The sequence below is a fragment of the Haemaphysalis longicornis genome, unplaced genomic scaffold, assembly GCF_048455015.1.
Source record: "Haemaphysalis longicornis isolate Haplotype H1 unplaced genomic scaffold, Haemaphysalis longicornis Haplotype H1 scaffold_5, whole genome shotgun sequence".
NCBI classification, from domain to species: domain Eukaryota; kingdom Metazoa; phylum Arthropoda; class Arachnida; order Ixodida; family Ixodidae; genus Haemaphysalis; species Haemaphysalis longicornis.
In genome coordinates, this window is record NW_027526385.1 from 52,837,726 (window position 1) to 52,981,904 (window position 144,179).

General features: G+C 48.2%; 2 protein-coding genes across 7 annotated transcripts in view; both read left to right on the forward strand.

Moving 5' to 3' along the window:
• The first annotated feature begins 11,378 nt into the window (after positions 1 to 11,378).
• Positions 11,379 to 66,554, forward strand: LOC144138218 (ubiquitin carboxyl-terminal hydrolase 43-like). Of its 2 annotated transcripts, XR_013315836.1 has the most exons (12): positions 11,379 to 13,016; positions 20,993 to 21,205; positions 27,182 to 27,271; positions 29,211 to 29,401; positions 32,073 to 32,184; positions 33,671 to 33,846; positions 39,843 to 39,960; positions 45,981 to 46,100; positions 50,974 to 51,142; positions 53,623 to 54,788; positions 58,960 to 59,069; positions 61,310 to 66,554. XR_013315836.1 is itself a non-coding variant. In XM_077670404.1 (11 exons), the coding sequence occupies exons 1-11, from the start codon at positions 12,156 to 12,158 to the stop codon at positions 61,409 to 61,411; spliced, it is 3,318 nt and encodes a 1,105-aa protein (XP_077526530.1). In that variant the 5' UTR covers positions 11,379 to 12,155; the 3' UTR covers positions 61,412 to 66,554. The 2 variants fall into 2 exon arrangements, 1 of the variants encoding a protein (XP_077526530.1); XM_077670404.1 differs by lacking the exon at positions 58,960 to 59,069.
• A 66,231-nt stretch (positions 66,555 to 132,785) lies between these two features.
• The window catches only part of LOC144138220 (BAI1-associated protein 3-like), a 500,259-nt gene continuing 488,865 nt past the window's right edge, over positions 132,786 to 144,179 (forward strand). Inside the window, exon 1 of one of the 5 annotated variants that reach the window (XM_077670407.1) lies at positions 132,786 to 133,104. In XM_077670407.1, coding sequence (XP_077526533.1) covers positions 133,034 to 133,104 — 71 coding nt within the window. In that variant the 5' untranslated portion in view covers positions 132,786 to 133,033. The remainder of the gene's footprint in view (positions 133,105 to 144,179) is intronic. The other 4 variants (XM_077670408.1, XM_077670411.1, XM_077670413.1 and 1 more) reach the window with 4 other exon arrangements.

Below are 144,179 nucleotides of genomic sequence, written 5' to 3' on the forward strand. Positions count from 1 at the left end.
GCAGCCCTGTAGAATAAGCGTCGCAAGAAATGGATTTCAGCAGTAAGAAAGCCATGCCATTTTTTGTCACTGGAAGGAGTAAAATTATGAGTACTATGACTGTTTATGCGCAGCGCAGACACGAAGGGCCGCAAAACTAAAACGTTTGCTTTCAGTGTTCCATACACATCGCGTGCTGCAATGAATCGCATGCCGTCGTAGTATTACGGCTTCCGCCACTATTGTTCTATCAGCAGTAACCTTTTTTTTAGCGACATTCACGGCACCGAATGGATGCCGAAAGGCGGCGCAAGAATATGTTCGCAGCACTCCGCGTGTGATGCCAAAAGCAATCACAAGACGGTCAATACGCATCCCGCTTACTGCCCTACTTTGTTCCTTGAAGTGTACAGAGTTCGGCCACGCATTCCAAGCGAGAGCGTGGCAAGCTATCGAAGGCAAGGTTGCATTCACTCGCGCTTACTTCTTTAATGCGTTTTGCGTACTCTGAAAGTTGAGGTTACTATTGTTTAGGGAGAGGATGGGGAGGAGGAGGAAATCATTTTTTGGAGAATTCTGAACCTCCTGAACAAACTGTATCACAATTAGCCGCTAAGACGACTCTAACATTACTCACATGATAGAAGCCGAAACTAAACGGAATCTTCGTAAAGGCACCCAGAGCTCCGCAGCAGATTTCCAACTGTGTGAACTGCGTTTACTTTGTCATCAGCTAATAACGTTTGGAATCCGTTGTTAATTAGTGACAACACCAACCGAGCTGAAGAAGGGCAACCAGAAAAGTAACTGCAGTGTGGTTGCGCGAACAGAGGAAACAACACAAACACGCTTCTGTCGTGGAGCGCCGTTGTATACGCTGCGGTCACTTTATTAGGCTGTAAAACAAAAAAAATTAATACTGACCTGAATTGACGCTGTAAATAAGCTTTCCTTGCTGAGAATGGAACTTCGCAACGATGTCTGTTCCATCAATTTCTTTCACGGCGCACACGCGCGCGCGGGAACATACAATCTCTAACTTCTCGCGCACGCGAGGCCGACAGTAGTAGTTCAGCCCCGTAATTGCCCGGAAATCGCACAGAAGCACTTGACACATGGGGAAACTATTTGGCAGAACAGCTTTCAAGCACGAGACACCTTTCAAAAACAATCGCAGAATCGCAGAAACAAACAACCAAAGGTGCCGAATATATGAACGCGCGCCCGCCGTCTGGCTCTCACCGACCCAAAGTTAGCTCAAGCTTCCGCGGGGCGGCGCTGGGTGTACGTTATTCGTCGCGCCCTCTGAGCAGTGACCGGTGCCTATACCTCCTTGACTGTTCGAGACCCGAGTAGTTAACCGTATCATGCTATCCGTCCTAGCGGTGATTTTGGCGATGGTTTGCCTGTTACAACCGTTCGACTCGATGAGCATACCGAGAACCCGGATAACCTAAACTCTGGGAATGGGGTGTCCCTCGCTCGTGCGGAGCGCAAGGTTCACCTCTGACAGTGGGACCCAGCCCTTGGACTTAACCCCTCCTACTAGGTCTGTACAATAGGAGCTCCGACTTGCTCGAAAAGAGGCGAAGCCCCGTTCCAGCGAGGAAAGTCTCTGTGCGATCTAGCGCTTCCTCGGCAACCTACGCCAGACAGTTTCGAGCCTTTTCCTCCTACCTCCCCCCCCCCTCAAAGCCTCATCGCATCGCATCGCCTCCTGAAGTGCTTTCTCCACCCTGCCCACGCAGCCTCCGACGCACCATACGGTAATGTCGTCAGCGTAGAGTGTGTGGTTGATGCCCTTGACCTCCGAGAGTCTCTGAGACAATTTGCACATGGCAATGTTAAATAGGAGCGGGGATGCCACCGAACCCTGCGGCGTCCCCCTCGTGCCCAGCTCAATGGGCTCTAACCTGAGGTCCCGAATCTTTAGCGTGGCCTTTCTATGTCAAAGAAACGAGCTGATAAACGCGTGAAAGTTCTGACCAAGGACCAGCTCCGAGATGGAATCGAGTATGTGGGCGTGCGAGACGGTATCGAAGGCTTTCTCTAGATCTAAGCCTAGGATAGCTCTAACGTCCCTCGTGTCCCTATATATGATCTGATACTTGATCAGCTTCATGGCGTCCTGAGAGAAAATTTTTAATTCCCTAACCACCTAATTATTTGTCATGCATGTACATCCATAAATATTTGCATGACCTATTTCTATTACCATCTTGCTTGTAATAGAAATTTCAGGGTTGAAAGGGTCAAGGCGAAAGCCATACCTGCCTCATCAAGCACGAAAAGTAAAAAAAGAGTAACTGGCGTCGTCGTCGTTGTCGGCCTCAACACGAATGGTACCAAAATGGTCGCCACTGTAAATAGAAAATAAATGGGTTCGCGTGGGATCTGAATCCGGGTCACCAGAACAGCAGCAAAGAGCGTCAACCACAGCGCTAACATGGAGCCTTGCAGAATGAAACGAGTACTACACTTGGGAACAAGTTAAATAGCTCATATACGGTATCACTCCGCCTAAGCGATGGGCCCGGATGCCAACGGGCGCGCGCGTTTTGAAAGAAGTTTAGTATGAATGAGTGATATCGTCTGCCTTTTCTCACGTAGTTTGTTTGTCATCGCTTAGGTCGTTTTAAAGCATATCAATTCCAAAAAAACCCGGAAGCGGCTTGTGCCACGTTCAAAATCTTCCCAGTAACGCACTACTTGCGCCGTGCGGCGTAACATCCGGCTGCGGTGATGAGGCACAGCGGCAACTTCCAGGGAGCACTTAAGGGTAAGGGAAAACTAAACGCAGCTGTAATGAAGCAGAGAGCAGGCCTCTCAAGCTTGGACGTTCCCTGTCTTCCCTATAGGCGGCGTAAAAATCGACGCCCCACGTGACCAACCTAAAGCGCTGTTTTCGACCATCAAGCCCACCAGACGGCGCAGGCAAAATGTTATTTTTGGTATAGAATACAAAACATTCATTCCGTGACTCAAAGAGCCCACACAGTTCGCTTACAATGTGTTATTTAAAAATACTATTAACAAGTTCCGCATCAAACATCCGTTGAGCAAAAATGTACGCAACTTTTTACGAACAGCCGACTGGTGCACCACCTCGTTTCTGAATTCGCAACCACAAAGCCGCCAATTCAAATTGAAACCGCTGCAACGGCCGACCGTTTCAATGTGCGCGGAGCACCGGTTTCGTGACTGTTATTGCTGTTATGTGCTTTTGCGTCCATCAGTTGTTGAGAGGACTGGCAAAACACGGGAATTGAGTGCTTGTGGAATGACAAATGTGGGAAATTCCGCATCGGAAGGCAGCTGTCGAGGCCAGAATATTCGATTCTTCCAACAGAAGGTGAGTGTTATGCACTCCGCTAGAAAGACGGTGCAAAGGAAACCGTTGTCGCCGTCAATACTTCATTTGTGCCCTTCGTTCGATATCTTAGCGCAAGTGAACGAGTTGTTATGGCAAAAAAAAAAATGTTGTCACGAAAGCGACGTACAATTGCAGCGATCGAAATGAAATGATGTCCTGGCCTCTGTAAACTTGCGGATGTCAATAAACGATTTGTTCTCACTTGCTGCTCACTGTGGTCTGTGCCAGTCGAGGCCATCTGGTCACCTGGCGTAACATCACTTCACTAGCGCGGCGCAAGTAAACACGCGACCAGCGTGCCAGCCAGGAGCCAGCAGGAGCAGCCACGGCCGGACTCGACGCCCCTTTCGCGCGCGGGAGGAGGAGAGTCGAGTCCGGCCGTGGAGCAGCGAGCCGGCGGCCGCCGTGCGAGGGCAGCCATGTTATTAAGGAGCTCAAGCGGCCTGTGCAAAAAGCATCCGCCATGTTTACAAAGCCGTGTTTACAGCGCCATCAAGCGGGCGTACTGGGTAGTTCACGACGCCGCCACTACGCTTTTTCTGGCACTACAGGCAAAGCTAGACCTTTGCTTCTCTAAAATCCTCCCTGTTCTGTGCAGAGAGCTCTGTGGGTGTATAACAAATATGAAGTAGTGTGAGGAATGTGGAAAGGAGTACAGGTTCCGGGTATCACATTTGCGAATGCTGTACTCAGCTTTAAATCAGGCGTTCTAGCAGGCCTTGAAGTGAATCAGAGAACGGTAGGCCGTTTGGCCTTAGGAGCGCGTGGAAAAACAACTAACGAAGCAGTGCAGGGAGATATGGGCTGGGCGTCGCTTGAAGTTCGAGAAGCGCAGAGTGAAATATGTCTTGAGGAGGTTGAAAGCAATGGATCAACGTAGGTGAACAGCTAAGGTTTTTAGGTACCTATACTTGAAAAGCGTGGACGCGCAGTGAGTAAGGAAGACGATGGAAGACGATAAGGCGAACGATGAAATACGGAAAGAACAGTGGAGAACCCAAAACAGCCAAGGTAAAAAAAAAAGAGGCAAGGCAGATTGAAACGAATAAATGGAGAGAAAAAAATGGAAGCTAAAACATCGTTAGAGATGTACAGGACTGAGAAATTGGAGATGAGAAAGGAAAATTTCTACGATAATTTCCGGGGCAGTGCTTTGCTTTTTGAGGCTAGAGCAGGTTGCTTGCGAATTAAGAGCTTTGTGGGGAAGCATTTACAAAATGATGGGGTATGCGTGGTCTGCGGAAAAAAAAAAACAGAACTATGCGGCACATAGTGTTAGAATGCGAGGGTATCCATCCATCCAAATCTACGTGAGGGAAATATTCGGTTTCAAGAATCCCTTGTATTTAAGGCTAGTACAGAGGAAGTTAACTTCAAGGCTGTCGAGGGGACGAAAAGAAGATTAGAATGCTGGTGGACGAAAAGCAGAGCGGGGAATATTGCCTAGGACAGTTACCACCTGTAACAGAAAAAAAAAAAAAAGTATTTCGTGCCTAACAAGCTTTTTGCGCCTGCCCTAAGCAGCGCTAGTTATAAACCAAGAGTATAAAACATAGGTATATCGGTCGTTTTTGGTAAGATGACACGTCATCACCCCGCTACAAAGGGGACACCAATAGCAATCATCATCATCAACAACAACGTTGCTGTTGTAACCGGGTACAGCCTCGTACGTGCCCCGGCACAAGTGCACGTGACGCCACGGGAGTAGAACAGGGGCGCGCAAAGGAGAGCGCTGGCTGTGTGGAGGCTGCCGCGTCTGAATTGCGACCAATATGCACGTCGGAGTAAATCGCGTCAGAAGACGAGGAAACGAAAGCGGAGAAAGGGACGCAAGCACGGTGTAGGAGGGAAGAAGTCGTAGATAATCGCTACGCTTTCGCCTTCGAAGCACGTAAGCAGTCTCAAGTTGCCGAGCAATTTTTATAACGAGCTCCTTAAACATTTTTTTTTTCGTTTCTGTACGAACCTAGTAAGAAATGAAATTATAGTCCGGGTTGGAGTAGAAGGGGATGAAGGGATTGATAGGGCAAAGGGACGTTGGTTCCGATCGTTTCGTCTACGGCAAGCTGCCCAAAGGTGTACTCGAGTGATCGATAAGTGGAGGCCATAGAGTCCGACGAAGGTTCGAATTTGTCGCTCAAGTGCAACTGGTCCACGGATTGAGAGGAGGAATAAAAGGAAAAAGCGGGTGCGAGGGCAGTGCCGGTGGCCATTTTATGTACGCCATCATTATCATCATCATCATCATCATCATCATCATCATACGCAGCCCTGCCCTGAGAGAATTGCATTCGGGGAGAAAAAGAGAGCGTGGAAGCAAAAAGGGAAAATGGGATGGGAGATGAGCGTGCACTCATTGTCCTTTTGGCAGGCACTGTAGTCGTTTCCGTAAGCCAGTATCACTGTGGGAACGGCGGAGGAACAATGGTCGCCTTCTGTGAAGGCGATAGAGGCCAATGTCTGCAGGAGATCGTTTCTACCGTGAACGGCCCGTCGTCTTGTCGGCTCAGCTCGGTGCGTTCTCTCTGGCGGATATTGGGGTGAAGTGCGCAGACAACAGCGGCGTAGGCAGAAATATTTTTCGGGTGGCGTTATACGCCACCAGGAATAATATTAAAAAAAGACAGCCTGCGTCCAAACAAAACCTTTGTCATTTTCATTTTCGTTTTTGACACGAAAGTGTTTTATTCCCGGATACACGAATATTTCGATGACGTCATATCCGTCAAGGAAGTAACGCCAATACAACGAAGCAAGCGGCCTGTAAAGGGTGCACCCCTGCACCAGGGTGTTCTTGCGGGGAAGCAACCTTTAGTACTAAAGAGTATGTTATACCAGAGTCCTTCAAAGCATTGAAGGACTCTGGTTATACTTAGGGTTTTCGGGCTTGCAACCTTTAGTACTAAAGAGTGCGTTATACTTACGGTTGTTCGTTTTCGGGTTTCGTATTTTAACACGAAAGTGTTTTATGCCTCGATACCTCAATATTTCACTGCCATCATATCCGTCATGGAAATGACGCCAGTACACCTTTGTCGAAGCGACCCGCCAGCAGAACGTCGCTCGCCAAGCACACCCACAAGACATCCGCCGACCCGCAAATCATGCTCAGCTGCAGATTGTCCTGCACATTTCACTTTCGTGTTTTACTAATTCCTATGACAGAGGAATCAACCACAGTTCTTTTTTAATTTTAATTGTCAATAAGGTGTGTAAATAGCATGGGCAAAAAGGAAAAAATTAAGTGCCGGATGCAGCGTTTAGAAAATTTCGGGGGAAACAGAAGAAGAAACAGGCCTAAGGAAAAACACATAGACATAAAACCACTGGAAGCTTATGTGAAGTATGCCCACTTCAGCCCGAAGTAATTACTGCTAATTTTTTATTGTTTTTCTTGCTTCTCTTACTTTTCTTCCTCATAAAAATCTGTGCACGCCACTAATTTTAGCTTCACGTGGTAGTAGACCATTTACAGGAGGGGTTAGGCTCTTTGAAGGAGCCACGTAGGCAAAGTAGAATTAAGTTTGTTTCATTAGAAAGATTTGGTGTTTTATAGTGCCCCCAGCGCTTCTCGGCAGCAAACGATGTTTTATTCACCGAAAAATTAATCAATTTAGGTTAAAATTTTTGATTATCCCTCCAAATCTGGCGTATCATGACGTCTGCGATGACTTAACAAGGGCAGGTCTTCAAGAAAGTTAGTGCGGTGTTTAGTCTGCAGCGGGCTGCGGAACGAATTGTTTACCGTCAGTCGTCCTAGATGGCGCCACCATACTGCGCAGGACCATGGCCGCTTCTGCTTTGTTTCTGACGGTATTCCCACCTGGCTTGTCCTTGTTACGGCAGGCAGTAATCATTTCGTGAAACATTTGGTATGCTCGACAAACAGGACCACGTAAGACAATCTCACGGCAATTGGCCAGTGCCGTGTGAGACAACCCCGAAGCACCGGACGACTGCTGTGCAGCTATAACAATTATAGTGCGCGCATACCAACACCAGTACGCACTGATGCGTCAAGGTTTATGTGTACTTTCGTAACTTCCATTGTTTACCCCACCATTCTCAATGCTATAAAATCGATTACATTTAAGCGAAAAGAGCTCGTTCTTCAAGCTTATAAGACCTGCCTAACTTGCTTTCCGCTTTTGCCGGCCTCAGCCAACCGCATGGCTGTGCATATGACGCCATTTATTCTAGTGCTGTAAAAGTATTAAACTAGTGAGTAGCATGACCATTCCCTTTATTCCTAACTATGCAGCTTATTTGAGCGAAGTTTACATTAAAATTGGTGTCAGTATGATTCTAACGAGGCAATGTTTCGGACGAGCCAAACTAGCATGGCCTCGTTAATGTCGGTCCCATTGTCCGCTCCGGAAACGTCCCCTACGGACGCTTCAAGTGTCGTCCTGCAAGACCTATAGATTCTGTGCGCATCAGGCTCTCCGGACTCAGACAGGGTTATACGACCTCCTAGAGAGTCTGTAATTCCCTTGCCCTTCTACCGCCCCCCTTTTTAAGCGAACGTGGCTTCCTTTTACAATAAAACATTTCGCAACAACAACAATGCCAGAAAAGTGGCTCAGAGCGTAATCTTCTGGTGACCTCAAGCGCCTTCAAACCCTGTTTAATTTCAAAAAAAAAGACGCAACATCCTTTGTATATTTTATATATATATATATATCTGAACATTCTTCGCTTTTTTTCGACCACAATATCATCATCGACCAAGAAAGAAATTCAGCGCTACATACTGATACGCGCCCACTGCTTTGTCAGTTGAAGTCGAAGGCAAGAAAGGCAGTCGGGGGCGGCTTTACGAATACAGGTCAAATTCCAGAGCTTGTGCCAACAAAGGCAGTTCGAATATGCATTAACGAATTCGAGCCACGCATGACCTCTCTCTAACCCTTTTTTTCTCGTCGTATTTTTTTTTAACTCTTCACTTGATTACGAACGGAAACAGGAAAACCGGTCGCAGGTATAGACGTGCCCCCGCCGAGTGTTGAACGAACTGAGAATCATTGTCCTTTTGTGCCTCCCCATCCTTTGTCCGAAGCCCTACCTCAATTTGCAAATCAAAACCGGACCGCCTGTGGCGCCACCGCAGCGAAGCGTCGTCGCTTTAACTGTACTCTCTCAAATACGTTTTGTTCAGTGCCGTACGTTGGCCGTGCCCTCGCAAAAACTGAAGAAGTGTTACGGCGACGGTCAAAAATTGAGGCAAAAAAAAAAAAAGCGTTGACGTCCGGAATATTTTCGCGGTCCCTGATTTGATTTGCGCCTTCCGCCGCGCAAATACGATTGAAGTGCACATTCGGATTTTGTTCGGTTAATTTTTTGCCGAGGCGTGCGCGGCGTCCTGGGAAAACATTCGTATTGCAGGAAGTGATGCGAAACTATTGACGTGCCTGTGTTTACACACACAGTCACACACCCACACACATCCGGAAGCGCAGGCTGACAAAGAGAAAAAGAAAACGCACCTCCCAGGTGAAAATATAAGTTTTTTTTTTCTAGCTGAATTATTGAACCAGAAATTTCCTCTAGCTAGAAATATTCTATCAAGAAATAGCAGAATTTCTAGCTAGAAATTCAGTTTCTAGGTCATTTCTAGCTGGATTGAGATTTACTTTCAGGTAACAGAGGTCGCGGGTTCGATTCCCGGCCGCGGCGGCCGCTTTTCTGATGGAGGCGAAAAGCAAAAACGCCCGTGTGTGCGAGATTTCGGCGCACGTTAAAGATCCCCAGGTGGTCAAAATTAATCCGGAGCCCTCCACTACGGCGCGCCTCATCGCCTGCGTTGCGTCGGCGCGTTACACCCCCACAATCAATCAATCAATCAACTTTCAGGTAACATTTGTCAGTTCAGCTATAGAAGGAAAAAAAAAGAAACCCCGCAAGCTGGAAATAATCGTCTCTAGCTAGACGAAGAATTTTTCTAGTTAGAAGCTGTCGATTCCAGCTAGAATCTAGTAATCTAGTCAGAAATAAAGCCGGAAATTGTGATTTCTTGCTAGAAATGCTCTTTCCATTTTCACGGGGGACGATAACAAAAGCTGTGATATAAGAAACCCTGGCCGCGTAAAAAAGAAAAATTCGTGCCAGTACAGTGGGCTTAAAGAAAAAGGCGAGAGTATGTTAATGCAGCCGAAAATTATAATGAGCGCACAACTTGGCTGGATATGAAAGCGGTGTTTACAGAAACCGAATATACAATATGCGACCTTAATTGTTGCATGCCGCTTAATTAACGAGCAAACGAAGTTGAGGGCCTGCTGTTCTGTTTTAGCGTCTCCGTGCGTCCGCAGTTAAGGCAGGTGACAGGGCCGTAGCCAGAGGGGGGGTTTGGGGGTTCGAACCCCTCCCGAAATCTTTTCCAGGCAGCGCATAAGCAATACTTACTGTTGCTTTCTGCAAAACTATCGTCTTCCCAAAACCCATAACCCCCTCCGAAAAAAAATTCTGGCTACGGCCCTGGCAGGTGATCCCACTGTTTCAAGCGGATGCCAGGTGCGGCGAGGGGGCAATGAAGCATGCACAACAAAATGATCGCTGCCACAGTGGCGAGGGCAGATTGGACCGGATGAGGGCCGCCCGGCCAGACAACTGCAGCCGTATCAGTTGCCCTGGCAACTTGACATACGCACGGGAAAAGAAAGATTAAAGAGTGACCGTGTGTTTCGTCAATAACGAGTGGGAGGTGGTATTTCTCGGGTCATTAGCTTCGAGAAAAACAAAATGCTTGGGGAGTATATACTATAACGATGTCGTAACAGCCACATCCGGGTGCCACAGTGGCGGGTGGATTAGCGCCCGGGTTTGGGAATTAAGGTGCGCGGAACAAAAGCAACAGTGTGCATCGTATCGTCTGCCAGGGGATGCGCCGGGAAAAGGTTCACACCACAGGCTGAGATGGTGTTGGTGATGAAATAGTGAGCGTCTGTACATTTAATGCCATTAATTGTATTCAAATTCTTTTATTAACTTAAACTTACGATTTCGTCGATTAATCGTTCCTACGGTATTTCAACGGTGGATGCTCGGAATTCTGTTTGGTTTGTCTAAATAAAGTATCTTTAATTATACATCAATGCTTATTTCTGTTTGTTTTTTTATTTGCCCAGTGTTTTGACCACAATTGAAGCGTCAATATATACACACGCCACAATTTTCGACAAAGAACAACACTAAGCAGAAACAGACAAACGCAGTGAGGAGTTGTTCGGTGTTGCTTCTGTCAACGTTTGCAGTGCAGTTGCCGTGTGACGTCTGCGAGCCTGCGAAACAAATTGGTTATACGAGCTTCCATATCGCTCTTTGAGAAAACCGTAGTCAGCGGCTCCATCATGTGCCCGCCGCGGTGGCTCAGTGGCTTAGGCGTTGCGCTGCTGAGGACGAGGTCGCGGGTTCGATTCCCGGCCGCGGCGGCTGTTTTTACGATGCGCCTCATAGTCTGTGTAGCGTCGGCGCGTAAAACCTGACAATCAATCAATCAGTCATGCGCAAACAATTCCACTGACGCTACTCCCAGAACTACGAAGGCCGACGTATGTTTGACCACCTATACCTGTGTTCAAAACTCGTACGTATCTTTTATTGAGTTAAATATGTCATCTGTCAAGTCATTTTCGGATTCAATTTTACCGCAATCATAACACTCGCCTTCATGCCCCGAAATCTCAAAGGCTGCGCAGTTCGTAAGAAAAAAAAATGGAGCTGAAAAGCAGTGATTGGGCAGGCATAAGCAATAAAGGAGCCATTCGTTTGCGTACAAGGAGTAAAACCACAAAGAAGAAACAAAGAGAACAAACGCAAACAATGCGCAAACGAAACCGAAACCGAAACTGGGAATTGTTTTAGGGTTAATATTGTTGTATATAACTTTATTTTCATCTCTTGAACAAAACTGTTAAAACATAAATGTTTAATACTATTTTATTTTCTTAAAAATAAGCGTTGGAAACTAATGCGCGAGCTTTGTTTTGCCCTTGGCGCCGGTAGGGCGCAGCACTATCGGGCTTCGCGCTCTCCCTAGCGTAATGGTTGCCGAAGGCAGCGGTTGTGTTGTGTGTATATTCTCTTTCTTTTGGCGTGTTTCTCTTGGCCCCGCCGCGTGCAATGTGACATTGAGGGAAGCGAACGGGGCTCCTACGAGACGGCACCAGTGAACGCGACCCAAGATTTCCCCGCTAACCTAGATACGCGCTCGGAGCGGGCCCCGCAAAGCGACGAACGACGTAGCTTCAAAGGAAACCACACACGGGCGTTCAAGACCGCGCGTCACCACTCTTTCTGCGGTTTCGTGCGACGGCGGACGGGGAACGTCACGGGTGCGTGATCTTGCGCACCGCTGCGCAGTTGCCGAGCGTGTGTTTACCTCGGCCGCCCGTGGGTCGACGCAAGGAACAATGAATTCCGTGCATCCGCTGCGCGGTAGCGGTGTTGGTTCCGACTGGCGACTCCTTCCGCCGACCCGTCGAGGCGCTGTCAACACGTTGCAGCAGCGCGGCCGCGCCTTCTCGTTCGCCTAGTGTGTCGCGGATTCTGTGATTGTGCAGTGATCTCCTCCTCCTCGCCGCCCCCGTGGTTTCACAACCAGCTGTTTTTGTGCCCGCGACGACGACGAGGGTCAACGAAGTGGTGGCCACTGCCAACGCCTGAACGCGCGTCCTCTATTTTTCTCCCCCCCCTCCGAAGGTTTCGTTCTCAGGTGCGTTCCTTCTGCGAGCCGATCTCAAGGCAATCGCGCGCCTCCCATGTCGCTGTCATCGGCGCCGACGGCGGCTGCTGCTTCGCGATGCATTCCTCGGATTCGTCACCGCCGACGCGTCGGCGCGGAGCGCAGCACCAGCACGGCAACCACCCGGGCTCGTTCTTCACCATACCGAGATGGATGGGCGGTGGCGGAGGCGGCAGCAAGAAGCAGCTCCAATACCGGAGCCTGCGGTCGCTCGAAGACCCGACGCCGACGTCTTCGGCGACGTCGACGCGCCGCAAGCGGCCCAGCCTCTTCGACCAGATGGTGCGACGCTTCTTCACCCCTCACATCGGCCACCACCACCGCGGCAACTCGTCTTCGGACTCCTGGAACGGCAAGTTCTCGGGTCCCTCCCGGAGTGGATCTCTGAGGGACCTGAGGACGAGGGCCGTGGGCGGCGACCCTGGGGGTGGGGACGACACTTTCTTCGCCGGCGGGGGCGGGGGTGGGAAGCGGTCGGACTCGAGCTCACTCTCGCGCACCCCCGCCGTCGCCGGAATCCGCAACGAAGGCAACACCTGCTTCATGAACGCCGTGTTGCAGTGTCTGAGCAACACGGACGCCTTCGCCGAGTACCTCGTCTCCGGGGCGTACCGCGACGACCTCGCCCAGAGCAAGAACCGCGCGTTCTCGACCTCGTCTTCGGCGCGCGTCACCGAGCAGCTGGCGAGCGTGCTTAGCGCCCTGTGGTCGTGTCGGACCGAGGGCGACTTCGCGGCCCGCTTCAAGTCGTGCGTCGAGAAGCACGGCAGTCAGTACCAGGGTAGTGAGCAGCACGACGCCCAGGAGTTCCTGATGTGGCTCCTGGACAAGGTCCACGAGGAACTGGCTGATGACGCGACGTCCGCGACGTCGTCGTCGTCTTCTCGGACGAAGCGTGGGTCACTGAAGCGTTCTAAGGTATCAAACCTCTCTTTTTCATAGAAAAGAGTCCTGGTAGTTTTTCATTATCAGCAATGATACACCTGCGACCATGTTTGGGACGTTTACTTCGACGCAGAATGTTTTGTATGCCTAGTTTTGACTGATCTAGAGTCATCAATGTATGCCAAGGGTTGTCCGACGGGCAACGTTTAAACTCCCCTCCGCAGAATAGATTCGGAAGGTTTTGTCTGCCTGGTTCAAGGATATGTTGTCCCGGACAAAGAATTGTCTGGCATAATCTGGTGGGGTAGCTTATAACTCTTTGGAGGTACAGCCTTGGGTTATTTCTGGCGGACGCATTTTTTTCTAACCACTAGTAGCAACACCTTGCCAAGCTTGAGCCACTTGCTACCAATTTCATGTTAGGAGGGAACGACACTGTCAAACATAACTGACATGTATTGTAGTATACATTTCAATAAGTATCTACATACGCAAACACTGCTAATTGTGTAATTTTTGCAAATTGCCAACCATTCGCCAAAATTTAAACTGCAAACAGGTTTTCAAAATATCCGTGCACAATGTCAGCACTGAAACATCCTGTATCCTGGAATGTCAGTGTAAATTTGTGAGCACAAACTGATGAGTGCTTGGGCAACCAACTGTAGCTATGAACAATATTATGTTTTAGAGGAAACAAGAAATTGGACATGAATAAAGGTTAAGAGTTATTGGTAATTGTCAGCTCTTTGAATAAATGCAGGTGGAAGTGTGGCCGGTTTGCGTATTAGGCTACAGTGAACACAGACTAGAGTAGTGCATTCAGGACTCGAAAGTCAATCACAAAGTCCACTAACCGCCCTGTTGCATCACGAACCCAGAGCAGAGAGATCAAATGTTTTAACTGCACCCACAGCTTACTTAAAGCTGAAAATAAAGCTTACAAAAAAAAAAAAATGCCCTGAGCACAGGAGTAGGGAGAAATTCCCAAGGTAAAAGAATTTGACGATGTCTGTTGTCTTCCCAACCATTATTTTTCATTTAATCTGCAAAATATTGAGCTCGTGAATCTCAAAAACAAGTCCTTTACAGCATATAGTATGTACACTTTACAATGCACTGATAGTAAAATGTCTGGTTATAGACACCATTGCTTTATGAGAAAACAAAAAAAAATTTTTTTTTTTTTTCATTAGTTATGGCTAGACATCCAGGGGCAAAGATTAAAGCATCCGAAACATGGGAAGCATTCTAAACATTTGTTCAAGCACAATTGGTGAGGTGAAAGCTGTATCTGCGAGTGATTAGTTCATCAATAGCTTCAAAAAAAAAAAAAAGAAGATAGATAGATAGCAGTTGCTACCAGGCATTCTGTTGCTGATGTTTTCGCTCTAGTTCTTCTCAGTCATGTTCAATATGGATAGTGTATCTCATTAGAAGGACCGAGATAAGGCCACGTTTTTTTTCGCGCACACATTTTGCGCGCGTGCACGAGTACTGCTCGGGAGTGCGGCAGGTCGACGTGCGTCAGGAAATGATTCACGCGGCAGCGATGTCAAACAGGTGTTGCTGCTGTTTGCAACTTTCTCTTGGGGAGGATAACGTGCGGGGAGGTTGTGTGTTTTGCCTTGAATTCAGCCTTATTTGGTCGTGATACCTTTGAATGGCGAAAAGAAGGAGCGTTCCGGTTTTCATTGTTCCTCAATGCTCTCCTTGTTTCAAACACTGAGTGCTGTCAGTGTTTTCTGATCTTGAAGAAGTAGAAGAACGTTGAGCGTGGTAACAAAACATTGTGGCAATTCCTGCCAAAAACCTTGCAGCATGACTTGTATTAGAAAGAGAGGAAGCCTTGGAATATCACGCACTGCGAGGTATCATATCAGTTGCTCTGCAGAAATTTGAGGTTGTTGTTTAGCTAATGTTTTATGGGTTTTAAATCCGAACGGATCTTTCAAGCTCCACACATTAGAGACATTAAGAGTGCACGTTTTAAAGATTCCACATTAGAGCTCACGACAAACAAAGGTGTTTGTGCAGCAGTGAAAGGGATTTCTAATCCATGTGTTGAAGAACTTGATTCAAGAAAAGATTCCAAATGAGCTGCTTTGTAGGATATAAATAGGCCAACATTTACATGCAACAATTCCATTCAGCAAAAATGTTTAATGATCGTCCATTTCTGGCGGAAGAAAAAAAAAAGAGACCTAACAGTGATTAAAGGGTGATAAAAGCGGAATTAAATTTTTGTCATATGTAAAAACTGGAGTATCACAGGTATCTTTGGTTCTTGTTCACCAACAAATGGTGCTTTGCTTGTTTGGAAATAATTTTAGCTGGAATTTTTCTTTCCCTTGTTTGGAGGGTGATGGAATCGCTAGTATTAGCCAGGTGAATTTATTTTGCGTGTATGTAGGCGGTCATCGGTTATTTTTTTTTCAGGAAAATAATTGAACGAGCTCGTTAATTCACATAAACTTTTGCGGTTGCGAAGTCGCAAGTTGTTAGTGGGGGAAAAAATGTATTCGTTACCAGCTTCGTGCATGAATGGCATTTTCTGTGTTATCTACCAACCGTTGCCTCTGAGATTGGTATATCTGTGTTGCCGGTTTACCGATACAGGCAAACCCTTTGTTGCTGACCTTGTAATTTACCAGTGCAGGTGAACTTGTTCTCACACTTTAGTGTCTTTGTAACCTCATTGGTAATCAGTTATCTGTTCCGAGAAAACAAGAAAAAGAAAACTAGTATCTTAATTAGGCTGTGTAATTGCTTTCTTGCTTCACGAGTCCTCTGTACTTGGGCAAAAACGAATGATAGGTCATCTATCGTTTGTTTTTGCCCAAGTACAGAGTACTTGCAGATACAAAAAAATTACTAGAGTAGAAGCCACACGTACACGAAAAATGACATCAAGTGCCTAATGCCTTAAGTTTTAATGCAATTAATTCGCTGCTACATGCAAAAATCTAATGCCATTCACTCTAATGTCATTTTTGGTTGAATGAGTTCCGCACAACTCATTCGCCCTTATGAGCGCCTTAAATCTGCCTACTCTCGAACGCGATGAGCACCAAATGAAACCCACGAAACTCTCAGCACCAGAGCGTTGACGCGGAAAAGTAGCTGAACTCCGAAATAAGACGATTTTTTGTGCACTGTTGGTGGCGAAGTTGTGAAGAAGATGAAGTTCACTAAAACAGCGGCAAAAGGCAAAACATTGTGTTAGTCGTCGTTTTGAATTTTCCGGGTTTGGCGACCGCTGGCAAGTGACGGCAGCTGCCAAAGCCACTTTTAGAAACGGCTCAAAACATTTGTTTAGAAAACGCTATTTCTCATAACGTTTTCTTTTGCAAAAACATTTTTAACCCTTGTAAGATGTTTTTCTCTATGTTAAAAAACTTCTAAAATATGAGTGAATTTCTCCTCTTTTTGGCCATCATTACCATCATGCCTAACACATTTAATGCCTTTGCGTTTTCGCGTGTAGCACGGCCTTCCCAAAATATGTCATTTGGTATCTTGAGGCCTTAAACACTTAATGTTAGTTTTCGTGTACGTGTGGCACGGGTATAAGACGGAAAGACTCCTACTGCGGTAATTTTTTGTGCGTTCAAAGCCCTGTACACGAACACTAGGAAAATTAATATGGTGGATTGTGCATGGCATTGTAAAGTTGGTCGACGATTTGCACTTTTCTAAACAGAAAAATTTGAAGCCAAGTCTATAGTTTTGCCCACACCACTTGCAGCAGTTTGTCCAGTTCATTTGAATTCTACCAAGTTAATTTAAGGTAGTTTTGGAGTTGCAATTAACTTCTGTATTACAATCGTAAAAAGTGTTTTTATGGGGCACAAACCAGAGTTTTTAAGAAAGGATCACGCGCGAGAACTGACTTGACATTTGGCGCAACATTTCACTGACTGGGCACCTCTGAATTAGTCAGTGTAGCATCACGTGGAAAATGCTGAGTGTGTGAGTTGTTAGCAGCGCTTAAGTATGAAAAAACACATTCGAGAAGTTTCAAAGACTTCTTTTTTTTTTTTTTAAATCAGATTTCCCGCCAAAAGAGAGTGCTACTTTGCAAGACACTACCTCTAGTAGGAATAGGCAACCAGCCTTTCTTTGCCTTGGAAAGTCAGCACTTTTGAGCGTTTTCAAGATGTTATTCGAAGCGTTACGCAATTTGCTGTAACAACCAACTTGAATGAGCAAACGGCTCTCGGTGGTGCATACATTTTCGAGAAAAAAGAAGACAGCCCATTTTGAAGCATTGCCTTCAGTTTGGGGTTTTGATGAATTGCGAGTGCATTTTCTGCATTGTGTTGCTTAGCTTCCACCGGCTGTTGAATTTCTGTCTTGTGGCGTACCACTGACAAAGCTCCGCACTCCAGTCCTGTTTACAATCTCTGTCCTCATTCACGACTTGGGGTTTCCTTGTTTTTATTCAGTCGAGAGAGGGAGATTACCCGGATGATAGCGTCAGGTACCACGCCGCCGCGGGCCCGAATCAATAACGCCTCACTGATAACGAGGCCTAGAGGTCGTATCAGCGTCGATAGTGCGGTCGTTTGCATGTGCTGTCAATTGGCTGCATTGAAAACATGCCTTTATGGATAACGCCAGTTGGCAAACAGGTGGAGGGTAAAGAGAGAGCTTTCGAAGGATATATGCGAGGCCTTCCATCTCAGTGGTGTTGATCGAGATAAGACAGCGTACTGGAATGAGATGGCCACCCGGGCTCCGCTTATCTTTACTGGCGGACCGCAGGAATTTTTTGGCACTGGGCCAACCTCGGTTTGAATGCTGCGTAGACAATGAAGAACAGATTCAAAGGAGCGGGCATTGTTCGCTGGCTCTGTTTTGACGTCACCTTAGTTAAGCAAGGTTGGTTGACATTTTGGAGCAAAATGTGCGTCGCGTTGTTGTGGCACGAGCTTTTCAAGCCGCTTTAGGGTTGTTTCCACGCAGCCTTGAGTCGGGCTGTTCGATGATTGGACATCGTAGAACGGTGAAGGTTACTACTCATCTGAAAGGCACCTGGAAGTAATCCCGAAAACTCGTTGGCAGATCCAGAGGGGGGGAGTCCGGATGTCCTGACCCCCCTTCTAATTTTGGAATTTATACCGTCAAGATGACCCCTCAGGTCGTAGAAAAAGTCTAGTTGATGATTTTCTTCTATTTGGTGTATTTCTGGTTTTCCAAAATTTCGGTGACTACCCTTCTCGTCCTCCTGATCACCATTATCATCATCAACATGGATAGAAGCTGATCCCCCACTTCCTCAGAAAAAACCTGGATCCGCCCCTGAAAACTGCTGTACTCAAAAAGATCACCTGCACAGGTGTGTCACATCTCACCTCATGCGGGGTGGCAGAAGAAATGCAGCCACAACCGTGAGGTCTTTAGTAAACAGCCCAGTATTTGCATTAGAAAAAATTAAAATTTGGTGTATTTCATCTTTGTTGAGGGTTGGATGTGCTGTGTTCAGATGTGGTTCCTCTTGTGGGACAGATTTTTGGTTGGCAGACTGAGTCGACTCCACCAAACCTCCTCTCCCTTCCACCACACACATCAGGATAATTCTTGGGTCTATTCGATTCAGCCTGCACCTCTTGAACCAGTTCACAGCGGTGCAAAGCGGGCTCCGCCATCGGCGGAACCAGACCTGCACATTTTTCGTCTGCTTCTGCACCTCCTCGGCAGGGAGTGCAGGCAAAGCCATGAACCCGTCCTGCACCCGTCGGCACCACCGGTGAATCGAACGGCGCGGTTCAGGTGCCGCGAGCTGCACCGCTGAAACGAATGGCGAAGTGCGGCACCGCCTGAACTGGTTCACGCGGTGCAGGTGAAACGAATAGACCCCTTGTTTCATTCTGCCAGGGGGCTGGGTTATTCCTTAGTGTACTTAACTGCTGCGCTTGCGACGTGGGCTCAAATCCCACCCAAACCCAATTTATTTCTACAGCGACGGCCATTTTGGTACCATTTGTGTAGAACAGGGGTTCTCAAGCATGTTGGTCCCAGGGAACCCTGCTAAGTTCCGTTAAGTGCCAAGGAACCCCCCCTCCCGCCATTTTTCATTCCGTTCATGCTACATTAACGTGCAATAAATTCAAAAGCAAGCAAGGTTATCGTTTTTTTCCCCCGTCGACTTTACGTGAATGCGTACGTTAGCGGCACCTATCTCCAAACAGGAGAAATGCGCATGGGGGTAATATAAGACCGAGATTCAAGTGCAGTAGTTTAACCACGTGGCCCGTTTTCGGAGTCTGGCTGGCTACAAGCTGCTGGTGAGATTTATTGCGCAGCTCGCGCGTTTCTGTTATGCGCTGAGATGTGCTTACTGACACTCTGGTGTGAGTAGTGGAGGTTCCTTAGATCGATCGCACCTCAAGTGCACCATATAAGACTTTGCGACTGCGGAACCAGGGAAAATTTATCAGTGGCTCGCAAAACCCTGAGGAGGGGCCTGCGGAACCCCTAGGTTCCGCGGAACCCACTTTGAGAAACCATGGTGTAGACATACCTGCCAACTCTTCCGAATTTTCCGTAAGATGTACGAATTTTCACGCGTCTTACGATTTTAAGAATCCTGCTTGAAATTTTACGAATTTTTCAAAAAACTGGGACCATCTATTTAAACGACACTGTGGAACCTGCGCCGCAACGAGAAAGCAATACGTAGTCTTGTTATCACCATCTGCGAAGCTGCGATTTCTGTAGTCTTCTCGGGGTGGGCTACGTAGCGGGGTGAACTCGCTGCTACCTCGGCAAGCCTGCTTATAGCATGTTGTTCACGGGCCGATTACGACTTCCGTGTTCGTGGCGCTCTTTGTAGGACTGCCGCGTCCTGTGCGTGGTACGATTGCGGCACTTGCTTCGCAGTGCAAAGGCGGGCTCGAAGCCGCGAAAGCACTACCAAGTGTTCTCGAAATCGTAGATATCCGAATTTGCTGCTCTTCCCAATGAAGTTGCTGCTCATTACTCTTCAATACTGACGGTTTTCATGTATGGTTCTGAAAACATGTGAACGCGTGAAGAAAATGTGAATCATTTTAGCCTTAAAAATTAAAGTGTGCTGCCCACCACTTCTCCCAGTCCGCAGATATTACGAATTTCTATGTCACCAGGTTGGCAGGTATGGTGTAGAAGACGCTGGCGACGACAACCATCACGTTTTGCATTTGATGAGGCACCCAAGGCTTTTGCCGTTTTAATAAGCAAACAAGTAGGGTGGCAGTCAGCGTGTCCCAGAAAGACGTCTGTTCTAAAATGCTGCCAGCTGCCGAATGTGTTGCGCCTTTTTGTCGCCGGGGAGCGCCATTCCATTTCATAGATGATACAGCAGAGGAAGGCAGCTTGCACCATCTACTGGTTCGCTTTCAACACTATTGGCAAACTGCTATAGAAAGTCTGCCATTTGATCTTCATGGCTTTGAGGTAGTGGCTTTGGTTCCTATTACAACGACCTGGTTTCCGACCCAAGAGGACACCAGAGATTACAAGATAGGGTGATCAGGAAAGTGGAGGAGGAAAGTATGGCAAAAGTGGGAGGGGGAGGGCGGTATGGCGAGGCCACACGAGACATGCTCGGTGGCAGCGATGCGCTGCGAGAAAACGCCATAGTAGCATATGCTGTCCTGTGTTTGCAATGACGCAATCACTTCCTGAGATGCAGCAGCTATGCGCCGTCACTGAGAAGGCTCCAGTTTATACCGTCCTTAGGAAATATCGTAATCGTCAGCCTTTTTTTTTTTTTCTGTGGTGGAATTTCTGAATTAAAAAAGTTTGAAATAGTTATCAGTAACTATTTTTTTTTCAGTAAATCGTAAATACCAGTGCTTGGGTTTGTTTTAGATCGTGTTTCACAGTGTGCAGACTGTCATTGCATTTAATTGATACCTTGCGCCCTGCAGGAGGTCTGCTTCTGTATGGTGTACGAAATGGGAAGTGGTGTCGCGGGAAGAAAGATGCGCTGACAAATGTTTGTTTTTTCTTCTGGCATGCAGAGCCGGTCGTCGTCCAAGGGCGGAGGGGCCACCCCGTGGCAGGGCAGCCCTGTGGCGTCACTGTTTGCGGGACAGCTCAAGCTGCGGCTCACATGCCCGAGTTGCGGTCGGCAGAGCAACAACTTCGACCCTTTCGTGTGCCTCTCGCTGCCCATCCCGGCGGCCAGCCAGTGGCTGTGCCACGTGTACTTTGTCCCACGCAATGCCCCACCCGTGAGAACAACCTTTTTTTCATTTTACGTCGTTTATCGATGCTGCGGCTGTTGTTTTGAGAAGCCTCAAATGTCTTCCTTGTGTGGTTCGTTCCTAAAGGGGCCATAAAGACGAAGTGCATGCTTGGTTTATCACAAAGACTTTGTTTCTCCTTATAACAATAATGCCAGTTTTAACGCAAACATCTCAACAGTCAGCTATATGTTAAAGGGGCCATGCAGACAAAATAGTGCCACCAGCACTTGTCCGGCAGCAAACGATGCCGTATTCACTGAGAAATTAAGAATTGCCAAATCTTCCGCCAAATCGTCTGTTTTTGTGACGTCTGCCATGAAGTCACGAGGGCGGATATTCAGACAAACTTCCAGTGCGTTATTAGGCTCTACAGCCTTGCTTACCGTCAGTCCTCCCAGATGGCGCTACCATAGTCAGCTGAGGACCGGTGTCCGCCGTTGCTTGGTTTTTGACCGCATTTGCTCCTGGCTTGTTTTTGTTACGGTAGAAAGTAATCGTTTCGTGAAACATGGGGTATCCTCGACAAACAAGGTTACATAGGACAACGTCGCTTGCGCCAATCGGCCAGTGTCATGTTAGGCAACTCCAAAGCGGCAGGCTGCTGTGCAGCTAAAACAAGTATGGTGCGCCCAGTAGCACCAGCAGTGTGCATCGGTACTTCTATGCTTACGTGTACTTTCGCAACTTTTATTGTTTACCGCAGCATTTTTACTGCTGTAAAATGAATGCGCATTACATTGAAGCGCAACTAGCTCATTCGGCTAGCTTATAAGCCCTGCCTAATTTGCGTTTGCTTTTGCCGGCGTCAGTCACTCGCACAGCTGGGCATACGACATCATAGGTTCTGTTGCGGGAAATGAGCTAATGGGTCGCATGGCCATTGCCCATTTTTTTCCTAATTGTATTGGCGGTGAGCGCGAACACAGGCGGCGCTGCGAAGCGCGCCTCCGTGACGTCAGCTTAGGGATTCTCGCATTTGTCGTCTGCTTCACTCAGCTGGATCGCTCTCCCTGCTGTTTCTTTGCGCTCGGTCAATGTCTGATGCTTGTCCGAACCAGAATTGGCGTGTGGGTAACTTTTTATCATAATAATAGTCTTAAAATCGCATACAATAGCTCATGGTGTCAATTAAAGTATAGTTTTGGATACCGCTAAAGGAGAAACATTGCCGGCGCCACCCCATTCCTTGCGAAGCCGGTCCTGTGTGGATCGCGAAGAGTCGGAGCTAGGCGTCAGCTCCTCATGTAAGCATTCGAACAAAAGGAACAGTCAGCTGCTAATAACCGACAACAGCGAAAATGGAAGACCAAAACAAATTCTAGGCCTCCAGGGCTGTCGGCTTTGGCAGAAGGCATCACGATTCCCGGTAATCATATGTAAGGTAAAACAGTTTTTGCAACCTTGCCGAACGCTCGAACGCGTTTTGTCACATCACTTTACGTTGTCAAGGCATGAACGTTTGCCGACATGCACTATAGACTGCAAAAACTGTAGGTTGAGTTCTAAATAACCCAGTGTGTATTTACGCACGTGCTAATTCAATACCAGGCATCTAACCAGCATGGAGGTTTATTGAGCAAAACGAGTCACGTCTTCGTTAAATTTATAGCAACACATATATGTTTGTTAAGACCCGGAGGGATATTTCGGAACATTTTGCACAGCCATATCTTCCCGATATTCGGATATGCGTTATAGGAAAACTGCACTCAAGAGGAGGAGGAGGAGTAAGGGGAGGAGGGGAAAACTTTGTTTAACAATTAAATCGATCTGGTTAGTGGGCCGGGTCCTCAGTCCAGGACAAGAGAGTAAAAGTAATTTTCTTCAAATCATAGAACGCCATCCCGAGTATAATAGGATTTGTTCTTCGCACCTGGAAGGGTTGAAAAGCAATGAAGAGCTACTTGGAATTCTTCTTCGGTTTCGAGTCTTGTAATATATGCAGGTATACTATTTATTACGTTAGTTAGCAAGTATATCATGCCTTCAACACCGTAATCATGTCATCATTGTTCGAGTTGAGAGTCAGTTCGTTATGATAACGATATAATTACGATAGAAATTCGGAGCGCAAAAGCCGCCTTCGAGTACTGTGGACCACGTTGTCTAGGGCGCGATCGCGGTGGCATTGCACAAACCTTCTCATCGTATTTGCATGTGAATAAACAAAGCACGCTGCGGATATGCGCCTTCTTGCACGCAGCCGTAATGAAAGCCAATTTGTGAAGAAGGGAATGTATGCCATACAAAATGAAGGAAATATCCACACGACCTTTGTGAGGCTCCTAAACATCCCGAAACCTCCTAATAAGAAGTTGGTGACGGCGCAGAAAAATTAATGCGTTGGGCAGAAAAAAAAAGCAAGAAACATTAATCCGATACAAGACAACAACGAAAGAAACAGAAGAAAGCCGCTTTATTTCCTGCTGTGCGATGAGCGCGTAGAGGCCGCTGCTTGGTACGTAGTATTAGACTGTTGAGTCTTCATAGGAGCATTTAAAATATACTGAAGGGAAGCCTACGCATTTTGAATACTTATCGAGAAGCTCTGATCGCTGATCCTCACGAATAAGCAAGAAAGGACGAGTTACACACTATCTTCTGACCGATACTCTGAAGAAAGTTGTTCTCTATCTCTTCGTGTGTTGCAAACTTGTGGGGGATACAGCTGCAAATTATTCAGATGCGTCAGAAGCTGGCAAAATAACTGAGTCGCTAGATATACGCTTTTTAACGTATCGCCCGCTTTAGCAACGAAGCGGGCGATTTCTAGCCCAGGCACTGTTGCCCCGCACAAGCGGAGTGTAGCAGACGACAGCGGCGCGAATCCCTAAGCCGACGTCAGAGCCAGGGGGCGCCACTCAAAGATCTCACCGCCAATAGCTTATTTGAGCGAAGTGTGCAGTAATAGTGGTGTCGGTATGATTCTAACGAGGCACTCTTTTGAATGAACCAAACTTGTGTTTTGTCTGCATGGCCCCTTTAATGAAAACAGACGAAGCAATGGTGACTCACGAGCCACTTTTGTACCGAGTCCTTATTGTGTGACAGAAACTTGTTTATACCAGTGTTCACTGCCGATCAAGCCGTCGCAAGGAAACAAGGCGGTGTGATTCTTAGTGATGCCTCTAGTTCGTTTTGGTCACGTCACTTTTTAAATGCAAACGTACGGTAAACACACATCCACTGTTGAGAGTTCGCACCAAACCTGGCCCTATACTGCTGCTATAGAAGGAAACAACAAAATCCCACAAGTGGAGCAACAGAGGAACCATTATAGCTCCCATTCATTTTTATCTGAGGACCCATACAGTACAGTAAAACCTTGCTACAAGAGACACTGTTACAAGAGATACTCGGTTATAAGAGACATTTGAATGAAGGCGGTTTGATTAGTTTTCCAGTTTGCCATGTTAGCAACATTGCATATAAAAAATCTTGCTTACTGGAGACACATTTTCCAGCTCCCTTCAGTGTGTCTTGTTACGAGGTTGTACTGTACGTGCAGTGTACAGATTAGGCCTCCCACACCCTGGGAGTTTGTTGGCGACCTGTTGGGTGAATGGCCTGTTGAGGATGTTGCAATGCTACAGTAATGTGCGAATCTATTTTGCAATGGAAGGGGTGCGGTGCAAACACTCTCTGGGAAACGGCGTATCCGTTGTTGCTTGTCGCTTCTTTTGAAGGAAAGTTTTTCAACAAGGAAGTTTGCGTTGCAACGCACCCCGTCTAATCGGCTGCTTATCTATCACGGAAGCACAGTTTCTTTCTTGGCGTGCTCTGCAGGAAGTGTCTGTTGGATAAAAAACACGACAGAAGTTTGCCCGTGTACGATAACAACCTCGTCACGCGACAAGAATGTCCGTCGTAGATTCCCAAATGTTTTCTTTTGATTGGGGTAAGGCTTGCAGCGTAACGTATCAGCTTTTGCTCGTGTACGATAAGAATCTTATTACATCGCAGCAATTTCTGTCGAAGAGTTGGGAATGTTTTGTTTTGATTGAGAAAAAGCTTGCATCGTAGCGTAACAGCTTTGTCTTTTTTTTTTTTTTTCCGATTGCTTTTTAAGTTATGACGCGGTAAACGGCAGTACACTTCGTGGTTTTGCAACCAAGTTGCAGTGGCCGTTGCTTGATGCAGGCTAACGCAAAAAGAATATGCAGGCTTTTTCTCATCCTTGCTAGTTATAAGGCTAACATAACGGTGGCAGCACTACAGGGAGTGTTTAGGAGAAAGTTTAGCGTGTGTTTTTGCTCACACGGAAAAGCAAAGTGACGGAAACACAAACATCAACTTGTCCATATGCCCTAAACTAGGCGAAAATGCAATGCTGGAATTTCCTATCACGGTTGGTTGTGAGTAGCGATGTAGCAACCTTTTATATTTTAGTGCACAACCATAAAGCCAGATAAATCCGCAGCCATAAAGTCGTAAAGCCAGACAAGAAGGCCTTATTTAAAAATTTTTAGAGCCTGCAGCAACGAGCGTGCTCACAGCATGGCATGATTTATACGTCTTGCTTCACGCTGCAAGAAAACGAACAGAAGGAATTAAACACTGAGCTTTGCCTCTCTCGCTGTACTCTTTCAGCGAAACCACGAACTGTTTCTAAAGGAAAGAAAAGCTGGCGAGCGTCACAGCTGTCAAAACTGACAAATTCCCAGCATTGGTGACCAGCTTAGAAAGTAACTATGTGCACCAAGGTTGCTGAGAAACAGATATGGCTGTTAGTTTTTAAAGAAGCCATGGAGGCAGAGTGCAAGTTTAGTTCATAAAAATTTGGCTGCTTTGTCACGATAACAATAATGCCAATTTTATTGCAAACTTCAAAATGTAATGCACATATGAAGGAAAACAGGTGAAGCAGTGATGGCGCCCCATACACTTTCTGGAAGTCTCTGTGACATCGCAGAATCTTGTTTGTTCGATTGCCAGCCGGTGACCTAAACCACTGCCACGAAACCTGACTGGGCGATTGCAGCGGAACCTCTGGTTCCTTTTCATCGTATCACTTGAATGCTAACTTGCACTGATAACTGTTTTAAGTGCAGAGCACTTTAGGGGATCGCCTTGTCGTCGTAGCTCACTAGCTGGACCCAACTAGAGCCACACGGCATTTCGTCGTCGCGGCGTAATACAGAGGCTTCGAAAGCCAGGCAGTTTATATATTCATAAGCATCTGAAACTCATGAACCAGGGCGCTTGTGGTACATCTCCCCATTGTTTAGCGCAAAGGAAACTGCAGGTACATTTGAGGCAAAATATACGTAATTAACCGGCGGCGCCCGCATTCATCTAGTTGGGAACGCTCGTTGGGTTGGTAAGCGAAAAAAGTGACGGCCGCACGTGCGGGAGGAAAAGCAACGCAAAAAGAACAAAACTCCCACTGGCGCAGTTTCAGGCAGGGGGCGTGCGAGCTCTGCGAAGGTGGGAAATTTGAAATGCATTGGACAAACCTCTGTTGAATTCATCAGGAGAGGACCGAGACAGGGCGGCGAAGATCGTCATGGGTGGTAGCAGCGAGCGAATAACGGCGCCACAGTCCATTATGGCGAATCACTGCTCTGCACTTCCGACAGCTTTCATGTTGAGGGGAAGGGCTTTAATTTTTGAGTGCTGGCCTCTACTGTATCACTGCTGCTCATATTGCTCCACTGTAATGCCAAATTTGAAAAAAATGCGTTTTGCAGCTTTAAATAGAGCTGAATGTGTTATCGAAAGTTCTTTCTTTCGAATAGGAAAGTTAGTTCTTTTGAATAGGACCCAGCTCATATTTTATCCTTATGACCCCCTTAAAACGTGAGTAGGTGTACCAAAGTAGCTAAAAAAAACTAGAGCTGTCAGTTTTTTTTTAGAAGTTTTTTTTAAATGTTTTTTTTTTTGTCCCTGAGACTCGTGTTCTCTTTGTATTGCCTGGCTTGGGAGTAATGTCTTCGTTTTTCCGGCCTTTTTCTTCCAAAGACGAAGCTGGCCTTCCATGTGGACTTTGGGGCGGCGATGGAGCAAGTCCGTCACAAGATAGCCACTGAGTGCCACATTCCGCCGGATCAGGTAAGAGTCCTTTGATGGATCATTAAGTTCCGTAGCAGTGGCAGATCTGCAGATCTGCACGCATTCTGCATGTTTGAAAACCAACGGACGGCTGTCCCCAAGAAATGTTGGCTGCCCTCTGGGTGTCACTCTATCTCCTACACTTTTTTATTTTCATAAAGTGCAAGCCAGTAGCTTTAATTCTCTGGATTTGTTTTTTTGGCAGCTTGTGTGTGTCTAAACTGACTGGAACTTTTACATTCTTACGTGTATTGTGTTCTTTCTTTCAACGTGTGGTTTCATGGCCCCTTCCATCTGTTGGCAGGTAGCCACTTGTGTCAGGGCGCTATTGTGTCAAAGACGGGCAGTCTTTGGCTCGTGCTTACGTGGTCTGTGACCTTTGCAGCAATACGTCTCTGTCTCCATTTTCTTTTCTGTTGTGTGTTGCAGGATGCATTGTGTTGCTGCAAATCAGCGCTGAACTTCAGACAAGCACGTGAAGGGGTCGTTGTAACTTATTGTGTCGAAGTGAACTGTCATTTCGGGCTGTGATATTTTCCACTGACAATTGTACCCACAGCAGCATGTGGGAAACAAAGCTAGCAAGTTTGTGTCAGTTTTGACAATTGGCCATAGTGGGCCGGGGGGACAAGTCGTTTTATCGTATTTCATTTTCGTCATTTTGTGCTGGGTGTGTACTTAAAACCGTGTGTTAGAGCTGTATGCAATACGGGGGCCACTATCCTGGCATATACGCACGCACTGAGGCCTCTTTCACATAGTGGAGTTGAATGACATTTTTAGCTGAATGTGGATAGATGAAAGTGTAGTTTCGAAGAAAAGTGCTGTGGGTTTGACGCCATGTTGTGAACAAGAAACGTCCAAAAGAAATTTTGAAAGTGTTTTTGCATAATTCAGGCTAATGTATTTCGGCACTGAGAATCAAAGGGGAGTTTCCTCTTACTTGAATGCCGCGTTACTTGAATATATTGTTTGTTCTTTCTCTATCTCTCTGTATGCATAAAAAGCTTGGATGCAAACAGTGGGAAAACACTAACAGAAAAAACAAAAAAATACTAGCAAGAAAACCCGTTCTTACACACACACACATGCGCCACACCCTCTGTTACGACTCAGATAAGAAATAGGTACAGCCGAAACCATAATGGAGAGTAAATCAGCTTGCGAATATTAAAGCTCGGGTTACTGAGCGGTTTGCAAAGTTAAAAATGCCGTGCAAATTGTACGAAGGCAGCAAAGCACCTTGCCATCGCCTGCCTCGGCTTAAAGTCGTTCACACTGCCTTTTTTTTCCCCTTGCAATTCAATCGGCAGGAAAGACGAACCTGTTTGGGCTGTGCTTCTAAGGATTGATACCGTGCCGATTCTCTTTTTGCGGTGGTGGGTAATGAAGCCACACTTGGGCCGATACACAACTGACTCACCTAACAGTCACACTGAAGTGACCTTAGCAAGGCTACAGATAGGCCCCACACACGAAACACACTCCCACCTGCTCACTGGATCACCAAGACCCGTGTGCAGCAGGTGTGGAGAGGCCCTATCCGTAATCCACATGCTCATCCAATGCAAGGCACTTGACACAACACGACGCAAACACTTCCCACAACTATACAGACAACACATGCCACTACACCCATCATACTTTTTTGAAGACGAGCCCATGCTTTCCATCAAGCGCGTCTTTGTGTTTCTCAGAGATGTCAAATTTTTACATCTCATTTATTATCATGCATCATGACAACCTGGTCCTTCACACCAGTCATCCTCATTGACTTTTGTTTGATCTTACGTCTACTTTTACAGAAATGTTTTTAGTAGTCTTATCATTCAGATGAAGTAACTATCCTTTGGCGCTCTTTGCCCTCAGTCGGCCTTGCGCCATGAAAATCCAAACATCATCATCATAATTTTTGTGGTGGTGGTGTGTGTGTGTGCAGTTGCTGCTGCTGGAAGAGACGAAAGACGGGTTTGGCTCCCTGTTTGAGGGCGACGAGGTGGCGAGCGCTGTGTCAGCCAACTCTCGGCTGGTCGCGCTTGAGCTGCCACCCGCCAGCACGGACCCCGCGGTACCCAAGGACAGCCAGATTCTGGTCCTCTGCCGGTCACGGGTCGGTTCATCAGGTCCCTGGTAAGACATTGCTTACTGGTTCTAATGGCGCTGTTTGTTTTTAAGTGCAGAGCACTTTAGGAGCTTGCCTTGTCGTCGTAGCTCGCTTGCTGGACCCAAGTAGGGCCACACGGCGTTCTGTCGTTGCGGCGTCACCCAGAGGCTTCGAACGCCAAGCGGTTTACATAGTCATAAGCGTTCAAAACTCGTAAACTGCTAGCGCTTGTCATACATTTGCCCGTTGTTTAGCGCAAAAAAAAAACTGCAGGTACATTTGAGGCAAAATATCCGCAATTAACGGGCAGCGCCCGTGTTCATTTAGTTAGGAACGCTCATTGGGTTGGTTTTTACGATAGTAAGTTAAAAAAAGTGGCAGTGCAACGCCGGCACGTGCGGGAGGAAGAGCAAGCACAAAAAGAGCAGAACTCCCACTGGCGCAGTTTCAGGCAGGAGGTGCGCGAGAACTGTGAGGGTGGGAAATTTGATTTGCATTGGGTGGTAGCAGTGAGCGGATAACGGCGCTGCAGCCCATTATGGCGAATCACTGCTCTGCACTTCCAACAGCTTTCACATTGAGTGGAACGGATTTAATTTTTTTCGTTCTTGACATAGAGTTTCTTACATTTACTTGATGGGAAACGTTGCAGTTGTGTATTGGTTTGTGACATAGAATTTCTTACATATGCCAGAGGGGAAACTAGCACCAACCGCAATGCGACTTGCTGTAGGCTATCATGTCACCCTGGGAATTACGGGAAGGGTATAGCTTTCCACTTTGCTTCGTCACGCTTTAGCGTACGCAAAAACAGGTGAAATGCAGGAAAATCAACTGTAAGAAGTGTTTATTTGCATAGATGAAAAGTAAAAACATGCCGGAGCAGTAAAATAAAGCACATTTTCTTCCATATTCTGTTTTTTTTTTGTAGATGGAGCTTTACGAGCTCTATATCGTCTGCCGTTCTGACAAACCAAGCCAGCTGTTGGAGATTACGTTTTAGTTTCACAATATCCACAAAGGCAAATTTATATCCTCATATTATTATTTTAAAGGAATAAATTATCCGAACAGTCCATGATTGTTGTAAATATGTGACTAAACATTTGCACCGCAGGCAACCACACCAACACAATTTGTCGGGGAGCATTGGTTATCTGTGGGTGGAAGAAAACAAAACAAAACGCTGTGAGAGAAAAGAAGAAAAAACATAAAGCAATTTAAACATAGCATGAAAGCTGGGATATTCAGGGAGTTAAATCTGCTAGTGCTTTCGATAGAGTTAAGGAAGTAAATTTTAGGTTTGGTTACATGTTACAGTTTGTTACAATGTAGGTTTGTTCACAAACACAAGTGTTCGCAGGCCATGGCCTGTAGTCAACTGGCCAGTTCTGCTGCAATCTGCTGGCAGATTGGTTACCCGATTGGTCAGTGATTCGACAACTTCTGGAAGTCATTCTTTGGTTGAATGATTGGCCAATCAACGTGCCCATGAATAGTAATCTGCAATGGTTAGAGCGATATGGGCCCATTAACTCAATAGAGCACACACACACACGCGATGAAAAAAAAATGATTATTTTAAGTGGTTCTGCTATGCAAGCCACAAAACTGAACATGTTTGCCATGTCCTCTGGAAGTCACTTGGGAGCGCGGTCAACTTTATTTCCAACAATCAGTAATTGCTGCTGCATTCTTTCGAGTTGTGCCTTCAAAAACGTTCATTTGTTCTCTGGCGGCTGACTGATGTCTGGAGGGGGTATACGTTGTTAGCTGTTCTTTTACGCCTGTTGATGAAGACAGTGGTTTTCAGTTATCGAAAATGTGTCTGTGGTTGTCCTTTTTGGATGTGAACTAGTGAACCACTGTAGTAGAATGTGTATGCCAGCTGCTGTTTGTGAAGTACACTTATTACGTTATTATACTTTCCCTTTCTGCACAAGTATATAAATTCTATTACGAGAGTTCAACTGGCGAGCATTTGTGTTTAAAACAAAATAAAGAAAAGCACACCAGGAATCGGAATTTATTTCTGGAAACAAATTTATTTTGTGAGCTCTCCTGAAACTTCTTTAGTTTGGCTTTTTTTTTTTTTTTTTTTACTCTCTGTGGTCTGGAGACCGATGCTGCTGTTGAATGTTTTGCAGTAGAAGTGTTGTACGTACGAGAAGTGAAGACGGAGTTGTAGCTCAACTGTTTTGACTCGCAGTATGAAGATGCTGTGTGAAGCCTTTAAAGGGGCCATGCAGACAAAATACAAATGTTTTATTTGAAAGATTTCGTGTTTTATAGAGCCCCTACCGCTTGTCCGGCAGCAAAAGATGCCGTATTCACTGAGAAATTAATCAATTTAGGGTAAATCGCACGGCTGGGCACACATGACATCATGGGTTCTGTTTGGGAAATGAGCTAGTGGGTCGCATGGCCATTCTCTTTTTTCGTAATTATACAGCTTATTTAAGTGAAGTGTGCGTTAAAAGTGGTGTCAGTATGCTTCTAACAAGGTAATCTTTCAAATGAACCGAACTTGTGTTTTGTCTGCATGGCCCCTTTAATCCCTTAGTTTGTTGTGCGTGTGCTTGACAGTAACACGCTGCCTTTGAGGAAAGGAGTGATGCTAAGGCAACAGACCATCCTAGCTCGCAAAGTCGAACAAACTACATGCGTCTGACGTTTCCTTCGCTCCCTTCCTTCCAGCCTGGGTTCCACGCGAGCGGCCTGGGTCTCCCGGGAGCTGTCGGTGACCGAGCTGAAAAAGAAGCTCCTGGAGGGCATTCCCACGTCAAGGCAGTCAGCCCTCAAGGACCAGGTGAGCAGCGCCTAACTTGGTGGGAAAAGAAGGGGGCCATCCTTCATGGTACTTCTCTCGCGCGGGGCTAGTCATAGAACTGTGATCTTTATATTTTCCAATACTATGAACCCTGGTGAGTGCAATAAGAGAATCGGTTTTTTGATGCACCGCTTGGAACTAATTTTACAGCGCATTAAACTTCGGTGTTTGAAATGGGTATTCAAAATGGTGCCTTGCCACTGGTGCCAGCAAAGTTTAATAGGCTGTAGTGTTAGTTCCAAGCGGTGCATCAAAAACCCGGTTCTCTTAAAGGGACCCTGCAACACTTTTTGAGCAGTGTGCGTAAACCTGCGCGACGTTTAGATTACACTAAAAGGAATACCTGAGCCAAACATTACACGTGCACGTGAAGCAGTAAGCGCGCAAATCGCTGTGAAAGACGCGGAAAAGCCAATTGCACTCTCTTCAGTTCTCCTCATTATGCACCCCTGGCGTGGCCTAAACAATGCCATTTGGGCCATGGCTGTCCTATTGGCTGTCGCTGGTCAACTTTGCGGTATTATTTCTCGCATTTCCTGTGACGATCCGCTGTCGTTGGGGCTGTGTACCAACCTCTTCTATGCGTGAACCAGTGCGCATAGTTTTGGTGTTTCTTTTGTGTTTGAGTGCGCGCGGAGTTGAGTGATGGACTCAATACTTCCCTTTCAACGAGACCACGCGACAACAAACGTTTATTGCTTCAAAAACGGCCTACCAGGCTGCGCGCACACTTGCGAGCAGGCAGCCATGCCTGCTTTTTTGTGGCACCAGATCAGAAATAGACCCCTCCATGTTGCGGAGAACAGGAGAAAACTCCCCGGCATGTGACATATTGAAGGCCGCCAAAGAGAACGCCACGAGCCACCCCCCTCTCCGGAGAGAGCATGCAGCTTTCGTCGCATCGTCTGCAGTCGATTTGAGAGGGAACAATTATTCACGATTTCTCTTAGCGCATCGTTTTGGTGACAGTGAATGGATTGTCACAATTCTTGAGGGAGGAGATTGCTGGGACAATAGACTTTACACCAAAATACATTCCTAGTAGTCGGTGGTAAGGGTTGCGGGGTTTCTTTAATGCACTCACCAGGGTTCATAGTATTGGAAAATGTAAAGATTATAGTTCTATGACTAGCATTATCTTGTCTATTGCTCCTCCAAAAATGGCTGGTTATCTCTAATTATCTTGGGAACTAATTGACCGACTGAAAAAATAGCGGCATATTTGAAATTAGTGGGCAAATAGCAGCAAGACTGGTAAGTTTCACACTGTTTACGTAAAAACTTAAAAGAGCTGTTTTAAGAGCAGAGTACCGCCTTCATGGTCCAAACTTGTATTTTGTCTTCGTGGCCCTTTTAAAATTTAACTTTATCCTTACTGTATTGCACTTGTCTCAGTTTGTTGTCGTGAAATGACGGCGGCTGACGGATTTCATGAGGTCCTCCCCTTGCTGACCACACTCTGTAGGACCTGGTGAACCGGCTGGATGTCCTGGTGTGGGACGCGCGCCAGGTTCTTCCGGCGGATGTGGACCACCCGCTCTTCCTGGAGTTTGTGGACTGCCTTTTGGAGGCCTCCAGGGACCTGGCGCCGGCACCCCTCCTCCGACTCATGCTCCAATGGGAGCCACAGGTTGCCGATAGGTGGGTCCGCGGTTTTAACTAGCTTGAACAAAGTCCTGGGAGGAGGTGCTAAAGGCCGAACCACATGCACGTGTAAAACCGACGTACTCGTGCAACGACGTAAACCGGCGTAAGCGCGTAAGGAACCGGCGTAGTACACCGAATGCATTACTACGCGCTTGTTACGCCCAAGTCGATCAGAGCCCGCCGGTCATCAACGCAAAGTTTCGGGCCCACAGTGTTGACATAGACCTCTGGCGGTGATGTTATCTGGCGGTCAAGTCGCATAACAAGTCAGCAAATTGATAAATAAGCTAACTTCTCTATTCATTATTCAATAAATGAAGTGATTTGTGAAATATCGAGAGCAGGCAACCGGACAAAACACGTTAAGCAACGAGCAACTATGGGAGCGAGGCAGTTTACGCCAAATGTAGTGGAGGGTTTTGTGCCTGCCAAGTATGCATACTAATCCTTAACGCTTTTAATGTCCCAAGAACTTTTTTAGTTGTTCCTGTAATAAATATACGTACTTTTGTGAGAATAGGCATTATTTGTTTTATTTGAGTCAAAATGTGGTTGAACTGGCCGCCACAAAGCTGGATCCGGGGTAGTCGGGCCACACTGCATGGCGCATTGGTTTGGGTGCGTCAAAATTTACTCGCGTGAGGCTGAGGTATCGCTTTGGATCGGATTGAGTTGGATTTTGTGAGGACTTAGTTCCTATGGCAATGCTGGTAGCCGCTTGGAAGCCACTTTTGCTTTTGAGCCCGATTGAGCTCACAAATTTGAAGGCTACGTTTAGCAAGAAAGGGAATGGGGAAATGCGGTAGCTACTTTTACAATTGCTGCTTATCCTCTTCCGTTATTCCCCCCTGATTTTTTTTGTTATTCCCTTTCCTTCACTTTCTCTTGAAGTTTTTATTTTCTCACCTCCTCCTCCTCCTCCTTCCTTCCTTCCTTCCTTCCTTTTTGTAGTTCTCTGGAGTTGGGTCAGCAGTGTCATTAACCCGTTGAGGGTCAAATTTTTTCGTCAAATGCGACCCCTCAGGGTCGATTTTTCTTATTGCTGATTTAAATTCTTCGGGTGAATCTATTTCGAGAAAAAATTATTGTAATTTTTTTAGGGTGACCATAAAGTGACAAAAAAAATCGTTTGTGTTGTTACATACATGTAATTTATTCGTGAGTAACACAAGAAAAATTCCAAATAAAAACGAGACAGTAATAAGCCGACACCTTTCGAGGGAATTGAAATCAGACATCAGTAGAAATAGACATCAGACATTGAAATAGACATCAGTTTCGTGAGTGCAAAAAAAAGGAAGCGCCCGGAGGACGATACCAAAACCAGCCGCTGTGCCCGCACGCGCGCAGCAAGATGTGCGAGTGTTAGACGGCGCACCGCTCCTAGAAAATACAAAAAAAAGGGAGAAAGAGTCTTGTCAGTTTCGCAGGCGCCCTTGGTCTGTGGCAGACGTAAGAAGCGAGAGGCACCCGGTGGGCGTAAGGGGCCTTAGGTGGGCGGTACCCAGCGCGCCCCTTCATTACCGGATGCGCAAGCAATAGCCGGCGCGCCGCTGAAGTAAGTCATAAAAAAAATAAAACGAAGAGCCATCGACGCAAGAAAATAATTTGACGTATTTCCGCAGCATGACAGCACATGCCAAGCAAGGGAAGTTGGCGAAAAAGGCGCGTTTTTTAAACATACAAGCGATGACGTACATGTACGCTTTTGACCATTTTGAAGGTGTTTGCAGAGGACGTACATGTACGTCCGTGACCCTGAATGGGCTAATTGAAATTTCCGAGGCAAAGAATGATGTAGATCATCGCAAGGCTGGAGCAGCTGAAAAATTGCGTTCTACAGTGAACACAGACATGCTGATGATGGCGATCATGATGTTGATTATTTGTCATCCAGAGGGAAGCCGAGAATACTAAGTACACAAACAGACGGGCAGAGTTCTCGGCCTCACGTGTGCGACTTAGGAATGTGAGCAAAAACAGAAATCATGTTCATTGTACATGGGGAACATGGCATCAGTGGCATTTGAAGTGCAGTGCAAAGAGCAATGAGGAAAAATACATTTACAAGGTAACAGCATGTGCATGTGTTTCAGACCCAGTTAGGAATGTACCTGCATCGCAAATAAGTGATGAAGATCCCCAGTTGGTCAAAATTAATCCGGAGCCCTCCGCTACGGTGCACCTCATAGCCCAAGTGTGCCTACGGCGTGTTAAACCCCGCAATCAATCAATGAATCAACAGCTTAAATGTAGTGGGCTTCAGTTCTTCCTAGGTATTCAGTTATCGCAGTTGTAAAAAGAAGCACGATGATACAGCAAAGGGAAGTTGCCTCCCTTGTCTCACATTGTATTTGGGATGAGAATGATTTCATCCGGTTGTGGGATAACTGGAAGAAGCATTTGTTTCATCTTAGGAGAAAAATATCTCCGCAGTCATGAGGTTACGTGTGAAAAAGATGATGTGTCTAAATGGGCAAAGGGTTGCTAAATGCAGAATAACACCGCTGATTTGATCTCAGCGCTAGTCATATTGTCATGCTTCCGTTCAATTTTTAGTAAATTTATGAGAGCCATGTTTTTAGATATGACCTTGAGGATGCCTTGTAGAATTCATGCTCAAGAAAAATAGGGAAAGAAGCAGAGCATTGCAGTTCTTTTCACGCTTTTATCTTCTGAGCTCATTGGTTTGTAAGCATGCTTACAGCTTGGCTTGTAGTGAGGTTAACATCCCAAAATCTTGGATTTCTGAAAGTTTTGTACTGGCGAAGCGAAATAAGAACAATGTTACTTTATTTGTTTTTTAAACGTTTGCCTCATTGCGCTGTGTTTCATATATACTGAAGTATGGTGATGTAAGACATTTGTGAAGTCATCGTTTTTCTGCTTTGGATGTTGTCTCTCTGTTTCCTATTAGGAGATTTTTTTTCCCTCGACACAAGCAAGTATTTTGGACCCTCTTATGCTTCTTCATTTTCACTTTTGCTTATTAATGAAGCTCGGAGGAAAACTGGCACCTGAAATTGTGTGGTTGCATCCAAGGCAGCCTTGCATTTACGCAGCGTAACCTACCGCATTTTCCGGTCTATAAGTCGCACTTTTGTATAAGTTGCACCCCCCTCAAAATGGCAGTTCTTCAGAGAAAAAAAGTATGGAAGTCGCACCGGTGTATAAGATGCACCAGTGTACAAAACGTACTTGTTAATTAGGTAAACTTATAGAGGATCAGTTTGTTGAAAAGTGCGGCGAAAGTACATGGTTGCAGCGGCTGCCGCCTTTGAACGCATCCACTGGTAAGCATTGCTAGACACGTGTATGTACCCTTCAAAGTCTAGACAGAACTAACTTCTCAAAAATGGTTTATTAATACACACAAATGGCATGTACTCACAGACGGCGTTTAGGCAAAGCCATCGAAGCCTTCTTCCTCCGACTCGCTAACAAATAATTGATTCATTTAGACCACAGAACTGTGTCTCTTTACATCCACTGACATCACGCAGCACACAGGCACTTTTTCGAACATGGACCACACACCACCGCCACGTACTAAATGTATTCCATACATAAGTCGCACCGGTGGATTAGATGCACCAAGGAAAATTTCATTAAAAAAAACGCGACTTATACACCGGAAAATACGGTAATTAGGCCAACTTTGCGGGATCTGACAAGAGGTGTGTCTTGATAAAACTGAAACCTTCAACTGAAAACAGGCACAACACAACTGAAGTCACCTTGACATTGAAACAAAATTACTGAACACTTTTTTGTCATCACTTGCATTATCTCGCATGCTGTTAGTTTTAAAGGGGCACATAGGTATTTGACGAAAAACATTATTTTTACAGTTATGGTGATAAAAATTTGGGTACCTCTGTAGTTTCTTATTCTGATTGTAGTTATAAAATTTGTTTGTGTGTAAAACGACCATATTCAACTTTATTTGGATTTCTATATTTGATTTTTTGACAGCCTTTGTAAAAAAAGCTGCTGTAGGGATGCAGCTGAACATGGTGCCAGTGAACTGCGCACAAATCAAGGAGTGCAATAAGACTAACGGCATCACTCTGTTTAGTCTGTAGCAAAAGTTACGATCGTTTGAAGTTTGGGCTTGGAAGGCAAAACCGGTTTTCCTGGCTCCCACCTTCCAAGCCCAAACTTGAAGTGGTCGTAACTTCTGCTACAGGCTATCTGAATCATACTGTTAGTCTTCTTGCACTCCTTGATTTGTGTGCAGTTCACTGGTACCTCGTTCAGCTACATCCCTCCAGCAGTTTTTTTTACAAAGGCTGTCAAAAAAACATCTATAAAAATCCAAATAAAGTTGAATATGGCCGTTTTACACAAAAACAAATCCTATATCTACAATCAGAATAAGAAACTACATAGGTACCCCAATTTTTATCATCATAACTGTAAAAATAAACTTCTTTGGTTTAAGAGTACACATTGTTGGTTGCGGCTGGAGCTATGGCTACGCGACCACAGTATGATAGCTACGAGAAGTAGATGCGACTTTGGCTTCTGCTAAGCCGACAACAGCTAGTTGGCTGAAATCAATCCCCAGCTGCAATAATACCACATTGGAATTTAGAAGGATTGTTTGGAGAAGTGTGTCTAGAGCTGAGAGAAGGAATGGAGGAAGGCACACAGAATTTTAACCTAAGAAAAAAAAAATACAATGAAAGGGAGATCAAAAGAAGAAGAAAATTTGGTTCAGCATAATGGTATTCACTTTGTGGGCAGTGCTGTGTTGGCAGGAGAATACAGAAAGTTCATTTGTCTGAATTGTTTGTTCGAAGGGGAAAGTCTAACTCTACTGTCGCCCTTGCTGCAAAGGTCTTTGTTGAAAACACTGCAAGAAAAAAAAAAACATGTTTTTAGCAATACCTGGCACACGTATCAAGGCTGTTATTGATTTACTTCTACTATGAAATAGTAAAAGTCAGTTTCTTTTTTTTTTGGGGGGGGGGGTCAGTTTTAGCAACTGTAGAAATGCCAGCGCATTACTCTCTTTACTTCCTTTTTAATCACTGTCTACGCTACTATACTCGGTGACAACTTAAGAACGGCACCGGAAGTTGCCGCTGTGCCTTATCACCGTAGCCGGATGTTTCTCCGCGCGGTGCAAGTAGGGCGTTACTGGGAATATTTTGAACATGGCGTGAGCCGTTCCCGTGATTTTTTGGACCTAATATGCTTATAAACGACTCCAGTGACGACAAACAAGCTGCGTGAGACAAGGCAGACGATATCACGCATTCATAGCAAACCCCTTTCAAAACGCGCGCGCACTGACGTCACGGGTCCGGCGCTTTGGCGGAATGATACACTACATGAGGTGGTGCCGTTCTTGAGTTGTAACCGAGTATAAGGCTGCCCCCTAATTAAGAAAAGAAAAAGCATATTTGTCGCTCTTAAGGAATAGCTCTGTATTGGCACAGACATACAAGAGGTTCATTTTTGTAGGATTGTTAGCAACATGCCTTTGTCCTGAACATGTCCTATGAGTAACTTTTGGTTGCGTCTGTATTTATGCTGACTGGGATGGCAGTTATATGCTCTCCAGAAGAGCAAATAGTGTGCAACGAATGAACCTTCTGAACGAAACTGTATTCGCTTGTAATGCTTGTATTTACGCACATGAAATATCGCAGACAGTACGTTGACCATCAAGGAAGCCTAATCATTTTTAAAGTTGCACCTTTCATCATTTTCGTAGCGCCGGTCCTCTCAACATTGGCACCATTTTTGAAAAGCATTACAGTCGCCCTGCCCATCCATTACTGTGCATTACAGGTTACTGTGATTATAAGTGTACGGTAAAAGCTATTGGTTCTAGGCTGGTTATGGGTCAAACACCCTACATTTGCATGAATTGATTAGGACAGGCTAATCCAGGGAAGAGTTTGTTTTGCGGGATTTGCACTGTTGGAGCCCTCCGCCGACTGTGGCTGCTACTTTTCCCGCGTGTGTGTGCCTGACAGGTTGTTCTTGGCCGAGGAATCCATCATGGACGACACCACCACGACGACGCACCAGCCAGAGCCGGAGCCGTCAGTCTCGCTTTCGGACTGCCTCGCTTTTTACTTCACCGAGGAAAAGGTGCGTAAACTTGAATTCTTTCCAATAGGGAACATCTTTTTTTGGTGTCTTGATGGGAGGAAAATAATGGCGCAGCTTGCACCAGTGGTGCAAGGCTGGAGAAACAGCAGAGCTGGCGGCCCCTCTCCCTCCGTCGGAGCGGTTGCACGTCACATGGATTTCCGGACTTGCCGCTGAAAGTTCTCCATGACTGGGAGGCCCGGATCGTTCTGTCCGCAGGCTTTCACATCTCTCCCAAAGTGGACCGCGTTAGTACGGGTTAGAACTCGCGGCAACAGGCTTCGTGAACTCGGTGTCTGTATTGTGAATTCAACGTCTGTGCTCCCCACTTAACCCCACTGGTCTTGAAGACCAAAAATTTGCCAAAAAATCAATTTTCTGTATTAATTTTATTTGCAGTCTACAGGTCCCAAAGAATGTACCTGCAAAATATCATAGCTGTATCATAAGTATTCACAAAGCTGTCGCCCTTTGAAGTCACCTAAATGACCATTTTTGCCCATGTTTGCAAACTTCGTGCCCTGTTTTCTCAGAAACAATTTTTTTCCTACATGGCCAGCTGTCGGGTACAATATCTTGGGATGTACTGGTTCGATTTACATCATTTTTGCTGCATTCGAAAGCTTATGAACTGAACATTGCAATAAAACCACAAAAGTACAGAATTTATTTTTGCTGGCACAAGATTTTATGCAGTTAGTTTTACAAAAATATTGTAAATTGATGACCTGACATTTACGAATTTTACAGCGTTTGCAGAAACCATGCTAAAATTACTGCAGGGGTATAGTTGCACTCCCTGGTCCTTCTAGAGCACAAAGAGATAAAAGCTATTTGAGTATTTCATGGGCATATAATGAAAAAATGGCCCAAAACGGAGTGACATAACATGTTGCACAACTCTAAACTTACACCCCATAGACGAAAACTGACTGCATATTTGTGCTCAGGATGTTGAAATACACTCAATGGGTAAATCTCAAGCACATAGGTTAAAAAATAACAAAAATGTCCTCAAGACCAGTGTCCCCATTTAAGACGTGAACGCACGTGAACTTGCGAAAAGAACAACACGTGAGGGATCACGCCCTGAGTGCTGAGCAGAGTGTTCGCGAAGCTGGAGGTGGCCGACGCCGGGCGCTCCTCATAAGGCACGCACTCACGTGCAATCGGCTGGGCTCAGTTCTATGGTAACACTCAAGGCGGAACTAAAAGTTTAAAAACAGCTCTTCTGTTAAAATGGAAAAACATTTCCTCAAATTCAAGCCAGCCAGAACAGACGAGGATGACAATCCGCGAGGCTAAAGAGGATGTTTGTTCTTAATGCGTGCCCGAAATCTCAAAAACGCCCTTGTCTGTTGACATTTTGGCGCTCGCTAAAGACCCCAGGTGGTCAAAAATTTATCCAAAGCCCTCCACTGTAGCGCATCTCATAGGCCAGGTGTAGCTTCGGCCCATTTAACCCCACAAGTAAGCAGTCAATCAAATGTTTATTAGCACCAAACCTGCTGTGGTTCGCTCAACGTCATCATCGTCGCTGGCTCTGCCCTTGTTGTAACTCTCACACTAGTAGAGTGTGCGCGCAATGTTCGGTGCTGTCAAGTGCATTTGCAGTGCTGCATTTTAATTGCAGAGCACTTCAGGGACTCACCAAGTCGTCGTACCTCACTCGCTGGACCCAAGTAGAGCCACACGGCATTCCGCCGTCATAGCGGCTGTCATCGCGGTGTCTCACAGAGGCTTTGAAAGCCAAGCGGTTCATATGGTCATAAGCGTTCGAAACTCGTAAACCTCTAATGCTTTTCATACATCTCCCCGTTGTTTAGTGAAAAGAAAACTGCAGGTACATTTTAGGCAAAATATACGCAATGATGTGATAGCTGCGCCAATTGCGCCTAACTGCGCCAAGAGGCAAATCCTGCTACATCCTGCTACATGGACTCTGATTTCAAGCAATCTGCGCCAATCTTGCGCCGAAGCTTCGTTTCGCCGGGCTTCCTCGATGTGGCGTGCTCTTTATGCCACGAGCGTTGAAGAGAAGGGAATCTTCGAGTGTTTTCTGCTCGCGAAAACGCGCCGCACACGCCATAGGCGGGCTGACGCTGCCGCAGAACACCCGCACGCTGCGTGCAGCGCGGCCAGCGGCGGCAACAGGGCGGCGGCTTCGCCCGTGAAGTGGTGTAGGGATCTCGAGCGACTGCTAACCGCTCTCCAAAATGCTGCTCAAAGTACACACGAAGTTGCTTGTGAGGTAGAGGAGCTGCAATGTTGGCAAAAACAGTACTATAAAACATAATCCGCGCCGCTAGTGAAAGCGCTTATGCAATAACTGCTGGGGTGGTAAGCCTAAACATCTCTGCCTGAGCCAGCTGGCTGTCTCGAGCGCTTCGAAACTTCCGCCATGAGGCGCACGCCTCCCCTCTGCATTAGGGCAAGTCGGCAAGCTCCTCCCACTGTCGCGCGCGTTAGTTTCTGATCGAGGTAGAAGGGGCCGCGGGCACGATATCGTCGATGCAGGCGTGAAAATATTGCGCTCGCAACGCCGACGTGTACGAATCGCTTGTAAAAACGCGCCATGCGGTTCACGCTTTACTATCTGCTTTGCAATAAAGCGTGGCGAGTTAGCGCAGGACTGGGATAATTGGAGATTAATGGGAGAGGCCTTTGCCCTGCAGTGGGCATAGATAGGCTGGTGGTGAATGATGATGATGATGAAAGCTTGGCAGGAGTTGATGTGCTAACTCCGAGGGGGCGAGATGGAGAGGGCATTGCAAGGGTAGCTAGCGGGAAAGGGGAAAGGGACGAAAGTTCAAGATGGCTTAATTTGGGACCGGGTGTAAGCCGGTTCATTGAACACTTTTGTGCTTCGAAGAAAGGGATCTTGCCTGACTCAACATGTCGTTCAGGAGGAATGCTGCAGTAGAGCTTCAGAAAAGCATTTTATGATAAAACTTTCTTTGCAAAGCTGCTCTTTGTGAACGTGGTCGACGTTTTCTCTGATTTTTTTGTCTTCGCTTCAAATAAGTTAGTCGTTGGTCCACCAACTCAATGATCATCATAGGTGACCCTCTTTCACAAGCTGGGTGGGCGCTTCATGACGACGGAGTCTTACCGCTCAAAAAGCCAGAGAGTAGCCGTTGTTGCAAACCTAGTCCCCTGCAAATTGGAAAGCGAGTGTAGAAGTCGGAGAGGACGTGTAGCATGCGATTTCGTCTTGGGAACCCGGAGAGAAACAGACATTTAGGCTGGGCGCTAGAAGCTTTTACATAAAATGCACTCAGTACATTCTGTCGCGTGTCACTGTGTTCCATTCATTATGGTTTTACGAAACATTCTGTAGCCTACCGATTGGAATGCTACACTGATAGTCATTTTTTATTAAATAAAACTTTTGGCTCATGCAGTGAATGCATGTACACACTCGCACAAACTCTTTCGGTGCTTGTCTTGAGACATTTCATAGTCACTGCTAAAAGACATCTGTGCGGCAGAAACTTGTCTTCACCGAAGGCATTTTACTTGTTTATTAAACATTCTGTGTGCCCAGAATGCTGCTTTTGGGGCTCTTCTCGGTTATTTTGCTCCCCTTCTAGCAATATTTCTCAAATCTTATTGCTCGTTTTGGCTGCTCCAAAAGCCGATTTTGCTGCACCAAAAGCTGCACCGAAATGACTCGACCCAATCGCATCACTGTATACGTAATTAACAGGCAGCGCCCACATTCATTTAGTTAGGAATGCTCGTTGGGTGGCTTTTATTAGCGAAAAAAAAGCGACTGTGCAACGCCGGCACGTGCGGGGGGAAAAGGAAGCGCAAAAAGAACACAACTCCCGCTGGCACAGTTTCAGGCAGGGGGCATGCAAGCACTGAAAAGGCGGGAAATTTGAAATGCGTTGGACAAACCTCCGTTGAATTCATCAGGAGAGGAATGAGACAGGGCGGCGGGTGGTAGCTGTGAGCGGATAACCGTGCCACAGCCCATTATGGCGAATCACTGCTCTGCACTTCCAACAGCTGTCACGTTTAGTGGAACGGCTTTAATTTTTTTGTGAACAATTCTCCGGTCGAACGGCACGGGACATTATCCCGAATCTTGTCTCGAGACCTTCACCATCACGGACTCTTCTTTCATTAGTGCCAAGTTGCTGCCTTGCCTGGAGATTTAATGAGTTCTTGACCCCAGCACAACTTTCTGCTAAAACAATGCTACCCACGTGATGGGGCCAAGCAGGCAAACTTGTACCGCTAAGATGATACAGAACACTGAGTGATCATGATAGAAATGGCAGCCTGCCGCTTGCACCCTATTTGACTGCAGCCCTGGTACAAGTGGCTGCAATACTAGTCATTAGCATAGCCTCCAGGCAGTGCCAACTGCAAGTTGCTTTTCTTGTTTTGACGAGTTTCAACATAAAACCTCGAATCCAAGCCGGACTCTGGCTTTTTTATCCCGAAAGTGTCAAGCTTAGGATCGAGTAAATGCAGTAAGATCGGAAGGTGAAGGGGATGGCTGCTGTGACAGGTGGCACAAGAAGCTGTGGAGGCAACTCGGAACTTTTTCTCCCATCCTGGTGGTTTTCTTTTGCTAGTTGCTGTCAGTGCAGTTCGGAACGAGACGACAATGTGAATCTGTGCTGTACACCTGTAGCTTTGCATGCATGGAAGGCCGTTCGATAGTGACAACTGCAGACATTGGCCATGGCCGGGGGCTCGCTGTACCAATGCTGCTCTCTCGCACACATTTTGTTTTGCTTGAAACGTAGTGCTGTTGTCTTAGTGCATACCGTGAAAGTTATGCCACGCTCGGTCGTCTATCCTGACCACACATTGATTATGACTGCAGCCGTTATAAGTAAGCTGGACTGCGTGTGCACGTACTCATGCAACTTATTGTACATCGTATTCTATTGGAAACAACTTATCGTGCTTTTTAAAGAAACGTACAGTAGGCATGTTAAATGTTAAGTTAAGAACTAAATTCAGCTGTGCCGTTTGGTTTATAGAGAAGGAATTAGTAGCATGAGTCTGTCTGTAGGGCAGGAATATCGGCACAAAAAATGGTGTGTGTCCTTTTAAGTGCAGGGCATTTTAGGTGCTTGCCTTGTCGTCGTAGCTTGCTGTAACTCTTGATGTCAAGCGACTGCCGGTATCAGAGGTCGCGGGTTCGATTCCCGGCCGCGGCAGCCACTTTTCTGATGGAGGCGAAAGCAAAAACGCCCGTGTGTACGAGATTTCGGTGCATGTTAAAGATCCCCCGGTGGTCAAAATTAATCCAGAGCCCTCTACTACAGCGTGCCTCATCGCTTAGTTGCGTCGGCGCGTTCAACCCCACAATCAATCGACTGCCGGTATCAGGCGGCGCAGTGAGGTAACGAAATCAAGTAGAGCTCAGCGTACCATTGTAGGGCGTCCCGCAGCGGCTTCAATAGTCATAACCGTTTGAAACTTGCGAACCACTGGCACTTGTCATGCATCTCCCCATTGTTTAGCACAAAGAAAACTGAAGGTACATTTGAGGCAAAATATATGTAATTAACGGCAGCGCCCACGTTCATTTAGTTGGCAATGCTCGTTGGGTTGGTTTTACAATAGTAAGTGAAAAAAAAGTGACAGTGCAACTCCGGCACGTGCAGAAGGAAAAGCAAGCACACAAAGAACAGAACTCCCGCTGGCGCAGTTTCAGGCAGGGGGCGTGCAAGCACTACGGAGGCGGCAAATTTGAAATGCTTTGGGTGGTAGCAGTGAGCGGCGGGACAGCCCATTATGGCGGACCACTGCTCTGCACTTCCGATAGCTTTCGCACTGAGTGGAACGGCTTTAATTTTTTATCTCGCCATCCACTTCCGTACGCATTGTGGCCAGCAGTAGATGCATTTGGCTGTTGGCCAATGCCTGTGCCAGGGACAACCCCTAACTGAGGTGCCCTGTCCTTCCACGGTTATGGTTTTTCATCTGGTTTCCCGGCGCCAGTGCGATGTTTCACCGGACGTCTCAAATGTTTCCCTCCTTCCCCTTCCCAGCTGGAGCCTGAGGAGGCCTGGCTGTGCCCGCAGTGCGACAGCCGGCAGCAGGGCTTTGCCCAGCTGGGCCTGTGGTCCTGCCCCGAGGTCCTGGTCATCCACCTCAAGCGCTTTCACCAGGTGAGGGAAAGAAAGGGATAATGTGTCTGGCTGCAGGCGGCAACCGATCCGTCTTGTTGGTGCAAAACAGGGTTAGGCTGTTCGCTGGGCAATTTGTGGCTGCGCTCAGGTACGAGGTACTAAAGAATGGCAATAGATGCCGAAGCAATGAACTCGTAACGTCAACATGTGTGCTTGTTTTAAAGAGAATTGCGCTTAATGAGTGGCATCGTCTGCTTTTTCTCACCTAGTTAGTTTGTCATTCCGGGAGCACGGTGTGTGCTTGTTAGAACGGACCCTCTTAAGGGGGGACGCGGCTTTCAACTTCGGAAAAATGACCAAAACATCGTTTTTTTGAAACCCGCATATTCGGCTTCTATGTTTCCTATTCTATGCGTCCGCAAAGTTTTTACGCTGAAAAGCGTCGCAAAGTGGCATAAAAAATACTTTTGTCAGGCGCGATGACAAACTATCAGCGCAAAAGGGCGAAAAAACGGCAATTTTCGGAGCGCTCTATCTCCGCAACGGTGCCACCGGGCGCGGCCATTTTGATATGGTTAGATCGGCCGAGCGATCGTTTTTCCGGTTCCGCTCGTCTCTTTTATCTTCGTTCATTCACAAACGCATAAACGGCAGAAAAGAAACGACGCACAAACGAAGCTAGAAATAGATGCTGAAGCGCTATAGGTCCTCCGGTCGGGGCGCAGAACATCGACCCTCCTGATTGGATGTCACGGGCGCAACGCAAGATGGCGGCCGCCTGAGCTGCGTAGCGAGCGGATTGAGTTCATTTTTGCCGCTTCGCTCGGCCGAGTTTCTGTTAAATCTGTGGTATTCAACACGCACGTTATCGCGATGGGAATGCCTGAGATCGCGAGCCAGATTACGGGAAGTTGTGTGGCTCGAAAGGAGGAGGTCATCGAACGCTTCGTGGTGCGCGTGACTCTACCGTCGCCAGACCCCGGAGGGTGACGCGGTGTGCGCGCTTGCGATAGCGGTTCCTGAAGTGAACTTTTAGTCGGGTTTGCGATGTTTACACGCTTAGTTATTGCTGTGTTTTGACTGTGGACTCGCTAGCCTTGAGAAAGAAACGGTCGACGCGTCAAACGCGCTGGCGCGCACGGCATAGCCGACGCGCATTGGAGCAGCACATTACTGGGCAACCGGTTACGATTGAACGCCAGTAGTTGTAATTAATGCCTGCGACGTTAGATTTAATCGTAAAAGCGACCTGACCAGCCATATCAGGTATAATTAAAGTTCGATATGTCGCGGTAAGCGTGCGCTGCGATGCGCGCGAGCCATATCGCCCGTATTGCGCAACGTTTCCCGTGCACTTGCAATTTTCATGCAAACAGGTTTGAGTTAGTAATATAGGAATAAAAATATGTTTTGTGCATTGTTACTGTCACAGCATTTAACAGTTATTTTTTAGGGAAATTATTGATACCATTGCTTAGGGCATACTGGCTTTGCTGCTAGAAATATTGGATGCCTTGAATGTCAAAAGTATTAAAAAAATATGCTCTTGCATTGAAGTTGGGAGTTATGCAGAATACTCTACCAAGCTTCAAAGTAGCTCATTTTCATCCTTGTGGTATGCAAACTTTTGGCAATGAACACCTGCACGTATGAGTACTAAGTTGCTGTGCCAGGCAAGATGATAAAACATAAAAAAAAAAGCCAAAAATGTTCAAATTAAGCAAAAAAAATGCTCAACTTGTTGCCATGGTGACAACACTGCAAAAGGAGGCTGTTCAGTGCGATACAGCCAACCAGCTAACCTACTTTGCATTGAAAGCCCATTGAAACCCATCTCCCCCTTCGTTTGGTCTGCAAAGTGGGGTATGTACTCTTCACGGAGGAGCTGAAAATGATGTTTTCTGGAAAGAAAAAGGCTGTAAAAGGCACTCCAATTTCAAGGCAAGGCATTCCAGAAGCCCCATGTTCAAAAGGACATGAAAGGCTACAACCGTGACGACTTTTGATAAGTGAAACCTATGTTGCAACTTCGGAAGCCGTTTTCTCAAAACAGTTTTTTTTGCCACCTCCGTCGCTTGTACCAGGGATTTTTTTGTGACCGCTGGGTCTATTTTGATTTCGTTTCTTGCATTACATTCCTTGATAAACAGTTCAGGTCGTGACACTCTTGGTTTTCCTGATTTGTTTTTTGTGATTTTTTAATTCAAATAATCGTTCACAGTCAACATGCCTATTGCACATTAACCTCTAAAAAAATGAAAACTAAAAAACATTGTGTTGTAAAAAAAAAATTCTAAAACTGTCACGACCTCGTCCATTCATTTGGGAATGCAAAGCACTTCGAACAAGTTTTCTATCGTGTTTTATAAGCCGCTCAAGCTCGGTACAAGCGGAACAGAAAGAAAATTTAATACATAAAAAAGTTTTCAAAATATTAGTTTGACATTTTCATGGTGTTATCACGGAAGCATTTCCAGTTGCTGTGCCAATTTTCATCAAAATCCACAAAGAAATAAAAAAGTTGATTTTGAAAGCCACGTCCCCCCTTAATGCAGAAAAAAATGTCCGCTGTATCTCCATAGCTTGCAGTGTCCGGAAGGGGGGGGTTGCGGGGGGAGGTGTATGAGCATAAAGTTGACCAGTACTATTCATATGCGTGCTAAAGACAATTTGTTCTTTCTACACGCCTGCAGCATCTCTGCGCATGGCATTCTTGGGGGGGAAAAGAATCGCCTAACGCTTTTTTTGAAGCTTAGCACCGGCACTTGGAAAATGGCCTAGCACATGCGGTCGAGCACGTAGAGACACACGCTAAGCTGAAGAAATAAAGCAAGAATATACTAAGAGCAATTACTAACCAGCTATAAATATCAGCCACGGGCAACAGAATTAGCCTGGCTCTTTTCAAACCCTTCGTGACGAGGCATGTACACCCGAAATCGTTCGTCAAACAATTCGGATCGCTGCCTGGCATTCCCCCAAGGCAGCTTCTGCTTTTTTAATGATCTTAGTATGGTCTGTAAAATGGCTGACACGAAATCTGATGGAGGACAGCTGTGAAATCGAATGTTAGACTAGATGGATTGCACACGACCAGCGGCAGAGTGCACACAATGGACTGGAACCACCTGCCTACTTGAACCATTGCTTACCTTTTTCATCGAACAGAACAGGAACGATGCATACGTGGAAAAAATAAAGACCGAGCTTTACTGAACCTGAGTTCTTTATTACATAAAAAAACTGGGACGAGGGCAGACTGGGCTCCGGGTGCACCACTTCGCATATTCAAAAGTGCTGCTGTTCAATCTCACCGGAGTTGCGTTTTTCGGCAGCGGCCTTGTTCTTGATGGTCGAGCAGACCGTCTGCTTAGGCCGGCCCGTACTTCTGGCAATGTTGGTCTGTTTTTCGCCATGTTCGACAGCGTTAATTATGCTTAGTTTATCCGACAGTGAAATCACTTACCCTGCCGCTCACGCCGCTGGTCGCACAAAAAGGGGGGGGGGGGCTTGGCATTGGCGCTAGCTTGGCTTGACTGCACCAACGACCCGCTCTACGCCGGCAATGTTGCCAGACAATGTTGCCATACTATGAACCCTGGTGCATGCAATAATCGAAGCAGTTTTTGATCCATCGCTTGGAACTAATTTTACAGCTCGTTAAACTTTGGTGGCACCAAAGGAGCCGTTTTGAGTGCCCATTTCAAACACCGAAGTTTAACGAGCTGTAAAATTATTTCCAAGCAATGCATCAAAAAACTGCTTCGATTATTGCATTCATCAGCGTTTATAGAATTTGAAAATATAAATGTTCCGGATTTATGACCAACACTGTTTTGTCTGTTGTTTGACGAGAAATGGCTAATTATATAATTATCTTGGGAACTAATTGACTATCGGAAAAAATTATGGCATAGTTGAAATCAGCGGGGAAAAAACAGAAAGACAAACAAGTTTCACAACATTTACTTGAAAATTAAAAGAAGTTCTAAGGCCGCTGTCCCCCTTTAAAGGTGCCATGAAGACAAAATACAAGTTTGTATTATTCGAAAGATTTCCTGTTCTATAATGCCCCCAGCGCTTGTCCGGAAGCAGAAGGTGCTTTATTCACTGCGAAATTAATCAATTTAATCTAAAATTTTGATTCTCATACCAAAACGTGTGCTTGAACGACGTTTGCAATGGCATCATAAGAACAGGTCTTTCAGCTGATCTCGGTGTGGAGCGGAGACTTGCTTACTGTTACAGTCAACCTAGATGGTGCCAACACACCGTGGCAAGCCGTTTTCTGCCTTTGGTTTGTTTGTGACTGTATTTAAACCTGGCTTGTTTTTGTTCACGGAGAAAATAATCGCTTCGTGAAGCATGGTGCTCGCTCGACAAATATGGTCACGTAAGACACCGTCGCTTGCGTCAATCGGGCAGTGTCGTCTGAGACCACCCCAAAGCCCCGCAGTCCTGTGCAGCTAAACCAAGCATAGTGCGCGCAGTACCAACAGCAGTACGCATCGGTACTTGTAGGCTTACATGCACTTTCGTAACTTCCACTGTTTGTCCCACCATTCTTACTGCTTTAAAGAGAATGTGTCCTAAATTTAAGTGCAACTAGCTCGTTCGGCAAGCTTGTAAGCTCTGCCTAATTTGTGTTTGCTTTTTTTAGCCTCCGCCAATCGCAGAGCTGACTGGTGTGACATCATAGGTTCTGCTGCGGGAAATGAGTTAGTGAGTCGCATGGTCTATCCCTTTATTCGTAATTATACAGCTTATTTGAGCGAAGTTTGCATTAAAAGTGGTGTCAGCATGGTTCTAACGAGGCAATCTTTCGAATGAACCCAACTTGTGTTTTGTCTGCATGGCCTCCTGAAACCTGGTGTCCTGATCTGCGAGCCCACTCTTCTCTTAAATATTCCAGAATGGCGGCCGGCACAGCAAGCTTGCGACGCGCGTGGAGGTTCCGCTGCAGGACTTGGACCTGAGCGGCCACCTTTGCCAGGGGGCGTCAGTGTCTGGCAGCGCCCTGTACGACCTCTACGCCTTCTGCAGTCATCACGGCACGGGCCTCCAGGGTGGCCACTATACGGGTGAGGGCACTGGCGACGCTTGACCTTTCACCCGTTGACCTTTCACTGTGCCTGCTGCTGTGACCCCGAACTGCAGTTTTGTTACTTGGAATGTAAAGGATTCACAGGCGCCAAGCAGTATATGTAGTGCCTGTGTTCACGGCAAAAGCTGTAGGTCTCTGGTGTGAGGCTCTTTAACCCTTTGCTGTCCGTTCCAGTCCACAACTATTTTTACCAGTTTCTGGTATCGCGAAGAAAAACATGAACTGTGCAGGAAAAACTCACGGGATATTTATTTTCTCTTCCATTCTGCTTGCAACTCCTTTACCGATATTCGTGAAACTGCTCGAAGCATTATCTTGGGTGCAGGCCAGTTACTGCAGGTTTTGCAGAAAAACACAGCTTCCCTCCTGCCACCTTTTGTTTTTCACTCGCTGCAAACAGCACAGTCCTTGCTGCTTAGTCCTGGGAGCTTGTAGATGAAATGGGTCGTCCCAGAAAGCCTTTCCTCGCTATCCGTACGTGCAGACGGGCCTCACTTTTTGTCTCAAGCCCTCAGATCACCCACCAGCTGTTGGATGAGGTTGCGGCGGTACTGCAGCTTTCGCTGCTCTTTCTCGCCATGATTCTGCAGCTCTTTCTGCGCCATGGTTCTGAACCTTATTAATTATAATTAACTGACAATAGGGTAAAGGCCTGTTCAGAGTGGCAGTGTGCAATGGCAGCAGCTTCCCCATTGTGTTCTTGAAAGTTGAAGGTGCCATTGGTGGCGCTGAAATAATAGAGTGGAATGCCTGCTTTAGTTGTCACAGTGTCTCTGGAGGGATTTTTGGGAATGCAGAAAAACTACAGTCAAACCCTGTGATAATGAAATCCCATTAGTTTGAAATTCCCGCGACAAGGAAAATTTTCGGGTCCCCCGGTGAGCATCCATAGAAGCCCTTGTATTTCATACCTCACGGCAACGAAATTTTCTTGGAAAGTGATCCCGCATTAGTGAAATTCGCTGCAAGTCCGGTCGGCATTTTATCCACCCATTTGAGGCTAACACTGTCAAAAAAGTGCTCAAATGCATCTTTTGCGGATCCGAATTGCGTAAGTTTTTGCCACAGCGCGCTTGCATCGCCGCCGCCATGTTTGTTTACAAGAAGACCATGAAGTAGGCGGCCGCGGAGGCAGCCTTGCAGCGACACCACCAGGGGGCGACACATGGTGACTTGTGTCAAGCGGTTTTGGTTTGCGCTATGCTAGCCGGCTACCACTGAACAGCACACGTGCGTTCATTGTGTGTGTGGCGATCGGCACAATTGCTCAATAAAATGTCTTTGTTAAACCTTTTGTTAAAATGCAGCTCAATGTGTAAACTAAATTGCTCATATGGGGAAGGCGCTGACAGTGTGGGAGAAAACTTCACTATAAAATGTCATCCGTGCCAAATATCTGCCGCGGAGTTGGCCCAGTCAGCTGCTGCGAGCGCTTCGAAATTGCCGCCATGAGGCACACGTCTCCCCATTGGCGCAAGTCGTGAGGCTCCTCCCACTGCCGTTCGCGACAACCGAGGCAGAGGTTGGCGCCGGGGGGGCGGACTGAATCGTCAATGCGGGCGTCAAAAGAATGCGCGCTCATCGTTGACGCGATGCGCGCACACGAACTCGAGCGTTTTTGCAGCGATTGGTGCGCGTTGACATAGCATTTTTACGCCCGCGTCGACGATTTCGCCCCCGTGTCAGATTCTACCTTGCTCAGAGAATTACGCGCGTGGGAGGAGCCTGCCGAGGCACGCTCTTCATGGCGGCAGTTTGAAACCGCTCCGGACAGCCCGCTGGCCTCGCCGGAGGTGTTTAGGCATATGACGGTGGCAGATATTTGATTGGCGCTTTCCCTAGCCACGCGGGCGATGCTCGTTTTCGCCCACATTATCAGCTTCTTCACTGTACAGGCAACTTCATTTGTTCCTTAAGTAGCATCTTAAAGAGCGGTCAGAAACGGTCGCTCGAGCTCTCGACACCACTTCGCAGCCGAAGCCGCCGCCATGTTGCCGCCGCCTGCCGCGCAGCATGCGGGTGGCTCCGCGGCAGCGTCAGCGCGCCTGTGGTGTGCGCGGCACGTTTTCGCGAGCAGAAAACTTTCCATGCGATTCACGCTTAATGCTTTTGTGCCCGTGCACAACCAAGGCCGCACGGCCACACTACGCCGCAGTCGTCTCCTTGTGGCGTGCGTGTTCGTATCACCCACACCAGAGTGATAAATGCGTAAGGATCATTCGAATTTTTTTACATTGCATACAATGCATTTTGGCCGGGGAAGTTTAAAAATTCTTATCACTGAGATTCCACTGTATAAAGAAAGCTTCAAACTCTTCTGGCTTGAGTAACACTATGTGCAACAAATTTTTTCTTCATCATCATTCATATCCCCTTTGAGATAAAAGATTCATGGGTTCTATTCTTTCACGTGATTGCGAATTGACATGTTTTGTCCGTCATTTGTTTATTTCGCAGCCTGCTGCAAGAACCCCGTCGACGAGCAGTGGTACCTTTTCGACGATGCAAGAGTCCGCCGGGCCCTTGATGAAGATCTGATTGCTCGCGACGCCTACCTGTTGTTCTACCGAAGGCAGGCACCAACAACTCGCGTCACCCGTCGGTCGAGTTCGCCGGGCCACTGGTTCACCCGAACTCCACTTCCGACCAGTCGGAGCCACCAGCAACTTCTGCGCGGTTCCCCCCTGAGAAGCACCAGCATACCGGTTCGCGGCGGGTCCATTCCATCCAGCTCACCGAGCGGAAGTACCGACAACAGCTTGGGGACGCAGTCGCCGGCATCGCCTCTCCGTGAACTGGTCCCCGATCTTCAGATTCCGAAAAAGAGTTCGCCAGAAACCGGCTCTGAGAAACCGGGCTTCGTCGAAAGCGTGCCAGCGAATCGCGCGGACGGTCCGATGGAGAAGCTCAACCGTCTCAGCCCTCCTCCACCAACAAAGACATCTCCGACCAAGGCGTCACCGACGAGGATGATGAATCGTGGCAGCAGCTTTCGGCCACGTCCGACTTACCTCTCGACGGCTCCGGCACGGTCATCGACGGCTACGACAACTCCGACAAAGTCCACAACAGTGGCGACAACAGCTCTGACGAGGTCGACAGCAACGATGACAACGCCCCCGGCGAGGTCGACGGCGGCGGTGACGAAATCAGGTACGGTTGGAGACGGACTTCCGCGGCCGAGTTTCCTGACTTGCTCCCCGGCTGTGAAGCCGGCTTCCTTCGACATCACATCGGCTAAGTTGGCCGCGGCCGTGGACACGTCAGCGACGAGAACGGGTAGGGTCGCACTCTTGGCAGCGAAGTTTTCGCAGCCAGAGCGACCCGACAACAACGTCACCACGCTGTCAGTGAAGTGGCAGCCCGACTTTTTGGAAGGTGACAGCTTGGACCGCATGTCGTTAAGCCGTCGACCCAAGGGCGGAGGTCACTCGCCAATGAACGGTGGCGAGAACTTTTTCGCACCACCAGCCTGCAGTGAACTGGTCTATCAGAGCGAACCTTTGAACCGTGTGGTGTCTGCACCGTTGTCGCCGGACACGCTGAGCCGCCGTGTTCTGTCTCCTCGCGTTTCCCGGTCGAGGCAAGTCCGGAGTCAAGCCACCGACTTTGACTTTGAACGGGTGAGTTGCAGCTTTCAGTTCATTTTAGAGACGATAGTCTTTCTTGGGATACTTTAACGCAGAAATTTTGGTCTGTCTGTCTGTCTGTGTCTCGATTCAGCCACCCGGCCAAAGTGAAGCAAAAGCTGCGCAGTAAGTAGTCTTATATACCCACAGCCAAACCTAAACGTCGTAAGTCCGGTGGAAGTGTTCACACTTGTCACCATTGTTGAACAAGAACAAGACATTGCGTAAATATGAGGCAGAAAATCAATACATAAGTGATATTTGCAGTGCTCCTTTATTAATAAATTTATGAATACTTGGTTTTTGCGATAGCAAATGAAATACTACATCAACCGCAGAAAATCGTCGCCTGCTGTTGCCCGCGTTTTAAAAAAACAAATGGCAACACTAACGAAAGGTTCCACTCAATAGGTTCCACTTTCCATTTGGAACGCTCGTGGAGTAGGGCGACATGGTTCTATAGACGTAGTAGGGCGCCTCAATTCACGTGTGTCTCTGCCGTACGGCAGCGCTGGAATTGAGGCACTCTACTTGGACCAGTGGAACGCGATAAATTTAAATTTACTTGAGCAAACCTTTAGCGTGTTATCTTGGAAGGAACGAGACGGGAGAGGAGCCGCATGAGAGGTGAGTGGGAAAGAGAAGGGAGGCATTTACTTGGCAAAAGTCGATAAAGACTATCGTCTTTTGTCGACATTTGCAACGAAAGGAGTAGATACGCGGCCATATTTTTAACAACTACGTATTCTCTTACCAAAAAGGTCGTGCTATGCGTGTTCACAGAGGCAGCACTCTCACTCTCTCTGCATCGAACTGACTAAACACTGCCCTAAGCATTCTTATGACTATCACTGAAAACAGACGTTAGTTGCAGCCATAATGTTTTGAGAAACCTAGTGTTGCAGTAAATGCAATCGCTGCTTTTTATCTTCACGTCTGTCGTTAAGGATCACGGGTAATTACGATGGTGCGTTGCTCTGAATGCAGTTTGTGTTACTGCAGCTCACTGCAGAACTGTAAACATTCATGTAAATTTTTCAAGCAACCATTGTACTGTTGCAAGCAGCGTGCCATTTGTTCAAAGCGTGCCCATTCCAAGTGACAGTAAATAATTCATTTCGCCTTTGAGTAGCTGACAGACAGTAGTTTTACCCAACTTGTGTGCCAACATTCGAACAACTGTCCTCCTCAACTTTGGACCTACTCAATATGTTTAACACTGCCACGTCAGTATTTCATGCAAACTGCACTTGTAAATTTTCGGTCGGTGGAAGCAAGCTCAAAATGTTGCGCAAGCCAGGTTTAGCACAGAATCACCTAAGCCTACACATGCTTCGCCCTAAAACGTTTTCCCTGATGTTGCGTTTGCTTTGTTGAAACACTAACACATAATGTATGTTAAGGTTCCATTGTTTCCATTGTTCTTTTGAGGGCACCAAAACAAACTGCCAATTCCCAAACTACATTTTATTTCAATTTTAAACGTTGCTGTCGAATAGAAGAACAGGCACTTGTATGCTTTACTGGTGCTCTTTTAAGAGATTTGAGAGTGCTCTTCTGAGGCTGCCTTCCCAAAAAAAGCACAACTTTTTCTTTTCTTTTGAGTAGCCTTGTCAGTTTCAGTTTCAGTCCGCCCCACGGGGCATCGCATTTCTCAAGTTCATGGTCTAGGGTCAAGGAACGCAAAAAGACTTAAGTCGTCTGGTTGTCTGCTAGGATAGTGCTCCCCTTTTACATATACTGTATTGCTGTCAGAGTGCTTTTCGTCCTGTCTGCAGTTATAAAACGAACTTTGCGTTTTGTCTTTTGCTTCCCTTTGTGCCTGGACTCGTGATGCTATGGTGTTCCACAGCATTTGGAACTGGGCTGTAATGGAGCTGTTCCGCTGTCCTGTTTGTCTTCTTTTTTTTTGTTCATTCTTTTCTTAAAGTACCTTCAACGCATAAATATGATGGCATGGCGGCGTAGTCAGTCTAGCCTCTCTTTTCTTTTTTTGTATGTTTTACGTTATCCTTGCTTCCACGCATATGTTGTAGTAGAACACCGATCGCGTGCCTCCCAAAAGCGTGACGACTGGCCTTTTACGCATCTTCCGCTTCGTACAACGCGCGGACCATGGAAAAATGGGAGCTTCTGTCCTTGTTGCGTTGTCCGTGTCTTTCCATCCTTGCGCGCTGCTGCCTTTTACGCTGACGCTACTTTTTTCACGTCTTGAACTCATTGTTCGTTTCCTTATGGCCTCTCCTGCCGCTTTCTTTGCCTCCTCGTCCTCTCATCTTAATTTCGTTTTGGATTTGTGTGCTCTCGTCTTCGCCTGCATGCTTCGTAGTTTGCTTCGTTCCCCGATTGAGTGCTTAATGCCTTAAGCTTTAATGCCGTTAATTTGCTGCTACTTGCAAAAGTTTAATGCCATTCGCTCTAATGTCATTTTTGATTTAGGGAGTTCCGCACAACTCATTCGCCATCACGAATGCCCTAAATCTGCTTACTCTCGAACGCAATGGCCAGCAAATGAAACCAACGAAACTCTCAACGCCAGAGTGTTGATGTGGAAACGTAGCTGAACTTCGAAATAAGAACTTCGAAATAAGAAGAGGTGGCGAAAGAAGACGAAGTTCATTAAAGCAGCGACAAAAGGCAAAAGATCGTTTTACTCGTCGGCATGAATTTTTCGCATTTGGCTGCCACTGGCAGACGACGGCAGCTGGTGAAGTTGCTTTTAGAAACGGCTCACACCATTTTTTAGAAAACACTATTTCTCGTGTTTTCTTTCATAAAAAAAATATTTTTAACCCTTGTAAGACGTTTTTCTCTACGTTGAAAACATCCAAACTATGAGTGCATTTCTCTTTTTGGTCATTATCATCATCATGCCGAACACATTTTAATGCCTTTGCGTTTTTGCGTGTAGTATGGCCGGCCCAAATAATGTAATTCGTAGCCTCGTGAAAATATTCAAGTGCCTCGATTATTCAAATGAATATTACAGTATTAGAAATCGCTTCGACACGAATTCAAAATTTTTGATATTTCGAAGTATTCAAGGTGAACGAATATCAAAACTGTGTTCAAGTACTGTGAGAGTTTGTTTCACTAGATGAGCCGCAGTGCCATTGACATCAGGCCTACATCTTGACTACGTGTAGAGCCAAGACAAGCCAAGACACATTCAGAGCGTTGTCGTAGTCATCTTACGCGCGAACATTCGTCAACGTAGTCAAGGTTCCCATTTCGTTGTTTCAAACAGTGAAACGGTAATGAAACAATTTGTTGTGGCACACGTGCTGTGCACAGGTGCTGATCGCACTCCGCACTTGAACTTCAGTGTGCATCAGTTTCTTCAATCAATCAAGTGACATGGCCCATGCATCCACGGGTGCCAACCCGATGTGGAAGGTTTTTGTGAAGGTCCAGCCAGACATGGACCCTGAGTGTCTCATTTACAGGAAGCTCAGTGACAGCTTACAACTATTCAAATTCGCTTTGAAAGTATTCGGCTCCAAGGTCTATTTGGGTCAAATTCGCTTCGAACTAAAATATTTCTATTCGCACAAGCCTAGTCATTCGGTATCTTAAGGCCTTAAACACTTATTTTCGCGCGTATAACCCGCCCCTGCATATATTCCGCACCCCCACTTTCGTATTACAAATTTCATACAGCTTGCCTTCACCGAAGCTCCTGCTTAAGCAACACATCACATACTATGTAAACAGAAAAAGCGTTTATTTAGAAAGAAGAATACACTGACTGCGAGGAGAAAGTCACAATTCCCTCAGTGTCACTGCTCTCGCTAGAGCTATGACTTGAGCCGCAGTCCACACTGTTGTACACAAGGTCATCTTCACGGCACAATGCGCAGTGCAGCATCCCGGCAAAACGCACATTGCCCTGAGGCTGCATAAAGGAAGAACCCGCACATTATCTGCAACCCTACTTGGCCACTGAAATTTTCCCATTCTTGGTGCGGGTTATACGTGCGAAAATATGGTAGTGTCATTTTTCGTGTACCTGTGGCAAGGGTATCACTTCCTCTTCCGGTTACTTCCTCTGGCGACTTCCTCTGGGGACTTCCTCCTCCTCCTCTTGTCTTTTCTTTCTCTGGCTTATCCGGTGCGGACCTCCCCACCAGCTTCTTTTCCTGCACGTCTCTGTTTTCTCTCTCAGTCGCGATCGGAGCGGGCACTGCACGATGGGCAAGTCCTTCCGTCCTGGGCAACTTGCTGAGAAGTGTGCTCCGTGGTTTTACGGAAATTGAACGCTGCTTACGCCCGGAGGTAAGATTGAAAAGTGTTGTATAAGCAGGTCGACATTGGCCGACTGCTTATGACGCTCGTTCATTGAGGGGCGCAGTAAAGCAGACCGTTAACGCGAGATTAAAGCATGATTTGGGCCTTTCCTTGGTATGTTTGCTTTTCTTACTTGCTTTTTCTTTGTCCTGTAGCCGTTTGAAGGACGTATCGGATTTATTTGCAGCACTGTTGTGGGAAGCCGTGTATCGAAGCGCAGTGTTTTGTTTTTCGAATTGCAATGTATTTTTGTACGATTGTGAGAAATCTGTGTAACCAGCGTTCAACTTTCTTGCAAGCTCCCATTCTTGAGCAGACGAAACACTACAGTGCCTTAGATCCACTGCGGTGGCTCAGTGGCTAAGGCATTGTGCTGCTGGGCTCACAGCCGTGGGTTCAACCCTGGCCGTGCTGGCTGTTTTTCGGGTGGAGGGGGGAAATAAAAAGGTCGGTGTGTAGAGAACGTCGATGTGCGGCGAAGATCGCCGGGTGGTCTATATTAATATGAAGCCCTTCTCTACGATGTTTTCCCTAGCGCAGGCGCACCTTGGGCACTTAAAAACCCCTGTAATTTCTTTTTAATACAATCTCTTAGGACAGCTTCAAGAAGTACTGTTCGTGACTGTAGATGCGTGCCAGTGTTTGTTCTGGTCAAATGCACTTTTCTCCTTTTTTTTAATGAAACAGATGCTGTAAGCAAGAGAAGCGAATGCCAAGGCCAGCACGCGTTCAAAATATGCCTCAGAGATTCGGAGTAACTTGCTCCTCACATGTTATGGCTGAAACATGACCTGATGGGAACCTGTCTGACTGACCCCTGCCAGCTATTTTTACTTTAATTAATGTGTGCACGCCTTTGGTAGCAATACCAACATTTTCCTTAGCCCGTGCTCTGGCATAGCTCTGCTCTTAGCCCGTGCTCCGGCAACGTCATCCCAATACATGCCTATGAAGTCACATTTTCTCGTTAGTCTACAATGTTCTTGTTCTATTGCGTGAGCTGCAGATGGGGCACATTGGGGAAATTTGCTCCGTCGATCCTCGGAAAAACATTGGCAGAAGAACACAGAGCATAGCACGTGCGAAGACACAATCCGCGCCCCAGGCCAGCAGCTGCATAGGCTGCACTAGCACCGCTGCATCTGCCCGGCGCATTCATTGTCAAGCTTCTTGACACATCCCGTCACCACTTGCACACATAAAATGTAGTGTGATGTAAGTGCAGAGCCAAGTAGGTGGAAAAAGAAGAAGGATTGGGGGTGATGGTGACGAAATTCCAATACCGGTAGGCAACAATTGCAATTGCAACAACGGTCAGCCTTTGCCACTGACCGCTGAGACATTTTGAATGCAAAGCACGATAGGCACCGTGTGCAAGATGCATGCACGAAATGTCCCTTGCATACTTTTAAACCAGACGCATGCACAAGATGCACGCATTCTTAACGAATCCACCAATTGATCTTCCATTAATTTTTAGGGGCGAAGCCCTTCAGGGGCTCGGGCTGTTGGCATCTCGTGTCGTCGTCGTAACAGTCGTCTCATGTAGGTAGTCATGGTACTAAAATAACTACCAGTAACAGTGCGAAGAGCCATCACCTCGTCAGACTACAACACCCAGAAATTAGTCGTCCAGTGCGTCCGGGAGGCCCTGGAGAGGCAGCGGGTAGGCGGCGCGAGCCCCTTGGGGCTGAGCGCCGGACGCCTGACCTGAAGCTCCTAGGGCTGGCCCGGATGACGCCATCGGCGCCACCAGACAGTTACTAGTCAATAAGTCTTTCCTCTCTCTCTCTCTCTGTTTACGCCTCACACTAGAACATACGCATACTAAAAAAAACACCGGGACGGTCAGTTACGCCTTGCACTTGAACACTTCGTAAGACACTCGTTTACGCCTTGCGCTAGAGAGCTTCATGCTTCAGAGGCACGATACTTTTACAGCAAAGTTGTATAGCTCTACCCCCAAGCGGTTTCATCTACGTTGGCAAAAACGCCAAGGCTCCAAGAATACACTTACACACTTGGAACTTTGCGTTTCACGTTAGTAAAGGTGGCCCGGGATTTTTTTTTTTTTTTTTTGCTTTGTTTTTAGCTTTTTTTGCTGGAGTTCGAGTTGGAAAGAAGGCAAAAGTAGGTGCTCGGTCAGGTTTGAAAGTCGACGCTCTAAAAGCGCCTTCTTCAGTTTGTTTGCCTATTCCTGCTGCTAAAGCTGCACCTCTTGATTGCAGGATGTCGGCGTCGTGGAATCCAAGGCTTCTGCCACCGTGGCCGAAGATGTGACGACACCGCCGACCCTGAAGGAGGCATTTTGGACGATCACCTCCGTGTGACTGCCAACTGTTGCGCAGTGACGGCGAGCATGTTCTCACCCCCAACGAAAGTGCCCGGCTTCGCGAGTCTGCAATCTCAGCATCAACCGGAAAGTTCTGGCAGGTGTGTTGCGGGTGACTACCGCTGGCAGTGCAGACAAACCTCACTCCCGGCGAGACAAACCAACCGGACAGTGGTGAAACAGGCCGTCAAATTTGTGAAGCGGGCAGCCGGCGATGTCTTTTGGCAACGAATCGTGCTGTGTGGCGATGCCGGAAGTAATGTAAGCAGCTTGCGAAGCTATATTTGTCTAGTCTCGTTTACCCCCCCACCCCCTCCCACACCCTCGTTTACCCCCACTTGAAACCCGACTTCACCGGTACTGCTACAAGGACCTGTCTGTTCACCCCTCAAGCGCGTGTTGCGAAGACGTGTTGCATTTTTTTGTCGCCGAAAACTCGATAGTCTGTGTTGTCAGATTTGCGCGGTGTGGTGGGGGAGCGCAGAAGATAGTAAGAGGTTGTGAATGCTTTGTGAAACGCGTCTGTCAATGCGAAGTTGCTCCCCCCCCCGCTCCCCTTTTTCTGTGTACCGAGGAAGTTCTGCTGTTTGCAGTTGTCAAGTATACTGGTCTAGATTTTCGTAGCAATAACGGCTGGAAGAGGATGTTTTGGCATTGTTTACCGAGAGTGGAAACCTGGTTTTGATGCAAAGTAATCGGAGTTTGTGAACCTTAGTCATTCTGCACTTAGGAATAAAAGCACTGTTGTGAAGAGCTGAGCTCTTCTGCCGTGGTGTTGCACAAATCATCTTAGAGGAATTCCAGTGTTGCAGGTAGCTTTTTTATATAAGTCTTTCATATCGTCGTAAGATCATGACGGGCACGGAGAATATGCTTTTTTCCCCCATGTTACGGTTGAAACCCCCTCCCTTGCGAGAATAGCTAGGATTTGGCGTATTTTGTGAGCTACTCAGTATACCTGTGTTTTGTTTAGACGTTAAAAAGTTTACGGCGTTTCCGAGCTTGTCAGGTTAACAATATTGTCTAGCCTATTTTTTAGTGCTCTTGTTGCAGCAGATACTCCTTCTGAGTTAGGATGAGTATCGGGGCATCCCTGGCTTTTTGGCCAACAGCGCTCTTGGCCACGGCTACTCCAACTTGTAGCCTTTTCTTTTGTGCTCACGTACCGCTTGCGACGTACGGTGTTTAATGTAAGAACACTGCTATCTTAGTGTCTGTGTTCCGCAACTGTCAGCAGACTCTAACGCCGAACTCTATGCTTCCAAGTCACTGTCAGGAGCAGGCTTGGATGCAACGTCAACAGTCCTTCGCCAACTCCGAAATCCTCCGATGTACATAGTCCGATGCCCACGATGTTGCATTTAAGTCTGTCGGTCGCCGCAGTCCATCCAGTCTGTATTTCAAGAGCGGCGGTGCATAGTCCACTGCCAGAAAAGTGTTGTCTAGGCATTTTTAACAAAATAACAGTTAAGCATCCCCTGTGGCGTAAGAGTGGACGTAGCGGACTCGCAAGCTCTGCCTGCCTGCCGGGCAGCTCGAGGAAAGTGTGGCGTAGTCATCTTTACGGGCAAATAAGCTTGTTCCCTTTTTTTTCTTTGTCAATAATGTAGGAATGTGACAGATTGTTGCTTAGACATTAATTGTTTCTTAATGCGCAACGAAGCTAGGAATAATTTATTCTGTGCACACAATAGGCAGCTTCGACACCCATGCACTTGTTTACATTGAAATCCAATGGCCTATTACTGGTAGCTTTGAAATGCAAGGTTCGGCGTTTCCAACTTTTTCTTTTGTGTTCCTTATTTCATCCTTTAGATCCTAAACTTATTTGTTGCATACGTTGAGCCTCGTATTCAGAGATATTTTTTAGTGTATTGTTAACTGTTGTGAGCCACTGTGTTAGCTTAGTTTATTTAAAGGGTTACATGACGTATTGCTCTTGGCTATTTCTTATGCCCGTGGGACTGAAGGACTGCAAGTGTGATACAAGAGCTTTCTGGAATTATGTTTTTGCGTTCCTGTGGTTTGTCGCACTTTACTAATGTATGCTTCAGCTAACTTTGCCGCGCTTTAACATAGGGATGCAACCTACACTAATTGGAGACACTGAACATCTGCAGTTGGTGTTACGCCTGCTCTTAGAGTTCTGTTGCTTGTCTAAAAGAAGTTAGGTGCTAAAGAGAACCATTGAAATAGCCAAGCGAGACAGTTATATTGTGCCTGCAAGAAGTAGCATTTTGGCAGCAAAAGAGTATCCTGATTTTACTCTTTTGTAGAGCTTTTGAAGAGTGTTAACCCAGAGTGTAGAGAAAAAATGCAGTTATTTAAAAAGAACCACCAGTCACACATTTCATAAGTCCTTTTTGTATCACCCCAGGAAGAGCTCTAGTTTTTTGTTTGTAGTGGTTAAAAGCAGGGTTTGAGCAAGATGAACATGATTTGATTAATTTTTTTTCCTCTCTTTCTCATGGGCTGGTGGTGAACTAACATCCACATTGGGTGTTCAGCGCCTTGATGTCTGTCTCAACAGATTTGTGGAACACTGTTCCACAAGCAGAACACTGTCCAATCCAGAGTGGTCTTACATGGAATTTTGTTTTTAGCAACAGAGAGAGCTGCTTTTTTATGTGGCCTCTGCCACGTTCATGTCATCGTGACAAACACTCAAGCTAGCCTTCTCCAGTACAAGTGGACCAAAACCACCATGTGGTTGTGTGGCAGAAATCAACACTTGAAAGAAGATTAAGCATTTCTTTTTCATTCTTAACAAAGAAAAGGAAAACTATGCCTTTGCTAGCAATAAGTTTTGGCTCACTACTTTTTATACACTGTGGGAATCGAGGAAAGGAGGGAACTGCTTTTAAACAGAGCTTTCCTGTTCCAAGTGCTTTCCCTGTGCTTGAATGCAGCTTATATGGCAGAGCTTACACCTTTTGGGGAGTCAACTGCTTACACCCTTTGGGGAGTCGACTGGTTACACCCTTTGGAGAGTCAACTGGAATTTGAAGTTGACTCCCCAAAGTGTGATCTCCTGATGTGTTTGGGTGCATGTTTTTGCACCCTCTGGGACATTACTATTGTCTTCCTAAAAAGGGCCACTTGCTATGTTACAACTTTTTCAAGAGTCGGTTGAATACATCTTTTGAGGAACTAACCGGGATGCTAAGTTGACTCCCTGAAAGGTGTTTTTACTCCCCAAGGGCCTACTAATTTGTTTCGGTGACGTTTTTTACACCCTCTGGGACTAAATATCATTGTCTTCCCAAACGGGCCCACGTGTTGTGCGACGAGTTTCGGAGTTAAAATGATAACCCAGCCCCCCTTGTTTTTTTTTCTGGGCAGGGTTTCCGACTAAAGAATAATTAAAAAAGAACACCAAGGAGTGTATTAAGCCTCCCCATATGGCAGTGTGAGTGTCAATACAGTTCTTTTTTGTTGTTTTCTTTCTTCTCCTCTGTTGTCTCAAACAGTTGAACCTCCCTTTATGTCCTTACCAACTTTTTGGCCCTACATGAGTTAAGACTACTGAAAGCACTTTTTTTGGCAGGCTTGCACCTTTAAGGAAGCACGCACAAAAACCTCATTTCTACGTGATCGTTTCACCCAATTGTTTTTCCTTCATTCAGACTGTTGAGTGTTTCCTCCATTTCTGCTTTAAAGTTGTTAAGCAGGTAACTTTAAGCTGTCTTGGCTTGTCTTTTCAGTTATGACGTAGGTCAGATTGTGTGCATTTTCTTTGTTGTTGCAACTTCGTGCGTTAGGCTTAGTGGTAAAGGCAGGAGCAGTAGTCAGGGCTGATTTCAGGCAGCTGTCTGTGATAACAAACTATCGGTACAATATTTGTTTAATGACCTAATTCTTTCCTGCCTTTTTTTTTACCGATTTCATATTATTCTGCGGAGCGGGGAACTTTGGACGGGGAGGGCAAACGAAGGAGTCGAAAATTGTTTTTTGCTGCACAGGACATGCAGCAAGAAGAAATTTGTTGACTGATCTGTACTGGGTTTTTCTTTTTGCAAGTTCACGAGGCACTGAACTGTAGATCTGGGGTGGACCGGGTTTGTTGTGTTTGCGTTGCTTCTTAGCACGGCTTGTACTCGTGCTGTTCTAGAACAAAGTGCTTCAAATCTTTTTAACCACACGTTGTTTCGTTCACATGTAGAGTGTACATAAGAGAGGCCTGTTTTATTTGTTATATAGTCTATGCGCATAGGTATGCACGTGTTTTTAGTTGTTGTGTGTTGACTTCTCTGGAGTTTGAGGTTTGTTTTTATCTTTTTTTTTCCTCCCTTTCTCCAGTTTTTGTGCATTAGTGCACAGGACGGCAGGCCACGAAAGTGTGATCACTCGATGTCTTTTTCTTTTTCGATTGAGGTACGATCGTTGTTGAGCTGTGTTTGCAAGATCAGTGGTTTGGTTGGCAAATAAAAGGCTTGGTGAGCAGCTAGTGAAGGATTCTGTCTGCCGTTTTGGGGACAAGGGGGGTAATTACACAATGGAGTGGCAGTCAAATTTTTTTGTGATGTGCTTCTAGCTAAGCCATTACCTTGGCCCCGTATCATCGAGCACACACCGCGCTCTTGCTGATGTTTTGCATTAAATTCGTCCGCGCATTTTGAGCCTTTGGAGACGAATGTTATTGTCGCGTTACGGATAAGATTCCGCACCGCAGACAGTTTTGGCAGCGTGTGGGTGTGAATGAACATTGTGCAGCTTGTTCCAAAACTGATCTACGCATCCGAAATTCAGGTTTGGTTTGACGAAAAATTAATTCCTGTTAAAGCGATGTTGAAATTTACCTCGAGAAGCTATTGTGCAGTCATTCGTTCTAAACCTTTGATGTTTGGAATGTTTGTATCGTAAACGTGCGCTGGAATTACAAGGTATTGGTTTTCGTGGTGCGTGGGGCACTGTTGTTTCTGCAAGCACGTGAATGGCAGTTGAAGTGTGATGCATTGTTCGTCCCCTTATGATTCTGTCGGCAAGAGAGGAGAGTTTTGTATGTTGTTTTGTCTGTGGCCTTTGGCATTGTGATTCGGTGGGTGATTAATTATTTGATTTTTAGAGCCTCGAGGTCGAGGCATATATTTAGAGTGGAACCAGACGTAGAGCAGTAATAAAGGCACGTCTCTAAAGTTTTTCTCAATGTGTTTTTTGTCTGCTTTGCATGCTGCCAAGTGTTCTGCCGGATGAAATCACTGCTGTTAGCAGCCAGCTTGCTACAGGTTCTAAACATTATGTGTGAAGACAGTGCATAAATAATGCTAACGTTAATGAATGTGCAAGAACTAGCATACATGTAGTGTCCTTTGTTTTCATGTGTATCTCCTAATATTTTTACCCTCCTGTACCGTTCTCCTTCCACCAAACAGGAATGATACAAATCACGTTAACCCTGATTTCTCTTCAGATATTTGCCATTAACAATGTGTTTATGTTCATGAAATGAAGCATAGGAAATCAAAATTACCCGCCACGCTGGCTGGGTGACTAAGGCGTTGTGCTGCTGAGCCCAAAGATGCGGGTGCAATCCCGGCCGCGGCAGCTTTGTTTTTGGTGAAGGCAAAAAACAACGTCCAAGGGTTGAGATGCAGGTGCACGCTAAAGATCCCCAGGTGATCAAAATTACCTGGAACCCTTCACTACGGTACGCCTCGTAGCCCAGTTGAAGCTATGGATCGTAAAATCCCCAAAATTCTAGCAAAATTAAAATGTGGTGAGAGCGTAACGTTAAGCAGTAATTCTTAATCATGGCTTGAATGTGTTACCATGCTCAAATATTTGATCAGTACAAAGGTACATTGCAAAAACTGCCGAAGCGAGAAAAGAGTGAGTTTGGAGGCCTGACAAAAGAACAAGTACAGACACCAGGGCTGAGGTGAAAAGACAATGCCGCGTAGACATCACTGAACCACATAATGAAGGCAAAAGAAGCAACACTGCTTGATACTCTTCAACTGCAGATGGAGATGGATGGCTTACACCGAGCTACCGAACTGAAAAACGAAAGAAATGATATTTTTGGGCAGAATGAATATAAAAACGTAACATTATTTAATTTTGTTCAGGAGCGAAACTGAAAATATTTTGTTTCGGTTTCCAGTTTGAGTGGCAAGTTAAGGTATTTGAGGATTCATTTTAATTTGCATGCGGTGAGGTGGGAGATTGTCATCGATTCGCTGGCATAAAATTGTCTTTCATCTCGCTAGCACTCTCTTTCTCTTTAGGCAGGCTTGATGCCTGCTTCTATACTCCGTCTGTGTCGATATGCCCAGTGCTAAGCTCTCTGCGTGGTCACCTCGCTCATCTGGCTGCAATGCAGACATTGCGGCCTCATTTATTAAGTGCAGAGCACTTTAGGTGCTCACCTTGTTATCGTGGCCTGCTCGCTGGACCTAAGTAGAGCCACATGGCGTTCCGTCGTAGCAGCTGTCGTTGCAGCATAACCCAGAGGCTTTGAAAGTCGAGCGGTTTATATAGTCATATGCGTCCGAAACTCATGAACTACTGGGGCTTGTCATACATCTGCCCGTTGTTTAGCGCAAAGAAAACTGTGGGTACATTTGACGGGAAGTATACATAATTAACCGGCAGCACCTGCGATCATTTAGTTAGGAACGCTCGTTGGGTTGGTTTTTGCGATGGTAAGCGAAAAAAAGTGGCAGTGCAACGCCGGCACATGCGGGAGGAAAAGCAAGCACAAAAAGAACAGAACTCCTTCTGGCGTTGTTTCAGTCGGGGGGCGCGTGAGCACTGCGGAGGCGGGAAATTTGAATTGCATTGGGTGGCAGTAGTGAGCGAACGGCGCTACAGCCTATTATGGAAAGTCACTTTCAGTTTTAACGTTGACTGGAACGCCTTTAATTTTTATTTATTTATTTATTTTATTACTAAAATACCCCCATTACCTCTACGGCATTGTTGTCAGGATAGGGGGGGTGTTATACATGAATAAACACGAATATTCTGAAACATGACATAACAATAAAAAATTGTTTGGGGTTAAAAATAGTTTGCCGTGAAGAGAAGCTTACGTAATTACTAAGCATTGAAAGCAGCAGATTGCAGTGGCACACTCAATGGAAACAGCTACAGGTCATGTTGCAGCTGTACGCAAGCATGCTAATTTTACCGCCAACTTCAAACAAATAATAGATCTGTGGAAAACGGATAAGCATTGAAGACTCTCTAGCCACTTTGTGGCAACGTCTATGGCGTCACAGAATCTTCTGTGTGCGATTGGTGGCCGCGTACCTAAGCCATCGCCAGGAAACATGGCGGGGCAACTGCTATATCACTTAATCGGGTGATTGTGTGCAGCTAAAATAACTAATAATACAGCGAAACTGTATATGGCTACCCCCTCCCCCGCCACTGTTTGCATTCCAATGAAGCCGCTTTACTCGGCACCGCTTCTACCACGCCACCGCGCCGACCCGTCTTCCTCTCGCCACCACCGATGCCTCTTTCACATGTTGCACAATCGGTTTATAACGGCGTCTATATAAATCCCTCTATAAATCTCAACTGCTTCGACCATACCGGAATTGCGCGATTCTCCTTCCGGCTACTGCGCATAATGCGGACGCAGAATGGCGCGCTCCTTCCAAGGAGTGGTTTTGGCGGGCCCATCGGCTTGCGTAACAGGTCTGATAACGCCGAGAAATATCAAGTCATACTGCCGCAATAGTAGTGCAAGGTCGAGGAATTTCGTGACACTTTGATTCGTCTGGAGTTGTTTCCAGAGCTTTTCTTTGGGGCGTAAACCATTTGCGGGTGGTTAACGCCCCCAAGGAGTGAAGAAGCCTGATGCGCCGCCGGCTAACTTCAGGTCAAGGACCGTCAGTGCCTCGTAATCGATCCCCGCCACTTGGACATCCCATTTAAACCCCACTGGTGACCATGGGTGCTCCACAACGACCCCGACGAATAAGTGAGAAGCGCACTGTGGGGTTACAGCAGGGTCACGGAAGTTACCTGAGACCGATGGCGTGTGCCGGGCAGCTCTGCACAGCCCTCGACCACGCGCCTGGTCACCCCGCGGCTCAAGTCTGGCGTCACCGTAGATGACATCCCCCACCAGGTGTGCGTCGCCACGGCTAGCAAGCCCTGGTCGTGGTGCCAGGGCTTGCGCCCCTTTTCCTCGACTGTCGCCGTAGCGGACACATTCGACACGAGTGTCGCTGTGCTCTCTGTCGTTGTTTCGGCCCCGACGAAAGCCAGTGCGTGCAGACCTACGTGGACGTCGCCTGTTCGGTCGGAGACGAGAAGACGGTGGAGTTCGTCATGGACACCGAAGAGGCTGCAGAAGCCGCAAAGGACAATTAAAGGTGAGGTTCCAACAGGTAATTGTGTGACAGGCCCGACGTCAGCCGCCTTCAGAGAGCACCGAACCGCCAGGTTCCCTCGCCGCTTCGCAGTCATAGGATCGTTTTGTTTTTCTTTTAAAGCCAAGCTTTACTACTCTCGTCCAGCAGTTTGGCCGCGGATGCGCAAATTCACCTTTTGACCTCAGACACACCCCTCGAAGCGCATCGCGTGATTCGCCGGGCCCGCTTTCGGCGCTGCGCACAAGGCCCCATTTTTAGTCGTTCTGCTCAAAGGATCAGCTGAGCGGCGCGTGGTTGCGGGTGCTCAGCTGATCGGCAGCCGACCAACCCCGCCGCCTCCCACGCATGCGCCACTGGGTCGTTTCGGGCTACGTGGCTCATCTTGCGCCCAACGAAAAGGAACACTGCGTTCGCCGCGAATGTAAGCGAGGCGGGCCCCTCCTACTGTGAGCATTGCACGGGACCGAACGTTCGTTGAGCTGTGGTCGGCACTGGAGCTACCTACATCAAAGGTTTTTCCAACGAAACCAGACTCAGACTAAGCCAAGCTTTTGCTTTGCATATCCAAGGTTAGCTCAGCTAAGCCGCAGCCATTTTTTTGTTGTTGTTGTAGTTTACTGTTTTTTTTTGTGTTGTCTTTGGCTTATTGTTTGCGGTGCAATCTTAACTATGGTATATGGCAGTTTTAGAAAAACCGCTTGGTCTCGCCACCCTAAACGTACCGGGCCTTGGAGAAAGGTGATAACAGTGCCGATTGAAGAGGATCATGCTTGAAAAAGAAATCGACATCTTCGCTGTCCAGGAAACGAAGACAGAAAGTGAGGACTGCACCACCAATGTGATAAGGCCCTTACAAAACTTAGCACCGGAGCTAATTAAATTTTTATTCCCTTCGTGGAGCGTTGCCAGAAAATTATCATCATCAGCTAACACGTAAGACTTGAAGGTAGCGAAGCTGGACGCAACAGTAGCGTGTTTCCTATTTTTCGCCTCACGGCGTTGTTTAAGCGTCGCCGCTGTACGAGCTACCATGGCTGGATGTTCGTCCTACACCATCGCACACAGCTCGGCAGCCCCTTCTTTGGCGCGCGCACTTATCGCTGTGGCGGCGGCGTCCTTGCCTTCCTCCGCCAGGTGGCGGCACGGGTCCCACGCTCTTCTCCGTTCCCTCCTCGCCTATCTCTCCTCGCCATCGGGCACTGCTCCAATCCGGGCGCTTGCGGAAGGGGGTGTGGTTTGACCTCTAGCTCGCAAGGTCAAAACTGGTCACCCCGCGAAGACTGCCCGAGGTAGCGTACTGTAGCTTTCGCTACAGAAGGTTGTGTGGCACGCAGGGACGCAGTGCGCAACACCTACAAGGAAAAAAGGCCACAAAGAAATTTTACAACTATTTTATCTAAATGGGTTATTTTTGAAGCGGAAAAGCCAAACAACGAATTTAGGCGCTCATAGCGTGCAAAGTCCATTCTATCTCGCTTTATACGCCTCGTTACGAGACGGGAAGGCAAATGCACTAATGGGTTGAGAGGTTGGAAATAAATAATAAAGAAACGAAAAAAACAATAATCTAACCCAGGTGTTCTCAAATGGGTGTCTGCGGACCCCAGGGGGTCTGCGAGACCATTTCTGGGGTCCGCGAAGCCTCCCTCAGAACTTTTCCCCCCGCCATTCTTTTCTCGATTTTTGCCAGCACTTGATTGCAATGCGAACAGGTGGCTTCGCCGCATTACATGTGCGTGTAGTTTCTCCGCGTAGCATGCATTTTAACATCTGCTTTTTGCACAACACGCCAGCTATGAGAAGAAAAAAGACACAGAAAATTACGCCCACCTCCCCTCGCGGGAACCCTCGTGTGATGCGACGCTGAAGGGGGTTCCATTGTGCGTTTCCGTTGGGTCGATTACTCGAATTGCGTGAGCAATCGTCGGGTCGTCGGGTAATGCGAGAGAGAGAGAGAGAGAGAGAGAGAGAGAGAGAGAGCGAGAGAGAGAGCAAGCGTAGCGCGGACGACCGTCGACTTTGAGACCGGCCGGAGCGCGCAGCGCGCCCGAAGAAGAGGAGACCGCGGAGAGAGAGGGCGCTGCACATGCGCACAGCCCGCTTGCGCCGCGCGAAGCGCCGCCCACCGGCAGAGTGAGAGTGCGCTGCGCCACACGCCCGCAGATGTTGGGCGAGAGGGTTCGCTATCGGAGAGAGGAGAGCGGAGGAGAGACGCAGCTGTGTGGACGCGGACGACGACGACGACGCAGGAAGGACAGGGCCGCCAGCAAGAGATGCTCCTCTCAGCGTTACATCTAAAAGGCAGCATGTAGGTGTTTAGAAGAATTTTAGATTCAAGAGCAAAGTGTCGTGCATCGTTGTGCATTATGATGTGCGTCGTCGTTAACGTCAAGCAGAAAAGGCGGGCATTAGATAAGTGTGTGGGCGACGTAAGCTGAAAGTGCAAATAATTTGACATTATGTCACCGACCAACATATGCTCCATCACGGGGTCCCCCATCACTTTCGCGAGCACAAAAGGTCAGTAATGGCTGAGAACCACTGATCTAACCTTATAAATTAAGCACAACAGAAAACAATTAAAAGACAACCGCCGCATATGAAAAAAAAAAAAAAATAGACGAACAAGGGGAAAACATTCAGGGAGGCTTTTGCACTGATGCGCAAGACTTGAATGGCGAAGCTGTTGTAGGTGATCATCGACGGATACAAGGTTGAGTTTAATACCCCTGTCGCACGGGCACTTTCAATCGCGATTGAAGTGAATCGCGATCTAGTTTTCGGGCGCGCTCGACGCACTGCCGCTGCTACACGGCCCGTTTCAATCGCGATCGAAAAGTTGCACCGGTTGCACTCGTGTACGCTAGATGGCGCTAACGTTGTACTTGCGGCCGACGTCTAGTAACTTCTCGCGGTCGTAGGTATGCGTAACTATGTAAATATTACCTCACGCTTATTTGGGTCAAGTTATTTGACACAGTTTGTGGCGTTTGTTGAAGTTTTCACCTTCTGTGTCACTACTGAGCGGGGACGAGAGTATCGCCGCTTTCGTTCGATCGCGCTTGGAAGCCTCGATCCCGCTTGAGAAACCAGGATTGAGTTCGAGCGGGATCGAGCTCGATCGCGATTGAAACTGCCGTGTAGCATGCGCCCGATCCGGATTGAGCTCGATCCGGATCGACTCAATCGCGATTGAAAGTGCCCGTGTGACAGGGGTATCGTGGGGTGTCGTGGTTGACGTCGGCGGCATGGCATTTCAGTGACCTTATGTTGAGCAAGGCCAGAGTGAACTAGTCGTTTTGGTCGGCGTTTTCGTACACAAGCGCGACTTATCGGCTCTGCACGCTGATCCTCTCGAAGCGCGGCCTCTTCCTCGGCCGGGCGAACTGTCCGCAGCCGGGCTATGATCGTAAACCTACAGCAGCTTCTACATTCAAGTCACGTCCCTTCTACGGTAGAGAGCGCATGCGCACGACGACACGACGACGAACGAACTAGGGGTGCCGTATGATATATGACGCGTCCTTCGTTCCAAGCAAGTGTTGTCTTTTTTTTATTACGCAAGTACGCCCTTTGGCATAATCTAAATGTAGTCCAGCAGTCCCGTCTCCACAATGAAGTCCAGGAGGGGCCGGTATTGGGGACCGTGCGTCCAGCGGCGGAGGTCAGTGGTCGTCCTGGGTGGTACCCAAGGGCCCTCATGTGACGAACTCGTGCTGCCTGGAGGCCCGAGCATGTCCCCAGGAGGTGGTCCAGGGTCTCTTCACTGGCAGGGGCTTTACAGAAGGGGCATGTTTCTAGGGTAACTTGCGTCCTCCATGAGGCCTTTATGGCCGGGGTCAGAGCTGCGCCCACGCGGATTCTCCGAAGCGCCACCTCCTCGCGGCGGGTTAAACCGCCAGGAAGGTCCGGCCCACGCGGGGTAAGAAGGGCACGCGTGGAGCGCCGGAGAGACTCCTTGATAATGATGAGGGTGTCACTGTGCGACAATTGGAGCAGGGGTAGAGGCCTAGTCACCCTCTGGGGATGGCAGGCCGCGTCAGCGTCAGTGTGGGCAGGTGTCGAACGTCTATTCCGTCTGTTCCACAGAACTCGCACGGGGCACGGAAAAGAGTTCACAATGCGATGCACATCGCAGGTCAAGTCGAGCGACTTGGCGACGTACGCGTTGGAGTTCCCGTACTGCCTGTGTGGAGTCTGTGCAGGTGAAGGCACGACGGCGGGTTTATGCGTAATCGAGGCTCTAATGAGGATAACCCATCTCGGATCGCCAGAAGTTCTGCCATGATTGAAGGAAGAGGTGCCTCGGTGAGGTATGAGCAGGTCTGCTGCACTTCTGGATGAGTGGCGCACACAAGGCTGGTGTGCAGGAGATTTTGAGCCATTCCTGCGTCGACGTACACTTGCATTGCATCGGCTGTGCCATCCGACTCCGAGGGAAAAGGGTTGGGCTGCAGTGACTGACTATGAAAACATCGTATCCGGGTCAGTGGCCGGTTGTCTGTGGATTGGCTTCGGCTCCAAGGGGAAAGGTCAGGCGATTTTTGTAATATAACAGGTGACTTGCAATCAAAGTAGTGAGCCAATGCCGCAGCAACGGGAACTGTTTGAATTTTTAGGCGAAGTGCCCTCCTCCGCTGTTCAACAAGCTCTTCAAGGGTGTTCAGCTGGGCCGCCGCTTGTAGCGTCGGAATAGGGGTCAGGCGAGGCAGGCCTGTGATAACTCGCATAGCCTCTCAGTTTACACTTTCCAGTATATAGGCCCCAGTCTCCTCGTGTGAGATGCTGAAGCTGAGCTTGGTATATCAGCCGGCGTTGCAAGATAGATCGAACTAGGTTGCGTGCCATGCGACTACAGGCACCGCCGCTCTTTTGGGAGATCCGTCGGAAGAGATGAAGTGTCTTGGACGCTTTACCACGCACGCAGCGGATCCATGGAGCCGCGGACCCAGAGGTGTATATTTCAACACTAAGCACTCGCATTGACGACGCGGGATTGAGGGCATTGCGGTTTAATCCCAAGGTGAGGGGCGTCTGGGAAAGACGACGCCGGCCCCACCTATTTGTGATCGACATGAAAGTCGTCTTTGCAGCCGAAAGTGTCAAGCCGATCTTGGTACACCAATGCTCCGTTTTGTCTAGGGCCGCCTGGAGGACTGCCTGCTGTCTGTTCAAATCTGCATGTACTGACCAGACTGTAATGTCATCGGCGTAATCTTAGATTAGAAAGAAAATGTCCGTAATGCTAGCTAACTGTTACGCGAGAGGAATAGGGACCCTGCAACACTTATCGTCGACTACTACGAATGTATTTTAAGGTAAAGTCTATCGTCCCAGCAATCTCCTCCCGCAAGAATTGTGAAAATTCGTTCACTATCACCGAAACTACGCGCGATGAAAAATCGCGCATAATTGTTCCCTCTCAACTCGACCGCGGACAACGCGACGAAAGCTGCGCGCTCTCTCCTGGAGAGGGGGGCGGCTCGCGGTTAAGGTGGCTAGAACCTTATCGCGGAGAAACCCTCTCACGGAGGTGGATGGATATGTGACGTCAACAGCACGTGACCGGATTATCCGGCCTGGCGGCGCATCCACACGTGCGGAGCTACGCGGAGTGACTAGCAGACGACAGCGCCGAGGAACAGGTTCCATTCCCCGCCGAGAACCACCGCCGTCGAGCGAAAACATGCGGAGCCATTTTTTTTGGATAAGTCTCGTGCCCCGCGCGGGGCACGAGATCTAGCCCCCTCGCGGTGGTTCCTGCCCCGCAGAAGTGACGCCAAACTAAAGTCGTCACATGACTTCCTGTGACGTCACTTTTTTTTGCACAATCGAGGACGTTGTTTGACAACGTGTGTGCGCCATGTGGGATTCCGGCCGTGGCTCCAACCGCAAGCCTTTGCAACGTTACGTCCTTATCGCCTTGCACAGCGGCTGCCTCGCTGCACTTTTTAAATGCAGAGCATTTCAGTAACTCACGATGTCACCCGCGTTGACGTCCGTAGTCGTAGTCCGCACCCCTCCCCCTACACTATATAAAAAAAATACTATCCGGAGCCTGGTTTCGATCCCTCGACCCTGCGGGCGGAACGCAATGTACATGGTGCTCTACCCACTGCGCCACAAAGCCGACACAGAATGGGAGGCTACGAACGCGCCTTATATCCTTGACTCATTCAAACTACGTCAAGAAGCTGCTGATACAACGCATTCATTACCACCAACTCCCCAAACACTAAACGTTAACGCAATACACCCACCCCCTATGCGACGCATTTACTCGAGTCCCCCTCGCGGGGAGATGGGCCCAATTTTTTAGATGCAGAGCATCTCATTCACTCCCCTTGTCCCTCCGGCGTCGTCGTCGTTGCCGCCGTCGTCGTCGTCGTCGGCGGCGTTGTCCATCCCTCCCCCATTCTCCTCGCCGCGCCAGCTGCGCTCTCCACCGCTCACCCCCTCTCCTCTCCGATAGCGAACACTCTCTCGCGAGGGGCATTGGATTGGATTCGATTGGATTGAAATGGCTTGGCTTTGCTTGGATTGGATTGAATTAAAGTGGATTGTGTTGGATTGTGTTGCGTCATAGCCGCGGCACGTTGCGTCATAGCCGCGGCAGACGCGCTGGGGCCGGCGCATGTGCAGTACTCTCTCTTCCGCGGTTTCCTCTCCTTCGGGCGCGCTGCGCATATAATCGGTGTGCCGCTCTCCGGCGAAGCAACATGCACGCTTGGCTCAAACACCTAGAGTCCACGCCGCTTTACAAGTACGCCAACGTCGTCATCGACTGGGACCGGCTTACGCAGTCCCCTCAACGTAATGCGCGCTATAAAACGCGGTCCCTTCGCCGCTCCGCCTATGCGTCGCATCTACACAGGGGTTCCCGCGAGGGGAGGTGGGAGTTTTTTCTTGTTTGGATGATTGTTTGCAATTATTTATTGACTATTTTTCGTGAACTTGCTGCTGCTAGTCTTGGTAAGCCTAACGCATCCTGCTTCGCCCCGCTTTTCGTGCAAATTGTTGCAGTTAAATATGTTGCGTGCCATCGGCTTTTATGCTCCTGCATTCGTTGTCTACTTGTTCCGATCGCTACTTGCATTGATTCTGGCGTACAACGTGCGGATCAGTTTTCCAGCGCTTCGCGCCGTGGCTAACGAGGTAGCTGACTTTGATGAGCTGAGGTAGCTTAGCTGACGAGAAGCAGTCCAACATTCGATTTTCCCATGTATCCCCATGGCCTCTGGGAATCCTCGGGCTACCCGCGGACTATCCGCGCTGAGTCCGAGAGTGTGAATCGAAGAGCCCCACTGCAGGAATCAAGTATCGTCAGGTAGCGCAGGGCATCGTCGAACGCAATCCGTCCTCGCATGTAGCCTGTTCTGCAATTTTTCTCGCGGGGCACTGCAAGAAACCTTACTACCCCGCGGAAACGATCCATGCACGCTGCATGCAGGGAGCGCAGCTCCACTTTCGTGGGTGGCCTGGTGAATGGGAGAGCCCAGCAGCTGCCCATCCATGGGCAGCATAGGTACTCAAGCTATCGCTGAAACCAGCCGCTCACTGGCTGGCTTCCTGTGCAAGGAGGCTCAAGCTCCACATGTGCAAGTTCGGGAGAAGTCAAGCCGAGAAGATCGCCGTTTGTGCCAAGCTTGACACTTGTGTTAAATAGTGCTTTCAAGTTTGGTGAGCTCAAGGTAAACAAGTGACACTTGTTGTTCATCTATGTTTTTCGAATTTGTTGCTTCTAATAATACTATTGTGCTTTCATGATAGGCAAGACCAGAAATGAGCTGCGAATTCTAAGCAATCTGTAGGCAGCCATTATTGAATGCACAGAAAACAACGTTTTGTCTACCTTGAAATTTTCTACATAGGGCACGTGGAAATGCCAGCTAGCAAGTTTAATGAAAGTTTGTTATCTGCTCAGTTATAGTAAAGAGGTTGCAAGGGATAGATAGGATAGCCCTCCCTCCTCACCAGCTGATCGTCTGGCCTTTGCCCCACTGCCTTCTTCAATCCGGTTAGTCAACAAAAACTTCATCCTGCATCTGTTCTGATTATGTATTTTGGTAGGCTAGTTTTTTGTTTACTCTTGTGTTTGGCTTCGAAGTCAACATAGCCAACCACAATACTTTCATGCCCACTCAGTTGGATGGCCAGTAATGGTGAGAGCGTCTGTCGAAGGCTTACAGTGGATTCACGAATTCTGATTGACTGTGACATCAATGTGCTCATCTGGAGCACCCTGTGGAATTCAACTCGACGTTAATTTTTGTGTTCACAGCTGGTAATTGTCTGCTCTGTGTTTGGAAGAGGGGGGCGGGGTGAACAGTAAAAGTTCGTAATTGCAAGAAGATATTTCATGTTCTATTGCTTTTTAACTCTGTGCTGTGTAAAAAAACTTTTGGCTAATTGCTTAAGTGAATATGCAGTGTCCCATATTTTGTTTGCAACGATGCAGACCCAGCAGAGCCCAACTGCTAGAAAGCACATTCTCGGGTGGTGGTCATTAGCTTGAAAAAAAGGGGGGTACTGAAACTATTTTTTAAGCTAACAAGCCTAAAAAACAGTTTATGGAGCACATCTACGAGGGAATGGTTCTTGTACAGCTTGACATTACCCTCTCCCGAGAGTACTTAATACCTTGTGCAGGAACTGGAGCCAAGGACACCTATGTGGATGTGACTATTGCAGAACAGCTGAAAGCTGTATGTATCTTGGAAGGCTTCAACAATAAAATGACTCCAATGAACGTACTTCTGCTTTGGTGTCAATGGGAAGATGTGAGCATTGATTAGAGCTTCGCTGTTGACATTTATGTTACACAAAAACAGGCTTGATCAGAGAGAGAGAGAGAGCGATCTTTAATGAAGTCTGGCGATGTTAGCTGGGCTAAAATGCCTAACTTGCTACGCCAGTTGATGACGGGATGAAGATGATGGCGATGATGTTCAAGTTGATGCGTACAGATACGGCGAGTTATTTACAGCGACTGGTCTAGACCTGTGTGTTGCAGGTACTCTATCAGAGCTTTGGTAGCCCTTAAAGCACGTTTGGGACAAGCCCATGGTCCTAAAACGTCCTTTAGCTGCATGTCCACGGAAAGCGGCAGTCCCAAAGTCACTGCGAGGGATACTCTTTGAGCACTGAATCGAGCACATTCACAGAGCAGGTGCTGCAGGGTTTCTCGCACATCACAGTGTGGGCAGAGTGGCGACGTAACCTGTTTTATCTTGAAGAGGAAGTTGCGCGTGTATGCGACATTCAACCGCATGCGATGTAGAATTGCTTGTACCCGCTTGGGGAGTCCTGGTGGCATTTTAAATTTGCAGTTGGGATCTATGAAATATAACGGCGCGTAATGACGTGATACGTCATCCCAGGCTGCACGCTGCATATTCCATGCCACGCTGGATGCAAGTATAGATGCATCTTTCCTGGAGAATGGTATAGCTATTGCCGATTCATTATGCTTATGCGCAACGGATGCAGCAATGTCCGCCTTCACATTGCCAGTTATCCCACAATGGGCTGGAATCCACTGAAGTGCAATGTGATGGTGCGCTTGGAGAGCTTGGAGATTTAAAGCGTGTATGTCACACACAAGCTGGTCTTTTGGAAAAGATGCTAGACATTGAAGGGCAGCCCTTGAGTCTGTGAAAATGGCCCACTCTCGAGCGGGTTGCTTGACGATATGAGCGAAAGCCACCCTCAGAGCTGCAAGTTCGGTAGCCGTAGTTGACGTTCTGTGGCTGAGCATGACACTGATGGTAGTACGGGATGACGGTATCCACACCCCGATAGTGGATGATGTTGACGACACCGACCCATCAGTGTACACATGAGTGTGGTTTCTGTATATCCGCGACGTGTAGTCCAGGGCGAGGAACTTTAGTGCGGGAGCCGGAATATACTCCTTCCTCGTGATACCGGGCACAGTAGTCGTGACTGGTATGGGCGACAACATCCAGGGTGGGTGCTCAGGAAGAGAAGGCTCTTGATACACCCTCGGCAGAAATTCACGCACTTCTTTGGCCCAGCTTGTCGCTAGAGGATGGCCCCGCTGTCTTGCCACAATCCGCAGACGCGTACGAAGCAACTCCTGCGTGCTTAGAGCGAGTGGTGAGAGCTGCCTGCATTCTGTCAGCGTTCCGATGGTAGAGGTTGTCTTTGGAACGCCAATGCAGACCCGCAGGACTTGTGCTTGCATGCTCTCTAGCGCTTTGACAGTTCCTTTTGATAGAGGGACCAAAGCAGGGATGCTGTAACTCATCAGGCCAACGCAAAGCGCTTTGTATACCCGCAGAAGAGAATTGACTGAACAACCGCCAGTGTTGGTGGAGAGCATGCGGAATATGCGGGCGAACGAAGTAATCTTGTCCTTGAGGTGGCGAACATGAGGCGACCAGGTGAGATTACTATCAAATGTCACTCCCAAGAACTTGTGGGTCCGGACGTATGGAATTGCGATCCCTCCAACAGTGAGGCCGTAGCGCGTAAGGTCACGCTTTGTGAAGGCCATCGCAGCACACTTATTCCCTGAAATCACTAATCCTCTAGTTGCCAGAAATGCCGCAATAGAGTCAATTGCCCGCTGCAGTCTTGACCGTAACACTCGCCTATTGCGGCCAGAACTCCATATGCAGATGTCGTCGGCGTACAGGGAGATTTCTACCGACTTTGGCACGCATTTCTCCAGGCCAACTATGGCAATGTTGAAGAGTGTAGGGCTCAGCACCCCACCCTGGGGAACACCTCGGGTCACCTGATGTAGCGATGAGTCGCCCATGTCGGTAGACATGTACACATACCTATCGGAGAGGTAGTCCGATAGCCATGCGTACATGCGGCCCCTAATGCCTAAAGACTTCAGCGCAGAGCGGATGGCTTCATGCTCGACGCAGTCATACGCTGACTTGATTTCGAGGAACACGGCAACAGCAATGTTCCGCCGACACTTTGCTTCTCTTATGCTATTTACAAGGGCGATGACGTTGTCGAGGCTGCTACGACCCTTGCGGAAACCAGATATCTGTGCCGGGTATATATTTCGGATGGTCAAATCCCAGTCCAAGCGGAGCAGCACCATCTTTTCCGTCAGTTTCCCGACACAACTCAGGAGCGCTATGGGTCGGTAAGACTCGATGGCGGTTGGAACTTTACCTGGCTTTAGGACTGGGACAAGGCGAGCGTGTTTCCACCTTGGCTCTAGACGACCAGTTTCCCACGAAAGATTGAAGGCATGCAGGAGGCAACTTCTTCCCTTTTCACCTAGATGCGAGATGGTTGTGTAGGTGATGTCATCCGGGCCTGGGCAGCTGGATTTCTTGACAGAAGCCAGTGCAGCGAGCAACTCTGCCATAGAGAATGGTTCGTCCATTGGGGACACCGGGCCTGAGCATCCCTCGTTGGTGGGAGAGTGTGGCGGAAGAAGAGCTGTTGGCGCTGCAGTAATTCTCCTGCAGAAGGCGTCAGCGACTTGGAGGTCACTGGTGTTCGTGCTCAGTGAGATGGATTTGAACGGGTGCAGTTGAATTTGCGGGGTCCGCAAACTTCGGAGCAAGAGCCATATTCTGGAGAGCGGCTTCCGGGGGTCCAGCTTGGAGCAGAAGGATTCCCACTCACGCTTGGCGAGCTTAATCATATGCCTTCGAATTGCCTTCTGGGCTCGTCTTGACGCACGGATATCTTCAGGTGCTTGTGTCCGGCGCGCTCGTCTTTCTGCTCTTCGACTCACTGCGCGAAGCCTCTCATACTCTGAGTCGGCGGCGGTGTATCTATGCGGAAGGCGCAGGACTTTGCTGCTTGACTTTCGAGCTCTTGACATCGTGTCCACGAAGGCTTCATATGAGCTCACCGAGTCCACGGCTTCCTCCACCACAGTCCTAAATGCCTCCCAGTCAGAGGAGCGAATCACACGCTGTGGACGAGAGCCCGAGAGACCATCTACTGCAATATAAGTCGGCGCATGATCGCTGCCATGCAGTTCAATGTCCACTGCCCAGCTCGTCCTAGGGAGGAGTTGTGACGAAACAAACGTGACGTCGAGGGCGCTGGACATCTTTCCCCGGTAGAAGGTGGGCTCTCCAGAATTGACAACGCACATACCCTGCCGGTGAGCAATGTCCAGAAGGTGCCTCCCTTTAGCCGTCGTTTTCCTACTTCCCCAGATGGGATGATGGGCGTTAAAGTCACCGGTCAAGATGGTCGGGGCTGGTGTAGTATTGATGATGCCTTCTAAGCGATTTAAGTCCAGTGCTACACGAGGTGGAATATAGGCGGCGATTATGGTGAAGGACAACCCAGCGCCGCAAACTGTGGCTGCCACGTATTCGTTTCGTGCATCCGGTTATAGACCATGCTCTATTATGGTGAGGTCATTTCTAACGGCCATTAAAACTCTTGACATATCTACGCCAGTCAGCGACCGCAGAACTGTGTATCCCGAAAGGCGTATGTCTTCCATCAGCCGTGATTCAGAAATAGCGATCACGGGAAAACGATGTTTGCGTGTGAATTGGCGTAGGTCCGAAAGACGCTGCTTGAGTCCGCAGGCGTTCCACTGTAAGATTGTAGCTTTATCTCGAATTTCTTGTACTCTGGGAACGGTGATTGCACCAGCAGTTGCAGTTAACGCCATTGCATAAGTAGAGGTGAAACATAGTCCAGGAGTGTCAAGATAGCCACGGCTACCGGTGATGAAAGGGGGGTGAGGAAGAGGCGCACCGCCTCCACTACAGCTGATATCACAGAACGCAAGCCCCCGGAGCTCTGGTGATCCTTTGGCTCACGCTGCTCTCTCAGAGATGTTCGACGAGCAGGCTTCGAAGTTCGTACAGCTGGAGTTGGAGTCTCGTCTGATGGCCGAGCAGGCGCAGCTGTCGATGCAGGCGGGGCGGCATCTTTTGAGGGGGAGTCAACCATTGCTGCGGTAGCTCGTACTGGCAGAGCTGCAGTAGGGGGATGCTTCTGCTGCGATGCGCGATGGAGGACTGGCAGAGCTGGGAAATCATCCTCATTGTTGTTGAACCCGAGAGCCGCAGATGTGTACTCTTGCTTTCTCCCGTGTTCCTTATGTCCAGCCTTACGGCGTTCCAGTAGAGCGTATTTCGCTGACTTGTAGTCAGTGTTGTTTCTAGCCTTGATTTTGAAAATAGCCTTTTCATCACGGCGGACAGAACAATGAACAAACGTCGACTCATGCTTTTTGCTGCAGTTTGGGCATTTAGGATTTTGAACTGAGCAGGATTCTCGGTCGTGAGTGCCACCGCACCGTGAACACCGGAGCGGGAGTTTGCACATGTTCGCCACGTGCCCGAATCGCTGGCAGTTTTTGCATTGTATCGGTGTCTCTATGTAATCATACACGCGATAGCGCGTGTAACCGATGACTACATTCTCTGGTACAGTTTCTGTGGCGAACACAATCTGCACACTCTCTGATGATTTTCCCAGTCTCCGGGCGGATTTGACAGGCGCTCTGGCTCGTAACGCACTAAGGATTTCAGGGTCGGAGAGCTCCTTAGCTACTCCCCTGATCACGCCCACTCCGCAATTGCTCGGTCGTGGTTCATAGGCCTGGACTTTCACTCCAGCAATGGAGGAGATTTTCAGGAGACGCTCGGTGGCATCAGCGTTGCGAGTGTCAATGGCGAGCAGGTTGAGGCGATAATTTGGGCGTACTTGTAGCACGCCATCTGGAGCCAGAGTCTCTAATCCTTCCTTGACAGCAATGGGGTTGTAGCGAGTGATATCCTTCGAGGAGTCGACAGGTTTGATCACCACAACGACGCCATGTCTCAGGGGACTTGCGATTGTGCTGACATCAAGTGGCCTGTAGACACGCTTAGAGCCACGGCAGCGCTTTGCAGGAGTCACAGGCTCAAATGGCTTAGACTTCTCAGGTGAAAGAATGGTTTCATTTCCGTAGATGACCGTTGCAGATGATGAGTCGGAAAGATCAGACATGTCGTCTGCGTCATCTGGCAGAGGTTGCTCGGATGGTATCACCATCGGACTCACTTGGCCCGGCGGAAGCGACGACCCGGAGGACCCAAGATCAGAACAGGAGTGACCGGTAGCTTGCGATGGGCCTGAAGAGGCTACGAACAGCGGGGCGGCCGGAGGTTCCGGCTCCATGACAGGGCCTGGCGGTTGATGAGGCGGTTGACCGATGCAAGGCGTGGGGGGCGGCAAGCCGGGGGCCGCGGCCGTCGCGGGGAGCATCTCTGGCGCTCAAAGCACTAGATAACCAGAGATCTGATTCGACTGAAACACAGCAAGAAGAAAATTAACACAATAAGAGACGATCGAGGTGAGCCAGCCGTTGGCTCTTCGTCTTCGTCTTCTTCTCCGGCTTGATCAGGCACTGTAGCAAGTCTTTATGAAAAAACACGAGAAGGAAACTGGACAAAAAAGCTGCGAACACGTGGACCCTGTTAATCACAGCACCTTTCCTTGTACTTCAGTACTATTATTGTCGCTGTATCTTCCCCTAAAGTATAAACCAACTCTCCCAGCATCACACCTTAAGACAGAAAGCAAACATGGTGTTTGTCAATGACAAGTGATTATACCAAACTTCCTTGGCTGTGAAAATGTCAGTGCGTAGCTCTACTTTCTCTGCACAGTCTGTGGTGTGAAGTTCCTTTTCCAAACAAACCACAATGGTTTCTTGGCACAATACACAGAAAAAATGCCAAATAAGCAAGTGATGCCTTCTAGCACTACACTACAGTCCTGCAGGAAAGCCTAACCACCAAGTGATCTTTTTGTTTGAGTGCAAAGCTCTGCAGAGAAGCCAAGAAAGATTCCTTTTTTGTTGATACAAAAGCTCTGCTGGAAAGCCAAAACTTGTGGCTTCTGTCACTGCTGATTAGCTGTAAGACAGGCGTGTGAATGTATTGCAGTAAGGCATTTGTTGTGTAGATGTCCATACCTAGATAAATATGAACCAGGCTGGCTGTGTAACAAAACCTCCAAGTGAGGTTAAAACAAAATGTTTTATGTAAAATGTAAGAATACTGTTTGTTATAAATAGCAATTAATGTTTTAATATGGTTTTGACTAGTTAAGTAGCCTGTTGGAAATCACTGCCTAAAATTAAACAAAAGCAATGTTTCATATAGCTGCAATCGTGTGAAATAGCAAAAGAATGGTTTGGGCCCTAAATTCAGCAGGCGTGTTCCAGCTGGGAATGTGTTTGTAGAGCACAACAATAATAAAGGCACGTGAAAAAAGGGCGAGCCTAGTTGAGTTACCCCCAAAGTATTGGTAGACAGTTAGAATGCTTACAAAAATTTATATTCACTTGCCCTGGTCTTAAGTTTATTAATACTGAGCTTAATGTACCCCACACAACACCACTGAAGACTGTTACGCCTGCATGGACACAGCAGCATTTAAGGTATAACCAGTTTTATTTGAACAGAGGTAAATAAGAGAATATTGCATAATCAATCCATTTATACGTAAATTAGAAAAGGCAGGGTTTTTAAAGTGAAGCTCAGGAGCATTGTAAATGAAAGGGACGAATGGCGAGTTGATGTTGGTACTAATCACAAATTTCAACTCGACCGCCTTGCCAAAAACAAACCCCTTCCATGGAGGGAGTGTGTGTAATCGCAAGATTTTTTAGAGAAAAGTTTGTGAATGCACCGTACACGTAGGCCAGAAGGTATTTTGACACCCAAGCCGTGGACTCTGAGTCGTCAGCGCTCTTTTCTGCTGTTTTGATGATCAAGGGCTGTTTGTTCAGGAACCACCCTCTCTTCTCCCTTTGGCCACCATCTTTCTCAGTCACTGCATTCATGTGCTTGCTGAGGGAGCTAGCAAACATGAGGACCACCTATAGGCAGGGTTACCTCAGGCTCGCACAATTGCTGGAGAAGCTAAACAATGTTTTCAAGATCCACAACTGTGAGCTTGCACTTTTTTTTTGCGAAAAAAAACAGACATCTAGATAGGCCTTTGAGAGCTGTCTGAAATCACAAAAGTGAGTATTTTGTGCCCAAACTGGCCAACTAGACCTCACTAGTCAATCCAGACCTTGAATGCCTCGCATAAAAATCAATGAAAGCCTACGCTCTTAATACTACAGACTCACTGCATTGGCTTATTGCGTGGCATTGCGTGGGTGGGCTTCTGGTTTCCACCTATGAAGCCTGTTAGTTGTGTTACAATGTCCAGTCCTGCTGTCAAACTTCTTGTGAGACTTGCACTGCCCTGGAGTGTACAACCGTGGATTCCTTGGAATTTATGTTGGCCATGAGAAATCCTAGTAAATCGTTACAAGCCCCTGAAGCTGGCTGGCAAGTGGACATTTGTTTAGCGACCACTGTTTAGGCGCACATTAGGCAGGCTGTTAGAGGGGCTACGACGAAAAAATACAAGGTTTGTTCATTAAAAAGACTTCTTTGCCCGAAAAACAAATGACATCAAATTTATTGTAAACTTCAAACAAATAAGATAGTACAGAAAATGTGTACAGCAGTGGAAGTTCCATACACACTTTCGAGACATCACAGGATCTTGTTTGTGCAATTGACAGCCACCGACCTAATCCACCGCAAAAAAAAAGCATAACTGGGCAATTGCAGTGGGGTCTCCATTCTGTTTGATCGTATCACTTGAGTGCTAATGTACAGTTAACACACAAATGACTGCATTTACAGTGCACGTCCATATAACGTCACTCGTGCCCATATTACATCAATGCAGTTTGAAATTGGGATGTTTTTCACCATTTCTTTTGGTTAAACTAGCACCATTACAGCCTTGACCTTTGCCTATCAATTACATTTGCAGTGTGTTCGCTGCTTATACCCATGGACACAAACAATCCACTGAGGCGTTCACGTTCCAGGCACATCTTAAGTCTCTTTGACGTTGACAATTGAGCCTGCGTAGAACCCATGGGTTTTCATATGCTGGAGTGCATGTATGTGTATTAGACACGATGGTCGGCCAAGTGTACACCCTTCCTGTTACCGTCTGTACAGCTTCTTCTCTGACCCTATCGGCTGGGTGTCCTGAATTGAGTCCCTTTGCATGAGGGGATCTGGCCAACATAGCATATACCGCCGGATACTAGCGGCTTCCGGAAGAACGAACAAAAAATTCTTGTATAACACTTCTAGCAAATGAGTGGCTTTCTAATTTTTATTAAAATGTAAAAAATGTGTTTTTTGTATTCTACTACGCGCTATAACAACAATTGCTGTTAATATGACGTCACTATGACGTATTTATGACGTCACGAGGGGCAGGAGCCGTTGCGAGGGGGCTCAATCTCGTGCCCCACGCGGGGTTCCAGACGCTGCCTTTTCTTTCGCGGAGCCACCGCGGGCTATCCCCACCGAGGGGCGGAGCCTAAAACCGGTCACGTGAGCGGGTCCCGCGGGCCAAAAAGAGAGGGTTTCTCCGTCGTATGAATCCCGCTTTATGACACGCCGGGGAGTTTTCCCTTTTTCTCCGAAACGTGGAGGGGTCTATTTCCGGTTAGGTGCCACAAAAAAGCAAGCATGGCTGCCTGCTCGCAAGCAAGCGCTCAGGCTGGTAGGGTGTCTTTGAAGCAATAAACGTTTGTTGTCGAGTGGTCTGGTTGAAAGAGAAGTATTGAGCTCATCACTTACACTCCACGCGCACTCAAAACGCAAAAGAAAGAGGAAAACTGTGCTTACAGGTTCAGACATAGAAGAGGGTCGCACACAGCGCCGACGGCAGCGGATCGTCACAGGAAATGGGCGAAATTAGCCGCGAAGTTGACCAGCGACAGCCGATCAGACAGCCATGGCCCGAATGACGTCGTATAGGCCATGGCAGGTGTGCATAATGAGGAGAACTGAAGAGAGTGCGGTCGGTTTTTCCGCGTCTTTCACAGCGATTTTCGTGCTCACCGCTTCACGTGCATGTGCAATATTTGGTTCAGGTATTCCTGACAGTGTAATCTAAACGTCACGCAGGTTTACTTGCACTGCTCAAAGAATGTTGCAGGGTACAACACTGGTGCCAACACAGATCCCTAAGGTACTCCCCGCTCTGAGGTGCAATGCCCTACCCTTTCCTTGTCGATTCGTATAGAAAAGGTACGACTTTCGAGGAAAGACCGCACCAAGTTGCAGACCATGACTGGGACTTTCAGCTGACGTAAGATGGTAAGGATCGCTGAGTGACTGACATGGTCATACGCCTTTAGTACATCCATGGTTAGGAGCGTTCGTATGCTGCGAGCTCTGCCACCCAAAAGAACCATGTTCGAAAGATGTTCCAGGCCATCTTCTGTACCGAGGTGTTGGCGGAAGCCTGTCTGAGCTGGATGATACCACAGGTAACGCTCAAGCCAGGCCAGCAGCGAGAATACGCTCCAGCAGCTTGCAGATAGTGCACATCAATGCGGTCGGCCTAATTAGGTTACTCATGCGGTCCGATACGGCGAACGGTGGAGTTTTTTGGGGGGGGCCAACGTTGGGCAATCTTCCTATGTGGGTAGGCTTGGATTGGCGAACGTGCGCTCGAGGCACCCGGCGAACGCTGAAGTTCTTTTTCCTCTTTTTTTGCCAATATTGGCCAATCTCCCTAAGTGGGGTCGAAACATAACTTGGGTCCCTCGCGTCATGAAACCGGTTTCTATGCGATTGCGTTTGTCGCCTGATCTCTCACTGGCTGTTCTCCTCGCCAGTTCACGTGCGTTCGCGCCTGAAGTGGGGAGCACAGACGCCGAGAGAGAGAGAGAGAAAGGACTTTATTGAGGTACCGGCAGTCGGGGACGGATCAGGCCACGCAGGGCTTCACCGTCCCGTAGTCTTCACCGCTCACCGCGGCGTCGGGCCGACCCCGAGGTCTACGTCTGGTCGGCGCGGGCTACTTGGAGTGCCGCCGCTGTCGCCCCTAGCCCTCGCTCCCGCAGGAGGAGGCCGAGGGGAGTGCGGGTTCCCCTTTCGCCTTTGCCTGTCCAGTGCAGCCTCGAGCCGCTGGATGGCCCTTAGCTGATCTTCTCGCCCCGAAGAGCGCACTGAGTCCGCAATGTCCGGTGGGAGGATCGGCCTCCCCGCACTTGAGTCGTGGTCCGCACATCCCCACATCAAGTGGGCCAAGTCTGCGTTCACACGCGCACACACACTGCACACCTCGTCCTCGTACATGTCCGGGCACACGTGGCGCGCGAGCGCCGGCGTAAGCACTGTCCCGGTTTGCAGTTGTCGTAGAAGCACGGCCTCTCTCCTCGCAAGCCCCGGGTGGGGCGGAGGATAGGCCTGCCTCTCTGTCCTATACCAACACAGCGTAGCACCGTATGTGGTCAGGGGCTCTGCGCCGTTGTCGTCCTCGTCGTTGCTTGGCTCCTCGTCGACGTCGGCGTCCGTCGCTGGCGCGGCCCGGCACGCGGCGAGATCACGGGCCGCAGCGTCGGCTGCCTCGTTGACGTTCCTGTAGCCGCCTCGCAGCTCCCGACCCATGTGGGCCGTAAACCAGCGCACGGTCGTCGTTGCGTTCTTGCGCGCGCCTTCCCCGATGCCGGAAAGGACTCGCATCGTTGTCTTGCAGACCATACCCCTGGCGAGATTGGCGATGGCCGACTTCGAGTCGCTGAACACCGTTCGCGTGTCGGGGTGAAGCAGGGCCAGCGCTATGGCCGCCTCCTCCGCCTGTCTGGCGGTCTTGGCTTGCACGCTGCCCGCACTTAGTACTTCTCCCGTGGCGGCTCGTATCGCCACCACGGCGTAGGTGTCGTCCCTGTCGCGGCGTTTGGAAGCGTCCACGTACACCGCGTCGCTCCTCCCATTGTACCCCTTGGCGAGCGCGCACGCCCGCGCCATCCTCCGCTCCGAGTTTCGCCCCGGCGCCACGTTCTTGGGTAGCGGCGGGATCACCAGGCTGCTTGCGATGTCGTCGCGCAGCGGTACTAGCTCGTCCTCCTCGTCGAAGCAGCAGCTTAGTCCCACGCGCTGTAGTAACCTTCTGCCCGTGCGGGTCGACCCTAGGCGCTCCAGTTGCGACGTTCGCTGCGCCTCGCTGATCTCCGAGAGCGTGTTGTGTACTCCTAGAGACGCGAGGGCCGCGTTGCTCGTGCTGTTGAGGAGTCCCAGGGCCGCCCGGTACGACTTGCGTATCGCCGCGTCGATCTTTGCGCGTTCTTGGGTCCGCCAGTCGTGGAAGGCTCCCACGTAGGCCACCTGGCTGATCACGAACGCCTGCAGCAGGCGCAGCAGGCTCGCTTCTCGCATGCCGCGCGCCCGCGTGGCGAGGCGCTTGACGAGGCGCGTGGCGATGCCCATCTTTGTTACCAACCGTTCGACAGTGGTGGTGTTGTAGCGTCGGCTCGCGTCGATGTGCATACCCAGGACGCGGATGCTCGTCGCTTCGGGGATCGCCGTGCCGTCGCTCCCGCGTACCACGATGCTGCGCTCCGCTTCGGTCTTCTTGCGGTGACGTCCCGTCGGGGGCAGGACCAGGAGTTGCGATTTTTGCGGGGCGCATCGGAGACCCGTGCCGCGCAGGCTCTCCTCTATGCCGTCCACCGCCTCTTGTAACGCCGACTCGATGTGGCCGTCGCTGCCGCCCGGCACCCACAGCGTAATGTCGTCGGCGTAGATGGTGTAGCGGACGTCGGGTAGCTCGTCCAGGCGGCGGGCCACGCCGATCATTACGAGGTTGAATAGCAGCGGCGAGATGACAGAGCCCTGCGGCGTGCCGACGCTGCCCAGTTCTCGCTCCTCGAGTTGTGTCCCGCCCACCTCCAGTCGGGCCGTGCGGCCGGTCAGGAAGGTTCGAACGTAGTTATAAGACCGTTGTCCCAGGCCGAGCCGGGACACTTGGGCCAGGATCGCCGAGTGCTTCACCTTGTCGAAGGCGCTCTGCAGGTCCAGGCCCAGGATGGCGCGGTTGTCAGAGGTCGGTCCCGACGGCGGAGCCAGCACCTCGCGTTGCAGCAGCAGCATTGCGTCCTGTGTCCCCAGCCGCGAGCGGAAGCCCAGCATGGGGTCGGGGTACAGGCCGTTGGACTCGAGATACCGTTGCCACCGGTCGTTGAGAACGTGCTCCAACACCTTCCCCACGCACGACGTGAGAGAGATGGGGCGCAGGCTCTCTATGCCCGGCGGCTTGTTGGGCTTCGGTATGAGAATTGTCTTGGCCGTCTTCCACTGTCGCGGGAGGCTGCCGGCTCGCCAGTGCTCGTTGAAGTACTTTGTGAGCGATGTTATGGCCGCGTCGCTCAAGTTACGCAGCGCCTTGTTCGTGACGCGGTCCGGGCCCGCCGCCGATCGGCAGTTCAGGGCCTGGGTGGCGCGCCGGACCTCCCACTCCTCGATGTCGCGGTCGAGCGAAGGGTTGGGCGGGCCGGCGTACTCTCCTTGTTGTTCCGTCGCGGTCTCGGGAAGGTAGCGCTCGTTGAGCCGCTTGTGTACCTCCCGTTCTCCGAGCTCCTTCGTCGCCGCGTACATGATTTGCGCGAGCCGGTGGCGTTGATACTCCTTGCTTTGGGTTTCGTCCATCAGGTGACGGAGGAGTTTCCACGTTCCCCCGCGATGGAGCTGGCCGTCGGCTTCGTTGCACAGCTCGAACCATTGCTGCGCGCACAGCTGGCGGCTGTACTTCTCGATTTCTCGGCCGAGCGTGGCGATCCGCTTGCGGAGGGCGCGGTTGTGCCGCTGCCGCTTCCACCTTCGCTGTAGCGAGCTTCGAGCCTCCAGCATGTGCGCGAGCCGGGGGTCTAGTCGCGTGGTCTCCTCGGACAGACGCCGAGTTCGCGAAGCCGGTTGGCGCGGGTTTTAGCGCGTGCTAACGCGGTCCACTTTCGGAGAGATGTAACAGCCTGTGGACAAAGCGATCTGGGCCGGCCAGTCACGGCGAACTTTCAGCGGAAAGTTCGGAAATGCATGCGAAGTGCAACAGCCGGGTCTCCGACGAAGGGAGAGGGCCGGGCCGGCAGCTCTGCTGTTTCTCCAGCCTTGCACCACTGGTGCAAGCTGCGTCAATGTTTTTAGTGTCTTTGTCAGTCATGCACTAGGCACTTCGGGAGGTTGCGGTTTTTTCATTGAAAATAATATTGGCATTGAAATACAAACGAATTTTTTCGTGCGAAACGGGCAGGCTGGTATTGTGAGATTTCAGCTATTGTGGTCTTGAATTTCGTGCACTCTTAGTCTACGCCCCAAACACGGTTCAAGAAAGAGCGGAATTATTTGAAAGAGTGACGCAATATTTAAGAACAATGAACACATCGCCTTACTGGACGATTTTGTTGCGTTTGTGAGGGCACGGACGGACTCGACTCTCCTCCTCCCGCGTGCGGGAAAAGAAGTCGAGTCCGGCTCTGGTGAGGGAGGGAATCGAAACGGGTCACAGCGGATAGGGGACAAAAGTGCAGAGATTCTTCGCAAAATTCTTGAAGGGCGTGAACTTGCAGGTGTAGCTCACTGCGCTAGAAATGAAAATGCGTTAGAGGGGCCATGCAGACAAAATACAAGTTTGTTTTATTCGAAAGATTTTGTGTTTTATAGTGCCTCCAGCGCTTGCCCGGCTGCAAACGATGCTGTATCACTGAGAAATCAATCAATTTAGGTTAAAATTTTAAGTCTCCCACCAAATCATGTGTTTTTGTGGCGTCAGCCGTGAAGCCACGAGGGCAGGTATCCAAACCAATTTCCAGTGCGTCATTAGGCTCTGCAGCCTTGCTTACCGTCAGTCCTCCCAGATGGCGTGACCGTAGTCAAACGCGGACCATTGTCCGCGTTGCTTTGTTTTTGACCGCATTTGCTCCTGGCTTGTTTTTGCTGCGGTAAAAGTAATCGTTTCGTTGAAACATGGTGTACGCTCGACAAACAGGGTCACTTACGACAACGTCGCTTACGCCAATCGGTTAGTGTCGTGTAAGACAACTGGCGGACTGCTGTGCAGCTAAAAAGAGCGTAGTGAGTGAGTGAGTGAGTGAAACTTTATTGAACACTCATGTTAAAGCACATGAGGAGGCAACCTGTTAAGGCGCCAATACAGGCCGATGGTTAGTCTTCGGTAGAGGGGTCCATGGACATCCCCGGAGCGACTCGATCCAGGTCCCGGACACTCCCGGTGGTCCCCTGGGCGCTGCTCCTGGTGGGCTCCTCCTGGCGTTGACTTGACGGCCGTTGTAGCGCCAGTGCTGCGATGATAGTGTTGACCGCCTGGAGCTGTGTGTCTAGGTTAGCGCTGCACTTGGCGTCTTCCATTTCCTGAGGAAGCGTTGTTCCCGTTGCTGCGTTGTTGCATTGCCATAAGATGTGAGCCAGTGTAGCTCTCTGGTCTTACAGCAGGACAATGGCTGCGGAACAGCCCTAAACCATTTAATGAAACAAATAGAACAAACACTACGAATGATCAACCGAGTAACCAACAGAAGACACGGGATGAAAGAAGGGGACATTCTAAAAGTTGTCAACGCTCTCATAATCTCACGAGTCGCATACTCAGCTCCATTCTTATGTTTAACAGCCACTAACATCAAAACACTCAACACAGCACTTAGAAAGGCAATCAAAATGGCGCTAGGATTACCCCAATGGACGTCGACACAGAAATTAAATGAACTCGGAATTAGCAATACAGTTGAAGAAATACTCGAGGCACATAGAATAGGCCAGTTTGAGAGGTTAAAAACCAGCCACACTGGCAGGTAAACCCTAAAGCGACTGGGCTATCGTGTAGGTGACACCATGCACGCAACCACCCACGAGATTCCTGATTGCATATCCAGGGCCCTGAAAGTAGCACCCATACCTAAAAACATGAACCCTACACTCCACTACGGCAGAAGGTTGGACAGATGCCGTAATATCGAAAGAATATACGGCAATTCATCGTACACGTGGTACACAGATGCTGCCATTACGAGTACCGGTGGCATAGCCGCCATCTGTGCGCACAACCCAATTGAGCAACGCACCATAGCTGCTAGCGTGCGGACATCATCACCTATTGAAGCAGAAGAAGCGGCAATCGCTCTAGCTATCATATCAGGTCAGCAGGATTCACGAATGAACATTGTTTCTGACTCCCAAAACGCCTGCAGGCAGTGGGCGAGAGGGCGCATCGGCAAAACAGCCCACAGATTAGCAATCGGCTACAAATCAAATAATCCAATGAAAATCATATGGGCCCCTGGCCATGAAACTCTAGAGGGCAATCAACAGGCTCACGCCTGGGCTCGCGCCTCCCTTCCCCGAGCTGACAGCCCCCAAGCAGAGTTTCCTGTTCCTGTTATGCCCACATATTCCGAAATTCTAAGCTACTACAAAGCAACCCGAATTAAATTCCCACATCCCCATCCCAAGTTGCAAAGACAGGATCAAACAGCACTCCGCTCAATCCAAACGAACACCTTCCCTCACCTCTCTCGTCTACACAAACTGTACCCAACCCAATACCCGAAGCTGTGCCCCAAGTGCAACCAAGTAGCCACCCTCTACCATACGGCAGCAGGGTGCCACAAAATTCACAAACACCCTCTAACAGAGGAGCAGTGGAGTGAGGCACTGTCTAGCGCCGACTACGACGAGCAGTGCCGAACGATCGCCAGAGCAGCCACCGGCACCCTGGAGACTGGAGCCCTGGACTAGGGGCACCCACCACGTCCAACTACCCAACAAACATAATAAAGTTATTTCTCTCTCTCTCTCTCTGGTCTTTACATAGGCGGCAGATGTCCGTTTCGTACACCTCGGGACATACGTATCGGGCAAGGGCTGGTGTAAGGACAGAGTGTGTTTGTAGTTGTCGGTAGAGGACTGCTTCCGCTCAAGTTAGGCCTGGGTGTGGAGGAGGCATGGTCCGTCTGCTGAGTCGGTACCAGGTGACAATCTCGCTGTAGGTATTCATGGGTTCCTTGCTCGCGTTGTACGACTCAGAAGTATCAGTGTCGACTTCTGCTACAGTGCGGTTGGTAAGATCTCGCGCTGCAGCATGGGCAGTCTCGTTATGGTTGGTGTTCCCTTTCCCAGAGATGTGGGGTCCCATGTGGGCGGGAAACCACTTGAGGTAGATGGCGAGGTTGCGTTCCCGTATTTGAGAGAGAATATGGGCAGCAGCCGCGCACACATTTCCTTTGGCATAGTTCGTTATCGCTGACTTGGAGTCGCTGAGGATTGTCGTGGTCGTGGGAATTGATGGCCAGGGCGATAGCCATCTCTTCTGCTTGCGTTGCACTTGGAGCCTGGATGGATGCTGCGATCTTGACGTTGTCCGTCGTTGCCGCGATCACCGTGGCTGCGTAGGTGTTTCTCTGCTGATACTGGGCCGCATCTACATATACAGCCCCGTTGTCGTTGGCGTGAAGGTCGATCAGAGCTTTTGCCCTGGCCAACCTCCTTTCTCGGTTGTGCTCTGGGTGCATATTTCGCGGGAGCGGGGGCACCACCAAGTGTTGGCGTATCTCCTCCGGTATCTTGTTCTTAGTTGTCTCTCTTTCTCTCGTGGGTGCGAGGTTCAGTCGATTGAGAATTTATCGACCAGTTCGTGTTGCTGATAGCCTCTCTAGCTGTGCAGTTCGTTGTGCCTCCGCAATTTCCTCCAGAGTGTTGTGTACACCCAGGGCGAGAAGCCGTTCAGTGCTGGCACTCTGGAGGAGACCTAATGCGAGCTTGTATATTTTGCGGATTGCTGCATTGAGTCGGTCCTGTTCTTGTCGTCTCCAATTGTGGAACGCGGCTATGTAGGCTATGTGACTGATGGCAAAGGATTATATAAGTCGCATCAAACTTTTATCCTTCATGCCTGTTTTCCTGTTTGAAAGGCGTCGGATTAGGTGGGATGCAGATATTGCCTTTGATGTGATCTTGGGGACCGTGGCGCCATTACCGCAGCCGCGCTCCAGTAGAAGCCCCAGAACTCTGATTTTTGAGACCTCTGGGATTGTTTGCCCCTCCTTTGTGTGCACCTGGATGTTATGGGCGTAATCTTTCTTTCTCCGACCCTTTGGCGGTATGATCAGAGTTCTGATTTAGCCGGGGAGCAGACAAGGCCCGACCCCTCAAGTTGTTCCTCTATTGTATCGACGGCTTTCTGTAGGGTGTCTTCAATATCACCGTCGCTGCCTCCCGAGACCCAGAGGGTGACATCGTCGGCATAGATGGTGTGCCGAACACCCTCCACTTGTTCGAGGCAGTTGGCGACGCCAATCATGACCAGATTAAAGAGCAGCGGGGAGATGACAGACCCCTGCGGGGTCCCCACGCTGCCCAGTTGCTTTTCGGGTAGTTCTAGATGACCCGCGCAGATCTGAGTGCAGCGCTCAGTGAGGAAGTCTCTGATATAATTGTATGTGCGTTTGCCCATGTTCAGGTGGGACACCTGGTGAAGGATTGCAGAGTGTCGAACCTTGTCAAATGCACATTGTAGGTCAAGTCCTAGTATTGCTCTATTGTCTCTGGTGGAGGTGTTATCCACTATTTCGTGCTTGAGGAGCAGCATTGCGTCCTGGGTACTCAGCTTTTCTCGAAAGCCCACAAGAGTGTTGGGATAGAGTGCGTTGTCTTCCAAGTAGCGTTGCCAACGATTCAGCAATACATGTTCCAAGACTTTACCTACGCACGAGGTCAGAGAGATAGGCCGGAGATGTTCGATGCTGGGCGGTTTTCCGAGTTTCGGTATTAGGATAGTGCGAGCGGTCTTCCATTGTCGTGGGAGACAGCCTTCGCGCCAGCACTTGCTGTAATACCTCGTGAGTGCCTCGATCGCAGGGTCGTTGAGATTCTTGAGTGCCTTATTAGTGACCCGGTCAGGTCCCGCTGCCGATTTACAGTTGAGTTTCTGTAAGGCCGCTCGAACTTCCCAGACCACTATACGCCTCGAGCTTCGCGATCGCTGCGCCGCTTGCCGCCGCTTCTCCGCGGCGTTGACGGGATTTGCGCTGCGTAGCTGATAGGGGTTCGTGCCGTGTTTTGATTCTGTTTTGCTTCTTTTCGCCTTCCCGCACCCTAAAAAAACTTGTTATGGTGACGTCTATAAGCAAAGAGTACGTTTAGGTCACTTAAAAACAGCTGCGTCTTCGTAGAGTACGCGATCGCCTGCAAGAGCTACCCGGGGACACGGTTACAAGAGCTACCCGGGGACACTTCGTCGCCGCTCTTCCGAGCGTCGGCGACGGTAGCAGCATATCACCACTGTCACCTCAAAATACGTCAAGCACAAATGAATTCTACTGTCGCCTCGTTTAGACCTGATACTGGCGCAGTGACGACGATTTCGAGGACGTAGTGGTCACTCCCAAAGTCTTCGTGAGTGTTTCTCCATTGGATGGGCAGTGCGTTGTTCTTGACGAAAGTGAGGTCCGTGGTCGTGTCCCTTGTTACAGATGTGCCACAACGCGTTGGGTCAGTGGGGTCTGTGATCAGGTGCATACCGGCTTCCGTTCCTTCCTCCATCAAGAAGCGGAGCGTAGTGCGCACAGATACCAACAGAAATCCGCATCGGTGCTCCCATGTTTACGTGTATTTTCGAAACTTTCATTGTTTACCCCACCATTCTTACTGCTGTAAGATGAATATGCATTACATTCAAGCGCAAATAGCTCGTTCGGCAAGCTTATAAGCCCTGCCTAGTTTGCGTTTGCATTCGCCGGCCTCAGCCAATCGGACAGCTGGGCATATGCCCTCATATGTTCTGTTGCGGGAAATGAGCTAACGGGACGCACGGCCATTACCTCTTTTACTAATTATGTAGCTTCTTTAAGCGAAGGGTGCTTTAAAAGCGGTGTCAATGTGATTCTAACGAGGAAATCTTTGGAATGAACCAAACTTGTCTTCGGCCTGCATGGCAAATAGGTTTTGCCTGCATGGCAATTTTAAGGTTAATGCATTTCAAGGTGGAAGCCATGCGCGATTGGAAGGCAATGGTCTCATTAGTGTTGCATCATGGCCACCATGGGTGCAGTCTTAGTTGATTTCACCCAACCGGCCAAAGAGCATCCGCTCATTGAATGGCCAGAGTCACTGTTAATCAATGATAGTGACTCTGGCTAGTCAGTCGGAGGAAGCGGTTTTCGCTGGTTGGGTAAAAATCAAGACAGACTGCTCCCATCCAGTCCGGAAATCCTTGCAGGTGTCGTTCCGCATCTGAAAGTGATCACTGTCTTGATTTTACCCAATCCACCAAGCTGCTTCCGTTCACTGATTAGCTAGAGTGACTACCAATAATTAACATTGACTCCGGTTAGCCAGTGACCGGAAGTGGTTGGCCAGTTGGGTGCAATCAACTATGACTGCATTTATGGCGGCCCATGATGCAACACTAATGAGACCGTTGCGCGATTGGATAGGGCTGGGCTGCTGGAAGATGAGGTTTTTTCAAAGTCCGCACAACTATCGTTTCGCAAACATACAAACATGGAAGGTGTGAACTAGAGGGGGGGGGGGCAGTTGGAATTATATAAGCATGAGCGTAATCTTAACGCCATCGATACGGGGGAGAGCACGCTGGTCATACACTCAAAACATTTCCAAAACCCTCATCAACACTTCCACCGCGGCGACCTAGGTGCAGTGTAGCAGTTTAACGACTGAACTCATTTACCTAAAACGGCGTCCAGCTACGCTCGGGCGACAAAGCAAGCCGCTTTGTCGCTAACTCACGACCAACCTCGCAGAGGCCTTGAAAAGAACCGTACTCGTAGCCGCGCTCCCCTCGTTTATTAAAGAAACATCGTTGCACGGCTGAAAGTGCTTACAGGCGCCGCCCTCGGACGAACTCGGCTACGACCTCTGCAGCTTTGATGACGCACCGACGCGGATATAACTGCGCTAAGGAATTCATGAGCATGGGCAAGCCCTTGTGAACTTCCCGCCGGGCCGGAAACGAGGCAGCAATTCCGAGCGGGTGCTTTGTGCGTGTGCGTGTGTGCTTGTACAGCATCCGCGAAGGCGCTTTCCCGGCCATTTTTGTGTCTGCGAAGCGCAAACACGACGCTGTAAACAGTCACTTCCCCGCGCGCGGATGTCTATATGCGTGCCGCATCGCTTATATGCCTAGTGTTCAAACCAGGCTGTACTAGAACGCTCGTGGACGTTATGTGAGTGCTTGGAACGACCTACTGCCACGGTACTTGCAGCCGTTTCTTCATAACCACATGGACCGTTGCACTGAAGCGATGCTGTAAACACCCGCCGCGGTGGCTCAGTGGCTAAGGCGTTGGGATGCTGAGCCCAAGGACGCGGGTTCGATTCCCGGCCGTGCGGCGGCCGCTTTTCTGGTGGAGGCGAAAAGCGAAAACGCCCGTGTGCTCGAGATTTGGGCACACGTTAAAGATCCCCTGGTGGTCCAAATTAATCCGGAGCCATCCACTACGGCGCTCCTCATCGCATGTGTAGCGGCGGCCCGTTAAAACCTCATGATCAATGCTGCATGGATTTGTCGTGTCCGGCGTCCGCCGACAGAAAACGCACGGCAGGAAAACCAACTTTCTCGCAAACGTACTGCAGAAGGATGGCAAGTTGGGCTAGTTGGTTTCTCGCAAATGTTCTGTGGCTCTAAATCAAACCTAGATATATTAAAAAAAACGCAGGGCAATCAGCCATTACGGCGAGTCTATAATTATGCAAGATTCAATGAGTTGTCATAGTTAGTTCAGCGTAAAGTTGTAAAGAACTCGAAGTTACCGTCTCCTGTCGATGCATGCATGGGAACATACGGGACAACTATGCATGTTACAGAGAACGGCTGTAAATCTTGTTTTGTCAAAACTTTCACAACAATAAATTGTATGACAATTAGCCGATAAGGCGACTCTGTCATTACGCCGAGTGTCATTTACTTGTAATTATTGTATGTTCATCTACTTGTAAATATTGTATATTGAACTTTGTAGGAGGAGGAGATAGCCTTTATTACATCAGGGAGACGCTAGGTCAAGTGGGGGAAGTGGGAGTAGAGGGTGGGATATTCGAGGCTTGGGACACCTTGAAAATAAACCGTTCAAGTTGAAGCTGGTTGGCTCCTTACGAAGGCGGAAGAGGCCACGTGGGGTGAGGAGAGCAGGCTCACGGCTCTAAACTGCTCGCGCCTGTCTCAACGATTGTAAGGACATTACTATAGTGCAGTGCCCTTATAGTTCGCCCATTTTATTAGTGGACCGTATTAGTTTTGTGCATTTTCTGGTTGTGTGCGTTGTTTGTACCGCCTTTATAGCTGCCTGGTCACGCCTTGTGTTTTTTCTACTTTTCTTTCTCTCATTTTCTCCTTTAATATGTACCGCTGTCCTTTCTTTCCCTTTCACTTCCAATATCCCCTCCCCCCTGAGTAGGGTAGCCAACCGGACAGTATTCTGGTTAACCTCCCTGCCTTTCCTATACTATTCCTTCCTTCCTTCGCGCTAGACCGCTTTCTAGAGAGTAGTGCGCAATTAAAGTCAGCGTGGAGGGTTCCACTGTTCGAGGGTCGATGTATGAGGAGGAGGCATTTGGAGGAGGCTTGAAGTTTCTGTAACGCGTAAATTTTGGACAGTGCCAAATTAGGTGCTGGAGATTGGCGGGTGTGAGGGAGGCGCAGAAGGGACATCGAGGCGGCAGGGATGGGGTGTACCATTTACGGAATGTCTCTGGGGTTAAGCTAGCATTTGCAAAATATTTGTTCATAAAAATTTCGGCTGATCTTGGGAACGGGGGTAGAGCAGATAAAAACCCGGTTGGAGTGAGGGTCTTGAGGCGGTCTTTTTTGTCTTTTTTGTACCGTAGAATCTGTATGGCTGGCGGTAATGACCCAGGAGGCGGAGGAGCCAATTCGGGTAGCAGCGGAGGACTGGAGGTTATACACTCCTGTGCAGCTGAGTGGGCTGCCTGGTTCCCCGGTGAGGACTCCTCGTGTCCAGGCGACCAGTCGATGCGAAGATGGATGCCGCTAGATTTTAGGATGGAGATCTGATGCAGGATTTTGTTGGCAATGGGATTGGTCGATATGGGACTTTGTAGTGTCTTTAGGGCTTCGAATGAGTCCGTCAGGATGCGTATTTGTAAAGGGACGGAGGAGTGAAAGTCGAACATGAGGAAGTCGATGGCTTGAATGATGGCATGGAGTTCCGCTTCCAGAATGGTAGCACATGGAATATTAAGGGTTCGTTTGCCTTGGATGGAGGGGAGATCAGGTGATGTCCATGCGGTGGCAACTAGTGGATTAGCTATGCTTGCGTCGGTGTAAATATCAATTTCTTGTGTGCGTTTACTGTTCCGGAGGGCGTTGATGCGGGCTGCGCGGACGGGGTGGGCGTTACGCGGGACGGGATGGGTGGCTGTAGAGTCCGTGACAGAATGGCGGTTCCAGGGAGCCAAAGGCGGTGGGATGTCGTTGGGTTGTAACGGCTTCAGATTATCCCCGGCGATGATGGAGAAACCTTGATGAGTTAATGAGTGTTTATGAAGGGATTGATGTACTTGCTCTTGAATGATATTTTCCCAAGGGGGAAGAGCAACTGCAGCTTGCAGGTTCTCAAGACGAGTATGTTTGGGTGGTCCACTGATGGTGCGAAGGGTGTCTCTGTGCAGACTTTGAAGTATTCTCATGTGCGTTTTGTTAAGGTCGTAGGATTGGGCTGCGTAAGTTATAGTACCAATGGCGACAGCTTGTGCTAATGTTTGGGTCGCCTTCTGGCTTGCTCCACCAAATTTGTTCGACAGGCGACGTATGGCATGTTGAATTGTTTTCCATTTAGGTTTGAGTTGTTGTAGCCATATTGACGGGCTATTTTTGTGTCCGATTGGGATTCCGAGTAATCGCATGGGTTGGAAACTAGCGGTTATAGGGGTACCGGCGAGAAGAAGAGTTAGAGGATTACAGTGCGGAGGGGGTTTGTGACCAAATACGGGTAAGAATTCGGTTTTTTCAGGGGCCAATTCGAGACCAAGAGTGGCCAAGGAGCATTCAAGGCTATTTACTGCGGCTTGGAGTTCGGTTTGCATGTCTTCCGGGCATAAAAAGTCGGCTGATTCAGTCCATATGGTTACGTCATCAGCATATATTGTGAAGCGGGCAGCAGAGTCACGCTCGAGATTTCGAGCTACCCTCGCCATGGCGAGGTTAAATAGGATCGGAGAAAGTATGGATCCCTGAGGACACCCCGCGGTCAAGGTAGTATGTGCGAGGACTCCAGCCTGGGTGCGATCCTTGAATTCGTATTGGACGAGCGTTCAGGAAGTTGCGGCTCCTGGAACTTTGTATGTTCATTCACGACTATCCAAATAGCCCACCAAACTTTGTACTCGTACGTGGCGTATTTCTTTCTTTCTTTACCAAGACGGAGCCCCCAAGGGTCAATCTTGGGTCCACGTTTGTTCGTTTCTATTAACGACCCCTTTTTTTCTGATAGTAATAGTCAAATGCTTTTGTATGCGGATAACATCAAGCTGGTCCGAAAAGTTGTGTGCCGTGATGACTGTGCCCTCGTTCAGTGCGACATTTGCCGTGTAATTGGTGCCTTGCAAACAAGTTATTAATAAATGCAATCAAAACACGTGTAATGAGTTTAACTGGGAAATGCGCAAGTGTGTAATACGATTACACGTGAGATCATTGCGTCCTGAGAAGAGTTGACGGGTGGCGTGACCTGGGATTTTTTTGTCGATTTTGCGCTACGCTTTCATGCGCCCGTTGAATCAGTTGTTAAAAAGGCATGAAGCCAGTTAGGAGTACTGTCCAGCATCACGCGTCCTTTCCATAATGTATCGTGCTTTAAACTTTTGTTTGTATCCTTAGTTGTTTCGAAACTTCGTTTTGGGGGTGCCGTATGCAACATCTTGAATGCAACCCAGGCTACGAAGATTCAAGATAGTCAGCAACGTTTTGTAAGAACTGTTTATGATAGGTATTTTGGTCGAAAAGCGCACATGTATTACCAGTATGAAAGCATGTTGGGGAAACTGCAATTAGTTACACTGTCCTAGAGAAGGTAGGATGTAGATTTTGTGTGTCTGTTTAAATGTTTAGATCATGTGACTGACTGCGACAGTTTAACGTCGGCAATACAATTCCGGGTGCTTTAAAACCCATTTCGAGAATTCAATGTGTTTGGTACAAGCAAAGCTTGTTGTCCTGTGAAACGAGTCTGTAATTTGTATAATGGTGTGAGGTCAAATTATATTGATGTTTTTAACAATGATCTGTCGGATTTTAAACTGCCTCTTGCGAAGCTGTAGTGTCGAATGTATTGGAATTCACGTTTCCTCTCTTTTGAATGGTATTTTTCTCTTAACTTTTGTTCCTTTTTTCGTTTTGTGCACAACCGTCTAAGTCCACACGCTGTTGGTGGGCACGTACAAATAAAGATGAATGAATGAATGAATGAATGAATGAATGAATGAATGAATGAATGAATGAATGAATGAATGAATGAATGAATGAATGAATGAATGAATAACTATCAGTCGAATGTTCAATACATATAACCCGACACTGCCGCTCAAAGCCGTTTCAGAAGCAAAACCAAGACACCGCGAATGGGCAGCGGCATGTTTCTTTTTTTTTTGATAGGATAAAACTGCAGACCTTTCCAGTTTTCTTCAGTCAGCGAACTGAGAGGAGTGCTGAATTGATAGTTAGAAACAATCGTGTTTTCTTTCACGCGCTCCTTTGTACTGCGCCCCGGGTCAATTGTGTTTTGTGTCGTGCGCTCGTTTGGCTTCGCCGTCTAACCACGGTCACAAGGCGGGTTAGGGGCAATTTCTTCCGGCACGCGATTTGGGTGCGTTTACGCAGCAGGAACGCTTCATTTGTATACGACCACGGCACGACTTCGTCCGCGGTAGCGTGATCAGCCGAGTTTGATCGGACGCCGGCGGAAGTTGAAAGGCGGTACCGTGCTTCCAATGAAAGCTGAGCAAATTGTCGAGTAATTCCGGTTTTTTTTTCTCCGTCCGTTTTGTAGCCGGCATTGACGGGAAACAGAGTTTTTATTCGCCTGCCGTAGCTGTAGGCATATAGTAGTTAACTATAATATGCCGTATTTTCGCGCGTACAACCCGCCCTGCGTATAACCCGAACCCCCATTTTCCGTAGACGGATAAAAAAATATATCCCCGCATATTTCCCGCATATTTTAGACATAAGAGGATGGACCAAAGCTACTACTCAAGCAACATTACACATTTGTTTATGCAAAATAACTTACCTAGCCGTCTACGTAACTAGATGACTTGCTGCATACATTTTTAGATGCAGAGCATCTGATTCACTCGCCTTGTCCCTCCGGCGTCGTCGTCGTCGTCGTCGTCGTCGGCGTTGTCCACCCCTCCCCCATTCTCCTCGCCGCGCCAGCTGCGCTCTCCGCCGCACCCCCCCTCTCCTCTCCGATAGCGAACACTCTCTCTCGAGGGGCATTGGATTGGATTGGATTGGATTAGATTGGATTAGATTAGATTGGATTGGCTTGGCTTGGCTTGGCTTGGATTTGTATTGGATTGGATTAAAGTGGATTGTGTTGGATTGTGTTGCGTCATAGCCGCGGCAGACGCGCTGGGGCAGGCGCATGTGCAGTACTCTCTCTTCCGCGGTTTCCTCTCCTTCGGGCGCGCTGCGCATATAACCGGTGTGCCGTTTTCCGGCGAAGCAACATCCACGCTTGGCTCAAACACCTAGAGTCCACGCCGCTGTACAAGTACGCCAACGTCGTCATCGACTGGGACCGGCTTACGCAGTCCCCTCAACGTTATGCGCGCTATAAAACGCGGTCCCTTCGCCGCTCCGCCTATGCGTCGCATCTACACAGGGGTTCCCGCGAGGGGAGGTGGGAGTTTTTTCAGGTTGGTATATTGTTGAGCTGTGTGTGCAAAATAAGCACTGTCGATGGGATAACAGTGGCTTAGTCGCTACTACTGCTGTAGGGGCATCACGGCCCAACGCGCATTGCGATGAAGCTGCAACAAAGAAAATACTTCTCATATAATCCGCACCTCTACTTCACCCCTGAAATTTTCGCATTTTTGGTGCGGGTTATACGCGGGAAAATACAGTCTAATATACTATTCCACTTCGCCATTTTGTCACGTAACCAAGAACGACGATGCAGGGTTCTTGCGGTAAACAATGTTTATTGGACCGATTTTCATTGTTTTTATTTCAAGTCTGATTTTATTTCCCGCTTTTTTTTTGGTACAGAAGGAGGCGGGAGAAAAAGCCACCTAACGGTAGCTTGACGAGGCCCCTGCCTCCTGTAACATGGACAACATTGAGCACAGTACATACAAGAGCATTTCGTTGTCAAGCATAGACAAAAGAATATGTTGTCAATTTTTCAACATTGTGTAAATACATAGTTGCGCACAGATACGTCAGATACATACATATGCAAAGGTAAAATCAACTTGACATGCATGCTAAAATTCCCATGTATCCCGATGAATGCAAGTCAGAAGTGTAACAAGTACAGACACCTACATACAAATGCAAGACAGACCAATACAATTCTTCATACTTTTACATCGGCATCAATCTTCCAGTATACACAGTAACTTGTGCTCCGCATCAAACTTAAAGAATACACAGGCGTCGAAGAATCAGTCAACAGAGTGGCGTGCACAGTCGATCGCCAGCTAATGGAGTGCATGACGAGGCATTTGACCTGCGAGCATTTACATTTCCGCGTGATTGTTTCTGGAACCATCGAACCACATCGAGAACATTGGCAATCAAAGAAGAGCCTTCCTGTCTTGCTAAGAAAGGGCGATACACCCTCTTTGGTGTTAAATAAGGCGGCCTGCGCGGCATACAAAAGGAAGGGAAGGAAACAGCCGGCGTTAAAGGAGCCATGAAGAGAAAACAAAAGTTTGTTTTATTCGAAAGATTAGGTGTTTCATAGTACCACAAGCGCTTTCCCGGAAGCAAATGATGCTTTATTCACTGAGAAATAAGGCAATTTAAGCCAAAATTTTAAATCTCCCGCTAAAATTGAACATTCCGTGACGTGTACAATGGCGTCATAGCGCCGGTCCATGAAACAGATACTTAGTATGTCGACTCCATATAGCACCCACACGCGGGAGTCGATCGAGACGGCGGCCATTTTAAAAATACTAGTAAAACCTAGTGCACCCGCAGCCCCTAGTCATGGAATCGCCTGATCCGGAGAACAAAACTCTCGCCGAGGAGCTCGGGCTTGCATTTAACAACCTCACACCACTTGACCGCTCAATGCTTCCAAGTGCACGAGCGGCAAGAGTTGTGGGATACGCGGTGGACGGGAAAGCGACCATTCCGCGAACCAAACTTGTGTTTTCTCTTCATGGCTCCTTTAAGGGGATCGGTGTAAGCATGGGTTCTGTAAGCTGGCTTATCACCAAAGCCTACCGCCTGGCTCGCACGACCTTCCCACCTCCGGACCCGGGGTTGAGCCGGGCGGAGGCAGCGCTACTAAGGCAGCTTCAAACCGGGTCCCTACCCACCCCGGCTCTGATGCACCGAATGTAACCGGAGGCATATCCGACTGACAAGTGCCAGCTCTGCTGCAGGGAGACTGCAGACCAGAAGCACATCTTATGGAACTGTGTCACGAGCCCAATGGAAGCGAGGTCAAGAACCATCCCGCCACGGCTTGCAGAAGCCGCAAGGAGCTACACCTACGAAAATCAACACTGGGCCGTCCAGCAGGTCCTGCGGGCGCTCGCAAGGCATGAGACTCGCGAGTCGGCAACGGCGAGCTCACGTCTCGGATGAGTAGCCACCAGGACGACGCCGAGGCCCGCGTCGCGGCGCGTAAAAACGTCGTTCTGCCGGCTTAAATAAAGTTTATTCAATCCAATCCCACATTGTGTTTTGCACAGTGAAGTACGGCCATCTGCGGAGGGAGCGTGATTGCATAACAAGGGTTCCAATTCTTGTGTTACCGAAAGCATCCCTAAGCAAATTGTATGAAAATTAGCCGTTACGAAGACTGTACCATTACTCCGGGTTTCATTTACTTGTCATAGTTCACAGTGAAGTTGTAAACTTTACAGAATACTGCCTGCTGTCAATACCTATCGATCTACGGAGGGAGTTCGGTTACAGAAAACAGCTGTGACTGTTGTTTTACCGAAGCTATCCGAGAACAAAGTATATGAAAATTAGCTGCGAAGACGGCTCTACCATTATGCACCGCAGCTTCACTGGTCATATTTCTTCACAGAGTAGGGAACGTACTGAATTATTTTGTTTCACGTGTCAAACTCACAGTATCAAAATTTTGCGTCCAAAACAAGGAAGTTCAAGAAACTTTCCACAATCTCGGCCATAGTGACCGAAAATTCCAACACGGTACCTAAGTCGATTCAGCGGGCTTTCCTGATTTCATATGGTGTGACGCGCAACGAAGGAACACGCGAACAAAACAACGAACACACACGCACACGCACACGCACACGAACACGCAGACACAAAAGCGGAGATTCGAATCACGGGTTCACATCACCAACTAAACCAAAAGCCATTTTTCCGCCTTACTTTCCTGATTCCTCGCGGCCTCCGATGAAAGCAAAAAACAAAACCGGCGTGCATAATTTTACGCTTAATCGGTTCTCTTCGCAAATCACGCGCACAGACTGATATCGATCTTTTTCTTCATATGCAACGTGTCTCTTCGCGAACATTTAACATTTTTGTAGTGTTGGTGTTTTAAAGTGGTTTAAGCTCACGTGGGCCTTAATGCGAAAAAACGCTACTGCTGTCACACTACTAATACGAAACGGAGTACTACCTGTATACAAACATAGCGCAACAAGTACATCTCATTTTGAAAAAAAAAAAACGGCGTAGAAAATAGGAGAGATTTCCGAAAAAAAAATTACGCCCACCTCCCCTCGCGGGAGCCCTGGTGTGATGCGACGCCGAGGGGGGTTCAAGCGCAAGCGGAGAGCAACCGTCGACCGAAACGCCGCCGGAGAGCGGCACACCGGTTATATGCGCAGCGCGCCCGAAGGAGAGGAGACCGCGGAGAGAGTGCCGCGGCTATGACGCAACACAATCCACTTTAATCCAATCCAAATCCAAATCCAAATCCAAATCCAAATCCAAATCCAAATCCAATCCAATCCAATCCAATCCAATCCAATCCAATCCAATCCAAGCCAAGCCAAGCCAAGCCAAGCCAATCGAATCCAATCCAATGCCCCTCGCGAGAGAGTGTTCGCTATCGGAGAGGAGAGGGGGAGAGTGGCTGCGGACAACAACGGACTCACGCGGACAACAACGGACGCACACAGGAAGGACAGGGCCGCCGACAAGAGATGCTCTGAGCGTCGCATCTAAAAAAAAAAAGCCAGAAGGAGGCTGTATCGCGCTGTAAGCATGCAGATAGCTGCCAATGGCTGTCGGAGACAACCAGTGCGTGAGCGGTACGGGTGGTGTACGGAGCGGCGTCTGTGTATCGGATTTCTAGTGCTATTCTGCTCGAAGACGGGTGACGCGGGCCTGTCTTCTGCCTTGATTTTAGGAAGGTTGCATGTGCTTGGGGATGGGATACACAAGATGTGAGTGCGGAGTGAGGCGAAGGTTCGGCGTGGCCCTGTTAGTGCAGTACCATGGGGCCCACATGGGGGAGGGCAAGGCAAGTGAGTAGGTGGACCCGTTGGGCTTTGAGAAACTCGGGAAGACAATTGTGAACAACTAATTGCAGAAGGCGGGAGGGAAGACTGAAAGCGGGGAGGCTGAGAGTGATTCCGCACTATTTCCTTCCTGACAAGGGCATCTGTTCCTTTGGTTTGATGCTGACGTACGATGCGGCTGAGGAGTATAGACAAGACGGCAGGTGTCTCGGTCTTCTAAGTTATTGAGCTGGCTGCAGATTCCTCTGATGAAACGTTTGAGCTGAGTGACCATGACATGAAGTTGAGGGGGAATTTCCGGCGCAGATCCGTCTGCGCGGAACGTCACGCCAAGAGTACGGAGTGATGGCACAGGCGTGTCCGGAGAGGGGTTAGGGGGTCGGCCCCGGGTGCTGGCTCGAAGAACGCGGAGTGGGGATTTATGGGGAGCAAATGTCAGGCCACGCTGTTTGAGGTACCTCAGGGCGCAATATATGGCCTTTGCAGAGAGAGAGAGAGAGAGAGAGAGAGAGAGAGAGAGAGAGAGAGAGAGAGAGAGAGAGAAGGCTCTTTATTAAAAAAAAACAGTTTTGGCGGCGTTTTCAACCGCCTACATGCTTCTCTGATAGGGGTCGGGGATGTAGGGAAAACAGGCCCCAGAAAAAAGCGCGCGCGAAAAGAAAAAAAATTGGCCGCGTATCTGCTCCTTTCGTTGCAAATGACGTCAAAAGACGATAGTCTTTATCGGCTTTTGCGAAGTAAATGCCTCGCTTCGCTTTACCGCTCACCTCTCATGTTGTTCATCTTACGTCGCGCTCCTCCCAAGGTAAAGACGCCAAATGTTTGCTTAAATCATTTTAAATTTTGCGTGTTCCACTGCCCCAAACCGGGTGTCTCGATGCGAACGCTGCCGTACGGCGAAGACGCGCGTTAATCGAGGCACCCTACTTCAACGTTTATAGAACCGCGTTTCCCTACTCCACGTGCGTTGCAAGCAGAACGTGGAAACTATCTAGTGGAACCTTGCGTAACTGTTAGCGGTTGATTTCTTAAAATGGCGCCAGAAGCTATAGCGGCGCGGGCGACAGCAGGCGACGGCGGAGTGAATTCTTTTTCTGCAGTTGATGAAGTATTTAATTTCGCAAAAATCAAGCATGTTTGAATTTTTATAAAGGAACACTGCAAATATCACTTCTGTATTGATTTGTTGTCTCATAATTGCGTAATGTCTTGTTCTTCTTCAACAATGTTGACAAGTATGAACATTACACCGGACCAAGACGGGTAGATTTAGCTGTGACTATATAAGACTATTGCGCAGGCATTGCTTTGCTTTGGCCGGGTGGCTGAATCGAGTCACAGACAGACAGACGGACAGACAGACATACGGACAGACCAAAATTTCTGGGTTTAAGTAGCCCAAGAAAGTCTATCGTCTTTAAAAAACACACACACACACACTGGCGTGGCTTGACGTGCTAGAATGTCTTTTCGCCCTCCGGGGATCTAGAACATAAGATCATCGTCATAGAAAGCGTGCTGAAGGTTGGGACTGGAAGAAAGCTGGGCTGGCAGTTGTAGAAGGGCCATGTTAAAAAGGAGAGAGATCACGGAACCTTGTGGTGTCCCTTTTGGGGGAGTGGGGAAAGGGTCCGGGTGGACGAAGCCAATACGTAGAATTGCGATGCGGTTTAGAGAAAGGCCCCGACAAAGTTGTGTGTGGCCGCCCGCAATTAGTTGTCTGGAGGCCTTTAAAGATCGCCGCATATGCGACATTGTCAAAATCCCCCTGTACATCAAGCGCAAGAATACGGAACTGAGGTACATTTTACTTAAATTGTCAATGGTTTTCTCTCACATATTAGCTTCATCTAATAAACGTCGAAAAAACGCACAACTACCTTCCGGTGGTTTAGACACCGAACTTGACACGCCTACACCAGCCCGGGTAACCCAGCCGAACTACTTTTAGAGCCGATGCACGGGTATATTTACGCGCGTCGAACGGGCCTCTCATACAAGCTCTTGCGGCGAGGAGACGGCCTTGCCAGGAAGGTCCGGTTGCGCACTTGCGCCCCGGGCGACCCGATTCCCGCGGGAGCCGCTATTATCCCATTCGCCAACAAACTCGATCCCTCCTCCGACCCATTCCGATGAGGCGTGTCAATAACGGGGTTGTATGCCTCAATCGATACACTGCACACCCGAGGCGTGCGGTATGCCCTCGTCTCGGTCCCGCCGCATCGAACGACGGCGAGGTGGCGTGCCGCGGAGTGTAGGCGAAACGTTGTTCCAGGCTAAACAGTACCTGCATTAATGTCTCCCGGGGAGGCATTAAGAGAGATCGAGTGGAGCGGCCAGCATGCTTCGCCCTGTCGTTGATTGAGAGCCGCCCTCGGAGCGAGGTGTGGTGGGGATGAGATGTGTGTGCAGAGGACGGCCCGCTACGGTTCCAAGGAGTAAGCATTATTCTTTGCCGAGGGAGAGAAGGAGGGAGGATTCTTTAATGGGCCGGAAAAGGGCAGCCCTGCTGATTGCTGGGCTTGTATACTCCACGTGGTTGCTGAATATATAGGGAGGAATAATGTGAACGCGCGAATACACAAACCTAAAAACACCCACACACCCACAAACAAGAGAGAGAGAAAAAAGAAAGGTTGGAAGGTGAACGGTTGCAAACTGGCTTCTATTCTGGGAGCTGTGAGGCAGTTCACGCGAGCTTTGAAGCGCCGCACCGCTCTGTCATTAATGTTCCAGGTGCCTAAGAATCTTCTATTGCCGAGCACCCCAGAGTGCCAACTGAGTAACGCCCTGTATCTGCGCAAGAAAGGCATAATTGGTGAAGTTAGCACATTCGTTGTAATAGTGTAAGTTGGGATAATAATTGGTTGAAGGGAATTTCAAATACCGAGGAGGAAATAAAAACGAAAAACAATACGAAAATAAAAGCGAACTAAGGAAGGAAGGAAGGAAGGAAGGAAGGAAGGAAGGAAGGAAGGAAGGAAGGAAGGAAGGAAGGAAGGAAGGAAGGTTGTAGAAGAAAGGGAGGAAGGATGTAGAAGGAAGACAGGAAAGTTAACTTGGTTAGAGCCTAGTTTGCTATCCTGAACGCGGGAAAGGAAAAATAGGCAAGAAAAAGAGAAAGGAGAAAAGGAAGAAAAGTTTAGCGCTGAAGCACTAAACGTTAAAGTTCAGTGATTGACACTGGAGGCTTTCAGTCTACAGTCTGGAGTTTAAGGTTGTCGACCGTAGAAAGCGGAAGAGTTCCTTAATCGCCTACTGAGCGGACGACAGACAGCGAAGGTCAGTGACACAGAATCTTCTCCTCCAGAAATAGCCTCCGAGAGTCCAGGTTCTTCAGTGTTGACGACAGTTTCTTTCTTTCAGGCGAGTAGCGTGGGCACTCGCATAAAACGTGGCTTATCGTCTCCGGCGTGCCGCACGAGCCGCACGTTTCGCACTCCTCACTTACTGCCATTCCTATTAAGTATGAGTAAAAGGTTTTACGTAATCCACCGCTCCCACACGACTAAGACAAAAATTATGAAAATGAAAAGCGAAAAAGTGTAAGCGGAACATGACAAAAAAAAAAAAACCGGAAAAGGACCAACCGTGGAGCACCTTGTATCTGCACAGAAGTGTTAATTGGCTAACTTAACACATTTAATCTTTATAACAGTGAAAGTGTAGGTCGTTCGTAAACAAAAAGAAAGAAAAAAGAAAAGCCAAAAACACTGATGATACATAAAAATCCCGGGCCATCTCTACTAACGTTACGCCTGGGGAGGGGTGAAGTATGCACTGTATAAGTGTCTTCTTGGCGCCTTGGCGTTTTTGCCAACGGAGATGACACCGTTGGGTGGTAGAGGTATACAGCTTTGCTGTAAAAGTCTCTTGTCTTTGAAGCGCGAAGCTCTCTAGCGCGAGCTGTAGACGAGTGTGTCGATGTTTTTTTCAGTACGCGTTACGTTCTAGCGCGAGGCGCAAACGAGTTTCCCCATGTTTTATTACCGTGACCACCTGAGACGACGATTACGACGGCGCCTAAAACAAGGAAGACAACCAAACAAAACAACAATTAAGTTACTCTATTTGGCCCAATGAAGCCCGAAGGTAGACAATCAGGCAACTTTTAGACAAATCGGGCTATAAAAGCTCAAAATAAATGAGAAGCTGCGCAAGAAGGTTGACGCATTAGCAGACAGCTCTCATGATTTGTGTACATTTCACATTGTGACACAAGCGAAGGAACTGAAAGCCGAATACAGTCTCGAAATGACCGGGAGGTTAGCTGTCTAAACTTTGGTGCACGCCAGCCTCTGCGACATCTGTAGATATCGAATAACTCGAGTCTGACCTTCCCGAAGCTCTAGCTTTTCCCCAAGGTTTCCGTCCCCCCTCCAGTTTCTTTTCGCGGATGAAGAAAGGACAGGTTGTTCCAAGTGTGCCCCCACCGATTACAGAAACCTGCTTGAGAGTGCGCTTCTTCCTGATTGATTGATTGTGTACTCGGGAACAAGTTAAGAACGGCTCCAGCTCATGTACGGTATCACTCCGCCTAAGCGACGGACCCGGATGTCAACGGGCGCGCGCGTCTTGAAAGGAGACTGCCACGAATGCGTGATAGCGTCTGCCTTTTCTCACGTAGTTTGTTTGCCGTCGCTGCAGTAGTTTATAAGCATATTAGGTCCAAAAAGATACAAAAACGGCTCGTGCCGTGTTCAAAATATTCCCAGTAACGCGCTACTTGTGCTGCGCGGAGTGACATCCGGCTGCGGTGATGAGGCACAGCGGCAACTTCGGTGCCGTTCTTAAGTTGTAACCGAGTATAGGGTTTAACGCGCCGACGCAACGCAGGCGATGAGGCGCGCCGTAGTGGAGGGCTCCAGATTAATTTTGACCACCTGGGGATCTTTAACGTGCGCCGAAATCTCGCACACATGGGAGTATTTGCTTTTCGCCTCCATCAGAAAAGTGGCCACCGCGGCCGGGAATCGAACGCGCGACCTTGTGCTCAGCAGCGCAACGCCTTAGCAACAGAGCCAACGCGGCGGGTAGTGCGCTTCTGCCTGACGGGCACCTTGCAACTATGCCAGCACTGCACAGCTTGACCTAACTTGGGCGTCACCAGAGCAACAGAGTGTAATGCGCGCGCATTTATATGTGGATTCAACAAAGAAACTTACCTGTCCGTTTGGAACTTTTCGTGTGTCACACATGTCCCCGCAAAGGAAAATGCGACAGATAGGAGGCCCGAGGGTATTCGTAATGTGACATAAAACCGCCTATATTGCGCCGAAAAAAAAAATTTGCCTTCCTAGCCATGCATTTGTGCAAAAAAGTGGAGCCAGCTTTAAAAGGGTTCGCGGTGTACGGCGCTTCGTAATGTTACATGGGTCTTATGGAGGTATTTAATAAAACTCACTAGGGCCGTCATGTTTTGATATCACACCTTATATTACCCCGGAAAAAAGTCTTCCTGAGTAGTGCATTTCGCAAAGAAAATGCGACTTTAAAAGGGCTCAGTGTACAACGCTATGTAGGGTTACATGGGTCTTATGGAGGTATTTAATAAAACACTCTAGGGCCTTCATGTTTTGATATCACGCTCGTTATATTGCCCTAGAAATAATGTCTCCTCAGTAATGCATTTCGCAATGTAGTAAAGCCAACTTTAAAGGGGCTTTAAACGGGCTCAATGTACAACGCTATGTACGGTTACGTGGGTTTTATGGAGGAGTTCAATAAAACACGCTAGGGCCTTCCTATTTTGCCATCAGACTGCATATATGGGCCTGGAAGAATGTTTTCACAGCAATGCATATGTGTGCAGTAGTGAAGCCGCCTTTAAAGGGGTTCGGTGTATAGCATAGCGTCTTACGCGTTTACCGATAATTCGCACCTTGGAGGTTCTGGAATTTGTTTTTCTCTTTTAATCTGGCAGTACTCTTACGTTACTGCCCCCTGGATCTCTTCACTAGGATTTTGTTTGCTCTCGCCATGACCAAAAACCTTTTGTAGAAAAAGCGTCTGAAGGTTTTTTTCCCGGTAAATATCCGCGCATCGTGCAACACTCACTGTTAGTTTCTTATCCGTGCTTTAGGCCCACTCAAAGCATTTAATAAGGCTTTTGATAATAACGCTCTGTTTGTTTTTGCCGCTGTGTAAGAGGCAATAATACAGATTCAGTTTTTAGGGGCACACAACAAAAGCTTCAACTTAGCAATCTTCACTGAGTTTCGCAAACAAACAAAAAAATGGCTAAGCGAAACCTACTCGAGCAGCAATTCGCTAAAAGCAGCTACTTGTAAAACTTTATAAGGCGTGCTTTTGGTGGCAAACGTGGAAATTCTGCGTGAAACTGTTTAGTTCGCATCAGCTGGCGTAACGAGACGAATATTTGACTATTCCCTTAATTACTTCAATCACGACGTTTGCGACGAACCCTCGGGGACTCAAGCTATCGGCACAGTTTTAAAGCAGCAATAAAGGCTCATGTATACCTGCGGCAAACTGTATGCCGCCATTTGTAGGTAATACCCCGAAGTGTTTTGCTCCGGCACGAAGAAAACACTTTTTAAAGACGATATATTCTTTCTTGGGCTACTTAAACGCAGAAATTTTGGTCTGTCTGTCTGTCCGTCTGTCTGTCTGCCTCTGACTCGATTGAGGCACCCGGCCAAAGCGAAACAGAAACTGCGCAATAGTCTTATATACCCACAGTCAAATATAAACGTCTAAGTCTGGCGTTAACGTCCATACTTGTCAACATTGTTGAACAAGAATAAGACATTACGCAAATATAAGGTAGAAAAGCAATACATTAGTGATATTTGCAGTGTTCCTTTACTAAAAATCCACGGATGCTTGTTTTTTGCGATAGCAAATGAAATACTACATCAACTGCAGAAAACCGTCGCCTGCTGTTGCCCGCGCTACCTGACGGCATTTAAAAAATCAAACGGCAACAGCAATGAAAGGTTCCACTTGATAAGTTCCACTTTCCGCTTGGAACGCTCGTGGAATGGGGCACGGGGTTCTATAAACGTTGCAGCAGGGCGCCTCGATTCGCGCGCGTCTCCGCCGTACGGCAGCGCTGGAGCGCGGTAAATTTGAGTCGATTTGAACTAACCTCTAGTGTGCTATCTTGGGAGGAACGAGACGCGAGAGGAACAGCATGGGAGGTGAGGGAGAAAGAGAAGGGAGGCATTTACTTGCCAGGGGAACCAGTCGACTGACGCCTTTCGTCGACAGTTGCAACGAAAGGATCAGATACGCGGCCATTTTTATCCTACGAAACTACTTAGTGCATGAAGGTGTACCGTAACGGAGGGCAACGAATTAACTTAAACCACCGCGGTATTTTGATGAGGGCCGAAATATCGACATGTATAAGTCATTGTTTTGCTCGCCCCAACAGAACGAAAAGGCCACTCCTTCCGGGAAGGATCCCAGAACATTGAGCAAGAGTAGCCTAAATGGACCACCGCTGTGCGTATAAGGACACGCAGTGTGTATAAAGACGCAGTTAACCATGGCCATTGAAAGCTTGGCCTTAAACTCGCACCCCGAAGCTTTCAGTTCAGTTGTAACCAGCGATAGCGGTCTTATACGTATATGGACGGCTTTTTTTGATGGCCAATCGCAGGCAGGGTTATCAAAGTGTCTCGTTTTAATATTTTCACGTAAGAAATACTAAGCTTGAAAAAAAAAAGGGGGAGTCACTAGGTTACTGAAAAAAATGCGTTCGTTGTTCGAAATTGCATCCCACGGATGCCAGTGCGTATAGAGGTGAAGAAAAGCTCAAAAAATACTTTGGTGCAAAAACCTGTGCATTTATTTCACGGTTGCCTTTCCAGGTACGAAGGGCAAATGACCCGAATATTTGGACAATGTACTGTTAGCTGTCCAAATATTGCACGACCAACGCTTTATTTCTCCCAATCGCTCCAAGTAGCCCTAATGCAAGATAGCTTTAAATTTGGCTATTGCGTTCATGCAAATTCCGCGATTAACTCGTTTGCTTTAATGTCACCGCTCTTCGACATCGTTTTCAAAGAGTTGCTTATTTTTCGTCATTTAATCGTAACAACCGATCCGACGTGGGCTCCTAATTGAAAATAAAAATCAGAGCCCTTTAATTAAGATAAAGGTGGTTAAATGGCCAGGTTTTCTCCTATTCAACCCGAGTCAAAGTCAAAGTAAAAAATCCGAACTGCTTCGACCGCGTATGAATGGCGCAATTGGACAGACGTAGGCTTCATAACGCGAGGGACACAGGTTCGTTTCCTACCACGGGAAGCGTTTTTAACAGCGAAGCTGTTTAGCAAATCGTAATTTTTCGTGTCCGCAGTTAAAAATACCAAGAAATTGGCGAGTGCGCGCACGCGAGCGCGGGCATCGCTGCGACCTCCCGGCAGTCAACATAACCAAGAAAATGCCTAGCGCTCGTGTGTGCGTGGCTCGCGACGACCGCCCAGCGTTCCCTGCGCACGTGTCAAGCCAAGCATACCTACTTAGGGAGATTGGTCAAGATTGCGGCGACCGCCCGGAAGTTTAAAAAACAAAAAAAAAAAGAAAATGCCGAGCGCTCGTGTTCGCGAGCATCTCGCTGACCGCCCAGCGTCCCCTGCGCACGTGTCAAGCCAAGCATACCTACTTAGGGAGATTGGTCAAGATTGCGGCGACCGCCCGGAAGTTTAAAAAACAAAAAAAAAGAAAATGCCGAGCGCTCGTGTTTGCGAGCATCTCGCTGACCGCCCAGCGTCCCCTGCGCACGTGTCAAGCCAAGCATACCTACTTAGGGAGATTGGTCAAGATTGCGGCGACCGCCCGGAAGTTTAAAAAACAAAAAAAAAAAGAAAATGCCGAGCGCTCGTGTTCGCGAGCATCTCGCTGACCGCCCAGCGTCCCCTGCGCACGTGTCAAGCCAAGCATACCTACTTAGGGAGATTGGTCAAGATTGCGGCGACCGCCCGGAAGTTTAAAAAACAAAAAAAAAGAAAATGCCGAGCGCTCGTGTTTGCGAGCATCTCGCTGACCGCCCAGCGTCCCCTGCGCACGTGTCAAGCCAAGCATACCTACTTAGGGAGATTGGTCAAGATTGCGGCGACCGCCCGGAAGTTTAAAAAACAAAAAAAAAAAGAAAATGCCGAGCGCTCGTGTTCGCGAGCATCTCGCTGACCGCCCAGCGTCCCCTGCGCACGTGTCAAGCCAAGCATACCTACTTAGGGAGATTGGTCAAGATTGCGGCGACCGCCCGGAAGTTTAAAAAACAAAAAAAAAGAAAATGCCGAGCGCTCGTGTTTGCGAGCATCTCGCTGACCGCCCAGCGTCCCCTGCGCACGTGTCAAGCCAAGCATACCTACTTAGGGAGATTGGTCAAGATTGCGGCGACCGCCCGGAAGTTTAAAAAACAAAAAAAAGAAAATGCCGAGCGCTCGTGTTTGCGAGCATCTCGCTGACCGCCCAGCGTCCCCTGCGCACGTGTCAAGCCAAGCATACCTACTTAGGGAGATTGGTCAAGATTGCGGCGACCGCCCGGAAGTTTAAAAAACAAAAAAAAAAGAAAATGCCGAGCGCTCGTGTTTGCGAGCATCTCGCTGACCGCCCAGCGTCCCCTGCGCACGTGTCAAGCCAAGCATACCTACTTAGGGAGATTGGTCAAGATTGCGGCGACCGCCCGGAAGTTTAAAAAACAAAAAAAAAGAAAATGCCGAGCGCTCGTGTTCGCGAGCATCTCGCTGACCGCCCAGCGTCCCCTGCGCACGTGTCAAGCCAAGCATACCTACTTAGGGAGATTGGTCAAGATTGCGGCGACCGCCCGGAAGTTTAAAAAACAAAAAAAAAGAAAATGCCGAGCGCTCGTGTTTGCGAGCATCTCGCTGACCGCCCAGCGTCCCCTGCGCACGTGTCAAGCCAAGCATACCTACTTAGGGAGATTGGTCAAGATTGCGGCGACCGCCCGGAAGTTTAAAAAACAAAAAAAAAAAGAAAATGCCGAGCGCTCGTGTTCGCGAGCATCTCGCTGACCGCCCAGCGTCCCCTGCGCACGTGTCAAGCCAAGCATACCTACTTAGGGAGATTGGTCAAGATTGCGGCGACCGCCCGGAAGTTTAAAAAACAAAAAAAAAGAAAATGCCGAGCGCTCGTGTTTGCGAGCATCTCGCTGACCGCCCAGCGTCCCCTGCGCACGTGTCAAGCCAAGCATACCTACTTAGGGAGATTGGTCAAGATTGCGGCGACCGCCCGGAAGTTTAAAAAACAAAAAAAAGAAAATGCCGAGCGCTCGTGTTTGCGAGCATCTCGCTGACCGCCCAGCGTCCCCTGCGCACGTGTCAAGCCAAGCATACCTACTTAGGGAGATTGGTCAAGATTGCGGCGACCGCCCGGAAGTTTAAAAAACAAAAAAAAAAGAAAATGCCGAGCGCTCGTGTTTGCGAGCATCTCGCTGACCGCCCAGCGTCCCCTGCGCACGTGTCAAGCCAAGCATACCTACTTAGGGAGATTGGTCAAGATTGCGGCGACCGCCCGGAAGTTTAAAAAACAAAAAAAAAGAAAATGCCGAGCGCTCGTGTTCGCGAGCATCTCGCTGACCGCCCAGCGTCCCCTGCGCACGTGTCAAGCCAAGCATACCTACTTAGGGAGATTGGTCAAGATTGCGGCGACCGCCCGGAAGTTTAAAAAACAAAAAAAAAGAAAATGCCGAGCGCTCGTGTTTGCGAGCATCTCGCTGACCGCCCAGCGTCCCCTGCGCACGTGTCAAGCCAAGCATACCTACTTAGGGAGATTGGTCAAGATTGCGGCGACCGCCCGGAAGTTTAAAAAACAAAAAAAAGAAAATGCCGAGCGCTCGTGTTTGCGAGCATCTCGCTGACCGCCCAGCGTCCCCTGCGCACGTGTCAAGCCAAGCATACCTACTTAGGGAGATTGGTCAAGATTGCGGCGACCGCCCGGAAGTTTAAAAAACAAAAAAAAGAAAATGCCGAGCGCTCGTGTTCGCGAGCATCTCGCTGACCGCCCAGCGTCCCCTGCGCACGTGTCAAGCCAAGCATACCTACTTAGGGAGATTGGTCAAGATTGCGGCGACCGCCCGGAAGTTTAAAAAACAAAAAAAAAGAAAATGCCGAGCGCTCGTGTTTGCGAGCATCTCGCTGACCGCCCAGCGTCCCCTGCGCACGTGTCAAGCCAAGCATACCTACTTAGGGAGATTGGTCAAGATTGCGGCGACCGCCCGGAAGTTTAAAAAACAAAAAAAAAAGAAAATGCCGAGCGCTCGTGTTTGCGAGCATCTCGCTGACCGCCCAGCGTCCCCTGCGCACGTGTCAAGCCAAGCATACCTACTTAGGGAGATTGGTCAAGATTGCGGCGACCGCCCGGAAGTTTAAAAAACAAAAAAAAAGAAAATGCCGAGCGCTCGTGTTCGCGAGCATCTCGCTGACCGCCCAGCGTCCCCTGCGCACGTGTCAAGCCAAGCATACCTACTTAGGGAGATTGGTCAAGATTGCGGCGACCGCCCGGAAGTTTAAAAAACAAAAAAAAAGAAAATGCCGAGCGCTCGTGTTTGCGAGCATCTCGCTGACCGCCCAGCGTCCCCTGCGCACGTGTCAAGCCAAGCATACCTACTTAGGGAGATTGGTCAAGATTGCGGCGACCGCCCGGAAGTTTAAAAAACAAAAAAAAAGAAAATGCCGAGCGCTCGTGTTTGCGAGCATCTCGCTGACCGCCCAGCGTCCCCTGCGCACGTGTCAAGCCAAGCATACCTACTTAGGGAGATTGGTCAAGATTGCGGCGACCGCCCGGAAGTTTAAAAAACAAAAAAAAAGAAAATGCCGAGCGCTCGTGTTTGCGAGCATCTCGCTGACCGCCCAGCGTCCCCTGCGCACGTGTCAAGCCAAGCATACCTACTTAGGGAGATTGGTCAAGATTGCGGCGACCGCCCGGAAGTTTAAAAAACAAAAAAAAAAAGAAAATGCCGAGCGCTCGTGTTTGCGAGCATCTCGCTGACCGCCCAGCGTCCCCTGCGCACGTGTCAAGCCAAGCATACCTACTTAGGGAGATTGGTCAAGATTGCGGCGACCGCCCGGAAGTTTAAAAAACAAAAAAAAAAGAAAATGCCGAGCGCTCGTGTTTGCGAGCATCTCGCTGACCGCCCAGCGTCCCCTGCGCACGTGTCAAGCCAAGCATACCTACTTAGGGAGATTGGTCAAGATTGCGGCGACCGCCCGGAAGTTTAAAAAACAAAAAAAAAGAAAATGCCGAGCGCTCGTGTTTGCGAGCATCTCGCTGACCGCCCAGCGTCCCCTGCGCACGTGTCAAGCCAAGCATACCTACTTAGGGAGATTGGTCAAGATTGCGGCGACCGCCCGGAAGTTTAAAAAACAAAAAAAAGAAAATGCCGAGCGCTCGTGTTTGCGAGCATCTCGCTGACCGCCCAGCGTCCCCTGCGCACGTGTCAAGCCAAGCATACCTACTTAGGGAGATTGGTCAAGATTGCGGCGACCGCCCGGAAGTTTAAAAAACAAAAAAAAAAGAAAATGCCGAGCGCTCGTGTTTGCGAGCATCTCGCTGACCGCCCAGCGTCCCCTGCGCACGTGTCAAGCCAAGCATACCTACTTAGGGAGATTGGTCAAGATTGCGGCGACCGCCCGGAAGTTTAAAAAACAAAAAAAAAAGAAAATGCCGAGCGCTCGTGTTTGCGAGCATCTCGCTGACCGCCCAGCGTCCCCTGCGCACGTGTCAAGCCAAGCATACCTACTTAGGGAGATTGGTCAAGATTGCGGCGACCGCCCGGAAGTTTAAAAAACAAAAAAAAAGAAAATGCCGAGCGCTCGTGTTTGCGAGCATCTCGCTGACCGCCCAGCGTCCCCTGCGCACGTGTCAAGCCAAGCATACCTACTTAGGGAGATTGGTCAAGATTGCGGCGACCGCCCGGAAGTTTAAAAAACAAAAAAAAAGAAAATGCCGAGCGCTCGTGTTTGCGAGCATCTCGCTGACCGCCCAGCGTTCCCTGCGCACGTGTCAAGCCAAGCATACCTACTTAGGGAGATTGGTCAAGATTGCGGCGACCGCCCGGAAGTTTAAAAAACAAAAAAAAAGAAAATGCCGAGCGCTCGTGTTCGCGAGCATCTCGCTGACCGCCCAGCGTCCCCTGCGCACGTGTCAAGCCAAGCATACCTACTTAGGGAGATTGGTCAAGATTGCGGTGACCGCCCGGAAGTTTAAAAAAAAAACAAGAAAATGCCGAGCGCTCGCGTTTGCGGGCATTGCGCTGACCGCCCAGCGTCCCCGGCGCCCGTTTGTCAACCCAAGCATACCCACTTGAGGAGATTGGCCCAGATTGGCAAAAAAAAAATCAGCATTCGCTGTAACCGTGGCTACTCTTGCTCGGAACGAGAAAGACACGTCATAGTGTACGCCCCTCCAAGGTGATGTGCAATGATTATCCCTTCCAAAAAAAAAAAATGAAAGACGCTCACACTTATTGGCGGTGAGATCTTTGAGTGGCGCCCCCTGGCTCTGACGTCGGCTTAGGGATTCGCGCCGCTGTCGTCTGCTACACTCCGCTTGTGAGGGGCAACAGTGCCTGGGCTAGAAATCGCCCGCTTCGTTGCTGTAGTGCGTTAAAAAGCGTATTTCTAGCGACTCAGCTATTTTGACAGCTTCTGACGCATCTGAATAATTTGAAGCTGTATCCCCCACAAGTTTACAACACACGAAGAGATAGAGAACAACTTTCTTCAGAGTATCGGTCAGAAGATCGTGTGAAACTCGTCCTTTCTTGCTTATTCGCGAGGATCAGCGATCAGAGCTTCTCGATAACTATTCAAAATGCGTAGGCTTCCCTGCAGTATTTTTGAGATGCTCCTATGAAGACGCAACAGTCTAATACTACGTACCAAGCAGCGGCCTCTACGCGCTCATCGCACAGCAGGAAATAAAGCGGCTTTCTTCTGTTTCTTTCGTTGTTGTCTTGTATAGGATTAATGTTTCTTGCTTTTTTTTTTCTGCTCAACGCATTAATTTTTCTGCGCCGTCACCAACTTCTAAATAGAATGTTTCGGGATGTTTGGGAGCCTCACAAAGGTCGTGTGGATATTTCCTTCATTTTGTATGGCATACATTCCCTTCTTCACAAATTGGCTTTCATTACGGCTGCGTGCAAGAAGGTGCATATCCGCAGCGTGCTTTGTTTATTCACATGCAAATACAATAAGAAGGTTTGTGCTACGCCCCCGCGATCGCGCCCTAAACAACGTGGTCCACAGTACTCGAAGGCGGCTTTTGTGCTCCGAATTTCTATCGTAATTATATCGTTATCATAAAGAACTGACTCTCAACTCGAACGCTGTGACATGATTACGGTGTTGAAGGCATGATATACTCGCTAACTAACGTAATAAATAGTATACCTGCATATATTACACGACTCGAAACCGAAGAAGAATTCCAAGTAGCTCTTTATTGCTTTTCAACCCTTACAGGCGCGGAGAACAAATCCTATTCTAATCGGGATGGCGTTCTATGATTTGAAGAAAATTACTTTTACTCTCTTGTCCTGGACTGAGGACCCGGCCCACTAATCAGATCGATTTAATTGTTAAACAAAGTTTTCCCCTCCTCCCCGTACTCCTCCTCCTCCTCTTGAGAGCAGTTTTCCTATAACGCATATCCGAATACAGGGAAGATATGGCTGTGCAAGATGTTACGAAATATCCCTCCAGGTCTTAACAAAAATATATGTGTTACTATAAATTTAACGAAGACGTGACTCGTTTTGCTCAATAAACCTCCATACTGGTTAGATGCCTGGTATAGAATCAGCACGCGCGTATATACACACTGGGTTATTTGGAGCTCAACCTACATTTTTTGCAGTCTGTAGTGCATGTCGGCAAACTTTCATGCCTTGACAACGTAAAGTGATGTGACAAAACGCGTTCGAGTGTTCAGGCAAGGTTGCAAAACCTGTTTTACCTTACAGATGATTACCGGGAATCGTGATGCCTTCTGTCAAAGCCGACAGCCCTGAAGGCCTAGAATTTGTTTTGGTCTTCCATTTTTGCTGTTGTCGGTTATTAGAAGGTGGCTGTTCCTTTTCTTCGAATGCTTACATGAGAAGCTGACGCCTAGCTCCGACTCTTCGCGCTCCTCACAGGACCGGCTTCGCAAGGAATGGGGTGGCGCCGGCAATGTTTCTCCCGTAGCGGTATCCAAAACTATACTTTAATTGACACCATGAGCCAGTGTATGTGGTTTTAAGCCTATTATTATGATAAAAAGTTACCCACACGCCAATTCTGGTGCGGACAAGCATCAGGCGTTGATCGAGCGCAAAGAATCAGCAGGGAGAGCGATCCTGAGTGAAGCAGACGACAAATGCGAGAATCCCTAAGCTGACGTCACGGAGGCGCGCTTCGCAGCGCCGCCTGTGTTCGCGCTCACCGCCAATAGCAACAACGATGGAGTAAAGGCCGCTGCGGCAGCAAAGAAGAAGCAAGTTGGCTGCAATTCTGCACTTAAACCTTCGTTATAGTCGTGAAGGTTGTGTACAGCTTCGCTACCTTCAAGCCTTACGTTTTAGTGTAAGCCTCCTTCATTTTTTTCTTGAGAGAGAGAGAGAGAGAGAGAGATCAAACTTTATTTGAAGCGGCCCATGTCCGGGCTGCCGATTTTTTCTTGAGGCGCTTCGCGTTTCAGCATCATCATTGTGGAAACCGACTGTGTAAAGTTTTCTTTCACGCAGTGCGTCTTGGCGTTACGATCTACGCCACAAGTGAAACGTAGAAAGCTTCGCTTAAAAAAATGCCGGGAATTTTAGTCATGAACGATATTTTGCCTCAAATACGCCTACCGTTTGATTTGCGCTGAACAACGTTGCGCTGTACAATATCGACCTCCTCAGAGAGACAGACAGGTCAAAGTTTTCGCGTTAGGTGTCCCCCCAGAAAAACTGCCGTCAAAACAAACGAGAAAGAAATGGGCCTTGAATTCGTTGAATCGAACACTAGTCGTAAAGATCGAGGTCACGTGTCTCGTGACTTGCGACATCTCCGTAATTCTGGAGGAAGGGAAGGGAGTGACATTTACTTAAACATTAACGGATGTCCTCAGCTTGTGTGAGTAGGCGCCCTACGTACAGGTTTTCTCTGTCCCTTTTCTGCACTTCAGGACCGCCGAAATACGAAAACCTGGCTCTGGGAAATTGCCGTCTGGTGAGACTGAAAAGACCAATCAATCTGGCGCCCCTAAGGTGCATTGCCTCGTTGCATTACGCCACAAATTCGGATTTCGTAATAGGACAAGTCGCTCAAGTCAAAGACAGACATTTAGCGTTCATGTTCTTTCCGTCGAAGTAGTCTCGCAGCAGCCGCTAAATATTTAATCGCTATTTTGCTGTGCTGATGTGTTTTCGTCAGCCGTATGTAGTTCTGGGAATCTTTGCTACTGCAAGTTAAGCGTGACAGTTAAGATAATTGGGACCCTGCTCGTGAGTTTTTGATCTTAATTAAGGTAGGCCTTCACATCATATATGCAAGGTTGTACGAGCGAGAGGAAAGCCATCTGCAGGGCAGAAATAGACAATAAAAATTGTCCCCCGTCCCCGTCCGCCCGCGTCGCTGTCAAAAACCTATATAATATATATATATATATATATATATATATATATATATATATATATATATATATTTATACATACATATACATGTACATATATACATATATATATATATATGTGAGACAGAAATAAGAATTGAAAGTCAAGAAGACCTCGGAAAGCAAAGGGGAGGATGTAGTAGCTCAAGATAAAGAATTTGGAAAATTAGAAAGTGGAGAAAAAATGCCCGCCAGGTGGGATCCGAACCCACGACCTCCAGAATACCGTCTGTCCGTCTGTCTGTTGAGTTTTTCAACTTAACAGACAGACGGACGGACGGACGGACGGACGGACGGATGGACAGAGAGACAGATGGACAGACAGACAGACAGACAGACAGACAGACGGACAGACAGATGGACCGACAGACCGACATACATACAGACAGACGAACAAACAGGCTGACAGACAGACAGACAGACAGACAGACACGGACGGACATACGGACATAGACGGATGGATGGACAGACAGACAGACAGACAGACAGACAGACCGACATGCAGACAGGCAGACGGACACAGACGGATGGACAGACAGACAGACAGACAGACAGACAGACAGACAGACAGACAGACAGACAGACAGGCAGGCAGGCAGACAGACAGACAGACGAATGGATAGGTAGCCTAAGAAAGGCTCTCGTCTTCTACACACGGCACTTTCACTTTAGTTCGTTCTTTAAATTCCTGCTGCTCGTTTTGGTGCAATGAATTATTTAGTGCGTAAAGCTATTCCTTGCTGCGTAAAGACTGCTGCGAGGCTAGCGACGCCGGGTGCGATGGGGGACCCCCGAAATTGCCGACATTTCGGGGACAGAGCTTTTGCTCTCTTTTCGAATGGCTCTCTCAGTTGACAGAGCTCGCCCGTGTTTGTGTTAGCAATTCTGTGCGCCGCCCACGCAAGTGTCGTCGCTCGATGGTCCCTGGCACCGACGTCGCACGCACCTAGGCTTAAGCCCACTGAAACAACAACGGCGTTTGTAATTATTGTCTTAGTACGTTTATATACCGGGGACTTTTGTTTGTCTAAACACCATTCCCTGGAACAGCTTTGGCGAAAAAGCTGCGAGGGAGCCGGGCGACCCTTAGGTGTTCCCGAAAAAGATAGCGCTCAAGTCACGTCCCTGGCGTGACACCGACCGGTTCTGCACGTTGAAACCATCGGGGAACAAAATCATCAGTAAAGAAGCTCCGAGTCCAGTTACGACAGCTTTTAGCTATCATCTATGAACTCACCTTCAACGGCCACGAAAGGCATTCATGATGCCACAGAACTGCAGTTAAGACGCGTTTCTCTGGTGAAAACATTGAGAAGTCTCTTACATTATTTTTGCTGATATAGTTTTAGTCTATTAAAAAAAACCTACAGCGCGAAATGAGCTTTGAATAGCCAAAACTGCCCGAAGTTCATCATCATCATTCTTTTTTAAACTCTTATGGGCCCCAGCGGGGTATTACATAAGGGGGGGGGGGGTGGCTAGAATCGTCGTAGTACATAGCGGCACAAAAAATGCAGTTTAATGCATACAGAAAATTTATGCAATTAAATAAACTAGAAAACAGAAAACGAAACACGCGACAAGTCATGGGGATAATTATGGATTAACGGCTGATGCGAGATAACAATAATTCTTTGAATTTCACAGGATTGATTTCCCAAACAACAGAACCTGGCAGTTTGTTCCATTCTTCAATGGCTAGTGGTACGACATGTTAAAGGCGTCAGAGCCGTGCAATCGTGGGATGCTTATGGAACTGAACAGACGCAATGGATAACGGGATGGTGCGAGCAGTAGGAAAGTGCGGAGGTGATGGAAGTGACAGTACAATTTGTAGAAGAGGCATATCTGTCCGACTTCACGTCTAGTTGCCTGGTCGGAGAGAGAGAGGGGCGCTTTGGAGTCGGTGACGCTGAGATGCCAGTTATATTTATAAGTGATGAAGTGGGCTGCGCGACATTTTACTGGTTCTAAGGCATTGATTAGGTAAGACTAATGATGATTCCAAATAGCAGATGCATATTCTACTTTAGTTCGGATGAAGGTCTGCTATGCCATTTTGTTGGATGGTTGGGGGAGAAAATGATAGGTTTCTTCTGGTGTAACCAAGCGCTTGTAACGCTTTTGAAACAACTTTTGATGGGTGTTCGGACCAGGTTAGGTACGTGGTTAACAGAATTCCTAGTTAACGGTACAATTCTACCAGTGAAAGACTGGTTGACAGTAAGGTGCAAGTGTACTTGAGATCCGAACGGTTACTCGTTATGTGCATGAATTTACATTTAGATGAGTTGAGGATTATTGCCCATAGACAGCACCACTTTTCTATCATTTTAAAATGTTGTAGTAGAATACGATCTTGGTTATTGGGAATTTGGCGCTAAATAACGCAGTCGTCTACGATAAGGCAGATAGGTGAAGAAACGCTAGGTAGAATGTCATTAATGTAGAGTAAAAATAGCAGCGGGCCCAGAACTGAGCCCTGTGGGACACCAGATATACCTTGAGTAGGGGATGAAGGACGGCCAGCCATAACAGTTTATTGGCTGTGGTTGATTAGAAGAGATTGGTTGTTTAGAAGGCATGAAAGTTTGGATAGCAGCCTTCGAGAAGGGACGCAATCGAAAGCTTTGGAAAAATCTAGAAAGATTGTATCGGTTTGGAAAGAGAAGTCTAAGTTAAGACGAAGGTCAGTAGTAAGTTCGAAGGGCTGGGTTTCGCATGACAAGCTGGGGCGGAATCTATGTTGATTACCGTGAAAGAAACGGTTAATTTCAAGGTGGCGCGAGATGTGAGAGTACATTATATGTTCTAGTAATTTACACGCTATGCAAGGTAGCGAGATATGACGGTAATTAGAGGGATCAGAGCGATCGCCTGCCTTAAATATCGGCGGTACTTTACTTATTTTCTATTAAGACGAAAGCAGACAAGAAGAAGGGATTGGTTAAAAATAATAACCAACATGTGACTCGAGACAGCGGCTGTACCTCTGAGAACCTTTGCGGAGATTTTGTGCGGAGACATAACTAATTGTTCTCACTACGCTATAATTTCATGAGTGTCCATGAGCAGTATCACGCAGACGCCTCTCTTGGCCAAATCATTAAGCGCAGATCATCATAATAAGTGTGCGTACGTACATGCATACATACATACATACATACATACATACATACATACATACATGCATGCATGCATGCATACATACATACGTACATACATACGTACGTACATACATACATACATACATACATAATACATACATACATACATACATACATACATACATACATACATACATACATACATACATACATACATACATACATACATACATACATACATACATACATACATACATACATACATACATAAATGTATACATATGCAGAGTTGTGCCAGTGAAGTACCCGTTATGACGAGTTACTCGCTCTGAAGCAGTCTTTATGGTGTCCGAACTGTTTCAGTGATTTTACGACTAGTTGGTACGGGATCTCGCAATCCGGACAATGGTCGCGTTATCACTTCGCAAAAGCCAAAATGGGCCGTCTCTGCCCCGTCACTACAAACAAATGGCACGAATACAATGCCGAATGTCAATGTTTCTCGTCTATTTCGCACTGAACAGCTCATCAACGCTGACTGTGATTGCGGTATTCCCTCCGCACGGCGTCAGGAGTTCCTGAGCCAAGCCGATAAGCTGATAAGATGGAAGCAGTCACTGATAGCCTGCACGGCGAAGATGACGGAGTGGATCGGGGAGAGGCTCCGCGATGATGTCTATTATAGCTGCAACAACTATTCACAACGTGTGCTGTGAGGGCTTATATCATTATATCATTGACTTTACCTGGCAAAAAAATTCCGCCATCTCCACGAAGTTAATGATGATGAGAGGGGCGAAGCAAAAATGCTTATCGGTAAAACCGTGAAACATTCGCCCGCACATCATATAAATACTCGACCCGTCAAGCTTTCCACCGCTCCTTTGACAAGCCCGTCGACGACGTCGATGTTTGTGGTGGTTATGTAGGGGTTGTTTTTGACGATGAGAATCTCCATGGGTAAGTTGGTGAATTCGGTGTGTGTCATTTTAGCCACCTTGCCGTCGCCTCCTGTAGAGCGTCTTGTGTCGTGTACCCCCGGTACGTGTCTTGAGCTCGCAGGCGACGAACGACAACCTCTTCTTCTTCCTCTTCTCCTTGTTGGGTAGCAACGAACGCGTCGAACGTTTTGTCCTCTTCGGACAATCCTTGGTTGGCCAATCCCTAGGGGGATCCTGCCACAATCATCATTAATGTGCCGTGCCGTATACAGCAGCAACGAGGGACGGGACAGGGCCCGCGCAAGAGGAGCTTCGCCCCTAGAATCTTGTTGTCACCCACTTGCAGTGCTTCAAAAAGAACGTTTGTCGAGCGGGGATGTTAGGAAAGCTTTTTCGAATACAAGGAATTCTGTCTAATTTTGGTGTGGCTGCATTATTTATTTATTTATTTATTTATTTATTTATTTATTTATTTATTTATTTATTTATTTATTCCTTTATTTATTTATTTATTCAGTTATTTATTTATTTATTTATTTCAACATTTCGTTGAGACATACATTGTATGGGGTGAGAGGGCTAAAGGCAACAAGCTGCCTGACTGGGTCTCTGTTACTCAAAACACATTGCGCAGGCACAGTAATCAATGAGAGCACCCGTTCACTGATAAGAAAAAAAAAGTAATAGAAGCACGTTATTTGATTAGTTATGCAACTCAAAAATTCATAACTTATCTTCCTCAAACAATTCTGTATTTTTTTTGTGCGATTCAGTATAGAAGTATACCAAGGCTTTTGCGAACAAAATTCTGCAAGCGAAAGTATAATTTGCCGGCAAAGTGCGCATGCGTCGTAAGAGCTGCGGCAAGGAATCTAATCAGAGATAAGGCGGCCCTTAGAGAATGGAAGTCACGCTGAGTTTGCCTGCCTCGGGATTTACGGTGTGCTGCTTACGTAAAAACGTACTTGCGTAAGAGTAGGCGTTTTTATGGCGTAAGCGCCTTATAAAATAACGTGTTTATGCGCTTATAAAAGACGTCTCGTTGCTTTCCGCCTTGAGTTACGCCGTGCACGATGTTACGTCCACGTGCCGTTACTTTCAGCTCACTGCTATAGAGAATTCTAAAGCATGCTACAAAGACACGTGTGTAGCAATTTCAGTTGAATGCGCAATAAAACGAAGTGCATCCGCATCGATTCAATAATAAAATATTTGTATGCATGCATGCATGCATGTATGTATGTATGTATGTATGTATGTATGTATGTATGTATGTATGTATGCATGCATGTATGTATGTATGTATGTATGTATGTATGTATGTATGTATGTATGTATGTATGTATGTATGTATGTATGTATGTATGTATGTATGTATGTATGCATGCATGCATGTATGTAAGTATGCATGCATGCATGCATACATGTATGTATGTATGTATGTATGTATGTATGTACGTATGTATGTATGCATGTATGTTTGTTTGTATGTATGTATGTATGTATGTATGTATGTATGTATGTATGTATGTAGAGAGAGAGAAGCTCTTTATTAAACAAGGAAAGGCAGAGAGGTTTGCCAACATGCGTACGTCGACATGCTACTCTGCAGGAAGGGGAATAGGGAAAAGACAGATGAGTAGTAAAAAGAAGAGTAGCAGGTGAAAGAGGAAAAAAAGATAGGGCCATATAAAGGGACATGTGGCGTAGCATAGACTGTCGCGTTATAGTACTCCAAGAGACGCAAGCGAGAGTGGTGTGATAAATGCGAAATAGCCTCATAAGTAATTTCATCGTAACCAGAAGAAGAGCGTTTTTTGACATCGGAAATAGCCGCATTAAGTTCTTGTATCGATAACGGGTGATCTAACGCACGCACAGCATCTGGAGAAGAAAGGAAATAATTTAACTGTGGGCGCGTCCTTGCGGATGTGGTGGCGGACAGCAGCTTGCAATATTTTTCGGCGGCTGAGAAATATTCTCATGCAATGACAGCGCGCTGAATGGGCGTAGTTGAGAGATGTTGTTACACATGCCCTTTACTACACGCCAGATGTGCGACAAAGGCTTGCGAACATCCAATTTCGCGCAAAACTCTTGCCATCGCTGCCTGTTGAAGTTCTCTGAATGGCGCCTCACGTGTCTCTGCGCCCTACGTGCGTGCTGCATGTCTTCCAAAGTTTTGGTACGTCGAGCCTTGTGCTCTGCACGCCTGCGAATGGCTCGTAGCCTCTCATACTCCTCATCATTTCTGACATTTGTAGGCCTTTTCATAACACGCGATGATTCCCGCAGGCAGCGAGCAATTATAGGAATTATGTCGTCATGGCTAGTTGATGCTGTAATCCTATGACCCACGCTCTCTTCATAGGCCTTCCAGGTAGTGCCCTTGACCTTCGCTCCTTCTCGGAGCGCATATTTGTCAAGGTAAGAAAGTAAAACTGGGTAGGGGTCGCTTCCCCTTGTTTCCAGGTCTGTGCACCAGGAAGATTTTGCATCCCAGCAGCTTGAAATAAAAGAGACGTCAATGCAGCTGCTCACTTTCTCGTTTTTCATGTAAGTGATGCTGCCGTCGTTAAGAGGCTGAACAGAGTACTTGATCAGCAGCTCGGCTAGCCGCGCTCCCCGGGAATTTGTATGTGCGCTGCCCCAGATCTCATGGTGTGCATTGTATGTATGTATGTATGTATGTATGTATGTATGTACGTATTTATGTATGTATGTATGTATGTGTATGTGTATGTATGTATGTATGTACGTATGTACGTATGTACGTATTTATGTATGTATGTATGTATGTATGTATGTATGTATGTATGTATGTATGTATGTATGTATGTATGTACGTACGTATCTATGTATGTATGTATGTATGTATGTATGTATGTATGTATGTATGTACGTACGTACGTATGTATGTATGTATGTATGTATGTATGTATGTATGTATGTATCTATGTATGTACGTATGTACGTATCTATGTATGTACGTATGTACGTATCTATGTATGTACGTATGTACGTATGTATGTATGTACTTACGTCCGTTCGTATGCACGCATGGGTGCATCTCAGCCTGCGTCATCCGGCATTTTTAATCATGAGGAGTTAGAATACTCAGTAGAAGCACTAGATAAGAAATTCTGGGAAAATGGAAAATTTTTCAAAAAAAGGTATAGTAATAGGGGGTCCCAAAATACAACACTTCTTCCGATTGCTTTACTTGCGCGTACATTGTGAATCAACAAATCCGAACACGTGATATATGATGTAGGTGACTGGGTTAGTAGTGGTAAAACTTTGTCAGAGATTATCAAGGTAGGATCTCCTTGATTGTTGCTAAATTCATTTCGCCGACTTCTAGTAAACTTAGATATAGCACTAATAGCTAAAGAAATTCGAAAGGAAAACAGTTACCTGACTTCTTCACGTCTTTTTTTGTTCTATAACGGTTTCATTCGGCGTGAGTTAGCCCCTTCCAGGTGTGGTGAGAATACGCCAACAATTAGTGGCGAGAATTAGCCCACTCCATCAAAGCCGGCGCAAACAAAACAAAAAAAAAAAAACGAAAGCAACGTCACGAGGTCGGGCGCACGCACCACTTTCTAGAAGGCAAGAACGTCCTTGAGCCTATTGCACACCTCGAAAAACGGGTCAGCCGCCGCTGTCGTCTGCTAAACGTAGGTTGCAGACGGTTACGTTCGCCCTCTTTGTTCCAAGCGTTGTCAGTACGAAAAAAGTCCACTGATCTGCGCCTTGCAGCGGTGTCGTTCCCTTCCTAACGAGCCTAATGTTCCGTACATCTCGTCATTAACTGTCCGGCGAGGTGGGTGGGACTGCCAACTCCAAAGTCGCCTCTCGAAGCAGACGATATCGCGCAGTCAAGAGCAGACGACGCGCGAGTCACCGGCAGTCACTGGCGCCCTCTGGCGGCGAGCGAGCGAGGCTCCGTTAGCGGGAGCAGCGGCGCCCAGCATCTCAGCGGCGGCTGAAGCGCTCGAAACCTTCAGCGCCAAGGTAGTAGAATAGGAAGGGACGATCGTGCTTGGAACGTCGCGATAGAGCGTCTCGGCGAGCGGTAACGAACGATGGCCGATCCAGGCAGCCAACACGAGAGCCACAGGCTCTTCTTGGACTCTGCGGCTCCCGACAGTACCCGGTAAGGCTAGCGTCTTCGTTTTTTCTTCCTTCTAGGCGCGACGTGCTCGTCCACGCGTTCGCGGCGACTCAGGGCAACCACGCCGCCTCGCACCAACTTGGACTCGGGCCAGCTTGCTTGCTTGCTTTCGCTGCTGACTAGGGGGAGAGTTGTCAACTTCGGACGCCGCATTCATGGCGCGTCGTCTGCTCCCAAGCAGCGCAGGCGATCCAAAACAGCTGGAACTTGGGGCTAGCAGACGAAAAGAGGCGTCGCTGTCTTCTCCGGACTAAACAGAAGAGAGAAGAAAAAGTGGGACACATTAAGAGGAATTTGCGGAGGACACGACGGAGGAGGTGTCGAGAAGTTTGATTGGCTACGTCTTCGATGTGACGCGTGATAGACCGCGAAGCTTGCGATGGCTGCACGCTTGGCTGCACAGGGCGCTCGCTTTGAAGACGAGAAACTCGCGTGTTTGCGAATGACGCAGCGTTGGTGCCGGACGGCATTGGGCGAGGCTGCTCTCGCCAAACCGGACGCTGTTCTGACTCACGGCGGTCGCTTCCCGTACCTTGATAAATGCTCGGTTCGGGTCGAGGCGAGAGAATAACAGTAGAAGCGCGCACCTTGAATAAAGGCAAATAAACTTCGGTGTGCGCTCGCGTTTCAGCCGCCTGCAGAAGAGCGCGCGCCCTTGACGTTCACTTCTGAAGCCACCGTATGTGCATGCAAATAGGAATGCAGCGCATAAACGGACAGTTGTTGACACTACGGGGTATTTTGTTTCGTGTGCTCGTGTGACACCGCAATCGACATGTTGTCACCAATGTTGGACAAGTTTTTCTTTTGCATTTGATGATGCTAATTACTGTTTAATTGCGTGCATCAAATCTTTAAGCTGAAAAGTGACCATTTAGTAACGAAGACTTGAACTTTATCAAACAGGTGATTAGAACTCCGAGGGAAACTTCTTGACGTGACAGTAGTGAAATATCCTTGATCGTCTGCCCATGTTTTTTTTTTTTCGGTTTAATGCCATCAGCGTTCGTACTCAAAAACGGCTCAAGTATCACGAGAGGTAAACACAAGCAAATAAAAGAGATAAGGCAACCATACTAAAGCCCGCCGAAGAGGATTAGTAGCAGTTTCGGGCCTTTATCGGACGTTTTCAAGACAGATGATCCCGGGTCCATTACCGTCAGGCGTCTCTGGTGCCCGCCTCTCAATTAAGGGAGCAAACGCAGCTTAAATCCTCCCCTAATGAGCGGTTTCACAGAAGACGTCTCAGATCGCCGCTTAAAAAAACGTTCCTGGGCACGCCATCTCGTCGTAGCCCCCTCCAGCGCCCAGACGATCTCCCTCGCAGACGATATTTTCGGCGCGGGGCGGTAGCGGGTTTATCGCGGAGTTCCCTCTAGAGGGATTAAACGCTACGAGATTGCGTGCACGATTCAGTGATCCGCCAAGATAACCACACCACCCAGGCGGCTACACGTGAAAAAAGGGTGGTTCGGGACCGTCTGTCCGTCGTATTATACGACGACGTCCGTTATCCCGGCGCCTCTAGGAGAAAGCAACAGCTAGCCCTGTCGGGGTCACTCGTAGCTGAGAACACCCTGGTACCACCGACGCTGGCGGACTAGCGCACTGCGGGCAGGGGAAGCATCGATCCTTGCAAGGCTCCCAACGCCGGCTTCCCTGGGAGTGGCTGCAAGAGGGGCTGGCAGGCGGCAGGCAGCGGTGTTTTCGAGCGGAGGGAAGTGGCAGCAGAACGTTTTTATGGCGCTGTTTTTCGAGTGGAGTATTTCCCCCCGCGGGTGCACGACCCTCTTCCCGCGCCTTTCTTCGTCTCTGATTCGCCTCCCTGCGCGGTCGGGGATTTGGCCGATGCCAATCGAAGATTATTAATGCGGAACCAGCGCTGCGACAGCGCGAGATTGCGATGTCGTCGTCGCTGTCGTCGTCTGCTCATCCCTGCGTGCAGACGACTGCCTGCTCGGGCGTCGTCTGCTAGCGAACGCGCGGAACGCGGGTCTGTTTTGTTTTCTTTGCTCGACTGCAAGTTTGGCCAGGTGGAAAATGCCGAAAAGGGAGCGGCGCTGAGCGCTCGATATTAGGAAGGGAAAAATGTATTGCGGAGACAGTTTCTTCCGCGCTGCCTTTATTGGTGGTGGAAGGAAACGAAGGGAAAAAGGAACGTGTTTCCGTTTCGGGATCGTCTGCGCTGTTCTGCAAAAAGTACTTTTCTTTTACCGGAACTGGCTGCGCTGAATTCGTTAATTTTATTTGGAAGTGCAGGTAGCTTACGGCGCCCGCATATTACGTCATTAACCCCGAACTGCAACCGGGCAGCACGAAACTGCACTAGTGCAGGTTTCAAACGCGGCGTTAGCACTCCTGCGAGGACAGATGCCTCTGAACACACCCCGTTTCGGGCGAAATTTTCCCCTTGTGTAGTCAAGCTTCATCCTGTCTAAGTTATTAGTGTCCTATCCAGTATGAAGTATAGTTTCTATTTTATTTAAATATCGCGCCTTTTCCTGTGTAAGTGCAGTCATGACACGCGCTAAGGTTATTTCGTTGCTTTAAAAGTCACCCCATCTTTGTCACTATTAGGCAGTCAAAAGTATCTCTCTGGGAAAACCTTGTATACATAGTTTGGAGTGACGTCATGATAGCTGCCATGTTGGTGAACCGCGTGAACGGCGAAAGGCAGTAAACTTATCTTGTGATCTTATCTCGAGCAACGCTAGGAAACCTGCGAGCAGTGCAGAAGAAAGGGCGGTGGTGACATCACGTGCAAGCTATGTATCCGCGCCGACGATAACTCAAAATGTCTCCCAATTATTTTAATCCCCACAAAAGTAAAGAAAACTGTTGGAAGAGCATGCTTGTTCAACAGTTGAGCGGCAAAAGGACGCCATAAACTGCACAAACAAGTTATTGTAAGGCAGTCCGTTACACTGTCGTAAATACAAATATACCAAACGCTTGTGCAAGGAATGTTTGGTGCAGTTTCAAACTTACAAAACGAAAATTTACACTCACCGTGAAGGCGACTGGCTATACGCCTATCAAGAAAAGCTAAACCAATATCTCACAATTGGGACGTTTGAGACGGACGCGAAATTTTTATTTTCGTTCTCCAATTTTTCATCCAACTTCCTTACCATCCTTCCTCAATAAACGTTTTCAATAACGACACAATCTTGCTTCACCTTGGGGGTTTGAGACCCCGCAACACTCTTTGAACAGGGCAAGTATACCTGCGCGACGTTTAGATCACACTGCCAGGAATACCTGAGCCAAATATTACACGTGCGCGTGAAGCAGTGAGCGTGCAAATCGCTGTGAAGGCGCGAAAAAACCAACCGCGCTCTCTTCAATTCACCTCATTACGCTCCCCTGGCATGGCCTAAACGACGTCATTGAGGCCATGACTGTCCTATTGGCTGTCGCTGGTCAACTTCGCGGCTTATTCCTTGCATTTCCTGTGGCGATCGCCGTTGGCGGCGCTGTGTACGAACCTTTTCTATGCCTGAGCCTGTACGCACAGTTTTGGCGTTTAATTTGTGATTTGGGTGCACGCGTTGTTTGGGTGACGATCTCAACACTCCCCTTACAACGAGACCACTCGGCAACAAACGTTTGTTGCTTCAAAAACGCCCTAACAGCCTGAGCGCGCTCTTGCGAGCCGGCAGCCATGCCTGCTTTTTTGTGGCACCACACCGGAAATAGACACCTCCACGTTGCGGAGGAAAAAAAGAGAAAAAACTCCCCGGATCATGATATATCGAAGGCCGCCGAAGACGATGCCGCGAGCCGCGCCCTTCTCCGGGAGAGAGCGCGCAGCTTTCGTCGCGTTTAGAGTTCGTGTAACTCTAGTCGCGTTGTCCGCAGTCAAGTTGAGAGGGAACATTATGAACGGATTTTCATAATTCTTGGGGGAGGAGGTAGCTGGAAAAATAAACCTTACCCCAAAATACATTCCTAGCAGGGCCCCTTAACAGGCCCACTAGTTTCTAACTGATTAAAGCGTGCCAAACATAAATTGGAACATTGCGACAAGGACAGGTAGATGGACAAACAACACTTTCGCGCTTCCGCAAACTGTTCGTCATTTCACCCTTTCGTGTCCCTATATAGTCCAACAATGCTGTGTACTCGTTATGTAAGTAAATTCACTCTCGCAGAAACAGCAGCTGCTTATAAACGCAGAAGCGTTGTAAATATAAAAATGAACATCGTCGCCCCATATATTTTTTTGAACCACAATTTCTGACGTCACAAATTCTTGTAAACCCTTTTGCTGAAGCACGAAAAAGAAACGTTAACTTTGGGAATGTGAGCGTACAGGAAACGCATTTACAACATTTCCTGAGCACGCGTTTCAAAATACACAAGCTTATATGCTGTAAACGTTATACAGTAGACTGCCTCACGGGCAAAATGCTTTGATTCAGTTTGGACCTAGGAAAATTGATTCCCGTTCCTGTACAAGGGCTGTAAAAAATGTATTTTTATTGGTGAATGTGAGAGCTGTCGTATCTAAATGCCACCGGCGTCTATATGTACAACTAGCGGCAGAAGTCAGTTATTATCAAAGCCAGCGCCGACCGTCAATCGCTGTGGAGGCCAACGGCACGAATATTCTTTCGTGCGCCTCCTAGTTGGAGGAGGAGGAGGAGGAGGAACAACATTATTTAGTCGTGGAAGCCCCCGGGGGAACAATTGACTGAAGGCGGGGCTTATTAATCGCCGCCATTTTGGCTCTCTGCTACTTTGTCACGTGCTCTCTGCGTCACCAAAAATGGGAGAGAAACGGAAAAAACAAACGCTAGCTTCAGTAATTTGTTTCTAAGTAATGCAGAATTTGTAGAACAAAAGCTGCGAGAGCTACTGAAAACGTAATCTTTCTGCCGAAACAAAAAGTTAATGAGCCTTTAGAGCCCCTTTAATGGACAAGTTCCCAGTAAATCGCCAATATATTATTGCCTTAAGATTTGGCAGCTGTGAAGCTTAGGTGAATTAAGCCTATTTATTCTCTCTTATTTTCCCGCTGGGGTGCTCTTAGAGCGACATTGTTAGAAAGTTCGTTTCTGATACGATTGTAGGCAATATTAACAGCATGCCAAGAACATAGGTGGACAAACGAATTCTACACCCGGCCTAAGACATTCGCCGATAAGGGCTTATTGCGCAAGCTTGCTCTAGATTCTACGAGGCTTTCGCGAAAAAAAATGTAGAAAAAGAAAGAAATAAGAGCTAAAAGGAGGGGGGAGCGGAAATCAAATTTGCCGATAGCCAGATTTAAACGGCCGGGTATATTTTCCTCCCTCCTTCTTCTGCGCTCTTGGGCAGGCACTTGCTATGCGCATTTAAATTCGCCGATTAACCATTCACTTGCAAATCCCGCTCGCCGAAAGTGCCGTCGGGAAAGCTCGGCGCAACTCACATTAACGGAGAGGAAACGGACCGTGAAAATATGCGGGAAGCCGCGCGGCGGAAGTGACGTTCGAATCGGCGGGGTGTTCATTATTTGCTAACGGACTCTTCTCCCCCGGGGCTCTTAGTTCGTTTTCTTCGCGAGGAGCGGTTGCGACGTCGCTGCTGTGCAGTCGGCGTGCATAGCTGTCCCATCGCGCCGGTTTTATTTGGCGAAGAACAGGGCAGAGCTCTGCGCTTCTGACGTCCGGATTCGGTTCCTGCAGCTCAGTGCATATCTCCCTGGAACTCTGGAGAGAGTGGTTTACGCTATTTGGCTCACGTTATCAGACTACACCTAGTTGCTTCGTCGGTATGGGATGTATTTTCTCACGAGAAAGCTACGTTTCATACCAGAATTTTCCTCCTGGATTTAGGAACGTCACCTGTGACAGCACAGGCGAATTCAATTTTGCGGGTTCCCCCTTCTGCACTCTTTGTGGCGTGCGCGAGGACTTGAACCGCGTATTATGTGAATGTACGCGGTATAGAGCAGCTAGGGCGTCCCTTTTAGTGTCCTTGGACCTCCCACTTTCTAGAGGACTAAGTGACGTGTTAGGCCCTTGGTCTAACTTTAAATGAGCATCTCGAGTGACAAAAAGCTCTATTGTCTTTCCTGCGAAGCACGGGACTGGATCGGATTCTCTGAACAGGACTCTATTAATGAGTTCACCATCTTCATCACAGCCATCATCATCATCACTTCATCGATTTCTTTTTTTTTTATACATCTGGTGTAGCAAGCTAAGCGCCTTGGCCAGGCTAACCTCACCAGTATGATTAAAGACGATTCTCTCCCTCTAAGCGCCGGAGGTTCATCTGGGATACGAAGCGCGTGAAAGTGAAGGGCTTGGGATTAATTTTGACCACGTGCACGCGGATCTTTAACGCGAAACGAAACGTCGACATAGGGCGTTTTCGCTCTTGGCCTCCATTACAAAAACGGCCGCCGCGGCCAGGACAACGTAACCCGCGTACTTGGGGGTTAGTAGCACAGCGCCTTAACCACTGAGTGGCCGCGGCTGGTTGAAAACAATCGCAGTTCCGTCCGGTGGTCTTTAACGGATTCGGGTTCTTTCGCCGTGCGCATAAACTGGGCCCTCAACAAAAGCGCAGTCGACCCTAATTATGAAAAAGAGGAACATTCGAGTATCGAAAGCATGTCTAGCGTTCAGCTACACGGCAGAACCTTGTGACGTCATTACGGTAGTTCAGGATGCTGCCGTGAAGGGCGCTTGTAAAAATTGTAGACCAACTCGAAATTTCACTAACAGCATCCAATTACTCCGAAGTTTAGAGTAGCGAGCTCATTTTTACGTTGGAGCTAAACTCGAGATCTCAAAAAAAAAAAAAAAATTCTCTGTCTCTCTCTTTATATACATTGTGACTCTCCTTGGCGTAAAATTTCCGTCGAACTAGTCGTGTAGTTAACGAAAACCTTCGAACATTTGCATTTCACAAAATATTTATTCAGCATATACAGTCCAGCCCGCTTATAAAGAACATGTTGGGAAACAGAAATCAGTTCGTTTTATCCGTTTTTCGCTATATCTGGACATAAAATCAAAGTATACAAATGGTAACGGGATTTCGTTAAAACCGGGTTCGCTATAAGTCGGCTATACTGTACACACCAGCAGGGGTTAAAACGTAGTTTTAAACGAACACGGTGCAGTTTTCACACTCGCGCGCTATGGGATCCGCATTGCCCCGCTTGAATGGCCTGGAAGCCGATTTGGCTCGGCGTATTGCCCTATATCCACAAGCGCAGGAAAGAATACCGTACTGTTATCGCGGCTGATAAGCCGCGAAAATGTCCGAGAGGATACTTCATGGGGGGCAATAGACGGTCACACAAGTATCACAGAATACGTATTGATACGTGCGTAGTACGTTTATGTGTACGCACATTTCCTTTGTGTCGTGACTGGCGCGTATATCTTGGCTGCTGCTTTTCAGCGATGCTTCTCTACAGCCGAACTTTGTGCGTCACACAGTGGCTCCGTGTTCGGTATTTAGAGTCGAACGCAGGTTAAGAACTTCACCTAAATCTCTACGCAAGCCTCATTACGCCTTAGGCGATCGTCCTCCGCGAAAAAGAGAGATAGTACCGTCGTCTCGTCGTGGAATGTTTCAGGGTGTTAAGATAGAAAAAAAAATTACACTATCTTCCCGTAGGGGAACCCTGAGTAGTATGCAAAGCAGCCATGGGGCCGATTCAAGTGCCCATTAGTTTTCAGTTCGTCGTTTCCGTTAGGTTGAGGTACGTAGCTACCGCTATATTTACAGTTTGGTTTCCATGGTAACTACCACACTTTTCACTTACTAGAACTACGAAATGGGAAATTGCGTTGAGCGCATGGCTGTTTCGCATACTACTCAGGGTTCCCCTACGGGAAGATGGTGTAATTTTATTAGATGCGACGGGGCTATGTCCCTGCCTTGTCGTTGTTGCGCCGTCCACACCCCTACTGCGCATGCTCGGCTTGCTAAACGCCCGGCGGTGTCTTACCCTTTAATGGCTCCTGGAGCGACAGTTACCGGTGTCTTCCTGGGCCGGCCCGAGATGAGCCGAGCATGCGCAGTGGGGGTGTAGACGGCGCCACAACAAGGGAGGGACATAGCCCGACCATGAGATGCTGGAGCGACAGTGTTGCCGGTGTCTTCCTGGGCCGGCACGAGACGAGCACGCTTCCCCTTAAAGGGCTCCTGGAGCGGCAGTGTTGCTGGTGTCTTCCTGGCCCGGCGGATGGATGGACGACGGACGACGGAGCCGAGAGCAAGAGATGCTTCGCATCTAAAAATTGGCGCAGCTTGCACTAGTGGTGCAAGGCTGCATGAACAGCAGAGCTGAGGGTCGACCTAGCTTCTCCCCACACTGACAGTGCATCCCGGGAGAGAGGGAGCATTGGAACCCAGAAGTAAAAAGCCGTTTTAGACGGCAGTGTAAAGCAATGGACGTTAAAATAGAGAGGGAGAGAACGATCTGTAATTAAGTCTGGCGATGTTAGCCGGGCTGAAGTAACTTGCTACGCCAGTTCATGACGTAATGAAGATGATGGCGGTGATGTTCGCGACCTTGATGCGCACAGAAACGGCGAGTTATTCACAGCGACGACTGGTCTAGACCTGTGTGTTGCAGGTACTCTATCAGAGCTTTGGTAGCCCGTAAAGCACGTTTGGGACAGTGTTTTATTCAGCAGCAATCGTCGTCATCCCTTTCGTTGTACTCTTCCGACGCCAAAGCCGCGTATGGCATATCTTCTTGCAGTGCGTTCTCGCCTCGATGGACCCCCACTTCTTCGTAAGCTGGTCAGGTGGCCGTCTCCACGTGTGGATTGTGACTGGATGGCTTGACAGGCGGGCGCTCGATATATATATATTTTTGCTAAAGCCACTGCGCCAGCTGGTGCCGCTGGGTGATCGCTGCGAGGCACGCTCTCATCGTCCCTCAACATTTTATGTCAACATCGATCCCCAACATCGTCCTTCAACGTTTTAACCATCGTTTTCTTGAGAAATGGGCTTTAATTTTTTCTTACATTATACTCTGAGCCTTATATAGGTGTGTATAATTTGCAGATAACCACTCTATATTTGTTTTAATGGTTTGAGAGTATGTTGTCTTGTTTGTTTTTCTAACGTACGTCTCGCGGTGCCAGCAGCGAGTTCATATTACTTGAAAGACGTTGAGGACGCAAAAAGTAATAAGGCGGCAGTCAAGGCGTCACTCGTGAGCCTGACGGGCCCCTTGCCTCGGCTGCTTGGTCATATAATTTTTTCAGGATCTCTCCAGAGCTTCATATGCCCGTCACACAAAGGACAGTACCGCTACTGTTCCCTCACTCAGCAATACCAAAGAAAAATGACAACCAAACATAAGACAGAAAGAGGAGAAAGTAACATACTTTCTGTTAATCTCCGGCACAGCGTCAGGGCCTAATTTGAACTTAATAACGCTGGATGCGAGAATGTATTATTCGGCAAGAAAGTAACAACAAAACTCACGCCTCTATTTCCCACCGCTGGGACGTCGTAAATCGATTTTCCCGCGCGAGAATAAGGCATATAGCCGGCGGGCGCATATTGGCACTAATTTATTTTGCGCCCCTCCCCCCCCCCTTCCCCCCCCCACGCCCTTCTCCGAATATTCCTAACCAAAAATCAATTATTTCCGCGGCTTCTTTTCACGCCTGCGTGGTATAATACAACGGCACAGCTGTGCGCGTTTTCGCCGAGTCCGGCTCGGCTATTATTGCGCAAGGAAATCACAATGTTAATGTCGACGGGAGATAACGCCTCGGGGCGCTCTATACGCGATATCGAAACGCAGATAATGGGATTACGCAAATAAAATTCGTTCTGGAGAACGGCAGGCCTCTGGAGCAGAAGATGCGTCGTTTTCAATTGTGCAGGGTATTTTCACTATTTTTACGTCTCCCGTTGGAATAGCGCTTGAATGTTACGTTTTTCACTATTTGTACGTCCCCCCCGTCGGAATAGCGCTTGAATTTTACTTTTTTTTTTTTCCTATTTCGAATGGCGGTATTACGACGATGGTGCGAATCCACAATTGCTTGCATTGCACGTTTCGAGTAAAAGTACACGCTTGCTCTGCATTTGTGTGGAGTGAAAAATAAAGACACAATCCCGCACGTCGTATATCGAAGCAGCGAGCGTTGGGTTAATAGATTTACGGCTTTGCGGTGTCGTAATACCCCGGTCGTTCGCATAATCGCGGCCGTCGTATACGTTACTCTAGCAAACGGAGAAGCGTTCCCTGTTTTTCTTATATATGTGCTCGTTTGCTGACTGCTTGTAGAAACAACTGATATCTCCATTTGAGCTGCCCTTGCCGTAAATCTGTCCCCGCGGGCACGTACGCGTATGCAAAACAGGCGCAAAATGAAGTGAAAACTATGTACATACATCAAGAAAGTCACAGTCTTTGATACTATGGTGTTCTGACTGCTTTAAGGACCTTTATATTGCCGTATTATGGTAAAGTTGTCGTTTTTGGGACCAGGTACTAAGAAAAATAAATTCGAGAAAAAATTAAAAAAAAATCAGCCGTGTTTCGTAGGCGAGAATCGAACTTACAACACGGCATGCATGGTTGCGGTTTTTTAGGGGCTGGCGCTGTCGGCGTCTCCTGTCGTCGTCGTAATCGTTGTCTCGTGAAGTCACGTTACTAAAACACCGGTAAAACCCGTTTACGCCTCGCTCTTGAGCACTTCGTAACGCGTACTAAAAAAAAAAAAACAAAAAACACCGGGACACTCGTTTACACCTCGCGCTAGAGATCTTCGTGCTTCAAAGACAAGATACCTTCACAGCAAAGCTTATACCTCTACCCCCCAACGGTTTAATCTCCGTTGGGGGGTAGAGTAGAGTAGATGGGGGGTAGATTAAATCTCCGTTTAATCTCCAAGAATACACTTATGCACTGCACGGTTGTAGTTGCGGTTTGCGACGGGAAAAGGAAAGGAAATTCACTGGGGATATTTTGAGCTCAGCAGGGAGGGACCTGCATACAACGCAGTGCAGGGGCAGGGAAGTAGAGGGGGAGTGATACGATAAAGTAGAGAGAGAGAGAGAGAGAGAGAGAGAGA

Coding starts and splice junctions, on each gene's coding strand:
- LOC144138218 (XM_077670404.1), top strand. CDS start 12,156: ATGCATTCCTCGGATTCGTCACCGCCGACGCGTCGGCGCGGAGCGCAG. Junction 13,017..20,992: donor GGTCACTGAAGCGTTCTAAG/GTATCAAACCTC, acceptor TCTGGCATGCAG/AGCCGGTCGTCGTCCAAGGG. Junction 29,402..32,072: donor GTCGGTTCATCAGGTCCCTG/GTAAGACATTGC, acceptor CCTTCCTTCCAG/CCTGGGTTCCACGCGAGCGG.